The 128,258-nt window shown below is 43.1% G+C and overlaps 2 protein-coding genes across 2 annotated transcripts; one reads left to right on the top strand and one right to left on the bottom strand.

The window, feature by feature from the left end:
• The first annotated feature begins 19,007 nt into the window (after positions 1-19,007).
• On the top strand, positions 19,008-19,832 carry LOC135561314 (U1 small nuclear ribonucleoprotein C-like). The gene is made up of 2 exons (XM_065002764.1): positions 19,008-19,194; positions 19,582-19,832. The coding sequence occupies exons 1-2, from the start codon at positions 19,008-19,010 to the stop codon at positions 19,830-19,832; spliced, it is 438 nt and encodes a 145-aa protein (XP_064858836.1).
• A 30,078-nt stretch (positions 19,833-49,910) lies between these two features.
• Positions 49,911-117,402, bottom strand: LOC115144782 (metabotropic glutamate receptor 8-like). Its single transcript, XM_065002763.1, has 9 exons — positions 117,246-117,402; positions 116,022-116,157; positions 115,088-115,242; positions 114,792-114,929; positions 95,669-95,869; positions 65,818-65,957; positions 64,574-65,509; positions 51,285-51,531; positions 49,911-50,447 (listed from the first exon to the last, which is right to left on the bottom strand). The coding sequence occupies exons 1-9, from the start codon at positions 117,400-117,402 to the stop codon at positions 50,398-50,400; spliced, it is 2,160 nt and encodes a 719-aa protein (XP_064858835.1). The 3' UTR covers positions 49,911-50,397.
• Positions 117,403-128,258: the final 10,856 nt, after the last annotated feature.

Below are 128,258 nucleotides of genomic sequence, written 5' to 3'. Positions count from 1 at the left end.
ACAATAACGAGGCTATATTTTCTGCACGTTAACACTAGAAGCTTATTACCTAAAATGGATCAATTGAAAGTGTGGGTACACAGCTCCAATACAGATGTGTTGGTCATTACTGAGACGTGGTTAAGGCAGAGTGTTTTGAATACTGATGTTAACCTTTCTGGTTATAACCTTTTTTGGCAAGACAGATCTTCTAAAGGTGGGGGAGTGACAATCTTTACCAAGGAACACCTTCAGTGCTCGGTTGTCTCCACCAAGTCTGTCTCCAAAGAATTTGATTTGCTGGTTTTAAGCATTAAACTTTCAAATAACTCTTTGTTGACTGTTGCTGGGTGCTATAGTCCTCCATCAGCACCGACCTGTACCCTACCTGCCCTAAGCTCTCTCCAGGCCCCTTACACTAAGCCTGAATGTGTCCAGCTAGGTGACATGCTTAAACCACATGACCAAGTCCTAAAGCAATGGGACTCCCTAAATCTTTATCAGATTATTACCAATCCCACAAGGTATGACTCCAAACACCCAGAAAAGTCTACTCTCCTCAATGTTATCCTCACAAATGATCCTGATAGGTAACAGTCTGGTGTTTTCTGTAATGACTTTAGTGATCACTGTTTTACAGCCTGTGTTCGTAATAGCTGCTCAGTGAAACGACATGTCCTGATTTGTCATAGACGCTTGCTAAAAAACTTCAATGAGCAAGCCTTCCTTCACGAACTGTCCTCTGTAAAATGGGATAGAATCAGCTTGATCCCCTCTGTCGAACAAACAAACACGCCCCCATAAAGACAATTATAATTAAAAACAGGTTCAGCCCCTGGTTCGACCGTGATCTTACGGAGTTACTACACCTCAATAATTGCATTTGACAAAAGGCTCAGCACTTGCATACTCAGGCTGACTGGCTCTCATTCAGACAAATAATAAATAAATGCACTCAGGCTATCTGGAAGGCCAAAGAGTTACTTTAAGGCGCAGTTCTCTCTCTATGGGTCTAACCCCAAGAAGTTCTGGAAAACGGTAAAAGCCCTGGAGAATAAACCCTCCTCCTCACAGCTTCCCATGTCCCTTAATGTTGATGATGTGGTTGTTACTGACAAGAAGCACATGGCTGAGCTCTTTAATCACCACTTCATTAAGTCATGATTCCTATTTGACTCAGCCATGTCTCCTTGCCTGTCCCTTTCTTCTTTAAGGTTGTTGCCCCTATCATCGCCAAGCTCCAAACTTTTTAACCTGTCTCTCCTTTCTGGGGAGATTCCCATTGCTTGGAAGGCATCCATGTTTCGTCCTTTATTTAAAGGGGAGATCAAGCTGATTCTATCTGTTGTAGGCCTATTTCTATTTTGCCCTGTTTATCAAAAGTGTTGGAAAACTTGTCAATAATCAACAGACTGGCTTTCTTGATGGGGCGGCAGGGTAGCCTTGTGACTAGAGCATTGGACTAGTAACCAAACGGTTGCAAGTTCAAATCCCCGAGCTGACAAGGTACAAATCTGTCGTTCTGCCCCTGAACTGCCCCTGAACAGGCAGTTAACCCACTGTTCCTAGGCCGTCATTGAAAATAAGAATTTGTTCTTAACTGACTTGCCTAGTTAAATAAAGGTTAAAAATAAAAATAAATGTCTATAGTATTCCCTCAGGTAGGCAATCTGGTTTCTGCTCAGGTTATGGATGTGTCACTGCAACCTTAAAGGTCCTCAATGATGTCACCATTGCCCTTGATTCTATGCAAAATTGTGCTGCTATTTTTATTGACTTGGCCAAAGCTTTTGATATGGGAGACCATTCCATTCTTGTGAGCTGGCTAAGGAGTATTGGTGTTTCTGAGGGGTCTTTGGCCTGGTTTGCTAACTACCTCTCTCAAAAGAGTGCAGTGTATAAAGTCAGAAAATCTGCTGTCTCAGCCACTGCCTGTCACCAATGAATACCCTAAGACTCAAACCTAGGCCCCACGCTCTTCTCAATGTACATCAACAGCATAGCTCAGGCAGTAGGATGCTCTCTCATCCATTTATATGCAGATGATACAGTCTTATACTCAACTGGCCCCTCGCCGGATTTTGTGTAAAATGCTCTACAACAAAGCTTTCTTAGTGTCCAACAAGCGTAACCTTGTTCTGAACACCTCCAAAACAGAGGTCATGTGGTTTAGTAAGAAGAATGCCCCTCTCCCCACAGGTGTGATTACTACCACTGAAGGTTTAGAGCTTGAGGTAGTCACCTCATACAAGTGCTTGGGAGTATGGCTAGACAGTACACCGTCCTTCTCTCAGCACATATCAAAGCTGCAGGCTAAGGTTAAATCTAGACTTGGTTTCCTCTATCGTAATCGCTCCTCTTTCGCTCCCGCTGCCAAACTAACCCTGATTCAGATGACCATCCTACCCATGCTAGATTATGGAGACGTAATTTATAGATCGGCAGGTAATGGTGCTCTCGAGCGGCTAGATGTTCTTTACCATTCGGCCATCAGATTTGCCACCAATGCTCCTTATAGGACTCATCACTGCACTGTATACTCCTCTGTAAACTGGTCAACTCGGTATACCCGTCGAAAAACCCACTGGTTGATGCTTCTTTATAAAACCCTCTTACGCCTCACTCCCCCTATCTGAGATATCTACTGCAGCCCTCATCCTCCACATACAACACATACATATCCCTGGGTCGCTCCTCTTTTCAGTTTGCTGCTAAATAAGAATTTGTTCTTAAACTGACATGCCTAGTTAAATAAAGGTAAAAAAAATATTTATATATATTAGTGTCACTATATATATATATATATAGTGACACTAATATATATATAAATATTTTTTTACAGGGGGTACCAGACTTTGACAGTTCGTTGGTGATGTGGACACCAATGAACTTGAAACTCTCGACCCGCTCCACTTCAGCCCCATCAATGTTAATGGGGGCCTGTTCAGCCCTCCTTTTCCTATAGTCCATGATCAGCTCATTTGTCTTGCTCACATTGTGGAAGAGGTTGTTGGCTCTGAGCTTCTCCCTATAGGCTGTTTCATCATTGCCGGTGATCAGGCCTACCACGGTTGTGTCGTCAGCAAACTTAATGAGGGTGTTGTAGTCATGCTACGCCAGTAAATTGTGGGTGAACAGGGATTTCAGGAGGGGACTAGGGACCCCAGTGTTGAGGATCAGCATGGCAGATGTGTTGTTGCCTACCCTTACCACCTAGGGGCGGTGACTGAGGTGGTATACCCCTCAATGCCATTGGATGAATCCCGGAACATAGTCCAGTCTGTGCTAGCAAACAGCCCTGTAGCATAACAGCTGCGTCATCTGACCACTTCCGTATTGAATGAGTCACTGGTACTTCCTGCTTTAGTTTTTGCTTGTAAACAGGAATCAGGAATATATAATTATGGTCAGGTGTGCCACATGGAGGGTGAGGGAAAGCTTTGTATGCGTCTCTGTGTGGAGTAAAAGTGGTCTAGAGTTTTTTTCCCTCCGTTTGCACGTGACATGCTGGTAGAAATGAGGTCAAATGGATTTAAGTTTGCCTGCATTAAAGTCCCCGGCCACTAGGTGGTGCCTTATACAGCTCGTTGAGTGCGGTCTTAGTGCCAGCACCGGTTTGTGGTGGTAAATCGATGGCTACGAAAAATATAGATGAAAACTCTTTTGGTAGATGGTGTGGTCTACATCTTATCATAAGGTATTCTACCTCAGGCGAGCAATACCTTAGACTTTTTTAATATTAGACATTGTGCACCAGCAGTTATTGAGGGCAGCTATGTCTTACCAGACCTATCTGCCCTGTCCTGCCGATGCACAGAGAAGCCAGCCAACTCTATATTATCCGTGTCGTCGTTTAGCCACATCTCGGTGAAACATAAGACATTACAGCTTTTAATGTCCCGTTGGTAGGATAGTCTTAATCATAGATCATCCAGTTTGTTTTCCAATGATTGCACGTTGGCCAATAATACGGAGGGTTGTGGTGGTTTACCTACTCGTCTGTAATTCTTACAAGGCACCCTGCCCTCCTCCTCCTTTTTCTCTGTCTTTTCTTCACGTGGAGGCCGGGGATTTGGGCCTTGTCTCGACAAAGCAGTATATCCTTCTTGTCGGACTCATTAAAGAAAAAATCTTGGTCCAGTTCGAGGTGAGTGATCACTGTTCTGATGTCCAGAAGCTCTTTTCGGTCATAGCAGTAACATTATGTACAAAATGAGTTACAAACAATGCGAAAAAAATAGCACAGTTGGTTAGAAGCCCGTAAAACGTTATCCCCTCCAGGGCCATTATACCTGCTACGCTTTCAGAACGTTGCACTCTTCCTCCTTGGTGGAGGTACTGATGGATTTTATTTTTTATTTATTTTATTTAACCTTTATTTAACTAGGCAAGTCAGTTAAGAACAAATTCTTATTTATAATGACGGCCTACCAAAAGGCGAAAGGCCTCCTGCGGGGACGGGGGCTGGCATTTAAAACATTATTATTTTTTTAAATATAGGACAAAACACACATCACGACAAGAGAGACACCACAACACTACATAAAGCGAGACCTAAGACAACAACATAGCATGACATCAAGACATGACAACACAGCATGGTAGCAACACAACATGGCAGTGCACAACATTGTAGCAGCACAAAACATGGTACAAACATTGTTGGGGACTGACAAAGGGCAATAAGGTAGAGATAACAATACATCACGTGAAGCAGCCACAAATGTCAGTAGGAGTAAGTAAGACTTCAGTAGCCTGTAGACTACATGTTTAATGGTGGGGAAGTTAAAAAAAGGGGGGCAAATTTATGCAAAAAAATGTCCCAATAGATAATGGGTTGGATAATACCAAAGATAATGAATTGAGCCTACTGGGCTTTAACCGAAGAAAGAAAACACTACAAGCGTGACATTTGGTACAAACATTCCGCAGGTGATATGAAAACATCCCAGAAGGGGTGCACATTTCAAACTTAACCAGGAAGCAAGTTATCGTGAAAATTTAAAATGGCTGCCATAACAGCTGGTATTTGACCATCAAATCAAAGTGTATTGGTCACGTACACAGTTTAGCAGATGTTATAGCGGTGCAGCAAAATACTTATGTGACTAGCTCATAACAATGCAGTAAAATGTCAAACAAGTATATAAATAATTAAAATATAAAACAAATTAGTAAAAATAATAAAAAATGATCAATAAAGTTCATGAAGCATTCAATTAACAACCCAAATAGCACTGAAACAGTAATCAAAATACAATAATGCAACAAGTAAAAGCATGCAATGTGGTATAAACATTCCTCAGGTGGTATGAAAACATCCTAGAAGGGATGCTCACTTCAAAATCATCCAGAAAGTGGAATTCAAAATGGCCACCAATGGAGATGGTAATTGTTCCATAGTCATATTTAAAACAGTTATTAAGTGAAATAAAAGTCATAATTAACGATTGTAAACGGTTCAGGGAACAGAACAGAAAACTAGAAAATTATGAAATTATTTGAGGAACAGGACCCAAACCGGAAACTCAAGTGATCTATACTATTCCAGAATCATAACCGTTATTTTAAAAGCATGGGAACTAGTTAATAACATTATTTTATGTTCCAGGCAAAACAAAGCACCTATGCAAAGCATTTACTCTGTCACTCAAACTTATTCCAGTGTCTGTCTGTCTGCCAGCACATGTGTGTGTAGGCTGTAGGCTACCTGCTCCTCCCCTCTAAAGCATAGGTTACTGTAGCCTACTGACAACGTTACAAGCATGATTCAGAAATCAGGGAGACATGTTTAAAAGAATGGTCCAACTTTTTCCATACTAGTTAAGGATACTATAGTTATCACATTTCATGTTGGATTTATTAAATACAAAAAGGTAAGACCTGTTTTTAATTGTAGTGCTGCTTTGCACACACACGCTTGTTAGCAAGCAAGCTAGCTAGCTGGCTAACTTTTGCTCTGGTCCAATGTTAAACCAACTCGGAAGTTCAAAGACATTCAAAGTTCCTCCATAGAAGCTGCTCCTCTGTAGATATAATTGTGGGCATAATTCATATAATGCAAGGCATAACAGTGCTTCAAGGCAAGCTTCCTCCATCCTCTCTTGCTCTCTCCTCACCTACAAAGTTTCAGTTGTATCTCATGCCCTAAACTGTTACTGGCAGCACAGTCTGTGTTTGTCTTTCATTTTGATTAAACCATTATGTCCTGGCAAAATACAATTAGCTCTTAATGACTTTCCTATACAGATTAAATCACTTACCCGCGCCATAGCAAGCCGCTCTGTCCGCACTGATTGGTGAAGTTATTTCATGTCGAACTAAATGTAAAAACAAAAGTAGATTTCAGAGGTTTAAAAAGGAACTGAAAGGAATGATATAAACCAAAACTTTTATTTGGTTCTAACTGATTCAGAACTTTATTTTTCTGGTCAGTAGAACATAATAATGGTTCTGTTCAGAATTGGAAAATAATTATTATTGGAAAATATTTGGTTCCAACCCCTGGTAATAATACATCAAATGTATTCCATAAATTGTGATTAGCGAAGAAAATAAAAACGTAGGGCCCTGGTACACATATGCCAGCATAATGCAGTGCATGATAATCTAGCATTCTGTCATCAACACTTCCAAGAACAGATGTGTCACGGCTTCTAGGAGTAGTGGGTGGAGGAGTCAGGCGCAGAGAGCAGGGTTAGTAATAAGGTGGGTCTTTATTCCAGGAACAGAGTAACGGTCAAACTAAACACAAGGGCGCATAAAATACCACGTCCAAACAAACAGGACGAAACGGTCCGGAAAAAGGAACCCACAATAACCCACACACATGAACAGAAAAACAAGCCAGCACAAAAGTAGGCGGGCCTACCGGGTTTAAATAGCCCCAAAACAAAACCCAAACAAGAAACAGGTGAAACTAATCAGACAAAACTAACTGAAACAGAAAAGGGGATCGGTGGAAGCTAGTAGGCCGGCGACGACGACCGCCGAGCTCCGCCCGAACAGGAAGAGGAACCATCTTCGACGGGATTCGTGACAAGATGGGCTCACTTTTGCAGCCACACCTCAAGAGTTCTCTACAAACTTTGTCAGCCCTTAGTAAGAGTGTCCACAAAGTTGTCCAGGAATCAATTGTTTTTTATAGCCCATCCAAATCTTTCTGGTGAAGGTGCCAATTGGATGGTTTTCAGACTTGTTGACCAAATGCTTGTTCGGTACACTGCTCGGTTTGAAAATTGCAGCAGTGCAGCCTCTGTTGGGGAGATGTTCTCCATCGAGAATGACCTCTTGCAGAAGATATCTTTTCTCAGATCATTGACAAAATCTAGGCTGGTTAACTTGTTATGGACAAAACAGGTGTATCGCTCAACCAATGTGAAAGTGGATTAATCCAGATCAAGTGTTTGAAATAGTTCAGCTGCCATGGAATGAAGGCATCAGTAACCTCTGGAAATGACTTCCATGCAACCCAATCTGTCTTTTTGCTCTTTCCATGTAACTGTGAGGTTGTACCACAACCTGTGAATGCGTGGAAGCGGTTGTGCATTCCAAGCTTCTTATAGATGGTGTTGATACAAATCTCCTGGTAGTGGTTACCCATACCAAAAGTAACCCACAGCTTTAGGGTTGGATAATCCTTGTTAAAATGGAAGAACAGCACAGAAAGGAGTATAATGATGTCTGTATCCACTGGTCCAATGAGAATGGTTAGTGCACCCTTTCAAATCAAATCAAATCAAATATAACAGGTGTAGATCTTACTGTGAAATGCTTACTTACGAGGCCTTAACCATCAATGAGTTATTTTTAAAAGTTAGTTAGAAAAATTAGCTAAATAAACTACAGGAAAAATAGTAACACAATAAAATAGCAATAACGAGACTGCATTCAGGGGTTACCGGTACCGAGGGTACAGGGGTATGGGGTCAATGTGCAGGGGTATGGGGTCGTCGAGGTAATATATGTAATATGTACATGTTGGTAGGGGTAAACTAACTATGCATAGATAATAAACAGAGAGTAGCAGCAGCGTATATGAAGTGTACAGAAATGTGAATGTTTGTGTATGTATGTTTGTGTGTTGTGTCAATATGCATGTGTGTGTGTGTTTTGTGTGTGTGTCCGGGTGTGTGTTGAAGTGCCAGTGTAGTATGTGTGAGTGTGTGGTTAGAATCCAGTGAGTGTATATTGAGCCTGTGCAAAAGTGTCGCACCCTGATCTGTTTCACCTGTCTTTGTGATTGTCTCCACCCTCCTCCAGGTTTCGCCCATCTTCCCCATTATCCCCTGTGTATTTATACCTGTGTTCTTTGTTTGTCTGTTAATAGTTTGTTTTGTCATGTCAAGCCTACCAGCGTTTTCCCTCTGTTCCTGTCTTTATTGTTCCTGTTTTTCCTGGTTTTGACCTTTTCTGCCCGCCCTGATCCTGAGCCTGCCTGCCGTCTTGTAGCTTTGCCCCACTACTCTGGATTATCGACCTCTGCCTGCCTTGACCTGTCGTTTGCCTGCCCGTGTTGCTGTAATAATCATTGTTACTTTGACACAGTCTACATTTGGGTCTTACCTGAAATGTGATAGTACAAACTGGCCGATGACTGACCCAGCAGACTTGGACCAGCTACGCAACGCCATCTCCTCCCAAGGAACCACCATTGGTAGGCACGAGGAGTTGCTTCGCGGTCTGACGGAAGGGTTCCAGGCCGTGGCCGAACGGCACGACCTAGCATTGGACACATTGCGGGAGAAATTCTGTGGGTTGTCTACCATGCAGCTTACCACAATGGTAACCTTCCAGCCCCTCAGTAACCCGGCTGGTAACATCGCATACCTCCTCTGGAGCGCTTTCATGGAGACTCTGGCACCTGTCGGGCATTTCTCGCTCAGTGTTCTCTTGTCATGGAGCTGCAGCCTTCCTCCTTCCCCTCGGACCTAAGATAGTGCACCACATCACGCTGACGTCTGGGAGGACCCTCGCCTGGGCTACGGCCGTTTGGGAACAACAGTATGCTTCAGTCTGGAGGGATTCGTGGTGGAGGTGAAAAGATTCTCGAGGCTCCGGTGTCCGGGAGAGGGGCTGCTCAGAAGTTACTCCAGCTTTGGCAGGAGTCCCTCAGTCTGGCAGACTATGCGCTGGAGTTCCGGATGCTGGCAGCGGAGGGTGCCTGGAACCCAGAAGCGCTGTTTGACACATTCCTGCACAGATTATAGGAGGAAGTAAAGGATGAGCTTGCAGCCCGGGAACTACCGTCAGATCTCGACTCACTCATCGCCTTAACCATCCGGATCGATGGACGGCTACGGGAACGTAGGAGGGAGAAGAGGTCAGATTGTGGTCCCAAATCACTCACTCAAGGATCTCACCTTGCATCTGATGAGCTCCGGAAGTCCCCGGCGTCTACTTCCCCGAGAGGATACGAGCTTACCCAAGTTCATCCAAGAGCCTCCGAAGACTGCTGTTTTACCTCTTCCCAAGCCGATGCAGTTCGGCAGGGCTAAGCTGTCTCCAGCCAAACACATACGCAGACTTAACACCCAGAGTTGTCTGTATTGTGGTACTGCCAGTCATTATGTCTACCTGTCCCTTCAAGAGACCTAGCTCATTTGTAGGAATGAGTACTCTGGTGGGTCTTAAGGATCATTTTGTTTCTCCCCTTACTCGCACCCTTCTCCATGCCACCCTGCTGTGGGGTGACCAGTCCAAGTCTTTCCAGATACTCATCGACTCGGGGGCCGATATAAGTCTTATATACGTTACCCTGGCGTCCGAGATGGGCATCCCCACTCAACCCCTCTCCATTTCCATGTATGTTAGAGCGCTTGATGGGCACTGTATGGGCACCCAGAATACCACCCCCATCAACCTAAGAGTATCAAGAAACCACAGTGAGACGATCCAATTCCTGCAAATTGAGTCTCCACAGGTTCCCGTGGTATTGGGATTCGCTTGGCTCCAGTGACACAATCCCTCTATTGACTGATCTACTTGTGCCATTGTGTGCTGGAGCCCATACTGGCACACTCATTGCCTGAAGTCAGCTCTGCCTGATCCAGGACGTCTTCCTCGGGGCTTGTAAAGTTCCACGGATCTCTCCGCCATTTTCGCGGAGTACCAGGACCTCCGGGAGGGGTTCGGAAAAGGCCCGGGCCACTTTGTTTCCACAACACCGACCGGTACCCAAGAATGTCAAACCTGATGCGCTGGCACACCGCTATAGCCCCGCAGCTATACCTCCAGAAGCCGAGACCATTCTCCCCTGCTCCAAGATCATTATCCCCTTTGCTGTTCGTCTTCTGTTGTCCTGTACCCTTTGTATACTTTTATTTTTTATATTTTTTTATTTCACCTTTATTTAACCAGGTAGGCCAGTTGAGAACAAGTTCTTATTTACAACTGCGACCTGACCAAGATAAAGCAAAGCAGTGCGACAAAAACAACAACATGGGACAAACAAACATACAGTCAATAACACAATAGAAAATATGTATACAGAGCGTGCAAATTTAGTAAGGAGGTAAGGCAATAAATAGGCCATAGTGGCGAAGTAATTACAATTTAGCAATTAACAGTGGAGTGATAGATGTGCAGATGAGGATGTGCAAGTAGAAATACTGGTGTGCAAAAGAGCAGGGGAAAAAAAGAAAAAACAATTATGGGGATGAGGTAGGTAGTAGGTTGGATGGCCTATTTTCAGACAGGCTGTGTACTGCTTCAGCGATCGGTAACGTGCTCTGGAAGCCGATGCTTGAAGTTAATGAGGGATATATACAGTTGAAGTCGGAAGTTTACATACACCTTAGCCAAATACATTTCAACTCAGTTTTTCACAATTCCTGACATTTAATCCTAGTAAAAAATCCCTGTCTTAGGTCAGTTAGGATCACCACTTTATTTTAAGAATGTGAAATGTCAGAATAATAGTAGAGGGAGTTATTTATTTCAGCTTTTATTTATTTAATCACATTCCCAGTGGGTCAGAAGTTTACATCCACTCAATTAGTATTTGGTAGCATTGCATTTAAATTGTTTAACTTGGGTCAAACTTTTAAGGTAGCCTTCCACAAGCTTCCCATAATAAGTTGGGTGAATTTTGGCCCATTCCTCCTGACAGAGCTGGTGTAACTGAATCATGTTTGTAGGCCTCCTTGCATGCACAAATCTTTTCAGTTCTACCAACACATTTTCTATAGGATTGAGGTTAGGGCTTTGTGATGGCCACTCCAATACCTTGACGTTGTTGTCCTTAAGCCATTTTGCCACAACTTTGGAAGTATGCTTGACGTCATTGTTCATTTGGAAGACCCATTTGCGTCCAACCTTTAACTTCCTGACTGATGTCTTGAGATGTTGCTTCAACATAGCCACATAATTTTCCTTCCTCGTGAGGCCATTATTTTGTGAAGTGCACCAGTCCCTCCTGCAGCAAAGCACCCCCACAACATGATGCTGCCACCCACTTGCTTCACGGTTGGGATGGTGTTCTTCGGCTTGCAAGCCTCCCCTTTTCTCCAAACATAACGATGGCCAATTATGGTATTTTTTCTGAGAGGTATGATGGCTGCGTGGTCCCATGGCGTTTATACTTGCGTACTATTGTTTGTACAGATGAACATCGTACCGTCAGGCATTTGGAAATTGCTCCCAAGGATGAACCAGACTTGTGGAGGTCTACAATGTTTTTTCAGAGGTCTTGGTTGATTTCTTCTGATTTTCCCATGATGTCAAGCAAAGAGGCACTGAGTTTGAAGGCTACTCTGGATTACTGACCTCTACCTGACCTAACCTTGAGCCTGCCTGCCGTCCGGTACCTTTGTCCCACTACTCTGGATTACTGACCTCTGCCTGACCTGACCCTGAGCCTGCCTGCCATCCTGTACCTTTGCCCCACTACTCTGGATTACTGACCTCTACCTGACCTAACCTTGAGCCTGCCTGCCGTCCGGTACCTTTGCCCCACTACTCTGGATTACTGACCTCTGCCTGACCTGACCCTGAGCCTTCCTGCCATCCTGTACCTTTGCCCCACTACTCTGGATTACTGACCTCTACCTGACCTGACCTTGAGCCTGCCTGCCGTCCGGTACCTTTGCCCCACTACTCTGGATTGTCGACCCCTGCCTGCCTTTACGTTGATGTAATAAACATTATTACTTCGACACAGTGCGTTGGGTCTTACCTGAAATGTGATAAAAAATGTCAGTGCAAAAAAAATGGAATAAAATATGGGGTCAATGTAAATAGTCCTGCTAGCCATTTGATTAACTGTTCAGCAGTCTTATGGCTTGGGGATAGAAGCTGTTAAGGAGCCTTTTGGCCCCAGACTTGGTGCTCCGATACCGCTTGCCGTGCGTTAGCAGAGAACATTATATGACTTGGGTGTCTGAAGTCTTTGCCAATTGTTAGGGCCTTCCTCTGACATTGCCTGGTATAGAAGTCCTGGATGGGAGGAATCTCAGCCCCAGTGGTGTACTGGGACGTACGCACTATTCAAGAACAATGTTCCAGAACTGGAAGGTTGGACACCTATGAATAATGTCTACTTTCCATGGAATAACAGAAGTGCATGTGGACTCCAACAGCCAATCATCTTTCAGGAGTTTTGGCAATGAAAGTCAATTAACTTGATTAATGTGCCTGGTTTTAGTCAAGTATGCTGCCTTTAAGAATGAGCCTGGTGTCCCTGAAGTTGCCACGCCAGCATCACACAAGGCAGCTGTCCAACCTGCGCCATCCAAAAGTTATCCTATTGTGTGCCAGAGGGCCATCTCTATGTGCAGTCCACCAAACTGAACCACAGACATTTGCTTTCCATAAGCCTTAGAAAAGCTCTACTAAACAAACTTTGCAAGAGCAAACAGTGGTTGGTCAAAAGCCATCACAGGTATTTGGTCAGTATTGAGATGTTCTGTAATCAATGCAAATGATCTATTAGATTGCCAGCTTGCCTAACTGATTGATCTACTTTGTGTATTTAAAGCTTATTTCCCTCATATTACAACCACAGTTTGGAACTAGCAACATTTTCCATTGGATTATGTTTTGGTTAGGTGCTAACTGTAATGTAGGCTAGTATTGGTATTTACAAAAAGTTTGAATTACCCAGCTAGCTACCCAGCTAATAGGGAATTGCAAAGGACAAATTGCATTGTCCATACTGTGAGACGCCTAAGACAGCGCTACAGGGAGACAGGGCGGACAGCTGATCATCCTCGCAGTGGTAGACCCCGTGTAAGAACACCTGCACAGGATCGGTACATTCGAACACCACACCTGCGGGACAGGTACAGGATGGCAACAACAACTGCCCAAGATAAATCAGGAATACACAATCCCTCCATCAATGCTCAGACTGTCTGCAATAGGCTGAGAGAGGCTGGACTGAGGTCTTGTAGGCCTGTTGTAAGGCACTGACGAGTCGCGTTACAGGGAGGACATCCTCCTCCCTCATGTGGTACCCTTCCTGCAGGCTCATCCTGACATGACCCTCCAGCATGACAATGCCACCAGCCATACTGCTCTTTCTGTGCGTGATTTCCTGCAAGACAGGAATGTCAGTGTTCTGCCATGGCCAGCGAAGAGCCCGGATCTCAATCCCATTGAGCATGTCTAGGACCTGTTGGATCAGAGGGTGAGGGCTGGGGCTGGGGCCATTCCCCCCAGAAATGTCTGGGAACTTGCAGGTACCTTGGTGGAAGAGTGGGGTTCCTGCCTCACACAGGAAGCGGCGCAGGTCCTAATCCAGGCACTTGTCATCTCCCGTCTGGATTACTGCAACTCGCTGTTGGCTGGGCTCCCTGCCTGTGCCATTAAACCCCTACAACTCATCCAGAACGCCGCAGCCCGTCTGGTGTTCAACCTTCCCAAGTTCTCTCATGTCACCCCGCTCCTCCGCTCTCTCCACTGGCTTCCAGTTGAAGCTCGCATCCGCTACAAGACCATGGTGCTTGCCTACGGAGCTGTGAGGGGAACGGCACCTCAGTACCTCCAGGCTCTGATCAGGCCCTACACCCAAACAAGGGCACTGCGTTCATCCACCTCTGGCCTGCTCGCCTCCCTACCACTGAGGAAGTACAGTTCCCGCTCAGCCCAGTCAAAACTGTTCGCTGCTCTGGCCCCCCAATGGTGGAACAAACTCCCTCACGACGCCAGGACAGCGGAGTCAATCACCACCTTCCGGAGACACCTGAAACCCCACCTCTTTAAGGAATACCTAGGATAGGATAAAGTAATCCTTCTCACCCCCCTTAAAAGATTTAGATGCACTATTGTAAAGTGGCTGTTCCACTGGATGTCATAAGGTGAATGCACCAATTTGTAAGTCGCTCTGGATAAGAGCGTCTGCTAAATGACTTAAATGTAAATGTAAATGGGTAACATCTCACAGAAAGAACTGGCAAATCTGGTGCAGTCCATGACGAGGAGATGCACTGCAGTACTTAATGCAGCTGGTGGCCACACCAGATACTGACTGATACTTTTGATTTTGACCCCCCCCCTTTGTTCAGGGACACATTATTCTATTTCTGTTAGTCATATGTCTGTGGAACTTGTTCAGTTTATGTCTCAGTTGTTGAATCTTGTTATGTTCATACAAATATTTACACATGTTAAGTTTGCTGAAAATAAATGCAGTTGGATGTGAGAGGACGTTTATTTTTTTGCTGAGTTTAGAATTAATATTATATGTTGACTGTTGTTACCCATGGTCTCAATAAATTAGCTATATAATGTATCTCCTATGGTGTGTTGGCATTGTTTAATCTTGATAACATGTTTTTAAGGTGATCCCTGATTAAAAATTAAAGTGGTTTACAGGTAGATTTCTGGTATTTCTAGGCCATTTCTGCCACTTTAGGGGGCAACGAATATGTAGCGAGGGCCAGCCGACTAGAGCATACAGGTCACAGTGGTGGGTGGTATAAGGTGCTTTAGCAGCAAAGCGGATGGCAATGTGATAAACTGCATCCAGTTTGCGGAGTAGAGTATTGGAAGCCATTTTGTAGATGACATCGCCGAAGTCGAGGATCGGTAGGATAGTCAGTTTTACTAGGGTAAGTTTGGCGGCGTGAGTGAAGGAGGCTTTGTTGCGAAATAGAAAGCCGATTCTAGATTTGATTTTGGATTGGAGATGTTTGATATGAGTCTGGAAGGAGAGTTTACAGTCTAGCCAGACACCTAGGTACTTATAGATGTCCACATATTCTAGGTCAGAACCATCCAGGGTGGTGATGCTAGTCGGGCGTGCGGGTGCAGGCAGCGAACGGTTGAAAAGCATGCATTTGGTTTTACTAGCGTTTAAGAGCAGTTGGAGGCCACGGAAGGAGTGTTGTATAGCAAGTAAAACACTGGAATGGTAGATTTGCAGTGGAAGAACGTGCAAAGTAGAAATTGAAATAATGGGGTGAAAGGAGCAAAATAAATAAATACAGTAGGGGATGAGGTTGTTTGGGCTAAATTATAGATGGGCTATGTACAGGTGCAGTAATCTGTGAGCTGCTCTGACAGCTGGTGCTTAAAGATAGTGAGGGAGATGTGTTTCCAGTTTCAGATATTTTTGTAGTTCGTTCCAATCATTGGCAGCAGAGAACTGGAAGGAGAGGCGGCCAAAGGAAGAATTGGTTTTGGGGGTGATCAGAGAGCTATACCTGCTGAAGCGCGTGCTACAGGTGGGTGCTGCTATAGTGACCAGCGAGCTGAGATAAGGGGGGACTTGTAGATGACCTGGAGCCAGTGGGTTTGGCGACGAGTATGAAGCGAAGGCCAGCCAACAAGAGCGTACAGGTCGCAGTGGTGGGTGGTATATGGGGCCTTGGTGACAAAACGGATGGCACTGTGATAGACTACATCCAATTTATTGAGTAGGGTATTGGAGGCTATTTTGTAAATGACATCCCCGAAGTCAAGGATCGGTAGGATAGTCAGTTTTACGAGGGTATGTTTGGCAGCATGAGTGAAGGATGCTTTGTTGCGAAATAGGAAGCCAATTCTAGATTTAACTTTGGATTGGAGATGTTTGAAGTGAGTCTGGAAGGAGAGTTTACAATCTAACCAGACACCTAGTATTTGTAGTTGTCCACATATTCTAAGTCAGAACCGTCCAGAGTAGTGATGCTGGACGGGCGGGCAGATGCAGGCAGCGATCGGTTGAAAAGCATGCATTTAGTTTTACTTGTATTTAAGAGCAGTTGGAGTCCACGGAAGGAGAGTTGTATGGCATTGAAGCTCGTCTGGAGGGTTGTTAATACAGTGTCCAAAGAAGGGCCAGATGTATACAGATCAAGGTGATATTGCATAAATTGTAGTCTAATGTAAAAGCCTATGTTCGAATGACCATCTCCTGTTTAAGGCCATATTCAGAGTAAATTACCCATGTTCTCAATAAATTAGCTACATAATGTAACTCCTAGGATGTGTTGGGAATTTTTTACCTGATAACATGGCATTTAACCTTTTAAAGACATTTGTTGAGGTGATTCATGTAGTAGTTCAACACAATTTGAGGTGTTTACAGGTAGACTTCTGGTGTTTCCAGTCCATTTCTACCACTTTAGGCAGGTTGCTTATGAAATATAATGGCATATTGTTGAAGACAATATCACAAATACACTAGATTTCTTATTATATATGGCAACAAAAAGTCAACAGTAATATCACCTTTCCAAAATCTGATTCAGTATTGGTGGTTTAATCATTTAAAAAAATAATAATAGGAGTGCCATGCCCCAATTTTTGGGCACCCCTTCTAATATCAATTACTACATCCCAAAGAGCATTTCTACCACATTCCAAGCTTTTATCCAACGTGTATCGGTTTTCATCCATTTTTGATGCTAAGGCCCTGAACAAGAGTAGGCTAGTCTGTGTGGGACTAACAGGCACCGAGAGAGCTCAGCTGCTGAAGTGTAACCTGCCAGCCTGAGGAGTCTCTGGCCATTGGAAGTGACATACTGTAAGAGAAGTAGTAACTTTGCAGTCGATACCTCCACTTGGATAGTGTGTAAGCATTTCTCCACCACTCCATGTGAAGATTCTAAATAATGTCACTCTTTGAACTCTATCTGCCCTGCAGCACCAATAAAAGAGGGGAAAACATCTGATTGCAAATGAATTCATCACCCCTGACCAAGACAGACTGCCTGAATACTGCCTGTCATTGCATCTTCTAAATCCTCCAAAAACAGGTGCAACAATGTAATGCACTTCTATCTTATTAAACAAATCTAACATTAATGCTTACCAACAGTACGCCAGCCCTCAGCATCCATTTCCCCCTGATATCATCCATATGTGACCGACTGCCTTGATTCTGTCTTTTGTAATATTTGAAATGGTGCCTTTTACATTGGATTTAAACAGAGACACAGAGCTACACAATGATATATCATAAACTGCATTTGAGGAACAATTATTATTATATTATGGATGTAAAGCTTCTGAGCTTTACAACCAGATTTGTGACTGTTTAATTAAATTGAAAAATGCCTAACAATCACAAAGTGTGTGATAGAAAGCGTAATTCTTTATTCAGTGCTTTATCTCCCTCCCACTCTGTATTAGTAGGATGCTCATTACTCAGCTCTAATGAGTTTTCCAGTTGTCATGGGGCCATGGCAATTTGCAGTAAATAGTGTCAAGAGAGACATCACAAGGAAGTGTATTGTGTTTCTGCCTTTGTTTATGTCTGTCATTGACCATGATGGTCAGTGAGGGGCATAATAGATACAAAACATACAAGTACCTCTCAAATCAAATGGCAAGTGAAAGGTTTCAATTTCACCCAATTGAAAAAGGAGGACTTGAGTGCGTTAAAGGTACCGAACAGTCATTCTGGGTCCCATGTAAAATAGCCATTTGAGTGCCAAAAATATATACCCTCACAATATTTTTGGGGAGATAGAAATGCAAAATATTTGAGAAAAATTACTTTTCCTCTCATGGCTAACTACCAGGAAGTTTGAAAAGACAGGCTGACAGCTCTTTGAAAAGCATATGTCAAGAAACTTGGATGCAGTGATTAGTGTTGCATTAAAATAATCTCAAACAAATTTGGTAACTAAAAAAAACATTGAAATTGCATCAATGATTGTCATGTCTCTTGTGATGGGGTTCACAGCAGCACTAACGTATGTGTTGACATGACAACTGCATCAGAGATTGAATGATCCTTCCCCCCCGTTTATTCCATGCTGGCTGGAGACCTAGCCTGCCACTAACTAGCTAACTAGACACAGATGAAGGGGGAAACACAGAAGTATCTTTGCCATAGATTAATAGTTTAAACTTTTAATTATATTTACTGACACTGTTTAAACAACACCCCTCCGCAAACTCACTTTCTCAGATGTTGTTTACAAGGCGGTACTTATTTAAATTAGGTAAGAGAATATCATGTTACCATTGGTGTATTAAAATGAGAGTTAAGGTGATGTGACCTTGTCCTCTTAACAATGAATCCAAGTGTTTAACATGGTGGAGGGGACCAGTAACTTTATGGTCAAACTTTATGTAGAAGCAACAGTCATTTGTCATACTTTGGTCATCATACGTTCATCTGGTTTCATCCAAATAATATCCAATTTCATGAAAAACATGATTTTGACTGTTCATGATCTTTAAGTATTACATTCAGACAAAGGTGCAGTCTTGAGAAAGAATTGGCTACTGGTGCACTTAGATTATCACACCAAACAATGTGTAGCATGAACACAATATTATGAAACATTATTGTCTGAAATCATTTACAAAGACCTACCAAGGAGCAGTACAATGACATTGCTTTTGTTATTGAACATGGCAGTGAACCTCATTTTCACACCATCCTCTGTGGACAATGTTCAATTATTCAGTATGGTTGAGGGGATGTGGCTGGATATTGTATTGCCCAGTTCAGGTCAGCAGTTTGATTTCCTTTTGCAGCAGATATGGCATTCCCTTTGCACTTTTCAAGACCGCGTGAAAAATGGTTAAGTCACTGCATCCTTTATTATATATGACAGGGTGTTTATGTAGACATAAAACCACACTAGACAATGGTCAAAACCGAGGCGGCAGAGAGATATCAGGCCGATGGCACACAGGAGTACAGTACCTGGGAACCTCCCTCCATTAATAATAACCACAATAACAAGAGGAGGGTGACAGAGTGCGAGTCGCCTCCCTACAAAAATGAAACAAAGATGGTCATAAATCCTGCGGCCGATGCCAGCACCTGCAGGGGTACGGAAGGGGAGGCACAGTGATTTACTCCTCCTGCCCAGCCTCCGGACGTCTTCCATCATCGCCTTGAGAAACGACTTCCCGCCAGGAGGAGAGTGGAGCCTAGGACAGGGCTGTCCCCTGCAGTACCTGACTGATGTTGTGTTATCCCACAGAGCACTGGGGCCGCCTATGAATAAGACCGGGGCACACCCAACATTACTGCCCTGTGCCATGTGTTATTCTGACAGGGCCTGTTTTGCCTACCATGTACAAATTATAGCAGGGTTCTCCAACTGAAATCTGTGTCTGTATTTATTGGACAACATTTCATTTACTGAACACGACCCAGGGTGACTGACCCTCCTCCTGGAGACCAACCCTCCTCCTGGTGCCCTCTTCTTGGAGACCAACCCTCCTCCTGGAGACCAACCCTCCTCCTGGAGACCAACCCTCCTCCTGGTGCCCTCTCCCTGGTGACCAACCCTCCTCCCGGTGCCCTCTTCCTGGAGACCAACCTTCCTCCTGGTGCCCTCTTCCTGGAGACCAACCCTCATCCTGGTGCCCTCTTCCTGGAGACAAACCCTCCTCCTGGTGCCCTCTTCCTGGTGACCAACATTCCTCCTGGTGCCCTCATCCTGGAGAGTACTCCTCTTTAGGATTTAGTTCAAGCCTTAATCTCACACATCTGATTGCTAATCAAATCAGCATTAGTTGAATCAGGTGTAAAAATTATTTTGGGTGGGTGCTTATATTTGTCCTGTTACCCAATGGAAATGTGTTTATTGCATATCCCAACTCCTTCTGAGACACCCACAGGGAGTGGGGTCACTGCCAGGGTCACCATTGTCCAGCGCCCCTGGAGCAATTGGGGTTAAGTGCATTGCTCAAGAGCACAGTGACAGATGTTTCACCTTATCAGCTTTGGGATTTAAAACAGCAACCTTTCGGTTACTGGCCCAATGCTCTAACCTTGAGGCTACCTGCCACAGGCTGAAGCAAAGGTCTGCATACTGTACTCAAGTGCCCTCCAGGAGGAGGATTGGTCACACATGGTGTACACTTCTACAGTCATTCAAATTCAGACACATTTTCAATTCAGTATATAGGTGCCACTTTACTGATGTCTAAATGAGCTGGAAACCATTTTCCCCTGAACAATGTTTAATGTCTTAACTGTTGACGCCACCAGTTAATTGGAATTGATAGTGTGAGAAATATCAATGACAGAATCATTTTCATGATCAATGACAATATGAACAATCATATAACGAAAATAATAATGTGATTTACAAGTCTGATGTAAAATTATGATGCGGTTAATTAAAAGCAATTTCAATGCTGTCACTAAAGAACAAAAACCCATTCAAAATGACAGAGAATAAAAACACTCATATTGATTCTTCAAGATTTGCTCAAAATAAAATTAATTGGTGCCAACAACTTCAAAAACGACACAATCAATAACCTCTGGGTACTATGAGAGGATTCTAATGATTTATTAATGCAGGATGTTGCTATTAATTCCATATAGTGTGTATGACTTGTAGAATGAATTCAACTAAATGTAGATTCAAGTTTGTGATTGCTTTTTTGTAAAGATATCTTTTGATCTTTAAGCCGTGCCACTGTGGCTGTCTGAAGGGTGGAATTGATGAGTGTTGGAATAATTATATACACAAATGTACAGCGTAAATGTCAGAGGTCCTCCAATCAGAGGTGAGGGTGGGATTATTGTATGTTTTGTGGTTTGGTTTCATGCTGTGAGCGGTGGGGTCCTGGTAGTTATGGGTACGCTTGCTTCCATGCGGGGCTTGGTTTTTCCCACCCTTGGAAAAATTGTCTGGGCCTTGCCTTGCCAGCGTCTCGGGCGGGTGGGGGCAAGCGTACCCACTATCTGTGTATTGTATTGTTGTTGTTTTCAAGAAATCTAAAAATGATATACACGTATAAAAATAATAGAAAAATAAATCATTGTAATTAGCTAGCAGCTCTTTTACATTAACAGAAAACTGGAGATATAAAACTAATCTCTATCCAGCTCATTCAGTTGCCTTGCTCTGGGTTTGAGTCTAGGTAGTTAGCAATGTCATCATAGTCACTCTCTGAGGAGGACTGTTTGGGGTTGGGAGAGTACAGGTGGCCCTCCTCCTCCTCCTCCTCCTCATCATCATCACTGTTCTCATCAGCCACTCCTGGTGACAAACCATGATAAATAGAATACAGTGTGTCAGAAAAATGAGTAACGATCCCAAATACATTATTTCCAAAATAGAGTAGATAGAGGAGAGATTAGAAGATTACAAATATACATATAAAAAGTGACCAGTGTGGTCAATACGCATTTTTTCAAGTTACTGAAAACTTAAAATATAACCCATTTGTGGCAAACTTTAATCCAGAAACATGGCTTCCCATTTCATGAACATATGTTTTTGATTGCAATACATTCAGAGCTATGTATCTTAACACAGTATAGACAGAGATGTGATCAGCGTTATGACAATCAGGAAGAAGAGGATATTGGTGGTTGGTCAAGTTAAATTTTTTATGAATAGAGGACAATGCAAATCTTCCTGATTGATAAGGAAAAATCGCTTCTCTGATGGGTAAAGGAACGGTGATTCACATTAACCGACCAGGTCCAGGACCAGACGGCTGGAGAAATATGAGGAAGAGGATGCTGGCCGTAAACTACTAAGAAGAGGCAACAGTGCTGTATGTCTTCCCTGGATCCCAAACCCATTCATCACTTCGCCCTTTACCCCAACCCTCACCCCCTCCACAGCCTTTCCCCTGCCTCCCCCTCAGAATTCCACCCGTTCACTCCACGTGTGATGGTGCAACTGTTAAACAGTTAAGTGCAACTGTTAGACAGCCATCTGTGCAGTGTGACAGTAAGTAGTTTGTGACATTGAAAAGAAGTGTCAAGAAACAAGTCCCCTGACCCCATCCTTTTGGGGAGACGCAGGGGGCATGCAAGGGGTGAAGGCCAGGGGCTTGCACTCCACCCCCCTGTTCAAGTGAGTAATCCATGTATTAGCTACTAAGAAGTAGTATTAGCTACTACTCTTCCATGTATTAGGCAAAATAAATAGTTATTTTCCCCTTGGGAAAAAGGGTTTTGTAATGTAAATGTTCTGTAGCTGTGTGTGTGTGTGTGTGTGTGTGTGTGTGTGTGTGTGTGTGTGTGTGTGTGTGTGTGTGTGTGTGTGTGTGTGTGTGATATTATTGGCCAACCTGTGCACAGTGTGCAGTTACCAGAGGACTTTACCTCTCATAAAAATGTGACATCTCTCAAATCATTATAATTCTGTTTGACACTAGATAATACTTGTATATCTATAGCACTGTCTGTGGAGGCTACAGCTGTGCATCTCAGGCTGCTCTACTGTCCTCTCAGGGTTGATGCTACATTCAGTTTCCTCTCCACCAGCTTTATGTTTAAAATATACAACAAACTGTGGGGAAAAAATACAATCAGCAGTGAAATGTGTGTGTATGTCGTCAGTCCCTGTCCACCAGCTTATCCAGAGTTTATAATCATGTGTGCCCGGGTGTTAGGAAGAAGCCTCTAGAATACTGAGCGTACACATACTCTGATATGCAAATAGAACAATAATCTATCCCTTGGTGCTGACGTTTGACTGCTGATTCTTGAGAAATACCAGGAAAGGGATCTAAAGAATGGGGACTTTCCCTTTATTTTGGCAGTTTGCGATAATAAGGTTGAAAAACTCAGAGAAACTACAAACAGAATGTATTGTTTACGTATTCATATGATTCTCCTAGACAGGCGTAACAGATAGGATTTTTTCTCAAAACAAAAATGTGTATTTTCAACGACAGTAACCAAGCTTGCATGTCTAGGGGACTGGTCAGAAAAGGCTGACATGAATTGTGGAATAATGGCCTCTCAAACTCTGCTTCTGCTGGACGTTACTATTATTATCAACATTTTATTTCCGTATGTACATTAGAACAGTTTGTTCAAAGGGAAGTTCTTACATACATTGTCTTTTTAACCTTCTTGACCACTTTTCGCACATCTTATTAAACTAAAAAACGTTTAGACACTCAGCAGTGATGTTAGTCTTGAAAGCAGCTTACTCTAAAGGTCCCTGCTGTCAGCGGCCATGACTGTCAGCACACTGCCTGGTCACTGGGCCCCTCATCGTGTCAACATGAGGGCTGTGGAGGGTCATTAGCTCTGAGCAGACTCAACCAAAACCTCCAGGCAGCTGCCTCCAGATGAAATGCTCTCCACATTACCAGATGTAATTCAACCGAGGATACAGATAGAACGGGATCAATAATAAGAAGCCAATGGTCGTTTTAAGGGACTGTTTGACTATCCAGACTGGTTACATCTGTCTGCATCCCACGAGTGTCCCAGCTTGAGGCTGGAGCAAGGGTTCTAGCCTCTGACTGAGGTTTATAGGTCCTAATTGTGCCCCTGTGGACAGTACTTTCTGTGTGCAGTAGCCTGAATGCTCACCACAGTTTTGTATTGGACATCTGCTGAAATTATATTGCGATCTAGAACTATGTGAAGTACCTTATTGAATTTTGCACACGGTGCAGGGCATTATTGTGGCTAACTTCCAGTTATGCAATATCTTAAAAAAGATAGCTGGACATTGAACGTTAAAACAAACATTTTATTCACAAAATAGGGATTCCCAAATTGCTGTTAATTGCTGTTAACACCCAACTTGCCTTGCTTGTCTGCCCCAAGTAATTGCATATTCTAGGCAACAGACGGGACTTGTTTTAGCATCTCCATCACTGCCATCATTGGCCCATTTACCGCAGCAGCAGCAGTGATATTTGTTTAGCCTTGAATTAAAATCCACTGTCTGACAGGACTGCTCTTCTCCGTCTCATAGACCTTTGACGAGATGCATTTGTTAAGTTTGAGGAAATGGCTCATGGAAAGATGAGACATATTCACCTGAAACAACTCTCTTTATTAAAAAGTATGGAAATATTTGTCAGACTGGTATTCTTTGAACTGAGTATAATTAAGTAAGTCAGTTCTGAATTAAAAACCATGATCTTGTAATAATCCATTATCCCAGGACACTGTACCTGGACACTGTACCTGGACACTGTACCTGTGTAAAAGCATCAATGATAGGATGTTTTATTGTGATAATAGCATGAAGACAACTGAATATTTCATCACATACACTATACAGATTCAGTATGTTGTGCAATATATCAAACTCTCCCGTTTTGCTTAGTTTACAATTGTCTAGCATTTAAAATGAGACAGCGCTAAAATATGAATCTACATTTTATGACATTCATTCAAAATGGGAGCAGCATTTTTCTGAAGCCATGGGGATTTCCCAGAAACATAATATGTTAAACATTCAAAGATAGCATAGTTAATATTTTACTGTGAATACAATAGTTGAATGGAAGTGATACATACACATTTTCTACTCAGAGTTTGAATAATTCATGCTGTTCAATTCTGAAGCTCTGTAACTCAACACGCATGGTTGCCACCATGTTTATATGGTGAAAATTATCCAGAGCTTGCCCAATTACCAAAATTCCCCACCTGAATGAAATTCTCTCAACCAGCATTCAATTCGAGAAGAATATTAGTCTAGATTAGGGATATAATTTTTTGGGTCATTCATTAACAGCAGTTCATTTGGCATGCTTTGTTCCTGTGCACCTCACCGTCAATAATTGATTTGAGGTTTTTCTGTCTCTCAGGTCACAGTACTGTACCAATTTACAGTCTATACAATCTAATCACTCTTTTGCTCCCTGCTTTCTTTCCTATTTTTTCACTCCCAACTGTTCCAGGCTTCTTGTGTGACTCGAGGGGCAGCCAGACAGGAAGTAGTTACAGTAGGCTACTCACACAGGTTCAGAAAACATGTTTTCACAGCAACAGTAGGCTATTAAGCACCCATTTATGTTTGTGAATCATAGCAAGTTTAGCTATTTCTGACTACCTTGTACTTACCTATCAGTAAACCAGCTGTCCCAGCATTATTGTAAGAAATTATTTAGCCAGGAACATTTAATTTGATAAAATTGTACTGAAATACTGTATGTATGATGGTCTCTTCTCATTATTATTTGTTCTCTATAGTGTTTGGTTAACAACAAGGGTAACATTTGAAGAAGAGCTTGACTGTAGGACAATATGAAGTCTAAAGTACACAGCCAGTCAACGTTGATTCAATCTTAATTTGAAAATAAATACAATTTTGTAATGACCATAATGGTCATAATCTAGTTTTGATTCTATATACGTCTGATGTCTGGGTATATTCAACAACTATTTTTTGAACAGACATTTCTGTTGAATACAATTACCTCAGCAGCATGCCTTCATTGGGAATTCAAAATAAGACTTAATCTAATTAAGTGGATGTTCACCGCTTGATGCTCAATGTATGCATGCATTCACATTCCTTAGCTTTGCGTGTATGGAGATTCTCTCACTCATCTTGCTTCCCAGCATCCCCGTATCATGTAAAATAACAGACTTAATGCCTTTACAGTAAATCATGCATAACCATGACTACAGATTAAATGTAGCCGCTGCTGGGATAGTGTATTACTCATTTGATATCATTACTGATGCTATTCATGCATCATTGTTTCTAGGGAGGTGCAGGGATTGTTCTTTGCGATCCTGGGGAATTGCCAGTGGTCTCATGGGAATCCGGTGTTTGTTTACTTCATAACTGCCATTATAGCCTATGGTTATGTGGTAGAGGACTAACGTAATGTAAATGAAACATTTTCAGTATTTGGTCCTGTGGCCGGAAACTTTAAAAAGAGCCCCACCAAAATGACCTCATAATCAGTTGTCCACTGTAGCAGCGGCATAGTAAAGTCATTGCCATGGTACATTTGACTCAGCACTTTTGACTTTTCACTCCAGGTTACCACGACAACGTCAGAATTAAGTGCGTTATACAGAAAAAGTAATGTTCTATTGATATAATAATGTTCTGTTAGTTTAATTCTGTGTCGGAGAAGAGGCCCATGACTATTGCATTCATCCTGTATCTGTCAATTCCCTTTCATGACTGTACCATTTATTGCTATTGACATTCAAGTGCCACTTTCATAAATAATATGAGCCTGAGTGATTGGGCTGCCTTGGGCTATTATTCTAGTGAGTCAATCAGCAGCTGGCAATTATTCCAGTAGGGTTGCAACAATATGCAAGCATTTAACCCCCGAGACACAATTCCGGGGCTCTCAATAGCTGCCATTAGCAGCTATCATAGAGCAGTCCCGTCATCCGTGACTCTGCGTAAGGTACAGTACCAGTCAAAAGTTTGGACACACCTACTCATTCAAGGGTTTTTCTTTATTTGTACTATTTTCTACATTGTAGAATAATATTGAAGACATTAAAACTATGAAATAACACACATGGAATCATGTAATAACCCCCCAAAAAGTGTTAAACAAATTAAAATATATCATTGAGTACCTTTCCCTCTCTCATGGGAACACACACACACACACACACACACACACTTTACTATCCTTGTGGGGACCAAACAATAGATTCCCATTCAAAATCCTAGCAGTTTTCCTTGTGGGGACTAGCGAATTTTCCATGTTTTACTGTCCTTGTGAGGACTTCTGGTCCCCCCCAAGGATAGTACAGTTTTTAAAAATCTCGTTGGTACTATTTTCACAAGTATGTGGTACATTTGAACAAGTCTTAGTTCAAAACTTCAAACTGGTGACACTTGTAATGCAGCTAGTCTTTTATTCAAAACCTGTCATTGTGCATTAATTTGAAGTCAAATCTCACCACACAACCATTAATTCAAAATGTAATTTTATTGTGAAATGTAATGAGAACATTGGTTTAATAAAAAAAAACACTACATAATTATATATTTTCAATTTAGTTGTTTTAACCAATAGTTAATCCAATAGCAAAAGATGCAAGATGCGTGTTTCAAATCACCCCTAGAAGAGCTGAAAGTGATATGCTACAGTACTGTAAATTACACAGTTTTCACATTAGGCAATACGCTTACATTACCCAACGAAATGTAAAGAAAATTTATAATTTCCATAATATCTATCCAATGTGTAATCAATGGTGTGATCAATGAAGGCATCCTCTACAATCATTCATGCTAAAATATTGCATCTTAGGTGTACTGTTACATCAAATGTAAGAAACTAAATGAAATGAATGAAAATAAAACATAAAGTTTAGCACGCATTCATTTGCATCAAGCCTCGAGCATTTGGCCATAAATTCTCACCACATCAGTGGATGTCCTCATTGTTCATGCACCGCTGGAAAAACCTTTAGGAATGGCGAATCCAAGCTTGACATTGGTCTGCATTGATGTCGTCACATGCCTCATCCATGGCCAGGAGGGTGGTACGATTATTGGGATGACGATGGTACACTTTCCACCTCCATCCTGAAAAAAAATACATAATAGAGTTGAGGGGGGCAGGTATAGGGTCACGAATCGGTGATGGGTCCGTAACCATGCCTGAATCAACACTGCATAGTGGAACATAACATTTTCCAACACAATGACATACACTACATGACCAAAAGTATGTGGACACCTGCTCGTCGAACATCTCATTCCAAAATCATAGGCATTAATATGAAGTTGGACCCCCCCTTTGCTTCTATAACAGCCTTCACTCTTCTGGGAAGGCTTTCCACTACATGATGGAACATTGCTGAGGGGACTTGCTTCCATTCAGCCACAAGAGCATTAGTGAGGTCGGGCACTGTTGTTGGGCGATTAGGCCTGGCTCGCAGTTGACGTTCCAATTCATGCCAAAGGTGTTCGATGGGATTGAGGTCAGGTCTCTGTCAAGTTCTTCCACACCGATCTTGACAATCTCTTTCTGTATCGACGTCACTTTGTGCATGGGGGCATTGTCATGCTGAAACAGGAAAGGGCCTTCCCCAAACTGTTGCCACAAAGTTGAAAGCACAGAATCATCTAGAATGTCAGTGTATGCTGTAGCGTTAAGATTTCCCGTCAATGGAACTAAGGGGTCTAGCCCGAACCATGAAAAACAGCCTCGACCAAACTTTACAGCTGGCACTACGCATTAAATTAGGTAGCGTTCTCCTGGCATCCGCCAAACCCAGATTAGTCCGTCGGACTTCCAGATGGTGAAGCGGGATTCATCACTCCATTGAACATGTTTCTACTTCTCCAGAGTCCAATGTCGGCGAACTTAGGCTTGTGTGCGGCTGCTCGGCCACGGAAACCCATTTCATGAAGCTCTGAACAGTTATTGTGCTGATGTTGATTCCAGAGGCAGTTTGGAACTTGGTAGTGAGTGTTGCAACCGAGGACAGATGATTTTTGCGCACTGCGCTTTTCATAATTCAGCAGTCCCGTTCTGTGAGCTTATGTGGCCCACCACTTCAGGGCTGAGTAGTTGGTGCGCCTAGATGTTTCCACTTTACAGTTGACCGGGGCAGATCTAGCAGGGCGAACTGACCTGTTGAAAAGGTGGCATGCTATGACGGTGCTATGTTGAAAGTCACTGAGCTCTTCAGTACGGGCCATTCTACTGCCAATGTTTGTCTATAGAGATTGCATTGCTGTGTGCTCGATTTTATGCACCTGTCAGCAATGGTTGTGGCTGAAATATTTGGAGGGGTGTCCACATACTTTTGTATATATTGCGTAGGTAACCTCTTCACCTTGACTAGCCTGCTCAATTTCATTGAGCAATGAGGTGTGCAGCGTTGCAGCATCCAAGTAATGGCCTACGTCCTACCACACCATCTTCAGAGAAGCTGCGAACATGGAGATGTTTCCCCCATGATATCCTGGAACTTGTTTCCGCCTATGCCACTGAGTTTTATCAAGGTTGAAGCCCGCTTCATTAACAAAGATACACATGTGATGGTTCACAGCAGCGTCAAGCACCATCACCCTCTTAAAATATATTTGGTTAGTTATTTTTACTGTATAGTTCCAATATGATATTGTGAAGTAGCATGTGCATTAATAGTAAAGGTAATGCAGTATATAGTGCTGTACCTGAACATACTCGGCCCGTCGTTGTTTCTCTCAAAAGGCACTAGGTAAAGGTATTTCATAGATACCTTGTGCCTCTTCAAAAGGAGGGGCAATTGTTGGTAGGCTGCTGGATGACAAGTGTTATTGTTCTCCTCAATGGCCTGCTTTATTTCGGACAGCCGTATGTCATTCCTGGCACTCATCATGTACACCACTCCTGCTGGTCAGTCAGCACATGGCCACCACCATGGGGTCTTCTGTCAGTTCCAGTTGTGGAAAAAGTACCAAATTGTCATACTTGAGTAAAAGTAAAAGTCACCCAGTAAAATACTACTTGAGTAAAAGTCTAAAAGTATTTGGTCTTAAATATACTTAAGTACAGGGGTGTAAAGTAACGAATTACAACTACTCACGTTCCTGTAATTGAGTAGCTTTTCTGTGTACTTGTACTTTCTTTTTGTATTTTTCAAGGCTGTACTTTTACTTTTTTTTTCTTCACAACAGTATCTCGGACCTGCCTGGTGTGTTCCTTGTTCTTCATGATGCTCTCTGCGCTTTTAACGGACCTATCACAGTGCAGGTGCATTTATACGGAGACTTGATTACACACAAGTGGATTGTATTTATCATCATTAGTCATTTAGGTTAACATTGGATCATTCAGAGATCCTCACTGAACTTCTGGAGAGAGTTTGCTGCACTGAAAGTAAAGGGGCTGAATAATTTTGCACGCCCAATTTTTCAGTTTTTGATTTGTTAAAAAAGTTTGAAATATCCAATAAATGTCGTTCCACTTCATGATTGTGTCCCACTTGTTGTTGATTCTTCACAAAAAAATACAGTTTTATATCTTTATGTTTGAAGCCTGAAATGTGGCAAAAGGTCGCAAAGTTCACGGGGGCCGAATACTTTCGCAAGGCACTGTAGTTGGTGAACCAAGCGAGGCAGTCATTTGAGAAACCAAGGCTGCTGAGTCTGCCGATAAGAATGTGGTGATTGACAGAGTTGGAAGCCTTGGCCATGTCGATGAAGACGGCTGCACAGTATTGTCTTTTATCGATGGCGGTTATGATATCATTTACGACCTTGAGCGTGGCTAAGGTGCACCCATGACCAGCTCGGAAACCAGATTGTATAGCGTAGACGGTACGGTGGGATTTGAAATGGTCGGTGATCTGTTTGTTAACTTGGCTTTCGGAAGACCTAAGAAAGGCAGGGTAGGAGGGGGATGACCGCGACAGCTTTCCAATCTTTGGGGATCTCAGACGATAAGAAAGAGAGGTTGAACAGGCTAGTAATAAGGTTTGCAACAATTGCAGCGGAAAATTTTAGAAAGAGAGGGTCCAGATTGTCTAGCCCGGCTGATTTGTAGGGGTCCAGATTTTGCAACTCTTTCAGAACATCAGCTATCTGTATTTGGGTAAAGGAGAAATGGGGGAGGTTTGGGCAAGTTGCTGTGGGGGGTGCAGGGCTGTTGACCGGGGTAGGGGTAGCCAGGTGGACAGCATGGCCTGCTGTAGAAAAATGCTTGTTGAAAGTCTCAATTGTCGTGCATTTATTGGTATGACAGTGTTTCCTAGCCTCAGTGCAGTGGTCAGCTGGAAGAAAGTGCTCTTATTCTCCATGGACTTTACAGAGTCCCAGAACATTTTAGAGTGTGTGCTACAGGATGCAAATTTCTGTTTGAAAAAGCTAGCCTTTGCTTTCCTAACTGCCTGTGTATGTTTGTTCCTAACTTCCCTGAAAAGTTGCATATCGCGGGGGCTATTCGATGCTAATGCAGTACGCCACAGGATGTTTTTGTGCTGGTCAAGGGCAGTCAGGTCTGGAGTGAACCAAGGGCTATATCTGTTCCTGGTTCTAAATGTTTTGAATGGGGCATGCTTATTTAAGATGGTGAGGAAGACACTTTTAAAGAATAACCAGCCATCCTCTACTGACGGAATGAGGTCGATATCCTTCCAGGATACCCGGGCCAGGTCGATTAGAATGGCTTGCTTGCTGAAGTGTTTTATGGAGCATTTGACAGTGATGAGGTGTGGTCGTTTGACCACAGACCCATTACTGACGCAGGCAATGAGGCAGTGATCGCTGAGATCCTGGTTGAAGACAGCAGAGGTGTATTTAGAGGGCAGGTTGGTCAGGATGACCGTGTTTATAGATTTGGGGTTGTACCTGGTGGTTTCATTAATATTTTTTGTGAGATTGAGGGCATCTATCTTAGATTGTTGGACGGCCGGTGTGTTAAGCATGTCCCAGTTTAGGTCACCTAACAGCACGAGCTCTAAAGACAGATGGGGGGAAATCAATTCATGTATGATGTTGAGGGCACAGCTTGGGGCAGAAGGTGGTCTATAACAAGCGGCAACGGTGAGACTTGTTTCTGGAAAGGTGGATTTTTAGAAGTAAAAGCTTGAATTGTTTGGGCACAGACCTGGACAGTATGACATAACTCTGCAGGCTATCACTGCAGTAGATTGCAACTCCACCCCCTTTGGCAGTTTTATCTTGTCGGAAAATGTTATAGTTAGGGATGGAAATGTCAGGATTTTTGGTTGCCTTCCTAAACCAGGATTCAGACACGGCTAGGACATCCTTGTTGGCAGAGTGTGCTAAAGCAGTGAGTAAAACAAACTTAGAGGAGGCTTCTAATGTTAACATGCATGAAACCACGGCTTTTACGGTTTCTGAAGTCAACAAATGTGAGCGCCTGGAGAATGGGAGGGGAGCTAGGCACTGCAGGGCCTGGATTAACCTCTACATCACCAGAGGAACAGAGGAGGAGTAGGATAAGGGTGCGGCTAAAGGCAATGAGAACTGGTCGACTAGTGTGTTTGGAACAGAGAGTAAAAGGAAGAGGTTCCTGGGCGTGGAAGAATAGATTCAAGGCATAATGTACAGACAAGGATATGGTAGGATGTGAATACAGTGGAAGTAAACCTAGGCATTGAGTGACTATGAGAGAGGTTTTGTCTCTAGAGACATCATTTAGACCAGGTGAGGTCACCACATGTGTGGGAGGTGAAACAAAAGGGTTAGCTAAGGCATATTGAGCAGGGCTGGAGTCTCTACAGTGAAATAAGACAATAATCACTAACCAATGGCAATGGACAAGACATATTGACATTAGGGAGAGGCATGCATAGTCGAGTGATCATAGGGAGGCTAGGCGAACTGGAGACACGGCGATTCAGACAGTTAGCGGGCCGGGGCTAGCAGGCTAGCAGATGGGCCTTAGGGGGGACGTCGCGACGGAATGTCTGTTGTAACCCTCTTGGAGGGTTATGTAAGGCAGACCAGTCGTGTTGGATTAGAAGGGCTCTGTGTAGGCAGTAAAAGGGTCCAGGCGAATTGGAAAAATAGGTATTATAGCCCAAGAAATTGGCTGATTGTCCTCTTTAGCTAACAGTCCGATATTCTCTAGACAGCTAGCAGGCCGCGGATAGCAGGCTAGCGAATGGGCCTTCAGGGCACGTTGTGACGGAGGAGCTTGTTGAAACCACTCGGTCGGATTACGTCGGTAGACCAGTCATGGTGGAATTGGCGGGGCTCCATGCTGGCAGTAAAAGGGGTCCAGGCCAATTGTCAAAATATGTATTGTAGCTCAAGGAGTGGCTGATGGACCTCTTCAGCTAGCCGGGAGATGGGCCTAGCACGAGGCTAGTTCCAGGCTCACTGGTGCTTGCTTCGGGACAGAGACGTTAGCCAGGGGGTAGCCACTCGGATAGTAGCTAGCTAGCTGCGATAATCCAGGTGAAAATGTTCAGAGCTTGCGGTAGGAAACCAGAGATTTGGAGAAAAGGCAGTCTGGTATGCTCTGGGTTGAATCGCCCTGTGCAGACTGGCAGGAGTTGACCAGGCTAAGGTTAGCTGATGACCGCTAGCAGTGGCTAACTGGCTAATAGCTAGTTAGATGACTAGCTTATTTTGGGGGTTCCGGTTCTAAGGTATAGAAAATAGAAGATCCATACCACATTGGGTGAGGCGGGATACAGGAGAGTATGTTGAAACTGAGGTTAAAAATCGAAATAAATTTATATGAGTGTGAAAAAAAGATATATACACGGGACAAGACAAAGACATCTGAACTGCTACGCCATCTTGGAAGCAATGTAAGTTGTTGTGAATAGCTAAAAGTGAAATGAATGAACTTGTGAAGATAAAATAAATAAATAATTTTGAGACCTGTGATTTTTAGGTATGTGCATTATCTTTTTTTGCATGCTATTACCTAGCTATATCTGGTTGGATCACTGAGTTTCGAATAATAGCCAAAAATCATGTTTGGTTAAACTGTCGTTTTTTTATAACTGGGAAAAGAAAGAACAATATTCCAACATCCGTATGTATCTGGACAGTGGCATTATTCAAAACATGCTGTAATCTCTAAATGGTTCATTTGATATGATTAAAAACACCTTATAGCTGACAGTCTGCACTTTAACCCCGTTGGTATTGTATATTTTAAAATCCAATGTGCTGGACCACAGAGCCAAAACAAAAATGCTGTCATTGCCCAAATACTTACAGATTGCACTTTATGTGCTGATTTAAGTTATTTTGTATAAAAGCAAACTGGTCTGGCTATATACATTTTGCACAGATTGATGCAATCATTTTGTCCACAGAGGAAACATCCAGACGACAAACTACAATATCCTCACCTCTGCAACTACAAACAAATGAACCAAGGAACTATCAAACACCTCTTCAACTTGCAAGTGAGCAAAGATGTCTGAAATGATGGCAATGGGAGGAGCCAGGTGCGTCTCATAGGTAACCGTTGACAAACTTGTCATTAATTTGATCTGTGAGGGCCAAAAGCCATTCTCTGTGGTCATACATCCAGCTTTTGAAGAGTTGGTAACCACCCTGCATCCTCAATGCAAAGTCATCTCCAGACCTACTGTTAGTTCAAGAATACATGAAGCTGCCAATCACATGAAGAAGACAGTTATGGCACACCTTGGCAGGGTAAATTATGTTGCCACCACCACTGATTGTTGGACAGCTCATCACAGGAGTTACATAGGGGTCACATGTCACTGGATAGATGAAGAAACTCTGGTGAGACGTTCTGCTGCACTCGCTTGCAAGAGATTGAAAGGTTCCCACAAATTTGATGTGCTTGCAGGTGCCCTCGATGACATCCACTGTTCATACAGGATCAGGGGGAAAGTGACAAACTTCATCAAAGCATTCAATGTTTTTGGAGAGCCAGCAGTCCAGTCAGCAGAGCAGGTTGAATACCAAGACACCTATTCCATCTTGGAAGATGATAGTGGCCTAGAATATCAACTCCCTCAGCATCAACAGTGTGCATGGGTTGGCGCCACCCCCTCGGCCTTCAGGATGTGAAGTTGGTGGTTGAAAATATCCCTCTAGTGGTGTGGGGGCTGTGCTTTGGCAAAGTGGGTGGGGTTATATCCTGCCTGTTTGGCCCTGTCCGGGGGTATCATCGGATGGGGCCACAGTGTCTCCTGACCCCTCCTGTCTCAGCCTCCAGTATTTATGCTACAGTAGTTTATGTGGGGGGGGCTAGGGTCAGTTTGTTATATCTGGAGTACTTCTCCTGTCTTATCCAGTGTCCTGTGTGAATTTAAGTATGCACTCTCTAATTCTCTCTTTCTTTCTCTCTCTCTCTCTGAGGACCTGAGCCCTAGGATCATGCCTCAGGACTACCTGGCATGATGACTCCTTGCTGTCCCCAGTCCACCTGGCCGTGCTGCTGCTCCAGTTTCAACTGTTCTGCCTGCGGCTATGGAATCCTGACCTGTTCACCGGACGTGCTACCTGTCCCAGACCTGCTTTTTTCAACTCTCTAGAGACAGCAGGAGTGGTAGAGATAATTTTAATGATCGGCTATGAAAAGCCAACTGACATTTACTTCTGATGTGCTGACTTGCTGCACCCTCGACAACTACTGTGATTATTATTATTTGACCATGCTGGTCATTTATGAACATTTTGAACATCTTGGCCATGTTCTATTATAATCGCCACCCGGCACAGCCAGAAGAGGACTGGCCACCCCTCATAGCCTGATTCCTCTCTAGGTTTCTTCCTAGGTTTTGGCCTTTCTAGGGAGTTTTTCCTACCCAACGTGCTTCAACACCTTCATTGCTTGCTGTTTGGGGTTTTAGGCTGGGTTTCTGTACAGCATTTTGAGATATCAGCTTATGTACGAAGGGCTATATAAATACATTTGATTTGCATGTCACCTGCTGAACCTCATTGCAACAGATTCTTCGTTGGCAGAAACAAATAGTGATGGCTACAAAAGGTTGTGCAGGTGGTCTTTTGCCAAATGCCATGTGGAATTAAACGGGGCGGTCAACCTTAGCTGCTGAATTTGTAGAGAATGAGTGCAAACTGCAGTTGATCCGTCCAAATCAAACACGTTGGAACTCAACTTACCTGGCTGTGGAGAGGATCTCACGTATCATACAAGAGAAGGGGGAGGATGCCATAAGAAATGTGTGTGAAGAATTAGAAGTGAAAATGTGAGTAGCAATTCTTTGAATCAATGTAATGTTTTCCTATTACAGTACTATTTATTGTCCATGAAATGTTAGAATTCTAAGAGATATTACATTTACCTTGTCTTTCAGGCTGAGCCCGGCAGAAATGTCCTTCTTGAATGAGTACAGCGAAGTGATGAAGCCTTTGGTCTCCGCTTTGAACATTCTACAGTCGGAGACCAACACTCATATGTGGTGGCTGCTGCTAGTGATCCTCTTACTAAAAACAAAATTTTAAAGGCTGGAAGCATCTTTCCAAATGTGCCTACCACTTATCAGAGCCATTCAGAACGGTCTCCAAAAGTGCTTTGGAGAAATGATGGAGGAGCCACAGCTTATTGCTGCTGTACGTCTTGGACTGACAAAGCTGATGTCATCACAGCCGGTATGATTTCTTTACTCCAAAAGGTTTGAACCTCATTGTCCATATGATGATATCTTTTGGTCTTTGAGTCTTTTCTTTAATTGTTTTTTGTTATGTTTTTCTTTTTTTCATTATTTAAGTTGCATTACAGGTGCTAGACCTTTGCATATAACTATGTCTTGGTACAGCCAGACATGGACTCACCTCATTAGAGAATTTGTTAGGTCTGAATGTATTTGAGCAATTCGAATCAATCTCAGTATATGAGAATAACAAGTGTTGAAGTCTTTGTTAGAGCCACTGCAATGTCAATAATATGATTGTGTTGCCAGCCACATACAGAGTTTTGCTGAAACACTGAATATGTGAATGTTGTTTTGTTTCCAATGTACAGGTATGGTGTCCCTGAAGAATTATCGTGAAACAATCACACAGGACGAGACTGAGCATCTAAGGCAGCATTCATCTGATGAAGAGGATTAGAAGGCACAGGGGAAATGGTCAGAAGATACATGGGAGCTGGATGGATATCTTGCTAGTCCATCGGACAAAATGGGTTTACTTCATTTTTTTCTGTACCTTTATAAAACAAGGCAAGTCAGTTAAGAACAAATTATTATTTTCAATGACGGCTTTGGAACAGTGGGTTAACTGCCTTATTCAGGGGCAGAACGACAGGTTTTTTCCTTATCAGCTCGGGGATTTGATCTTGCAACCTTTTGGTTACAAGTCCAATGCTCTAACTACTAGGCTGCCTGCCGCCACATATAGAAGTTGTCACTCAAACTCAACACAGGCCTGCCTGCTTCTGCCGCCTGTGAGCATCTTTTTAGCTGTGCTGGACTACTCTTCACTGCAAGCGAGCCAGGATAGACTAAATTAACTGTCACACTGTTATAAAGGATTTTGGAGACAGGTGCAGGAATACACAATAAGGGTTTTTAATACACCCAAAACAAACACGTACACAAAAACACTGGGCTGTACCGAAACAAAAGAGCGAGGGTAAACCTCGTTGACCGACACGGGACGATACCCGTAACACACAATATATATAGCACACAGCATAACAGCTGCAGCAACGCATAGGTACTCACACCACCAACGGACATGGGAACAATAATCGACAAGACCATGGAAATCAAAGGGCACATCTATACAAATACTAATCAGTGGGAATAGGGGACAGGTGTGCATGATGAACGTTCAGGAGGGATCGGTGACATTAACTTAGAAAATCATCTCATACTGAAACTGAATGGCAAATTCAGAGAAGTGAAGCGAGTTAAGTGTTCGATAGGTGGTTCCACAAAAAATGTGCCTTTTGAACATTCTGTTGAACATTTGTGTATGGGAAGTTGAAGATTTTATATTAAATCAGCTGTGCTGGATCTTATCTTGTTGGTTATTTTCTGGTGTTTATGGAACATTTGCCACACCCTTTTCACATTCTTGTAAAAGGAGAATAAAAATAACCATCAAAATTGAAATAGCAAATTATTTTAGAAGTAACTTAGTAACCTTTACTCTGAGTACTTTTTAAATGTGGTACTTTTTACTTTTACTTGAGTAGTTTTTTACACCAGTACTTTTACTTCTACTTGATTACAATTTCATTAAAGTAACAGTACTTCTACTTGAATGGATTTTACAGTACTCTTTCCACCACTGCTAAAGTATCAAAAGTACATTTATGATTCATTTCAAATTCCTTATATTAAGCAAACGAGACAGCACGATTGTCTTTTTTTTTCTTCCATTTACGGATAGCCAGCAGCACACTCCCAACACTTAGATAATAATTTACAACAAAGCGTTTGTGTTTAGTGAGTCCGTCAGATCAGAGGCAGTAGGGATGACCAGAGATGTTCTCTTGATAAGTGTGGTAATTGGACCATTTTCCTGTCCTGCTAACCATTCAAAAAGTAAAGAGTACTTTTGGGTGTAAGCGAAAATGTATGGAGTAAAAAGTACATAATTTTCTTTAGGAATGTAGTAAAAGTAAATGTTGCCAAAAATATAAATAGTAAAGTAAAGTACAGACTTAAGTAGTAATTCAAAGATTTTTTACTAAAGTCCTTTACAGGACTGCAAACAACAGATGGGAGCGTTTGTTGTGGCGAATGCGCCTTGCTTGTTTTAATAACAGACACGTGCAGCCCGCTGCTCCCAGGTTTGTCCTTGTCCCTGTCTTTAACCGTCCAACCAGTAGCAACACACTGCTTTGTCTGTCTGATGCAGAGGCCCCCCTAAGCAAATAATCTTCTGATGACTATGCAGGAAATACAAAAAGTTGATGGATAGGGATGAAACATAGGGGTAAATGTTATTCATAATGCTTCTGCAATGGGATTATTTAAGTGAACGTAGGTTTGGCTGAGTAGTTGAGGGAATCAAAGTCCCTTTAGTAAACTGACTATGCATTGGTGGACAGCGCCACTGTTCTGAAATGGTTTGAACCCTGTAGAGACTAGGCAGCATTTGAGGACAGCACCACAGTGCTGAAATTGGACAAAGCACCAGACACTAAGAAAATGTTAGGAACCGTTGAATAAAGAATTTCAAATATTATATCACACACTCATTGATATTGCCCACCTCTTTGTAGTTTTTTGGTACCTCTCACGTACATCGTTGAGGGATATGCAGGTGTCCACAATATTGTTTGTAAGCAAACCAATCCGGGAGCTGTACCAGTTCCAGTTTGGACTCTTCTGCCACAATCATGAGATATAGACCCTCATCGCAATCCAGCTGGAAAGTAGACAGAGTGGAACTAATGGAGGATGTTATTGCAGGGTAGAGTATTTCTCTCATGGTTGGGGGCCTGTCTCGTTTGTGAAGTAATTATACCAAATATGAACACTTTGGTCGCTCATGAAACAGCCCCAGACTGCAGAGCATCTAATGAAGGTGACAATGTATGGAGGTCCTGGGGTTTGCTCCCCTGTGGAAGCCAGTATGGTGGTGAGGATGGAGAGGGCAAGATACCAGATGGTATTTTTTTTATCTCTCAGTACCAGATACCCCCTTATTTCCTGTCAGACCTGGGATTTGAACCAGCAACTGTCTGGTTACTGGTCCACCTCTCTAACCTCCAGGCTAATTTAAAACTAGAATGTGCTTTAGGATCGTGTATTATTGTAAGGGGGGTGCGTGCTGGTGGCAGGGAAGTCAGGCGCAGGAGATCGAACTTGGTATAAACGGAGCAGTTTAATAAGTGCTCAAAAACTCAGAAAACCAAAATATGCAAAAGAATACAAGTGGATACAAAACCCGTCGCACACCAGAACATATCTTGCACATAGCTTACAAACAAACAATCACCGACAAGGACATGAGGGGGAACTGAGGGTTAAATACACAACATGTAATTGATGGGATTGGAACCAGGTGTGATACAAGACATAACAAAACCAAGGGAAAATGAAAAAATGATCAGCGATGGCTAGAAACGCCGCCCGAACCAGGAGAGGGACCAACTTCGGCAGAAGTTGTGACAATTATGTCAAACTAAAGAAAGCGGTATAGACTAAATAAATGCTCATCAGATAAAGTGCTCAATGCTGTAGGTCTGTATCTTTCCTACGCCCATATGAAGACCTTTGATTTGATTTCTGAAGACAGAAAATCCACCTCACCACTTTATCTCAGCATTCAGAAAGTCCAAAGAGAACATCTTAAATGACAAGAGAATACATTTATGTTTGAGTCATTAAGCAGACCCTCTTATCCAGAGCGACTTACAGTAAGCAGTGAGTGCATACATTTTCGTACTAGTCCCCTGTGGGAATCAAATCCGCAACCCTGGCATTGCAAGCACTGTGCTCTGCCAGGTAAGCCACACTGGAACCCTGATGACTAATCACTGAAAACTATACATTTCTCTATAAGTATGCACATCATTTAACATGACATATTGAGGACAAAGAATCTGATCTGAAAATTCGATCTGAAGTACCTAATGGGATACGGAAGACAAATATTCCAGTCTCTTTTGTCTATGCTAGATTTCCACAAGTGCATAGAGGGCTAGGAATTGATTTGGGATTGGCAAATGCCTCTAATGGGTTACAACATGGACACAACTATGCTGTCAAAGCCATTGAAGAAGTTGGCCTAGTAATCGTCTCTCCATGATGGCTTGGTGTATTTTCCTGTTGCTCTTATTTTATCAGAAGAAAATTTTCATTTCAAAATGCATTTGTTTGACATCAATATTTTCCCCGATTTCGAAGGATTTACACAAATACAGTAGCTGTATATCTAGACATACTTGATTCAGTTCAAAGTTCAGGGTTAGTTTATTTTTCGCCCTTACTTATTAAGAAGTTGGCCATCTGGCAGCCTAGATAATTGCTGGCAGCCTGGCAGCCTACAAACATACTCAAGGCACAAAAACATTTGTGTCTTGAGTATGTATCTGGCTGACACCACCTGAAACATTAGGCATTAGAATGCACGTTAGAGTGCACGTTAGAGTGCACGTTAGAGTGCACATTCTGGTTTATCCTTCTGGTCAGTCAAACAAAGGGATTTCTCACTGTTGGACGATGGAAGGCTACATTTATTTGGGGATTTATTTCACTCCTTAATGCCACATGTCAACATTATGTTGAGCCAGTTTAAGAGGCGTGATATTGACACCACTGTGCTCTGGGGATCATCTAAAGCTTGGTGTACAACATGCAAAAGGTCAACAACTCACTCATCTTTTCTCCCCCATCGATGGCCTGAACAGCAGCCACACCAATGGATAGTTGTTGTGGGATTGTGGGACTATCCTTGCTCATGCCAAAGAATGTTTGTCTGTCTGAATAATTACAACAAAGACAATGCTTTCATGATTAACCAACCGGCATTGAGCAAAGCACTTAACCCCAAACCAGCTCCAGGGGCGCCGCTCTGTGACTGACCCTACGCTGCTCCCAGCCTACCTTCTTCCACATGCAGAATCTTTGAAGACTCTTCGGGAGGGAACTTACAACATTCTGAGACTAAGGTAATAAGGATATGGCTGGTGTTGTAAATCAAAATTCCCCAAGAGCCATATGGCTAATGTTATCTTAATCAATAAACACCAAACTCTGCATGATCAACAGATAGAAATGTCTCCTACAGGTCGTAGTCTAATCTAGGCAATAAAACAATGCCATTGTCTGACATTGAATCAAAGAATCTCTGGAAAGTGGGCACTCATTAGAATTTAACAACAGGAACATGGACTTCCAGGGATTATTTTATCTGTATTGTATTGTGAGACTTGGTTTAATTGGTTTAAGACTTGGTTTAATATTTGAATTTACATGTTACTTTTTTAAACAAGGAGGTGTCTAATCACCACTCCTCAATGTGATTAGTGACTGCAATCTGTCACTGACGAGGGGGTTTTCTTTTAGGATTGCAGGCAAGCGCACATGATGTGGTGTTATTAGACAAGAACAGAGACGTGTGATGTGTGGGTCTGGATAGAAATTAGTCTATGGGTGGTATGTTACATAGTGGAGTTATTCCAATGAATCTTTGCAAAACGCACTCAGTTGTGTATGATTACTTTGGATAAGGTTCACATGCTGCATTGCACGGTCATACAACCTCTTGCTGTGCTGACCTAAATACTTATTTTTTTGTTTCATTCATTTGATATATGACAGTACTGTAGCTCACACCACGTGGAGATGTCACATCGAACTACATACACAAAATCTGTGAATATGTGCCTACATTGCAAGAGTCACTCACAAAAGAAGTATGTACACAATGTACCATTTCTCTCAAGCAGGCCTTGGTGGCTAGTGATGTTTTATTTAAAAAAGTAGATTTGCGATTGGCTGCTATAAGTGATGCTGTAATCTTGGGGAAAAGCACACTGTCATTGCCATTAATAAGAGGGAGGGGATGGTGACTCTTTCAATAATAACCAAATGGTAGAAAAATGAACAGTAAAACTAGATTTTTAACGCATGACGATACACCATGGATAATTCAGGTGTAATACCCTTGTTAGAACCAAGTATTTAGTTTATTTGTTATAATTAATTGGTAATGTATAAGTGAATAGGTTGGTTTACTTTTAAGTTTAAGTTTTGACCAATAAGGTCGCTTGTTAAGCTGTGGCCAATGGGGGAGTTGACCTGGTTAACGGGAGGCCTGGGGGGAAAGAGAGGGAGAGAGACGTTGAGAAAAAGATGAACGTTACATTATGACCGTTGGTGAAGAAAAATGATAAAAGAAGACGATAAAAATAGAACCAAACCCATACCTACTGATTTTTGAAGGGATTTTATAAGAGAGTTGTTATAATTTAGTTAAGAAAGACTTAGTAAAGACTGAAGCTACTGTCTCATCGTGGAGGTATTGGACAGCCTTGAGGGTAGCCTAGCATCGTGTGAAACCAAATGAGAATTGCTTGGGAAAGATTAACGAGTTCATGTTCCCATGGGATATCGGTTACTGCTAAGGAGGACTGTCTGCATTGATAGCTGTGCTTGCTGTGGATCTTGTGAGGAAACCTGCAAGGAACTGCCATACTTCACTGAGGGAATATCCACGAGTAGTGAGTAACCACAACGGTGGGGTGCTTCTGGACTTTATGTGTGTCTTAATTTTTTTGAGCTCCAACGCGCGCCAACGTGTTAAGCAAGTTTGAAATAATTTGGACATGGCTTGTGCACGACTCTTGGGGTTTCATATTTTTTTTTATTTCTTTTGATGTGGTGTTTTGAAAATGTAATAATACACATCTTGAACCTTATGTATGTTGCCTTGGTGGAGTCATTTACTGTTTCAATTTAATTTAATGCATGGGAAAGCATATTCTTATACAATAACAAAAATATATAATTATTACATCCGAAGTTAACACCCTATTTGTCATCACCTTAGAGAGTTTACAGCAGGGATTCTTATTGGAGATGTCCTTCTCACCTAACATCCTGTGTTGTTGAGATACTCTACGTAACTTAATATCGTGAGAGTCAAATTCGAGCCTGGTGAGAGGGTTACACAGGCACAGGCCATCCAGCGACCGTTGTCTTCACCAGAATTTCGCTGGGGAATTAACAAGATAATTATAGTTACCTCGGGAGGAAGAGAGGGAGGGAGGGAGAGAAAGAGGGAGTATAGTGTGTGTGATAAATCAGGCTTCTCCTGCGTGGTTGGTCAGCAGTCAGTGGCCACAGCAAGTTGTGTGTGAGACATGCAGTAGATGCTGAGAAGAGAGATCAACACGTTAGTTCTCCTCTCATTTATGAGTTTATCCCTGGATCCACCCAAAATACTGGGCTGCTTTCAGTGTTATTCAACATGACAGAATGTTCAGATATAAATAAATCATGTAGATCAGACATGCTTCTAATATCATGTGAAAGTTTGCGCAACCCTGGTCTGCTCTGCTAGAGATATGGATCTGCACATCTGAGTATTCCTACTACAGCCTTAGTCTTAGGGTAGACATGGTCTGTGGGGGAATTGAACTGCTACTGTATCAGTCATGGTCATTGAGATTAAGGGAGTGCTGTACCATCTATGATTTATCAGTATTCCTAACCCTTAGCAGAGAGTGACTAATTGAGACCCTATGATTCATAGAAAATTAAAGAACCTGCTCATTTCATGAAAGCTGGAGGGAGTTGTTGGTCCCATCAGATTTGTTTCACTCATCCTTAACCCAAATACAGAACCGATTGCCCGATTGGGCTTGTCACACACCTGTTTAAAATGATTATACACTGTCAATCCTTGAAATCCATAGCTCTGTATGAATTTGAGAGCTGTTTCCCCCATCCTTCAGATTACCAAACAAGTGGCAGGGTCAGGCTGTTGAAATGGCAGATTGTGGCTTTAACTCTGAAAATGTCAAGTATAATGTGCCAACAAAAGTGACAGAAGCTAGTGAACTGGTAGTGACAACCCCTGGTAGAAAATAAATAAGCAAGCTGTCACTCCCAGGCAAAAGTGTCCTTTTTCTAATTTCAGCAAAATCATCCTTCATTTTGGCTTACTTGTAAGAATTTGACACTTCAATGCAAACTGAGATTCCATTCTCTGGCACAGCCAGAAGAGGACTGGCCACCACTCAGAGCCTGCTTCCTCTCTATGTTTCTTCCTAGGTTCCTGCCTTTCTAGGGAGTTTTTCCTAGCCACCGTGCTTCTACATCTGCATTTCTTGCTGTTTGGGGTTATAGGCTGGGTTTCTCTACAGCACTATGTGACATCGGCTGATGTAAAAAGGGATTTATGAATACATTTGATTGATTGATTGACTGTGAATTGAATTCAGTAGCATTTTGGGTTCCGATTTGAAATGTGATTCAAAAGAAATACGAATACTACATGACTACATGTTCAGGAATATATCATCCTTTGTTGCAGTGAATTTGGCTGATGCTTCTATCATGACTTAAGCAATTTGGTTAGGTCCTTATGGCATCAACTAGTGAATACACTGAATATTTCTTCCTAGTTAGGAGACTGTGCAAGACCTGCAGAGGCTGCAATAAGTCATAGTCCATGTAATTGTGAATTAGCCCAATGCATCATAGCATTTTGCCTTTGAACAATCCTGAGGTTTAACCTCATTTAGGTCTAATTTCAACCCATCAATGCAATTCAAACCCATCCAAAATACCTCTGTGCATTCACATTTTCAGGATAAAAAAGTAAATGCCTGGAGGTACCAGGAAGAGAGGGAGATGTTTGGTGTTAGTTATAAGACACAAGATGGCCAACCAAGCAAGCACCACACTATCAGTCACAGTGCAGCAAAGAGGCCATCTGGGATTTATCAGGCCTGATTGCTACCCAGCCAATTGATCCCTTGGCAATTCAAAGAGAGGCTTCGGCACTTCCCCAGCCTCCCCTCTCCGTCCGGGCTCAGACATGAAAGAGCTGTGCTCCACAGGACTGTGGCTAGAGTCCGCCATAAATCGATAACTCAGAATATCGCCAGAAGGTCAGAAAGGTCTGTTTCTAATGACAGCATAGAATGGACTGGAGTTTGTCTTATAAGATTCTGAAATACGTTGATCCATAAGAATGATATAAACAGTTGAGAGGGATGGTTTTACTGGATGAAAGCCATTTGTGGTTTGAATATTGTTTAATAATTAAGTTGATGGCAGAGAACTTGATAGAGATCGTTCTACAACACTAGACTCACGAGATCGTTCTACAACACTGGACTCACGAGATCGTTCTACAACACTGGACTCACGAGATTGTTCTACAACACTGGACTCACGAGATCGTCCTACAACACTAGACTCACGAGATCGTTCTACAACACTGGACTCACGAGATCGTCCTACAACACTAGACTCACGAGATCGTCCTACAACACTGGACTCACGAGATCGTTCTACAACACTAGACTCACGAGATCGTCCTACAACACTAGACTCACGAGATCGTCCTACAACACTAGACTCACGAGATCGTCCTACAACACTGGACTCACGAGATCGTCCTACAACACTGGACTCACAAGATGTCACCTTACCAAGATCTTCTTTTGGTTTCTCAACTCAAATGAGGTTGGTTTTACGTTATAAAATAGATACAATTTATTAAATATGTCAGGAAGGAAATGCCCATTTTTGGGAAAGGCTTAAAAGAGTTTCCACTGACAAAGCACACTGCATATCTAATTGATCTCTATTCACTCAGATCTCCCTACTCCCAACAGTGACACACCGAGGGTCATTAGAGTATTGTAAGCGCTCAGTGGATAATTGGCTGAGTCGCCACCCATACAGGAGCATGGAGGAAGTGCTTAGTAGCAGGGAACCTCCAGTATGTCTGTCAAAGAACCAATTAAGCTTATGGTGCAGGATCCTCAGTCTTCTTCCCTCAAAGAGCTCACTAAAGGTAAAGAAAGAGACAAGGGGATGAATCCAAATTCAGCAGTGTAAAGTGGCCCCTTATCCTACTGTATACAAAACTCATTATTTCTTGTCATTGGTATAAAAGAACAACACAGGTAAGACCAATAGGCGGAGTCTATAGGTGGAGTTGGGGTAGTCTGTAGATGGAGTTGGGGTACTCTATAGGTGGAGTTGGGGTACTCTATAGGTGGAGTTGTGGTAGTCCTATAGATGGGGTTGAGGTAGTCTATAGGTGGAGTTGGGGTACTCTATAGGTGGAGTTGGGGTACTCTATAGGTGGAGTTGTGGTAGTCCTATAGATGGGGTTGAGGTAGTCTATAGGTGGAGTTGGGGTGGTCTGTAGATGGAGTTGGGGTCCTCCATAGGTGGAGTTGGGGTACTCTATAGGTGGAGTTGTGGTAGTCCTATAGATTGGGTTGGGGTAGTCTACAGGTGGAGTTTGGGTAGTCTATAGGTGGAGTTGCTGCCACACATTTAAGTCTCCCTGTGTGGGGAAGATCAATATGCCCAAACTATTTTTACAAGCCGTGATGACACTGGGGACTGCTTGGCTGTCGTTAGTCGGCCAAAACTCAAATAAATCTGAAATGTATAAAAAAAAATATTGCAACCTTTGAGCTGATGAACAGTGTGTCCAAGGACAAGCAACATCACACCCAGTATACTTTATAGTGTGAGATGTACCATCGCTGCCACTATGGGGCGGCAGGGTAGCCTAGTGGTTAGAGCGTTGGACTAGTAACCGAAAGGTTGCAAGTTCAAATCCCCAAGCTGACAAGGTACAAATCTGTCGTTCTGCCCCTGAACAGTCAGTTAACCCACTGTTCCTAGGCTGTCATTGAAAATAAGAATTTGTTCTTAACTGACTTGCCTAGTAAAATAAATAAAATGAAAACTCTTTGAAGGAAGAAAGTGGGACAGAAGTTGACATGTTTAGTTAATGCAGTGGCGTGCCTGGGGCCTGGGCCTTCAGTGAAGTCCTACACAGTCCCACCCGAATTAATCCACTTCTTATTACCATCAGTATGATGCCATGGCTCTAGACACTACACATTTAGACAGAAACGCAGGCGTTGCGTCACCTTGAAATTGACATTTTTATTCAGAGAATTGCAGGGGAAGAATACCTTTTCATTGTGCAGCTTCTTACCCTGTGCGCTTGTTCGTTGCACTCGGTTGTCCCCAAAAGTTTTCAAAAGCACCATTGCTTGTAAGTGCCCAGCCGTACTTTGGTGTCTCTGCTGTAACACTAGAGCCAGCCAGCAGGCGTACAATAGCCAACTCTAAAGCTGATTGGTTGACACAAAATTTTCATTTCCATTCACTTTAAGCTACAAGCGCCCGCACTATTGATTCTGAAGGCCTGGGGGCAGATTTTAGACCCCTGGCAACACATGATGGCTGAATATGATTGGATAAAAGATCTAACATAAAGACCAGCCCTCCAAATCTCAACCTGGGGCTGGAAGCAGTGCAACCAAGAGGAAAGCTATGAAATGAAGAGTGTAACTCTTACTCTGGGGAATAATTTAATACATATTTGTGGGAAAATATATTTAAAAAAAAGTATATTATGATGATGTTTAGGCCAGCAGAGAAGGCCTTGCTGGCCCTGACGGCCCACCACTGAGTTAATGTGATATTCAAATCTATTTCCTGTTACCACTCTGTCAATAAACATCAACATTTATCAACATTTAGTAATATGAAACGAAAGTAGAGAGAGCAGTTAGCAGCAAATACTAACATTGTGGGTGCAAGATAAACATACTGAGGATTTATGTTTCGCATCCGTATCTGAAGAGAAGCTCTCAAGTTCTCCCAGCTTCATCTAGTGAAATGATATCATCAACCAGGGAAATATGCATTGAATGCTCACAGGTTCATCACTCAAACTCTCTACCTGCCCTCATTTCTTCAGGAGAAAATGCTGAAATATAATTACATGGTTGAGGAGTTTTTACTTGCAGCTTGTATTGATCTTGCTTTGCCTGTTCCAACAGCTATATTGATTCCCTTGACTGGTTTTTTCATTCTGTAGCAAAGCAGATATGGTACTGTGCAGGGAGTTTTTTTGTTTTGTCGTGGTATGTTCTGTTAGGTGTGTCAGAATTGCATTCATTCAAATGATTACTCATCCAATTAAGTGACTTGGTTGGAAAGTCTCTTCAAGACCCAAACCCTCATTGTAGCATCCTCATTGTAGGTCCTTCGATTCAATTGCAATTACTACAGCATTGCAACATTCTCTACTTTTCTGTTTAGGATTTCCTCTCTTATCGTTATTGTTGCATTATGTTGTTAGCCTGTTCAAGACAGCACAAATGAGCAGAGTGCTAAACATGTCTTTGCTTTGTGTACCTTGCGGACATATTCTTAATATCAGCCACATTACTAAGAAAAAGCTGCTGCACTTGCACACAAAATCTCAGAGCATCATGTAAATGTAGGGATTATCTTTCAAATTAGTACCCCCCCCAACCAAAAAAAACTTGGCAAGGCTTGGTGACGTTGCGCAGTCAGTAAAATACTGAACAAATATTTGCAAACTGTAATTCAGTAATTGCATGTTCCTTCTAGTTGAATTACATAATATTCACAGGTAACTCATTACATAATTTTGCCACGACTGTACAAAGATTGTCTCAGGAGAAACAATGTTTGTTTTAATTTGAGACCATTGCGTTTTTGGCTGCTCTAGATATTTTTCATAGTTGGCTTTGAGACTTCATACCTTCTTCATCTAAAAATATAAACTACACATGTAAAGTGTTGGTCCCATATTTCATCAGCTGAAATAAAATATTCCAGAAATGTTCCATACGCACAAAAAGCTTACTCCTCTCAAATGTTGTGCACACATTGGTTTACATCCCTGTTAGTGAGCATTTGTCCTTTGCCAAGATAATCCACCCACCTGACAGGTATGGCATATTAAAAAGCTGATTAAACAGCATGATCATTACACAGGTGCACCTTGTGCTGAGGACAATAAAAGGCCACTCTAAAATGTGCAGTTTTGTCACACAACACAGTGCCACAGATGTCTCAAGTTTTGAGGGAGTGTGCAATTGGCATGCCGACTGCAGGAATGTCCACCAGAGCTGTTGCCAGAGAATGTATTGATAATTTCTCTACAATAAGCCTCCAACGTTGTTTTGTCCAGCCGGCGTCACAACCGCAGACCACGAGTATGGCTTTGTATGGGTGAGTGGTTTGCTGAGTGCCCCATGGTGGCGGTGGGGTTAAGGCATGGGTAGGCATAAGCTACGGACACAATGCAATGAACCAAATTGCATTTTATCGATGGCAATTTGAATGCACAGAGATAACGTGGCGAGATGCTGAGGCCCATTGTCGTGCCATTCATCCTCCTCCATCACCTCATGTTTCAGCATGATAATGCACGGCTCCATGTCGCAAGGATCTGTACACAACTCCTGGAAGCTAAAAATGTCCCAGTTCTTCCATGGCCTGCATACTCACCAGACATATCACCCATTGAGCATGTTTAGGATGCTCTGGATCGACAACAGCGTGTTCCAGTTCCCAACATTATCCTGCAACTTCGCACAGCCATTGAAGAGGAGTGGGACATCCCACAGGTCACAATCAACAGCTCTATGCAAAGGAGATGTGTGGCGCTGTATGAGGCAAATGGTGGTTACACCAGATACTGACTGGGTTTCTGATCCACACCCCTACCTTTTTTTAAAGGTCTCTGTAACCAACATATGCATATCTGTATTTCCAGTTATGTGAAATCCATAGATTAGCGTTTAAATTGACTGATTTCCTTATATGAACTAAAATCTTTGAAATTGTTGCATGTTGCGTTTATAGTATTGTTCAGTATTTTTTACCTCATATACACATCCAACAATGCTAAACATTTCCAAAACATTCCTTTATTATAAATAAAGTATTTGTATAAAAATGTGCATGCTTAAACCATGTCATGAACAGATTTTACAACTCAAGGCTACGATTTAGTTAGCCGATACAGACAGACTCATCTTGTAATGCAGGTCAGACGACATGAGACAAGAATTTGAAATCTTCACAACCACAAAATACGTACAATTAGAATAACAACTAACAAGGTTGATCCCAACAATGTATTTTTAAATGATCTTTTAAATTAGGTTTCGTTTTCCTCTTCTGTTCACCATCCTCTTTCGTTAAGTCTCTTGGATGGTTTGTTTACTGACCATATATATTTTTTGGTCTGCTTCTAACAGGCCCATTAGCTCTGTCTGTGAACATGAAAGAGCAGACATATTTATTTTGGCTGCCACCCTCTCAGACATCATTTTGACTCTGATCAATATCAATGTCTCATGCTTGTTTGAAGGCCCTGTCATGTGTGAATCTGACACATCCAAGTCTGCATGTGGAATTCCTCAGTAATCCTCTGTTCAGAGCTTCTCTCTTCAAATGGCATGGTTGGTGTAGCTGACATACGTTGTTTTGGATGATGGCACTGGAAAGACAAAGAATGGAGATAGTTAGTTTCCTAAAGTGTTGTGATTCCCTCTGTACTAAGTGTATCGCTTGTTTTCCTTCCCTCAATGCATTACCACATAACCGAACAGTCTTGATGGGAATGTTGAGGCTACTACCATGGCTTTCTACCGGCGACCTAAACTAATAAAGTTGGCTATGTGAGATTATTAATCACACAATGAAGTTGAATTTTCCAGATGTATTCATGTATTAATTGGAGAAATTGTCCATAAATAGGAAAAAAGCAACACATTTTAGAAATCAAACTGTGCAGTCAGCACAAACGTGACAAGTAAATAACCGGATGCTTGCTTGCCTGTATGAAACTTCTGCAGACGGGCTCAGAAAGGCCTTTGAAGTCCAAATCCGAGCGATGAACATTTTTGCCTAATCAGTTCTGAGGTGTCTTTTTAACTATCACAGATGAGATAATACAAAACATTTTCTACAAGCTGATTTCAACAACGATATCTCAGATACTGCTATAGCTGAGGAACTGCGCTTGATTTTACTGTATGTAGAAATTCCAAAGCCTGTTGCGAAGCCTGTGTTTGAAACTAACATAGGCTACACAAAAATGCAATTATTGGTTAAAAAAATGGGGGTGGTTGTATAATAGTGGTTCCCAAACTGGGGTGACACCAACGAGAGGGGTGTGAACTGTTTGTGTCATGAAAAGTGCTTGTTTCCATAGAAAGAGACAGGAGAGGCGCGGGATGTTCACCAATAATGGAAGGCAGGCCTGAGTGACAAAGTTTGGGAACTCCTGGTATAATATGTCAAGAAGGGGATCAGATCAAATGTTTACACTCACTGCTGGTGTCCATGCCCTCGCAGAGTTCGGTCTTCACCTCTCCGTTGGGTCGCTCGGAGGTTAGCTGGGACAGCTTGCTGGTCATGGTGGCGACAGTGACAATGGCCTTGAAGCTGCGCTTGCGCTTGGGGACGTTCTGCTCTGGGTGGAAGATGATGATGTAGACCTTGGGCATATAGAGTAGTCCCAGGGAGACGGAGGCGCTCAGGCTGAGGGAGACGGTTAGCGTGGCTGTCTGGATGTACATCTAGAGAGAGAGAGAGAGAGAGAGATGAGTCAGGTGCTTCAAAGAGAGTCCTTGGAGGGGAACCTTTGTGGTCCCTGACACAGGGATCTTGTATCTTTTGATTTGATTTGGCCTGGCACAGAGTGCATGCACTTTACCCCTACATACATGTACAAATTACCTCAACTAACCTGTACCCCCGCACATTGACTCGGTACCGGTACCCCCTGTATAAAGCCTCATTATGAATACTGTTCATTGACTACAGCTCAGTGTTCAACACCATAGTTCCCACAAAGCTAATCACTAAGCTAAGGACCCTGGGACTAAACACCTCCCTCTGAAAATGGATCCTGGACTTCCTGACGGGCTGCCCCCAGGTGGTAAGGGTAGGCAACAACACATCTTCCACGCTGATCCTCAACACGGTGGCCCTTCAGGGGTGCGTGCTTAGTCCCCTCCTGAACTCCCTGTTCACCCACGACTGCGTGGCCAAGCATGACTCCAACACCATTATTACGTTTGCTGACGGCACAAAGGTGGTAGGCCTGATCACCGACAACAATGAGACAGCCTATAGGGAGGACGTCAGAGACCTGGCAGTGTGGTGCCAGAACAACAACCTCTCCCTCAACGTGAGCAAAACAAAGGAGATGATTGTGGACTACAGGAAAAGGAGGGCCGAACACGTCCCCATTCACATCGACGGGGCTGTAGTGGAGCGGGTCAAGAGTTTCAAGCTCCTTGGTGTCCACATCACCAATAAACGATCATGGTCCAAACACACCAAGAAAGCCGTGAAGAAGGCACGACAACACATTTTCCTCCTTAGGAGACTGAAATGATTCGGAGGGCCAAGTCTAGGTCCAAAAGGTTTCTTAACATCTTCTACCCCCAAGCTATAGGACTGCTGAACAATTTATCAAATGGCCACCCGGACTATTTGCATTGACCCCCTCCCTTTGTCTTTATACTGCTGTTACTCGCTGTTTATTATCTATGCATAGTCACTTTACCCCACCCTACATGTACAAATTACCTCGACTGACTTGCACCCCCGCACATTGACTCATACCGGTACCCCCCTATAGCCTCATTATTGTTATTTTACTATGTTACTTTTTTACCATAGTTTATTTAGAAAGTATTTTCTTAATTCTATTTTCTTAAAACTGCATTATTAGTTAAGAACTTGTAAGTAAGCATTTCACGATAAGATCCCACACCCGTTGTATTCGGCGCATGTGATGAAATTTGATGTGATCTTATTTGTATTTTGGCAGGTGCTCTTTCCTCAGAAGACTTATTGTCAGTTTAATAGTGAGGTCTATTGAACTTACTGGGATCAAACTCAAACCAACCGTATACAACCAAGTTGCTGTTCACTTGTTATGCACAGTGTGTTCACATGGAACGTTCAACTCACGGTACACTATTACACTATTCAGGTTTCTTATAACCACTTAAAACAAACTCATCTAACCACCGACAACCCAGGTGAAGTACCCCGACCTCATGCACACACATCCAGTCTTCTCCCACCTGCTAAGCGGAACCAGGCATTACAAACTCATGTTTCCTTGACTTCTTTCCAATGTCACAGTACCACAGTGCCTGTCAAGAACCGCTGACGTGAACATGCCTGCACCAAACAATCCTGCTTAGAGACCACCTGAGTAGTCATAGCAACAGGCTTTAGAAACGTCAACACAACTAATGGCCCCCTCATTGAGTGGTAAACCGACAGTGAGAATTCTCAGAGGGCGTTTGCTCAGTCATATCTGTACGGTTAGAGTGTGGTAGAGAATGAAAAGGAACTGGCAGATGGCACAGCTCCCTTGAGTCTTAACATCTCCACATAGGAAGTCATTCCATCACACATCAAGCTATTATTAGGAAATGTCTGGTAGACATCTAAGCATAAAGCCATTTAGAGGGCCTTTAGACAAACATCTAGGAAATTCTTTATATAGTGACAAAAAAGTTTATATTACTCAATGTTGGCCGTAGATTTCAAGGTTAACCATACTGGAGCACAAACATGACGCCATTTCTTAACCAAGTTCTTAAAGGTGATAATATTACCTGTAGCCAGCTGCCAGTACTCTTTTGGGTGCCGGTACTGTTTCAATTTAAGGTGCAACACTTTTGATACAATACTTTTGAGCTAATATTCTATAAAGAGGAGCAGGAACTCAAGCAGTAGAAACTTTGAGGTGCTGGTACTCCGCTCCGGTGAGTGCCTGCCCAAGTTAAGCACCATCTGTGGCTCAAACCCCTTATCATTCCTTAGGGTTATCTTAACTGAATCTTTTGGCTACAGAGTGTTTTCCAGTGAGTCACCAGTCGGGGCTGGTGGCAAGTCCTAGTTTGAACCAGTTCAACAGCCTCTTTAGATCTATAATAAGTCTAATGGGGTGGGCTTCAAAAGGCAAGAGCTGAGGAACGATCACCCTCGCTTTTAGGTCAGCTAGGAATCTGGGGCATGAAGCTCAGTGACATTTACCACCAGAGACTGGCGATGTGGCCATGGCAGAGAGAGAGCCTGGCAATGTGGCAATGGCAGAGAGACAGCGTTGCGATGTGGCCATGGCAGAGAGAGAAGAGAATGACTACTACACACATCACAAGCACATCATGGTCATAAGCACACTGTTTGGAATGGTAGTGGGGGGAAATGGGGAGGAGTCTAACTGAAGGTTAGATATGGGTATACTGAACATAGGTATGAGGATGAGATTTATTTTTGTCATAATGTCATTAAACTGGACATCAGTCTTCTGCTATATAAAACAACAACATTATGATGTTGTATCACAGTCTATCATACACTCAAAAAAATGATGGGCTAAAAACTACCCAATTTGGGTTATTTGGTAACCCAGTGCTGGTTAAATAGTGGACAGAACACACACTGGGTTATTTTTCAGATGGCATGGCCTATTACGGGTGTGGCTTTCATAAAGTTATTTTGGCCACTCATGGAAGCAATTGTAATTCCTGTTCACCATGTTAAGTTTGTACACAGCAATTGTACATTTTACTATAATATTTTTGCAGTATTTTTTGGTGTGTAGTCTATAGTCTGTCTTTTTTAAATCCAGTTTTTCAAACCATTACTACATTAAACCATCTTTACTTCACTCCATGAATTACCATATGACCAACGTTTTTGTAATTTTTTGTTTGTATGTGTGTGTTGGCCTTTATAGATTGGTTATTTGTGTGTGTTGGGCTTTATAGATTGGTTATTTGTGTGTGTTGGGCTTTATAGATTGGTTATTTGTGTGTGTTGGGCTTTATAGATTGGTTATTTGTGTGTGTTGGGGTTTAGCTGTAATTATTCTTTACAGAGTCAAGTACAGTATTTGTCCAAACCTAAATTGTTCCTGGACTAGCGCCATTCATTCTCACTGTAGATAATTTGAATGTTATAACCTGTATTATCCATTGGCGAATTGGGAGAGAGTGAGGTGATTGCCATCTAAGAGCAACATATTTTTGTGCGGCGGTGTTGCCTGCCAGTAGTAATCGTCTTGGATTGAGATTCAAGGAGCCATCATTAAGTAACATACCTGATGCAACACATTGAATATTTACATTCATGCACTTCAAAATTAACTTTGTAACTTTTTCCCAGAAGCATTTAACTGCAGGGCACTCCCACATCATATGAAGGAATGTGCCTACCTGATTTAGGGGACACAGTGAACAGTTGGGACCAATTTCATCGTAAAACTTTTCTTTGGTGTTAAATAAAGTCTGTAAACATATTCTGTTCCAGTTAAAGGGATGTTCAAATTCACTTAGACCTGTGGACCATACTTTTTTAATGGATAACTCAGAATAAGCTTTTCAAAAGTTTATATATTATAGAGATCAGGCCTTTCGGGAGCCCAGATAATTTAATGTGTATGTGTCTTGGAATCTTGGAATGTTCTCAAACCACTACTGTCCATGATATCGGCAACTGTATGGATTCCACATTTGTGCCATTGGGAGGGATGCAAAAGGCTGCCCTCCAGATCTCAAGGCATTGCTAGCGCCTGGAAATATATTTCAAAGTTTGGTTCGGATAGTCCTTCAAATCAAATCAAATTTGTCACATGCGCCGAATACAACAAGTGTAGACCTTACCGTGAAGTGCTTACTTACAAGCCCTTAACCAACAGTGCAGTTCAAGAAGAGTTAAGAAAATATTTACCAAATACACAAAATTAAATAAAAAGTAACACAATAGCATAACAATAACGAGGCTATATACAGGGGGTACCGGTACCAAGTCAGTGTGCGGGGGTACAAGTTAGTTGAGGTAATTTGTACATGTATATAGGGGTGAAGTGACTATGAATAGATAATAAACAGCGAATAGCAGCATTGTACAAAGCAAATGGAGGGGGAGGGGGGGTGTCAATGTAAATATTCTGGTGGCCATTTGATTAATTGTTCAGCAGTCTTATGGCTTGGGGATAGAAGCTGTTAAGGAGCCTTTTGGTCTAAGACTTGGCACTCCGGTATTGCTTGCCGTGCGGTAGCAGAGAAACTGGAGTCTCTGACAATTTTAAGGGCTTTCCTCTGACACTGCTTATTATATACTATAGGTCCTGGATGGCAGGAAGCTTGGCTCCAGTGATGTACTGGGCTGTACGCACTACCCTCTGTAGCGCCTTACAGTCAGATGCCGAGCAGTTGCCATACCAGGCGGTGATGCAACCGGTCAGGATGCTCTCGATGGTGCAGCTGTAGAATGATATAGAGAATGTAGCTGGCAGTAATAAGCATGATGATCAGATAGGTTCATATGCTGAATTTCTATGTTCTTGATTAAATTAAATAAAGGAGTAGATAAGAGTACGAAATCGATTTTGGAGAATGTTTTGTGCTGGTTTGAATAGAAAGTGTACTCTTTTGCTTTGGGGCTATGAGCTCACCAGGCATCAATGAGGTTGTAATCAGAGAGTATATGTTGGAGAACCTTGGTTGCCTGTAGATTGTAGTTGGTCTTATTAGATTTGTCCCCAGAATGGCATTCATATCTGTCCCAATAACCAGTTGGAATTCAGTTAATTCTAACAATATGCTGTTCAGAGCATCTACAAACTTAAGATCATATGAATTTGGAGCAGGCACATTAATAAAGGCCATTTTCTTTGCATTATGGATACATTTAAGGAAAGTGATTCTGCCTTCTTGGTCTTCGCCTTTACCAAGGATGGGGATTTTGAGTTTCTTATGTATCATTGTGATTACACCCTTAGTTTCGTTGGGGATGATGAAAAAAGCAGATAGTCTGTTGATATAGTTCTCTGTTTTATGTGCTTCCTTTTGGAGCAGGTGTGTTTTCTTAGAGCATATCTGACCTTTTCTATAGAAAGCTTGACTGACTTTTAGTATTCTGCCAAGCAGGTCTGTGATGTGATATGATATGTGTAAGCTATCATAAATATATCGGCTGTTTTGCTCTTTTCACTCCTATCAACTTATTTTTCTAAAGTCTCTGAAAGTGGCGATTAGCTTCGGTCCACTGCATATCCCGTTCTCATACACCTTGAACTTGTCGAAAGAAAGGCGATATGAAACAACTTGGCTATTGCCTCCATCCATAGCTATCATTTAAGCTCCAGTTTTATATTCCCTGAAAAGAGTGGTTGCCTTTGGTCACATGACAGAGAACATATCAGTTTTCACTGAGAAGAGCTCTTTCTCACAGGTTCCAAGACAAAATACAAGGCATACTAATACCAAACATGACAGCTTTTGATTAACTAATCATATTTTGCTATACTTTATAGGGCTTTGAAGAGTTTCCCAGCATAATGTAAATTCATACCAAAGACTCGATGTCTCTCTGCCTGGCGCTCAAATGGATTGGGGTTAAGCCCTTGTGACAGACTAGCGTCCTGTCCAGGTGGTGTACTTGTACCTCAAGCTGCCTCACACTACAGATTCAATAACAGAGGACTACCCTATACTGAATCATACAGTGCATGGAGATGAAGTCTAGTAGCTACTGCTACTGCTACTGCATGAAACTATGAAAGCCGAAGATGAGTAGGCTAATGGATTTATGGGGAGTGGATAACCTAATTAGTCCATGTCTGCCATTAACCTAAACAGGCTTTTAGGAATGTCATCTCTGCACACTGGTGACATTTATAACAACTTACTTATGATAGGAACCCAAGTCATGATGTTATGTAAATTCGGATGAGGAAACAAAGTAACTGAGAATAACCGTCTGAAGGATCATGCTTATGAAATGGTTAATGGACATATATTAGGCTTAGTCATACACACGATAAATGCAATGCACCCCTTACAACATGTGAATATTGACATTGAAGCGACAGCAGAAGCTCAAAAGATCAATGTTTTCTGTAGCCTCTTCACTCCGGGAGACCTGTACATTGGATTGGTCTCCCGTCGCTGAAGGCGACACCCCGTATCCCGTAAAAACATATTCACTAGTCCTCTAGCTGACCTATTTCACAGAAACTTTTCCCGTCACCGAGGGCAAATCTATAATCCAGAATGATTTACCAGTCATTTCAGGGTATTTTAATCTGAGGGATAAACATCCAATAGGGTACAGCCATAAAAACATAGTGGGTGCAACCATGACAACTAGTAGAATGTGGGCAATCTCAGCCATGGAATGTGCACTCGCCCAACACAAGGGTATTTACCTTTGTGATGAGAGTTGAAGTGACAAGCATCTGTTTCTAAAATGACAAGAGCTGAGGCATTTATCCAGCTTGATCTGATCAATGGGAAAGACTGTTAATCAGTGGAATGTGCTATATATGTTCGTGTGCTATATAAGCATTATTTTATATTTTTTTCCAGGGACACCAATCATACCGGTGTTCTCTATGGACATTTAACCATGTGTGTCAGTAAATAACAATAGGGATTGGATGTTGTGACTGCTGGAGAACAATAGGGATTTATCTGTTGTGACTGCTGGAGAACAATAGGGATTTATCTGTTGTGACTGCTGGAGAACAATAGGGATTTATCTGTTGTGACTGCTGGAGAACAATAGGGATTTATCTGTTGTGACTGCTGGAGAACAATAGGGTGTCACTTTTTATTGAACCTTTATTTAACTAGGTGAGTCAGTTAAGAACAAATTCTTATTTACCATGACAGCCTACCCCGGCCAAACCCAGGCGACTTTGGGCCAATTGTGTGCCGCCCTATGGGTCTCCCATTCACAGCCAGATGTGATTCAGTCTGGATTTGAACCAGGGTCTGTAGTGACACCTCTTGCATTTAGATGTAGTGCCTTAGACCACTGCCCCACTCGGGAACCCTAGACAGTGCAACTCTTGGGACAGTGCAACTTAAGCGGCATTGATTTTCTGAAATATGAATAGGCTATTATGCTTTGTTTCCCCTTTTTTCCAATTCCACAAATATAGAGATTGATATGTGGTGTTTAGCAGTCCTCTAAAAAAGTGATTTCTGTAGAGGTGATTTTTCAATGGCCAGTGAGGCTCGTTCATTCTCTAAAGATTAATAAGGTGGTATTCTACACTGTTTAAGACCTGGAGAGCTTTTCTGTCTTTAGGCAAAATCATCAACCATCAATCTATTAATAGGTGGTGAGTTTTATACATCATGTTCAGCGCTACAGTGAGGACGTGCAAGATGCTAGTAATTAAACAAAGTTTCAGGAGGGGTGATATTTCATTCAAACTTGGAATTGAATTGGGAATTATTCTTGACACAGCAGAATTCCAGTCATTCACTGATTTTGTCACATCTGCTCCTGCTACGCCCTCTGGTGTTCATCCGGTGTCTTCTTGACCTGCAGTTACTCCCCATGTACACTCTCTCTCTCTCCCTCTCCCTCTCTTTGTGATTGTGTGGTTGGAGACTGGTGTGCTGGAGTCAGAGCACATCCCTACCAGCTGCAACTTGTTCCATAATCAAGACCTCTACAAATACCACTTCCACCCTGCCGGATTGTAATCTCTGCTCAGTCAGTTCATGATTCTAGACATTTATTACTGCTCAAGATCCTGTTACTCTGCTGTGCCTGTTTCCTTGCCTGACACCGTTTATCCTCTCATTGCAGTTATTGCTCTGTCTCTGGCATCTGTCTCCTGTTCCACATCTCACCACCCAACTACCTTGCTCTGGATTTTACTCACCGCCACTACCTTGGATTCCCCTCAGGACCTATTTACCCTGTTCTACTCAGCCAACTCCAACCTCAGTCTCCACATCTGTTTTTTCTGCAACTCATCCTAGCTCCCCCGGATCTGCACTCCATATCGCTCTGTGCAACAATACATATTTTGTTTCATTCATCACTGTTTCCTCATCTGAGTCTGCTCTTGGGTTCCCCTGTGTTGTTTCGCTTAACAGATTTTGTGATCCTATAGGTTTATGCACTGTATCATTCATTCTATTAGCATATGTTTACACTAGGTACTGTAGAAGTGGGATTGGTATATCTATCCCTAAAGAAGGGGTGACAGAAAAGTCAATACCTTTAGCCACGGCTGTGTTTCTTTCTTCAGGGCTAAGCAGACACAACATATTACATATCAAATAATACAAAAAATAATCATAAAAGATCAGCCGCTGTAAATAACCCAGCCTCTGTAAACAACCCAGCCTCTGTAAATAACCCAGCCTCTGTAAACAACCCAGCCGCTGTAAATAACCCAGCCTATGTAAACAACCCAGCTGCTGTAAACAACCCAGCCTCTGTAAAAAAAAACAGCCGCTATAAATAACCCAGCCTCTGTAAACAACCCAGCCGCTGTAAACAACCCAGCCTCTGTAAAAAAAACAGCCGCTATAAATAACCCAGCAGCTGTAAACAACCCAGATGCTGTAAACAACCCAACCTCTGTAAACAACCCAGCCTCTGTAAAGAACCCAGCCTCTGTGAACAACCCAGCCTCTGTAAACAACCCAGCCGCTGTAAACAACCCAGCCTCTGTAAACAACCCAGCCGCTGTAAACAACCCAGCCGCTGTAAACAACCCAGCCGCTGTAAACAACCCAGCCGCTGTAAACAACCCAGGCTCTGTAAACAGCCCAGCTGCTGTAAACAACCCAGCCTCTGTAAACAACCCAATCTCTGTCAACAACCCAGCCTCTGTAAACAACCCAGCCTCTGTAAACAACCCAGCCTCTGTAAACAACCCAGCCTCTGTAAAAACCCAGCCTCTGTAAACAACCCAGTCTCTGTAAACAACCCAGCCTCTGTGAACAACCCAGCCCCTGTAAACAACCCAGTCTCTGTAAATAACCCAGGCTCTGTGAACAACCCAGCCCCTGTAAACAACCCAGTCTCTGTAAATAACCCAGGTTCTGTGAACAACCCAGCCCCTGTAAACAACCCAGCCGCTGTAAATAACCCAGCCTCTGTGAACAACCCAGCCTCTGTGAACAACCCAGCCTCTGTGAACAACCCAGCCTCTGTAAACAACCCAGCCTCTGTAAACAACCGAGTCTCTGTAAACAACCCAGCCGCTGTAAACAACCCAGCCGCTGTAAACAACCCAGCCTCTGTGAACAACCCAGTCTCTGTAAACAACCGAGCCGCTGTAAACAACCCAGGCTCTGTGAACAACCCAGTCTCTGTAAACAACCGAGCCGCTGTAAACAACCCAGGCTCTGTAAACAACCCAGTCTCTGTAAACAACTCAGCCGCTGTAAACAACCCAGTCTCTGTAAACAACCGAGCCTCTGTAAACAACTCAGCCGCTGTAAACAACCGAGCCGCTGTAAACAACCCAGCCTCTGTGAACAACTCAGCCGCTGTAAACAACCGAGCCGCTGTAAACAACCCAGCCTCTGTGAACAACCCAGTCTCTGTAAACAACCGAGCCGCTGTAAACAACCGAGGCTCTGTGAACAACCCAGTCTCTGTAAACAACCGAGCCGCTGTAAACAACCCAGGCTCTGTGAACAACCCAGTCTCTGTAAACAACCGAGCCGCTGTAAACAACCCAGGCTCTGTAAACAACCCAGTCTCTGTAAACAACTCAGCCGCTGTAAACAACCCAGTCTCTGTAAACAACCGAGCCTCTGTAAACAACTCAGCCGCTGTAAACAACCGAGCCGCTGTAAACAACCCAGCCTCTGTGAACAACTCAGCCGCTGTAAACAACCGAGCCGCTGTAAACAACCCAGCCTCTGTGAACAACCCAGTCTCTGTAAACAACCGAGCCGCTGTAAACAACCGAGGCTCTGTAAACAACCAAGCCTCTGTGAACAACCCAGCCTCTGTAAACAACCCAGTCTCTGTAAACAACCGAGCCTCTGTAAACAACTCAGCCGCTGTAAACAACCCAGGCTCTGTAAATAACAGGGTAGACCCAATTCCCTGTAGCTTGTATATATTTTTTTACGTATATATTACTAGCTCAATTTCATAGAATACATGAACATGTTACTTGTGTTATAAGGTTCTTTGATAGACTACATATGTTACTTGTGGAATAAGGTTCTTTGCAAATCTGAGTCTGTGATTCACAACACTATTAGTTCAACCATTTTGTATTATACTAGCAGAACGTTTTACAGAGTCCAAATCATGTTTCAACCATTCTGTATTATACTAGCAGAACGTTTTACAGAGCCCAAATCATGTTTCAACCATTAAAGGTTTAGAAGACGAGCTGTCCTTGAACTAATACTTCATTAGATAGAGTATGCAATCTTTATTATCTTATTAAAGATTAATATGGCTCTCATCTGCATTGCCAGCAACTCCCCTCTTCTTACCACTTTGCCCAGAAAGCCACACTGAGAAACTGATGACCAAGAGTCACCTGCAATTCTACAATTTCAGGCAGTGCCCAAAACCTTGTCACTAACAGTGTCATGTCCAATTACTTGAATTGGTTGTGTGACATGATGGTCAATAGGGTCCATATCTCATCAATATCTCAATACTCTTAAACTCATGTGGGATTTTTGGAAGACAACAGAATACCACAGGCACCATAGGCACTTTGGTCTACTACTGTACCTCGCTCCCTACAGACTGCAACATGCTCAACTAATAAAGATACAAAATAATGAGGTAGAATCACCATCTAGGAAAACAGTTATGGGTACACGTAAGAGACTTCAAAAATAATAACTCGTTTTTATTATTTATTTGGTCCCCAATAAGTTGCTCCCATGGGGTAGTCTATAATAAGCTTAACATTGAATAGTAATGATTCTAAACCATTTGTTTTCTTACATGAAATTGGAACAGCATTACATTCATTTATTAGGACTGTGTATGGCTTGGCTAGTTAAGACCTTCAATAATGCAACTATAGTTTGCAATATTTGTGACCTAAGTAAGCCAATATTCAGCTTTGAAAGGCCTGGCTACATCTGCTGCTACTCAAAGCCTGGGTGAAATGTTCCAAGTGTTCCACTGTTTTAATGTGGATCCATAAAGAGGTCTACACTGAATGCATTGGAGGCTATATAAAAACAACCAAATATGCTACATTACTGTCATGGTTTCTGTGTTGATCATTAGTAACGTCTTAATTGTTGCAGACCAACCATTGTTTCAAGACAAACAAAAAACTGTAACAATGTGACAGAACTTCACAAGAAACTCACAACAGTTTCCTGAACTCACAAGAAAACTGTGCTAATGAGATCTGGCCCAAAAATAGTGGGGAAGAAAACAAAGTCTTTCTTCACTCAGCTCCTCAATTTAAACGACTGACGCAGCTTTCAGTAGAAAACTTCAATGGAAAAATCCCTCTTTGAAATCATCCATCTAGCAACCTATATCCAGCAACCTATCTACGATAGCCTTTGAAATCATCCATCTAGCAACCTATATCCAGCAACCTATCTACGATAGCCTTTGAAATCATCCATCTAGCAGCCTATCTATGGTAGCCTTTGAAATCATCCATCTAGCAGCCTATCTACAGTAACCTTTGAAATCATATGAAATTGTCCAGTTTACTGTAGAATTTGAACCAATTGAAAGTATTGCCATGGGATTTGCTAGGTCGTGATGTGTGGCATGACACTGACTGACAATGTGCATTGTAGGCCTAATACTACAGATGGGTTAGCTGACAACGTCACGAAAACGATGAGCAGGCTTCAATGGGGCAGAAGTCCGTGTTGTTTGATTCTGGATGGCCAGACAGCTGGCAACAATGACAAGCTGCTGCCATGTGGGGAATCATAGGTGGCTCGTTTCAACTAGTTTTATCTTGTTTTTGATACCATGTCTTGTTTTGAGGTGTTTTGGCTGATGTCACGTCTATGCTAATATGACAAAAATTTGAAGTAGTTTACCAACAACTGTAACGATGTACTTGAGAGACAACAAGTGCTCATTATGCAAATGCATTTATGTTTTCAATAAACATTGGAGACAAAATATAGTTTACATGTTGTCAACTATCTAAGCCAACCCTGTCTGTTTTGCCCCCTAGTTGCGCATACGTCAGTTTTGTTGCTAAACAACCAACTCATCTATGCAATGACAAAATAAGCAATATGAAGATTGAGGGAGACGTTCCTCAGCTTATTTACAGATACCATTCTTCCCAAGTGTGACTGATAGCCGACGCACTTCCCCGCAAATCATATGCAGCGTTCTAATTGTAAAAATAGTCCAGAACAACCATATCATTAGCAATTTAATTACACATGTCATTACATGACCAACAGTCAGTGCAGAGAATGAAAGTGAGGGCAGTTAATTAAATTGAGTGGTTAGTCAACTCTAGGGGTCAAAATAATTACTGACCTTAAGTGAGAACACGACACAGACCACAGACTCTTTCCATTTTCTACCAACTCTTATCACCAAAGAGCCTCTGAGATTCACAGCATATTAGCCAATTCCACACAATAGATTACTCACAATTACACTGTAGACCCCTCAAATTCAAATCTGGACCTTGAAGCCACTTCCACTGCTTTTCTTCCCCTCTAATCTTTGGGCTGTTTTAGACCTGGGACACCAAGTGGGTGCAATTCATTATCAGGTAGAACAGAAAACCAGCAGGCTCCGGACATGTAGGTGTATTAAATACAAACACAATCAAAACAGACTCACCCTTTCTGCCGACTGTGCCGTCCCAAAGAAGATGGGTATAAATGCTAACCAAATAATGCAGGTAGTGTACATAGTAAATCCAATAGGCTTGGCCTCGTTGAAGGTCTCTGGCACTCCCCTGGTCTTGATGGCATAAACAGTACATGTGACCATCAACAGGATACTGTATCCAAGCGAGCAGATGAGTGAGAGGTCTGAGATGTCACACTTGAGCACCCCGCGGGCGTTCTCAGGGTCCTGCGTGCGCTGCTCACCATAGTCCACTACCGTGTGTGGCGGGTCGGCGGCGAACCACACAAACACGCCCATTAACTGAACTGAGATCAGGCTGAAGGTGATGACCAGCTGGGAGGCCGGGGAGATGAACCGAGGTGGCGTCACAGCCTTCTTGCCCTGCTCGAAGATGCGGTGGATGCGGTTGGTTTTGGTAAGCAAAGCTGCATAGCTGAAGCACATCCCCAGGCCCAGGAAAATGCGCCTAAAGGAGCAAACGGCAACGTCAGGGGCTGCGATCATGGGGAAGGTGATAGCATAGCACAGGAAGATACCTGTGAGCAAAACATAGCTCATCTCCCGGCCCGAGGCTCGGACAATGGGTGTGTCGTGGTAACGCACAAAGGTGACAATGACGAAGGTGGTAGCCAGAATGCCCAGGACAGAGATAAATACTGGCAACACTGCCCAGGGAGAGTGCCACTCCAGCTTGATGATGGGGATAGGTTGGCACCCGGTGTGGTTCTGGTCAGGGCGTTGCTCATACGGGCACAGCTCACACATGAACTCACTGGCCTGGAAGTGGTAGCCCTCACAGCGCTCGCAGTGCCAGCAACATGGTACTCCCTTCACCACCTTCTTTCTCTCGCCCATCTTGCAGGGCAGGCTGCACACAGAGGCGGGCACAGAGGGGTCTCCACTGGTCCACTGCATGGCATCCATCTGAGGTGGGCAGAATATGACACTGATCTTAAAAATGGGCAAGAACTAAAAGAAGATGACTCAATAACATTGACTTAATTTATCAACATCATCATTGTTGTCATCATCATCCTCATTAAATTAAGTCAAATCTCTCTCTTTCAATATTGGCAAATTAAATTAATTTTATATGACAGTTTTTTTTTACAGATATTGGAGAAAATGTTATTTTTATCTGCATTCTTAAGACTCGGATACAATAACATTAGGCAGAGACAAAGCAGTAACATAACATTAAAGGAAAGTGGAGTAACGGCAATCATCCTTACATTTAGGTATAGCTGGTCGGTCCAGTGGCCGATGACCTTGTACTCTGCTGTTGATCTGTTGTTGATCTGGTACTGAAAGATGTCGTAGCGTCCTGGAGCATCGCCATTCTCATTAAATGTGACAGGAGTCCCAGCACTTCCTATAAAACAGGAAGCCCACTGCAGTCAAAATTCTGTTTTTCCTGTGTTTTGTATCATATTGTACAATAGGTGATGAAACCAACACTGATGAAGTGTGAAGAAATGTGATCAGTGTTATTTCCTGATAGATGCTGGTTGAAAATACAATATACACAGGACCTTCTATTCAGCAGTTTTGCATGGGCGGTAGTTTCGGATTGTCTGATGACATCACCAGGCGGTAAATTGGTTAATAGACCAATAACAAAGAGAGTTCCAAATCTCTCTGCCAATAACAGCTAGTTTTAAGTTTTCCCCTCCCCACTCAGACCACTCCCAAACAGTCCTTGCAAAATTCTGCTTGAGAAATATTGTTTTTGCAAAAAAACATGTCAATATTAATGGGAAACTATTACAGTAAGGTACTTCATTGTTACCATGAAATTATTTGATATTGATATAAAATCGGCTGCATTGGGCCTTTTAACATTACTGAAAAATGTACATACATTTAGAGAAAATATGACTGAAACAATGAACTTGGCTGTTTGTGTTATCACAACATAACATAGCTTGAGTGTTTACAAGATGCTAAATCCTCTGCTTCATATCTTTACCCATGGTTATGGTATTTAAATAGAAAAAAAAGATGGAGAATATATTGCCATTGTTATAGTCAAGGCTCTCTCTCGAGATTGTTTTTCAGTGTACCTGTCACAGATACAGCCAAGAAAAATGGTTTAGCCGTCACTATTGACTCCAATCTACACTGCCAAAGTTCCAAATTCCTTTCAGGTAGCTATCTTGTCTCCCAGATGACCTGCCTACAGTAACACTGCTCATGTACCACCTCGTGTCCTTAAATCTTGCAAAATCCAACACAGTCGGGAAGGAAGTGGAGAGCATTATTAAAAATATACATCTCAAGGGAACCATGTATTATAACATTTTCTGCAGAGAAGTTGAGAGGATTGGGCCTGAAGTATCAGATAAAGAGATCTGACTCTCCAAAACACTACCCACAACCACATTATGCTTCCTGTGTCTGTCAGTGATAAATTAATCCATTGACACACTTTCCCACTGTGCGCACCTATCACCCTCTTGCCTTTGTGCGGCGGCTTGGCAGAGAGCTGCAAACGAAACAGGAAGGATAGGTCTGACTGTTTGGACATACACAGCACATCTATCTGCATCTCACTGCAATACACAGAAGTCTTAATTAGACACAGGAGGAAATCCTCCAGTCTGAAGATATCCTCCTGTATTTTGGTGCCCTTTCAAGTTGGCACATCATTTAAAATAAATAAATGTTATGATAAAGGTCACTAGATGAGATTTGTACATTTTCATTTGTATTTTAATGACTAATGAAGGTTAGAAATTTCATGAGGGATTGGCAGCATACAAACATTTGCAATAACCAAAAATCCCAAAATTCTAACATTTTGGAAAATAAATGCTGACATATGTAAAACATTTATGAAAAATGAAACACTCATATAGCTTGATAAGATAAGTATTCAACCCACTGAGTCAATACATGTTAGAATCATTGTTGACAGAGATTACAGCTGTGTGTCTTTCTGGGAAAGTCTCTATGAGCTTTGCATTCCTGGATTGTACAATATTTGCACATTATTCTTTTAAAAATTCAAGCTCTGTCCAGTTGGTTTTGATCATTACTAGACAGTAATTTTCAAGTATTGCTATAGATTTTCAAGCACATTTCATTCAGAATTGTAACTAGGCCACTCAGGAACATTGTAAGCAAACTGTTTTAGGTTTTTGTCTTGCTGAAAGCACAGGAGGTTGGTCGCACCTTATTGGAGAGGATGGGCTCATGGTCATGGCTGGAGAGGAATAGGTAGAATGGTATCAAAAACATAAATCACATGGTTTGATGCCATTCCATTCGCTCTGTTCCAGCCATTACTATTAGCTCTCTTCCCTTTAGAAGCCTCTAATAGCTGAAAGGTGAATTTGTCTACCAGTGTCTGTTAAAAAGGGGACTGAACCAGGTTTTCCTCTTAGATTTTGCCTGTGCTTAGCTCTATTATGTTTCTTTTTATCCCAAAAATCTCCCTATGATGAAAAGCATACCCATAACATGATGCAGCCACCACCATGTGTGAAAATATGAAAGGGAGATACCTAGTCAGTTGTCCAACTGAATATATCTTCTGCATTTATCCCAACCCCTCTGAAATAGAGAGGTGTGGGGGGCTGCCTTAATCGACATCCACATCTTTGGCTCCGAGGGAACAGGGGGTTAACTGCCTTGCTCAGGGGCAGAACGACAGATTTTTACCTTGTCAGCTCAGGGATTCGATGCAGCAACCTTCTGGTTACTGGCCCAACCCTCTAACCACTAAGCTACCTGCCGCCCCAAGAGTGATACTTAGGAATATGTTTTGCTGGATTTGCCCCAAACATAATGCTTTGTATTGGACATAAAGTTAATTTCTTTGACACATTTATTTTGCAATTTTACTTTAGTGCCTTATTGAAACAGGATGCATGTTTTGAAATATTTGTATTCTGTACTGGCGTCCTTCTTTTCACTCTGTCAATTAGGTTGGTATTGTGGAGTAACTACAATGTTGTTGATCCATCCTCAGTTTTTTTCTTATCACAGTCATTAAATTCTGTAACTGTTTTAAAGTCACCATTGGCCTCATGGTGAAATCCCTATGCGGTTTCCTTCCTCCCCGGCAACTGAGTTAGGAAGGACGCCTGTATCTATGTAGTGACTGAGTTAATTTAATAACTTCACCATGCTCAAAGAGATATTCAATGTCTGCTTTTTTATTTGCCTACCAATAGGTGCCCTTCTTTGCGAGGCATTGGAAAATCTCCCTGGTCTTTGTGGATGAATCGGTGTTTGAAATACACTGCTCGACTGAGGACCTTAAAAATAATTGTATGTGTGGGGTAAAGAGATGAGGTAGTCATTCAAAAATCATGTTTACACTATTATTACACACAGAGTGAGTCCATGCAATTTATTATGTGTCTTGCAAGAAAAAAATCCTGAACTTAGTTAGGATCACTGTAACAAAAGGGTTGAATACTTATTGACTCAATTTCAGCTTTTCATTTTTTATTAAATTGTAAAAATGTCTGTAAACATAATTCCACTTTGACATTATGGGGTATTGTGTGTAGGTTAGTGATACAAAATCTAAATTGAATCCATTTTAAATACATTTTGTTATGTTAAATACAGTAACATAACAAAATGTGGAAAAAGTCAATGGGTGTGAATGCTTTCTGAAGCCACTGTATACCTATTCATCAACTTAGAGTAGACATTTAGCTGACTGATAAACCAGCAACAATTAGCTTGCTTTGCGTATCAATGCATCTGACATGATATACTGTCATATCTGTTGTTCATCTATACTTTTCTCACGTAGGTTCAAGTGATGCTACAGAATGGAACCACCTAGATTTAAACGATGACGGGCCAGTCTGACAATACCTCTGCTCTGACTCGGTCAAAAACAACAACATTAATGCTCATTTTTAACCGTTCTGCACTCCAATCAGCGCTTTGATTGTAACAAACGTGACTACATTTTTTTATACTGCGACTCTGTGGCTCTTTACATAGATGATTAGATGGTTGGGCAATGCGTTGATTGAACCAATCCCAGACATAATCATGGGTTGACCCACTCTCAAGCTTCCAATTACCCACGCAGCCTACAAAGTAGATTCCTTTAGAAACAGAATCCAGAGCAACGGAATATAGTAATGAAAGAGCAGACACCCTCAGTAATTTATGATTACTGAGTGGGCGCAGGTTTTTGATTATATCCAAGTCCTACCTTCTTCAACATGAATAAATGCATGGCAAATCGCATCTGCACAGCGATGAATCACCATACCATCCTCGGGATCCAGAGACCCCCCAGCAAAATCATGTTGATATGAAGTCAAAAATATTCCCAGAATATTTCTCGATAATGATGATGGTGCGGGGCTCTTGTACCAAATCAGTCTTGATGAATGATAAGATTGGAAATCAGCCCCAGTTACATGGTGACAACAGAGACACAGCAGAATGACAGCTTTCAACAGAAGGTCAGACACTTGAAAGGTTTTCATGGGGCCAGATTAGTGCTCTCACATGGGATGCTCTCAAATGAAATCAAATCTTATTTGTCACATGCATCGAATACAACCGGTGTAATCATTACCGTGAAATGCTTACTTACAAGCCCTTAACGATCCATTGTGACAGGCTGACCTGACCCTTGACATATGCAAAAAGCCCCTCCAAAACACAAAACTGTGTTCCAAGCAGTGGCATGAGAATAATATGGATGATTGTGGATGATAGTGGATGACAGTGGATGATATGGATTATAGTGGATGACAGTGGATTATAGTGAATGACAGTGGATGATAGTGGACCATAGTGGATGATATGGATGACAAAAGAGTGAAGAATCCACACATCGCTCTGATGCTGACAAAGTGTTTGTTTATTGGTAATGTTACATTTTTGCTATCAATGTACAGTGTCTTTGTATTTGACATGGATGCAAATGAGCGCACCTCTCTTTCAGTGAGTTACTGTAAAAACTAAAACAAGCCATTGCATTAATCTCAAAGTAGATCTACCTGTGTTTCATTCATTTCAAAGTAGATCTACTGGCGTTTCATTAATCACAAAGTAGATATACTGGTGTTTCATTAATCACAAAGTAGATATACTGGTGTTTCATTAATCACAAAGTAGATCTACTGGTGTGTCATTCATCACAAAGTAAATCTACTGGTGTTTCATTCATCACAAAGTAGATCTACTGGCGTTTCATTCATCACAAAGTAGATATACTGGCGTTTCATTCATCACAAAGTAGATATACTGGCGTTTCATTCATCACACAGTAGATCTACTGGCGTTTCATTCATCACAAAGTAGATATACTGGCGTTTCATTAATCACAAAGTAGATCTACTGGCGTTTCATTCATCTCAAAGTAAATCTACTGGCGTTTCATTAATTACAGGCCACATACAAGGGTTTTATGTTCAAGATCAACCTTGGTATGGTATCAACCTTGAATTCAGCTTATCACCAATGCTCCTTTCTGCCTCAAGGAATCTCAATCCAGAAGGCCAAAAGCTTTTCTTTATGCCTTAGGCTAGAAGCAACAGGAAGGAGAGCTTTTGTAAAAGGAATGCATTGACAGATGACATTGAACTGTAGGTGGGCTCGAGGATCTGTAAAAAAAAAAAAAAAAGTGCAGTAATTGCTTGTGAATTATATACTGTGTTCTGCTTCATAAATGGGTTATTGTGACAAGGCCTGCCAAAATCATGTCAATCTGATTTGTGCAGTCTCGAGGTTACGGCAGATAGACTTTCCCTTTTACTAAACTCTTCCGGATAGCACCGTATGAAAATAATATTTTTGATTGGTTGTTTTGTTTGTCAATAAAAAAGATGGAGGAGTGCTATTGTACAGTAGGTCATGTAGAACTCTCTGACTCCGGAGACACGTCCACATTTCATTTACCTCTAATGGAGGCCAATGTCCACACATATTTCATTTCCTCTATTGGCAGTGCAAATAAGTCATGGGAATGCCAATGTATATCTCCACTACAATTTCCCCCTTAAAGTGCCAACAGGGTCATGGTTCAAGTGTCTAATGGCAGCCCTGCTGTCAGCATGTGAGATCAGAATAGTCATTGTTTTATGTTCTATTAATTCAACGATTGCTATTGAATAGAACCCTGACCGAAGCGGCATTCTTTAGGACACTGACAGGCAGCAGACATTAGATCTGAAAAACAGCAGTGGGAGATTTTCTAGCTTATTACAATTCATCTCCCACTATTGATTGTTTCTTGACATCTCAGAGGGCTCAGGGTAGAGTCTTGCATGGGTCACTTTCTAATATATACAGTATCGGACCCAATGCAGGATTCTGGCTCAGGGGTGGGAGAGGAAATTCCGCAACAAGCTACATATGGTTTGCAACCTGTCAGTGAATTCATTTAATTGTTTGTTTGTTCGTTCATTCAAATATCAAAAGGAAGGAATAAATATTGTGACACAGTAGAAAGCCCCAAAACTTAAACTGGACCCTTATCACTGTTTAGTTAAAAGTCCATGTCCAAACTAATGGACGAAATCACCCTGATGACTATTCTATCTTTCTATGCTCTAGTAATCGTGTTCTAAACAAGACACAAAAGCCTTTACATTCTGATGGTTTTATCATAGTAAATGTTAGCATTAGAGGCAAATAGTCCTGTTTATGCTCATTCTCTATTAGCCTCCTGACACTAATCTAAAAATAAGCGTATGTATGAAGCCACTCAGGCGAATGGGAACGCGGTTGGGTTAGCAATTAGCCTCTGGCTATAGTCACAGTCACTGTCGAAGCGCTGCTCAAAGCTTGGACGTCTGATTCGGTACATTTCAAACTCTGTTTACGGGTAACCCCTACGCTTTGCTCCCAAAAACCAGTGTGGAGAAAAAAAAACTCTATTGATGCTCGTATGTGATGATGTGTGTGTGTTCATACGCTAAAGCACTCCTACAGTCTCAATCAAGCATTTTATACACAGGCAGGAACAGACTCACACATGCATGTGTGTTGGAATACTTTGTGTATTTCATAAGGTAAGGCACTCCTGTACACTAAATCATCTTGTCTTTAACCTACCAATCTGCATTATTTCTTGAAAATATTATTGTGCATAACATTCATCTTACACTTAGAACTGCAAATGCATGCATAACTTTTTCCTCTTTTTGTTGTGGTTACTTTTAATTTAATTCAATGATCAAGGCACACACAATATAGTGTTTCATCATCCAACACAGCACTGATGTGGGTTTGACTGAACACAGGCTTGCAATTTCTGTCCCGCAGTCATATTCATTGCTAATTCAATGCTTTTTTCTCCCAAAATAACACAGTGCAGTTCCACATTCATCAAGTTTGGCAGAGATATGAATCCCTTCAAGGTCTGAAGATTGTTAAGAAATCAACTGAAGCTTTACTAGTTCTGCATGCTTGCCGTAAAAAGCCAGTGAGAATGCCTATTCCCCTGCTCCATATTTCTCCCTAGCCCATTGCCGGAGAAGAAGATAGAATAATTATTCAGATCTGCCTCTCCCTCTCAGGTAGGGAGCTGGGAGGAGAGACGCTTGTGGATATATGAAAACTTACCCAACTGAGGTATTGAAATTTTGAGGCAGATCAAGGAAAAGCATGCAAAATAGCTACACATGAGGGGAAAGATGAGAGGAGTGAAGAGTGCTTTTTACGAGTTACTCACGCTGTTTCCATATGGACAGCCAAAGGAAAAAGATGTAGGAGTCAACACCTTCTGTTGTACGAATTACTTTTCATGTTCACTTGTTTTTCTAACATGATACAACACAGTATGGTCTTAGTTTAAGGACTGAGAAATATTACCAAACTTAGGTAGGGCCTTTGTGCTGAAAGCATGGGCCTTTGTGCTGAAGGGACAGACCACATTCTTGAAAAAACAGTTAAGTCTTTCTGCCTCTGTATGTGTGTCTACAGGGCCTGTGAAGTCTTTCTGCCTCTGTATGTGTGTCTACAGGGCCTGTGAAGTATTTCTGCCTCTGTATGTGAGTCTACAGGGCCTGTGAAGTCCTTCTGCCTCTGTATGTGTGTCTACAGGGCATGTGAAGTCTTTCTGCCCCTGTATGTGTGTCTACAGGGCCTGTGAAGTCTTTCTGCCCCTGTATGTGTGTCTACAGGGCCTGTGAAGTCTTTCTGCCTCTGTATGTGTGTCTACAGGGCCTGTGAAGTCTTTCTGCCTCTGTATATGAGTCTACAGGGCCTGTGAAGTCCTTCTGCCTCTGTATGCGAGTCTACAGGGCCTGTGAAGTCTTTCTGCCCCTGTATGTGTGTCTACAGGGCCTGTGAAGTCTTTCTGCCCCTGTATGTGTGTCTACAGGGCCTGTGAAGTCTTTCTGCCTCTGTATGTGTGTCTACAGGGCCTGTGAAGTATTTCTGCCTCTGTATATGAGTCTACAGGGCCTGTGAAGTCCTTCTGCCTCTGTATGTGAGTCTACAGGGCCTGTGAAGTCTTTCTGCCTCTGTATGTGTGTCTACAGGGCCTGTGAAGTCTTTCTGCCTCTGTATGTGAGTCTACAGGGCCTGTGAAGTCTTTCTGCCTCTGTATGTGTGTTTACAGGGCCTGTGAAGTCTTTCTGCCTCTGTATGTGTGTCTACAGGGCCTGTGAAGTCTTTCTGCCTCTGTATGTGTGTCTACAGGGCCTGTGAAGTCTTTCTGTCTACAATACAGACGGTTGGCCAAGGTTGAATAGTCTACATAGAGTGATTAACTGACTCATTCAGCACCACGAGCATAAAGAAATCCATTTGAAAACCTTAACCTCAACGGAGTCAGAGCATGGGGAGATATGTGAAGTGTTATTTCTTTCTCCCTCTATCTAAGCAAGTCCATCTCGCCACACGCTTTGAAAAGGATGACAACCTTGTAAATGTATGCTGAAGTAACAGGCGAGAGATGAAGATGTACCGGCTTTATCTACTGTAGTCTTTTATCCCACCCATTGAAGAGGTACTCTGGTGTAGAATTACAAAAGTACTGTTCCAATGTTAAATTAATCACATTGTTATCTCACAACTCTGAACGTGAGCCGTCTTCGACTCTACACATGTTCCGAGACAGGGACATATAAATGACTGTATGTTCTGAGCTGAAGAGAGAGGGGGACATATAAATGACTGTATGTTCTGAGCTGAAGAGAGAGGGGGACATATACATGACTGTATGTTCTGAGCTGAAGAGAGAGGGGGACATATAAATGACTGTATGTTCTGAGCTGAAGAGAGACAGGAACATATAAATGACTGTATGTTCTGAGCTGAAGAGAGAGGGGGACATATAAATGACTGTATGTTCTGAGCTGAAGAGAGAGGGGGACATATAAATGACTGTATGTTCTGAGCTGAAGAGAGGGGGACATATAAATGACTGTATGTTCTGAACTGAAGAGAGAAGGGGACATATAAATGACTGTATGTTCTGAGCTGAAGAGAGACAGGAACATATAAATGACTGTATGTTCTGAGCTGAAGGGAGACGGGGACATATAAATGACTGTATGTTCTGAGCTGAAGAGAGAGGGGGACATATAAATGACTGTATGTTCTGAGCTGAAGAGAGAGGGGGACATATAAATGACTGTATGTTCTGAGCTGAAGAGAGAGGGGGACATATAAATGACTGTATGTTCTGAGCTGAAGAGAGAGGGGGACATATAAATGACTGTATGTTCTGAGCTGAAGAGAGAGGGGGACATATAAATGACTGTATGTTCTGAGCTGAAGAGAGAGGGGGACATATAAATGACTGTATGTTCTGAACTGAAGAGAGAAGGGGACATATAAATGACTGTATGTTCTGAGCTGAAGAGAGAGGGGGACATATAAATGACTGTATGTTCTGAGCTGAAGAGAGAGGGGGACATATAAATGACTGTATGTTCTGAGCTGAAGAGAGAGGGGGACATATAAATGACTGTATGTTCTGAGCTGAAGAGAGAGGGGGACATATAAATGACTGTATGTTCTGAGCTGAAGAGAGAGGGGGACATATAAATGACTGTATGTTCTGAACTGAAGAGAGAAGGGGACATATAAATGACTGTATGTTCTGAGCTGAAGAGAGACAGGAACATATAAATGACTGTATGTTCTGAGCTAAAGAGAGAGGGGGACATATAAATGACTGTATGTTCTGAGCTGAAGAGAGAGGGGGACATATAAATGACTGTATGTTCTGAGCTGAAGAGAGAGGGGGACATATAAATGACTGTATGTTCTGAGCTGAAGAGAGACAGGAACATATAAATGACTGTATGTTCTGAGCTAAAGAGAGAGGGGGACATATAAATGACTGTATGTTCTGAGCTGAAGAGAGAGGGGGACATATAAATGACTGTATGTTCTGAGCTGAAGAGAGACAGGGACATATAAATGACTGTATGTTCTGAGCTGAAGAGAGAGGGGGACATATAAATGACTGTATGTTCTGAGCTGAAGAGAGAGGGGGACATATAAATGACTGTATGTTCTGAGCTGAAGAGAGACAGGAACATATAAATGACTGTATGTTCTGAGCTGAAGAGAGAGGGGGACATATAAATGATTGTATGTTCTGAGCTGAAGAGAGAGGGGGACATATAAATGACTGTATGTTCTGAGCTGAAGAGAGAGGGGGACATATAAATGACTGTATGTTCTGAGCTGAAGAGAGAGGGGAACATATAAATGACTGTATGTTCTGAGCTGAAGAGAGAGGGGGACATAAATGACTATGTTCTGAGCTGAGCTCTGGATAAGAGCGTCTGCTAAATGACTTAAATGTAAATGTAAATGTAGAGGGGGACATATAAATGACTATGTTCTGAGCTGAAGAGAGACGGGGACATATAAATGACTGTATGTCCTGAGCTGAAGAGAGACGGGGACATGTAAATGACTGTATGTTCTGAGCTGAAGAGAGAGGGGGACATATAAATGACTGTATGTTCTGAGCTGAAGAGAGACGGGGACATATAAATGACTGTATGTTCTGAGCTGAAGAGAGAGGGGGACATAAATGACTGTATGTTCTGAGCTGAAGAGAGACGGGGACATATAAATGACTGTATGTTCTGAGCTGAAGAGAGACGGGGACATATAAATGACTGTATGTTCTGAGCTGAAGAGAGAGGGGGACATATAAATGACTGTATGTTCTGAGCTGAAGAGAGACGGGGACATATAAATGACTGTATGTTCTGAGCTGAAGAGAGAGGGGGACATATAAATGACTGTATGTTCTGAGCTGAAGAGAGAGGGGGACATATAAATGACTGTATGTTCTGAGCTGAAGAGAGAGGGGACATATAAATGACTGTATTTTCTGAGCTGAAGAGAGAGGGGGACATATAAATGACTGTATGTTCTGAGCTGAAGAGAGAGGGGGACATATAAATGACTGTATGTTCTGAGCTGAAGAGAGAGGGGGACATATAAATGACTGTATGTTCTGAGCTGAAGAGAGAGGGGGACATATAAATGACTGTATGTTCTGAGCTGAAGAGAGAGGGGGACATAAATGATTGTATGTTCTGAGCTGAAGAGAGAGGGGGACATATAAATGACTATGTTCTGAGCTGAAGAGAGAGGGGGACATATAAATGACTGTATGTTCTGAGCTGAAGAGAGAGGGGGACATATAAATGACTGTATGTTCTGAGCTGAAGAGAGACGGGGACATATAAATGACTGTATGTTCTGAGCTGAAGAGAGACGGGGACATATAAATGACTGTATGTTCTGAGCTGAAGAGAGAGGGGGACATATAAATGACTGTATGTTCTGAGCTGAAGAGAGACGGGGACATATAAATGACTGTATGTTCTGAGCTGAAGAGAGAGGGGGACATATAAATGACTGTATGTTCTGAGCTGAAGAGAGACGGGGACATATAAATGACTGTATGTTCTGAGCTGAAGAGAGACGGGGACATATAAATGACTGTATGTTCTGAGCTGAAGAGAGAGGGGGACATATAAATGACTGTATGTTCTGAGCTGAAGAGAGACGGGGACATATAAATGACTGTATGTTCTGAGCTGAAGAGAGAGGGGGACATATAAATGACTGTATGTTCTGAGCTGAAGAGAGAGGGGGACATATAAATGACTGTATGTTCTGAGCTGAAGAGAGAGGGGGACATATAAATGACTGTATGTCCTGAGCTGAAGAGAGAGGGGGACATATAAATGACTGTATGTTCTGAGCTGAAGAGAGAGGGGGACATATAAATGACTGTATGTTCTGAGCTGAAGAGAGAGGGGGACATATAAATGACTGTATGTCCTGAGCTGAAGAGAGACGGGGACATATAAATGACTGTATGTCCTGAGCTGAAGAGAGAGGGGGACATATAAATGACTGTATGTTCAGAGCTGAAGAGAGAGGGGGACATATAAATGACTGTATGTTCTGAGCTGAAGAGAGAGGGGGACATATAAATGACTGTATGTCCTGAGCTGAAAAGAGACGGAGACATATAAATGACTGTATGTCCTGAGCTGAAGAGAGAGGGGGACATATAAATGACTGTATGTTCTGAGCTGAAGAGAGAGGGGGACATATAAATGACTGTATGTTCTGAGCTGAAGAGAGACGGGGACATATAAATGACTGTATGTCCTGAGCTGAAGAGAGAGGGGGACATATAAATGACTGTATGTTCTGAGCTGAAGAGAGAGGGGGACATATAAATGACTGTATGTTCTGAGCTGAAGAGAGAGGGGGACATATAAATGACTGTATGTTCTGAGCTGAAGAGAGAGGGGGACATATAAATGACTGAATGTTCTGAGCTGAAGAGAGAGGGGGACATATAAATGACTGTATGTTCTGAGCTGAAGAGAGAGGGGGACATATAAATGACTATGTTCTGAGCTGAAGAGAGAGGGGGACATATAAATGACTATGTTCTGAGCTGAAGAGAGAGGGGGACATAAATGACTGTATGTTCTGAGCTGAAGAGAGAGGGGGACATATAAATGACTATGTTCTGAGCTGAAGAGAGACGGGGACATATAAATGACTGTATGTCCTGAGCTGAAGAGAGACGGGGACATATAAATGACTGTATGTCCTGAGCTGAAGAGAGAGGGGGACATATAAATGACTGTATGTTCAGAGCTGAAGAGAGAGGGGGACATATAAATGACTGTATGTTCTGAGCTGAAGAGAGAGGGGGACATATAAATGACTGTATGTCCTGAGCTGAAAAGAGACGGAGACATATAAATGACTGTATGTCCTGAGCTGAAGAGAGAGGGGGACATATAAATGACTGTATGTTCTGAGCTGAAGAGAGAGGGGGACATATAAATGACTGTATGTTCTGAGCTGAAGAGAGACGGGGACATATAAATGACTGTATGTCCTGAGCTGAAGAGAGAGGGGGACATATAAATGACTGTATGTTCTGAGCTGAAGAGAGAGGGGGACATATAAATGACTGTATGTTCTGAGCTGAAGAGAGAGGGGGACATATAAATGACTGTATGTTCTGAGCTGAAGAGAGAGGGGGACATATAAATGACTGAATGTTCTGAGCTGAAGAGAGAGGGGGACATATAAATGACTGTATGTTCTGAGCTGAAGAGAGAGGGGGACATATAAATGACTATGTTCTGAGCTGAAGAGAGAGGGGGACATATAAATGACTATGTTCTGAGCTGAAGAGAGAGGGGGACATAAATGACTGTATGTTCTGAGCTGAAGAGAGAGGGGGACATATAAATGACTATGTTCTGAGCTGAAGAGAGACGGGGACATATAAATGACTGTATGTCCTGAGCTGAAGAGAGACGGGGACATATAAATGACTGTATGTCCTGAGCTGAAGAGAGAGGGGGACATATAAATGACTGTATGTTCAGAGCTGAAGAGAGAGGGGGACATATAAATGACTGTATGTTCTGAGCTGAAGAGAGAGGGGGACATATAAATGACTGTATGTCCTGAGCTGAAGAGAGACGGAGACATATAAATGACTGTATGTCCTGAGCTGAAGAGAGAGGGGGACATATAAATGACTGTATGTTCTGAGCTGAAGAGAGAGGGGGACATATAAATGACTGTATGTTCTGAGCTGAAGAGAGACGGGGACATATAAATGACTGTATGTCCTGAGCTGAAGAGAGAGGGGGACATATAAATGACTGTATGTTCTGAGCTGAAGAGAGAGGGGACATATAAATGACTGTATGTTCTGAGCTGAAGAGAGAGGGGACATATAAATGACTGTATGTTCTGAGCTGAAGAGAGAGGGGGACATATAAATGACTGAATGTTCTGAGCTGAGAGAGAGGGGACATATAAATGACTGTATGTTCTGAGCTGAAGAGAGAGGGGGACATATAAATGACTATGTTCTGAGCTGAAGAGAGAGGGGGACATATAAATGACTATGTTCTGAGCTGAAGAGAGAGGGGACATAAATGACTGTATGTTCTGAGCTGAAGAGAGAGGGGGACATATAAATGACTATGTTCTGAGCTGAAGAGAGAGGGGACATATAAATGACTGTATGTCCTGAGCTGAAGAGAGACGGGGACATATAAATGACTGTATGTTCTGAGCTGAAGAGAGAGGGGACATATAAATGACTGTATGTTCTGAGCTGAAGAGAGACGGGGACATATAAATGACTGTATGTTCTGAGCTGAAGAGAGAGGGGGACATATAAATGACTATGTTCTGAGCTGAAGAGAGAGGGGGACATATAAATGACTATGTTCTGAGCTGAAGAGAGAGGGGGACATAAATGACTGTATGTTCTGAGCTGAAGAGAGAGGGGGACATATAAATGACTATGTTCTGAGCTGAAGAGAGACGGGGACATATAAATGACTGTGTGTCCTGAGCTGAAGAGAGACGGGGACATATAAATGACTGTATGTTCTGAGCTGAAGAGAGAGGGGGACATATAAATGACTGTATGTTCTGAGCTGAAGAGAGACGGGGACATATAAATGACTGTATGTTCTGAGCTGAAGAGAGAGGGGGACATATAAATGACTGTATGTTCTGAACTGAAGAGAGAAGGGGACATATAAATGACTGTATGTTCTGAGCTGAAGAGAGACAGGAACATATAAATGACTGTATGTTCTGAGCTGAAGAGAGAGGGGGACATATAAATGACTGTATGTTCTGAGCTGAAGAGAGAGGGGGATATATAAATGACTGTATGTTCTGAGCTGAAGAGAGACAGGAACATATAAATGACTGTATGTTCTGAGCTGAAGAGAGAGGGGGACATATAAATGATTGTATGTTCTGAGCTGAAGAGAGAGGGGGACATATAAATGACTGTATGTTCTGAGCTGAAGAGAGAGGGGGACATATAAATGACTGTATGTTCTGAGCTGAAGAGAGAGGGGGACATATAAATGACTGTATGTTCTGAGCTGAAGAGAGAGGGGGACATAAATGACTGTATGTTCTGAGCTGAAGAGAGAGGGGGACATATAAATGACTATGTTCTGAGCTGAAGAGAGACGGGGACATATAAATGACTGTATGTCCTGAGCTGAAGAGAGACGGGGACATGTAAATGACTGTATGTTCTGAGCTGAAGAGAGAGGGGGACATATAAATGACTGTATGTTCTGAGCTGAAGAGAGACGGGGACATATAAATGACTGTATGTTCTGAGCTGAAGAGAGAGGGGGACATAAATGACTGTATGTTCTGAGCTGAAGAGAGACGGGGACATATAAATGACTGTATGTTCTGAGCTGAAGAGAGACGGGGACATATAAATGACTGTATGTTCTGAGCTGAAGAGAGAGGGGGACATATAAATGACTGTATGTTCTGAGCTGAAGAGAGACGGGGACATATAAATGACTGTATGTTCTGAGCTGAAGAGAGAGGGGGACATATAAATGACTGTATGTTCTGAGCTGAAGAGAGAGGGGGACATATAAATGACTGTATGTTCTGAGCTGAAGAGAGAGGGGGACATATAAATGACTGTATTTTCTGAGCTGAAGAGAGAGGGGGACATAAATGACTGTATGTTCTGAGCTGAAGAGAGACAGGGACATATAAATGACTGTATGTTCTGAGCTGAAGAGAGACGGGGACATATAAATGACTGTATGTTCTGAGCTGAAGAGAGAGGGGGACATATAAATGACTGTATGTTCTGAGCTGAAGAGAGACGGGGACATATAAATGACTGTATGTTCTGAGCTGAAGAGAGAGGGGGACATAAATGACTGTATGTTCTGAGCTGAAGAGAGAGGGGGACATATAAATGACTATGTTCTGAGCTGAAGAGAGAGGGGGACATATAAATGACTGTATGTTCTGAGCTGAAGAGAGAGGGGGACATATAAATGACTGTATGTTCTGAGCTGAAGAGAGAGGGGGACATATAAATGACTGTATGTTCTGAGCTGAAGAGAGACGGGGACATATAAATGACTGTATGTTCTGAGCTGAAGAGAGAGGGGACATATAAATGACTGTATGTTCTGAGCTGAAGAGAGACGGGGACATATAAATGACTGTATGTTCTGAGCTGAAGAGAGAGGGGGACATATAAATGACTGTATGTTCTGAGCTGAAGAGAGACGGGGACATATAAATGACTGTATGTTCTGAGCTGAAGAGAGACGGGGACATATAAATGACTGTATGTTCTGAGCTGAAGAGAGAGGGGGACATATAAATGACTGTATGTTCTGAGCTGAAGAGAGACGGGGACATATAAATGACTGTATGTTCTGAGCTGAAGAGAGAGGGGGACATATAAATGACTGTATGTTCTGAGCTGAGAGAGAGGGGACATATAAATGACTGTATTTCTGAGCTGAAGAGAGAGGGGGACATATAAATGACTGTATGTCCTGAGCTGAAGAGAGAGGGGACATATAAATGACTGTATGTTCTGAAGAGAGAGGGACATATAAATGACTGTATGAAGCTGAAGAGAGGGGACATATAAATGACTGTATGTTCTGAGCTGAAGAGAGAGGGGACATATAAATGACTGTATGTCCTGAGCTGAAGAGAGAGGGGGACATATAAATGACTGTATGTTCTGAGCTGAAGAGAGAGAGGGGACATATAAATGACTGTATGTTCAGAGCTGAAGAGAGAGGGGGACATATAAATGACTGTATGTTCTGAGCTGAAGAGAGAGGGGGACATATAAATGACTGTATGTCCTGAGCTGAAGAGAGACGGGGACATATAAATGACTGTATGTCCTGAGCTGAAGAGAGAGGGGGACATATAAATGACTGTATGTTCTGAGCTGAAGAGAGAGGGGACATATAAATGACTGTATGTTCTGAGCTGAAGAGAGACGGGGACATATAAATGACTGTATGTCCTGAGCTGAAGAGAGAGGGGACATATAAATGACTATGTCCTGAGCTGAAGAGAGAGAGGGGGACATATAAATGACTGTATGTTCTGAGCTGACATATAAAAGAGAGGGGGACATATAAATGACTGTATGTTCTGAGCTGAAGAGAGAGAGGGGACATATAAATGACTGTATGTTCTGAGCTGAAGAGAGAGGGGGACATATAAATGACTGTATGTTCTGAGCTGAAAGAGAGGGGGACATATAAATGACTGTATGTTCTGAGCTGAAGAGAGAGGGGACATATAAATGACTGAATGTTCTGAGCTGAAGAGAGAGGGGGACATATAAATGACTGTATGTTCTGAGCTGAAGAGAGAGGGGGACATATAAATGACTATGTTCTGAGCTGAAGAGAGAGGGGGACATATAAATGACTATGTTCTGAGCTGAAGAGAGAGGGGGACATAAATGACTGTATGTTCTGAGCTGAAGAGAGAGGGGGACATATAAATGACTATGTTCTGAGCTGAAGAGAGACGGGGACATATAAATGACTGTATGTCCTGAGCTGAAGAGAGACGGGGACATATAAATGACTGTATGTTCTGAGCTGAAGAGAGAGGGGGACATATAAATGACTGTATGTTCTGAGCTGAAGAGAGACGGGGACATATAAATGACTGTATGTCCTGAGCTGAAGAGAGACGGGGACATATAAATGACTGTATGTTCTGAGCTGAAGAGAGAGGGGGACATATAAATGACTGTATGTTCTGAGCTGAAGAGAGACAGGAACATATAAATGACTGTATGTTCTGAGCTAAAGAGAGAGGGGGACATATAAATGACTGTATGTTCTGAGCTGAAGAGAGAGGGGGACATATAAATGACTGTATGTTCTGAGCTGAAGAGAGAGGGGGACATATAAATGACTGTATGTTCTGAGCTGAAGAGAGAGGGGGACATATAAATGACTGTATGTTCTGAGCTGAAGAGAGAGGGGACATATAAATGACTGTATGTTCTGAGCTGAAGAGAGAGGGGACATATAAATGACTGAATGTTCTGAGCTGAAGAGAGAGGGGGACATATAAATGACTGTATGTTCTGAGCTGAAGAGGAGAGGGGGACATATAAATGACTGTATGTTCTGAGCTGAAGAGAGAGGGGGACATATAAATGACTGTATGTTCTGAGCTGAAAGAGAGGGGGACATATAAATGACTGTATGTTCTGAGCTGAAGAGAGAGGGGGACATATAAATGACTGTATGTCCTGAGCTGAAGAGAGAGGGGACATATAAATGACTGTATGTCCTGAGCTGAAAGAGAGGGGGACATATAAATGACTGTATGTTCAGAGCTGAAGAGAGAGGGGGACATATAAATGACAGTATGTTCTGAGCTGAAGAGAGAGGGGGACATATAAATGACTGTATGTCCTGAGCTGAAGAGAGACGGGGACATATAAATGACTGTATGTCCTGAGCTGAAGAGAGAGGGGGACATATAAATGACTGTATGTTCTGAGCTGAAGAGAGAGGGGAACATATAAATGACTGTATGTTCTGAGCTGAAGAGAGACGGGGACATATAAATGACTGTATGTCCTGAGCTGAAGAGAGGGGGACATATAAATGACTATGTCCTGAGCTGAAAGAGAGGGGGACATATAAATGACTGTATGTTCTGAGCTGAAGAGAGAGGGGGACATATAAATGACTGTATGTTCTGAGCTGAAGAGAGAGGGGACATATAAATGACTGTATGTTCTGAGCTGAAGAGAGAGGGGGACATATAAATGACTGTATGTTCTGAGCTGAAGAGAGAGGGGACATATAAATGACTGTATGTTCTGAGCTGAAGAGAGAGGGGACATATAAATGACTGAATGTTCTGAGCTGAAGAGAGAGGGGACATATAAATGACTGTATGTTCTGAGCTGAAGAGAGAGGGGGACATATAAATGACTGTATGTTCTGAGCTGAAGAGAGAGGGGGACATATAAATGACTGTATGTTCTGAGCTGAAGAGAGAGGGGGACATATAAATGACTGTATGTCCTGAGCTGAAGAGAGACGGGGACATATAAATGACTGTATGTCCTGAGCTGAAGAGAGAGAGGGGGACATATAAATGACTGTATGTTCAGAGCTGAAGAGAGGGGGACATATAAATGACAGTATGTTCTGAGCTGAAGAGAGAGGGGGACATATAAATGACTGTATGTCCTGAGCTGAAGAGAGACGGGGACATATAAATGACTGTATGTCCTGAGCTGAAGAGAGAGGGGGACATATAAATGACTGTATGTTCTGAGCTGAAGAGAGAGGGGGACATATAAATGACTGTATGTTCTGAGCTGAAGAGAGACGGGGACATATAAATGACTGTATGTCCTGAGCTGAAGAGAGAGGGGGACATATAAATGACTATGTCCTGAGCTGAAGAGAGAGGGGGACATATAAATGACTGTATGTTCTGAGCTGAAGAGAGAGGGGGACATATAAATGACTGTATGTTCTGAGCTGAAGAGAGACGGGGACATATAAATGACTGTATGTTCTGAGCTGAAGAGAGAGGGGGACATATAAATGACTGTATGTTCTGAGCTGAAGAGAGAGGGGGACATATAAATGACTGTATGTTCTGAGCTGAAGAGAGAGGGGGACATATAAATGACTGTATTTTCTGAGCTGAAGAGAGAGGGGGACATATAAATGACTGTATGTTCTGAGCTGAAGAGAGAGGGGGACATATAAATGACTGTATGTTCTGAGCTGAAGAGAGAGGGGGACATATAAATGACTGTATGTTCTGAGCTGAAGAGAGAGGGGGACATATAAATGACTATGTTCTGAGCTGAAGAGAGAGGGGGACATAAATGACTGTATGTTCTGAGCTGAAGAGAGAGGGGGACATATAAATGACTATGTTCTGAGCTGAAGAGAGAGGGGGACATATAAATGACTGTATGTTCTGAGCTGAAGAGAGAGGGGGACATATAAATGACTGTATGTTCTGAGCTGAAGAGAGACGGGGACATATAAATGACTGTATGTTCTGAGCTGAAGAGAGACAGGGGACATATAAATGACTGTATGTTCTGAGCTGAAGAGAGAGGGGGACATATAAATGACTGTATGTTCTGAGCTGAAGAGAGACGGGGACATATAAATGACTGTATGTTCTGAGCTGAAGAGAGAGGGGGACATATAAATGACTGTATGTTCTGAGCTGAAGAGAGACGGGGACATATAAATGACTGTATGTTCTGAGCTGAAGAGAGACGGGGACATATAAATGACTGTATGTTCTGAGCTGAAGAGAGAGGGGGACATATAAATGACTGTATGTTCTGAGCTGAAGAGAGACGGGGACATATAAATGACTATGTTCTGAGCTGAAGAGAGAGGGGGACATATAAATGACTGTATGTTCTGAGCTGAAGAGAGAGGGGGACATATAAATGACTGTATGTTCTGAGCTGAAGAGAGAGGGGGACATATAAATGACTGTATGTCCTGAGCTGAAGAGAGAGGGGGACATATAAATGACTGTATGTTCTGAGCTGAAGAGAGGGGGACATATAAATGACTGTATGTTCTGAGCTGAAGAGAGAGGGGACATATAAATGACTGTATGTCCTGAGCTGAAGAGAGACGGGGACATATAAATGACTGTATGTCCTGAGCTGAAGAGAGAGGGGGACATATAAATGACTGTATGTTCAGAGCTGAAGAGAGAGGGGGACATATAAATGACTGTATGTTCTGAGCTGAAGAGAGAGGGGGACATATAAATGACTGTATGTCCTGAGCTGAAGAGAGACGGGGACATATAAATGACTGTATGTCCTGAGCTGAAGAGAGAGGGGGACATATAAATGACTGTATGTTCTGAGCTGAAGAGAGAGGGGGACATATAAATGACTGTATGTTCTGAGCTGAAGAGAGACGGGGACATATAAATGACTGTATGTCCTGAGCTGAAGAGAGAGGGGGACATATAAATGACTGTATGTTCTGAGCTGAAGAGAGAGGGGACATATAAATGACTGAATGTTCTGAGCTGAAAGAGAGGGGACATATAAATGACTGTATGTTCTGAGCTGAAGAGAGAGGGGGACATATAAATGACTGTATGTTCTGAGCTGAAGAGAGAGGGGGACATAAATGACTGTATGTTCTGAGCTGAAGAGAGAGGGGGACATATAAATGACTATGTTCTGAGCTGAAGAGAGACGGGGACATATAAATGACTGTATGTCCTGAGCTGAAGAGAGACGGGGACATGTAAATGACTGTATGTTCTGAGCTGAAGAGAGGGGGACATATAAATGACTGTATGTTCTGAGCTGAAGAGAGACGGGGACATATAAATGACTGTATGTTCTGAGCTGAAGAGAGAGGGGACATAAATGACTGTATGTTCTGAGCTGAAGAGAGACGGGGACATATAAATGACTGTATGTTCTGAGCTGAAAGAGACGGGGACATATAAATGACTGTATGTTCTGAGCTGAAGAGAGAGGGGACATATAAATGACTGTATGTTCTGAGCTGAAGAGAGACGGGGACATATAAATGACTGTATGTTCTGAGCTGAAGAGAGAGGGGGACATATAAATGACTGTATGTTCTGAGCTGAAGAGAGAGGGGACATATAAATGACTGTATGTTCTGAGCTGAAGAGAGAGGGGACATATAAATGACTGTATTTTCTGAGCTGAAGAGAGAGGGGGACATATAAATGACTGTATGTTCTGAGCTGAAGAGAGGGGGACATATAAATGACTGTATGTTCTGAGCTGAAGAGAGAGGGGGACATATAAATGACTATGTTCTGAGCTGAAGAGAGAGGGGACATAAATGACTGTATGTTCTGAGCTGAAGAGAGAGGGGGACATATAAATGACTATGTTCTGAGCTGAAGAGAGAGGGGACATATAAATGACTGTATGTTCTGAGCTGAAGAGAGAGGGGGACATATAAATGACTGTATGTTCTGAGCTGAAGAGAGACGGGGACATATAAATGACTGTATGTTCTGAGCTGAAGAGAGACGGGGACATATAAATGACTGTATGTTCTGAGCTGAAGAGAGAGGGGGACATATAAATGACTGTATGTTCTGAGCTGAAGAGAGACGGGGACATATAAATGACTGTATGTTCTGAGCTGAAGAGAGAGGGGGACATATAAATGACTGTATGTTCTGAGCTGAAGAGAGACGGGGACATATAAATGACTGTATGTTCTGAGCTGAAGAGAGACGGGGACATATAAATGACTGTATGTTCTGAGCTGAAGAGAGAGGGGGACATATAAATGACTGTATGTTCTGAGCTGAAGAGAGACGGGGACATATAAATGACTATGTTCTGAGCTGAAGAGAGAGGGGGACATATAAATGACTGTATGTTCTGAGCTGAAGAGAGAGGGGGACATATAAATGACTGTATGTTCTGAGCTGAAGAGAGAGGGGGACATATAAATGACTGTATGTCCTGAGCTGAAGAGAGAGGGGGACATATAAATGACTGTATGTTCTGAGCTGAAGAGAGAGGGGGACATATAAATGACTGTATGTTCTGAGCTGAAGAGAGAGGGGGACATATAAATGACTGTATGTCCTGAGCTGAAGAGAGACGGGGACATATAAATGACTGTATGTCCTGAGCTGAAGAGAGAGGGGGACATATAAATGACTGTATGTTCAGAGCTGAAGAGAGAGGGGGACATATAAATGACTGTATGTTCTGAGCTGAAGAGAGAGGGGGACATATAAATGACTGTATGTTCTGAGCTGAAGAGAGACGGGGACATATAAATGACTGTATGTCCTGAGCTGAAGAGAGAGGGGGACATATAAATGACTATGTCCTGAGCTGAAGAGAGAGGGGGACATATAAATGACTGTATGTTCTGAGCTGAAGAGAGAGGGGGACATATAAATGACTGTATGTTCTGAGCTGAAGAGAGAGGGGGACATATAAATGACTGTATGTTCTGAGCTGAAGAGAGAGGGGGACATATAAATGACTGTATGTTCTGAGCTGAAGAGAGAGGGGGACATATAAATGACTGAATGTTCTGAGCTGAAAGAGAGAGGGGACATATAAATGACTGTATGTTCTGAGCTGAAGAGAGAGGGGGACATATAAATGACTATGTTCTGAGCTGAAGAGAGAGGGGGACATATAAATGACTATGTTCTGAGCTGAAGAGAGAGGGGGACATAAATGACTGTATGTTCTGAGCTGAAGAGAGAGGGGGACATATAAATGACTATGTTCTGAGCTGAAGAGAGACGGGGACATATAAATGACTGTATGTCCTGAGCTGAAGAGAGACGGGGACATATAAATGACTGTATGTTCTGAGCTGAAGAGAGAGGGGGACATATAAATGACTGTATGTTCTGAGCTGAAGAGAGACGGGGACATATAAATGACTGTATGTTCTGAGCTGAAGAGAGAGGGGGACATATAAATGACTGTATGTTCTGAGCTGAAGAGAGACAGGGACATATAAATGTCTGTATGTTCTGAGCTGAAGAGAGAGGGGGACATATAAATGACTGTATGTTCTGAGCTGAAGAGAGACGGGGACATATAAATGACTGTATGTTCTGAGCTGAAGAGAGAGGGGGACATATAAATGACTGTATGTTCTGAGCTGAAGAGAGAGGGGGACATATAAATGACTGTATGTTCTGAGCTGAAGAGAGAGGGGGACATATAAATGACTGTATGTTCTGAGCTGAAGAGAGAGGGGGACATATAAATGACTGTATGTTCTGAGCTGAAGAGAGACGGGGACATATAAATGACTGTATGTTCTGAGCTAAAGAGAGAGGGGGACATATAAATGACTGTATGTTCTGAGCTGAAGAGAGAGGGGGACATATAAATGACTGTATGTTCTGAGCTGAAGAGAGACAGGGACATATAAATGACTGTATGTTCTGAGCTGAAGAGAGAGGGGGACATATAAATGACTGTATGTCCTGAGCTGAAGAGAGACGGGGACATATAAATGACTGTATGTTCTGAGCTGAAGAGAGACGGGGACATATAAATGACTGTATGTTCTGAGCTGAAGAGAGAGGGGGACATAAAAATGACTGTATGTTCTGAGCTGAAGAGAGACGGGGACATATAAATGACTGTATGTTCTGAGCTGAAGAGAGACGGGGACATATAAATGACTGTATGTTCTGAGCTGAAGAGAGAGGGGGACATATAAATGACTGTATGTTCTGAGCTGAAGAGAGACGGGGACATATAAATGACTGTATGTTCTGAGCTGAAGAGAGAGGGGGACATATAAATGACTGTATGTCCTGAGCTGAAGAGAGACGGGGACATGTAAATGACTGTATGTTCTGAGCTGAAGAGAGACGGGGACATATAAATGACTGTATGTTCTGAGCTGAAGAGAGAGGGGGACATATAAATGACTGTATGTTCTGTGCTGAAGAGAGACGGGGACATATAAATGACTGTATGTTCTGAGCTGAAGAGAGACGGGGACATATAAATGACTGTATGTTCTGAGCTGAAGAGAGAGGGGGACATATAAATGACTGTATGTTCTGAGCTGAAGAGAGACGGGGACATATAAATGACTGTATGTTCTGAGCTGAAGAGAGAGGGGGACATATAAATGACTGTATGTTCTGAGCTGAAGAGAGACCGGGACATATAAATGACTGTATGTTCTGAGCTGAAGAGAGAGGGGGACATATAAATGACTGTATGTTCTGAGCTGAAGAGAGACGGGGACATATAAATGACTGTATGTTCTGAGCTGAAGAGAGACGGGGACATATAAATGACTGTATGTTCTGAGCTGAAGAGAGAGGGGGACATATAAATGACTGTATGTTCTGAGCTGAAGAGAGAGGGGGACATATAAATGACTGTATGTTCTGAGCTGAAGAGAGACAGGGACATATAAATGACTGTATGTTCTGAGCTGAAGAGAGAGGGGGACATATAAATGACTGTATGTCCTGAGCTGAAGAGAGACGGGGACATATAAATGACTGTATGTTCTGAGCTGAAGAGAGAGGGGGACATATAAATGACTGTATGTTCTGAGCTGAAGAGAGACGGGGACATATAAATGACTGTATGTTCTGAGCTGAAGAGAGAGGGGGACATATAAATGACTGTATGTCCTGAGCTGAAGGGAGACGGGGACATATAAATGACTGTATGTCCTGAGCTGAAGAGAGACGGGGACATATAAATGACTGTATGTTCTGAGCTGAAGAGAGAGGGGGACATATAAATGACTGTATGTCCTGAGCTGAAGAGAGACGGGGACATATAAATGACTGTATGTCCTGAGCTGAAGAGAGACGGGGACATATAAATGACTGTATGTTCTGAGCTGAAGAGAGAGGGGGACATATAAATGACTGTATGTTCTGAGCTGAAGAGAGACGGGGACATATAAATGACTGTATGTGCCGTGGAGCTTATTAATCATGGATTCACTCTCTGAAGCAGTAATCCAAGCCATGGAAGTGACAAATAATAATCAAACCATGAATTACAGACTGAAACAGATCGTGGGGGATCGAAGAAGGATGCCGGATTGGCGCACATTTAAAACATCTGTTCTAACAAAGTGGATATTCGTCAAATCAGCCATGATTGATATATTGTAACAGGCCCACAATGTGGTTACTAAAGTCAGATTTTGATATATTTGTCTGTTTTCATGTAGAACATTTAGAAGTTGTCCTTTTTCAGGTTTAGAAGAAGTAACTGCTAAATGCTAACTCCCATTTGTATGAGCTGGTAGCATAGCTAGCGTACAGAAATCGGTGGTGGTAGTCAAAGTAGTTTTTACCTGTAATGCAGTTGATTGGTGATGATGACAAAATTATATTGGGGTTGACATCCATATAAGCATTATACTCCGATTTTTACTTCAACATAGTGTGAAATACACAAATAAACAATATCCTAATTGTAGGCTAATTTTTATGGGGGAAATGAGGAGATTTGGGATCTTTCCCCCACGCATTTCCATGGCATTTCCATTCTGTTGGTCGAGTTCGATTGACCTCTTTACTGCATGTATAAGCCAACAATTATTGTGATACTGAATGAATACCAATTTGTTTTATTGAACCCGAGACAATACCCATGATAAGAATTAGAACACAGAGACTGTGTGAATCTCTAGTATAGCTGACAGAGATCTATCTATGGCTACCCTCAAAGAAGACCCATCTTGACCGATGACCAAGACTGTGAAAATAGGTAGAACAAGATGAGAGGAGAAACTGTACGAGTCAGGAGAAGAGAAGGAGAGTGGAGAGTGAAGAGAGAAGAGCAGAGGAGGAGAGTGAAGAGAGAAGAGCAGAGGAGAGTGAATAGAGAAGAGCAGAGGAGGAGAGTGAAGAGAGAAGAGCAGAGGAGGAGAGTGGAGAGCGAAGGGCAGAGGAGGAGAGTGGAGAGCGAAGGGCAGAGGAGGAGAGTGGAGAGCGAAGGGCAGAGGAGGAGAGTGAAGAGAGAAGAGCAGAGGAGGAGAGTGAAGAGAGAAGAGCAGAGGAGGAGAGTGAATAGAGAAGGGGCAGAGGAGGAGAGTGAAGAGAGAAGAGCAGAGGAGGAGAGTGAATAGAGAAGGGGCAGAGGAGGAGAGTGAAGAGAGAAGAGCAGAGGAGGAGAGTGAAGAGAGACGAGCAGAGGAGGAGAGTGACGAGAGACGAGCAGAGGAGGAGAGTGAAGAGAGAGAGGCAGAGGAGGAGAGTGAAGAGAGAAGGGCAGAGGAGGAGAGTGGAGAGAGAAGAGCAGAGGAGGAGAGTGGAGAGATAAGGGGCAGAGGAGGAGAGTGAAGAGAGAAGAGCAGAGGAGGAGAGTGGAGAGAGAAGAGCAGAGGAGGAGAGTGAAGAGAGAAGAGCAGAGGAGGAGAGTGAAGAGAGAAGAGCAGAGGAGGAGAGTGAAGAGAGAAGAGCAGAGGAGGAGAGTGAAGAGAGAAGAGCAAAGGAGGAGAGTGAAGAGAGAAGAGCAGAGGAGGAGAGTGAAGAGAGAAGAGCAGAGGAGGAGAGTGAAGAGAGAAGAGCAGAGGAGGAGAGTGAAGAGAGAAGAGCAGAGGAGGAGAGTGAAGAGAGAAGAGCAGAGGAGGAGAGTGAAGAGAGAAGAGCAGAGGAGGAGAGTGAAGAGAGAAGAGCAGAGGAGAGTGAAGAGAGAAGAGCAGAGGAGGAGAGTGAGGAGAGAAGAGCAGAGGAGGAGAGTGAAGAGAGAAGAGCAGAGGAGGAGAGTGAAGAGAGAAGAGCAGAGGAGGAGAGTGAAGAGAGAAGAGCAGAGGAGGAGAGTGAAGAGAGAAGAGCAAAGGAGGAGAGTGAAGAGAGAAGAGCAGAGGAGGAGAGTGAAGAGAGACGAGCAGAGGAGGAGAGTGAAGAGAGAAGAGCAGAGGAGAGTGAAGAGAGAAGAGCAGAGGAGGAGAGTGAAGAGAGAAGAGCAGAGGAGGAGAGTGAAGAGAGAAGAGCAGAGGAGAGTGAAGAGAGAAGAGCAGAGGAGGAGAGTGAGGAGAGAAGAGCAGAGGAGGAGAGTGAAGAGAGAAGAGCAGAGGAGGAGAGTGAATAGAGAAGGGCAGAGGAGGAGAGTGGAGAGAGAAGAGCAGAGGAGGAGAGTGAAGAGAGCAGAGCAGAGGAGGAGAGTGAAGAGAGAAGAGCAGAGGAGGAGAGGGAAGAGAGAAGAGCAGAGGAGGAGAGTGAAGAGAGAAGAGCAGAGGAGGAGAGTGAAGAGAGAAGAGCAGAGGAGGAGAGTGAAAGAGAGAAGGGCAGAGGAGGAGAGTGGAGAGAGAAAAGCAGAGGAGGAGAGTGAAGAGAGATGAGCAGAGGAGGAGAGTGAAGAGAGAAGAGCAGAGGAGAGTGAAGAGAGAAGAGCAGAGGAGGAGAGTGAAGAGAGAAGAGCAGAGGAGGAGAGTGAAGAGAGCAGAGCAGAGGAGGAGAGTGAAGAGAGAAGAGCAGAGGAGGAGAGGGAAGAGAGAAGAGCAGAGGAGGAGAGTGAAGAGAGAAGAGCAGAGGAGGAGAGTGAAGAGAGAAGAGCAGAGGAGGAGAGTGAAGAGAGAAGAGCAGAGGAGAGTGAAGAGAGAAGAGCAGAGGAGGAGAGTGAAAGAGAGAAGAGCAGAGGAGGAGAGTGAAGAGAGAAGAGCAGAGGAGAGTGAAGAGAGAAGAGCAGAGGAGGAGAGTGAGGAGAGAAGAGCAGAGGAGGAGAGTGAAGAGAGAAGAGCAGAGGAGGAGAGTGAATAGAGAAGGGCAGAGGAGGAGAGTGGAGAGAGAAGAGCAGAGGAGGAGAGTGAAGAGAGCAGAGCAGAGGAGGAGAGTGAAGAGAGAAGAGCAGAGGAGGAGAGGGAAGAGAGAAGAGCAGAGGAGGAGAGTGAAGAGAGAAGAGCAGAGGAGGAGAGTGAAGAGAGAAGAGCAGAGGAGGAGAGTGAAGAGAGAAGGGCAGAGGAGGAGAGTGGAGAGAGAAAAGCAGAGGAGGAGAGTGAAGAGAGATGAGCAGAGGAGGAGAGTGAAGAGAGAAGAGCAGAGGAGAGTGAAGAGAGAAGAGCAGAGGAGGAGAGTGAAGAGAGAAGAGCAGAGGAGGAGAGTGAAGAGAGCAGAGCAGAGGAGGAGAGTGAAGAGAGAAGAGCAGAGGAGGAGAGGGAAGAGAGAAGAGCAGAGGAGGAGAGTGAAGAGAGAAGAGCAGAGGAGGAGAGTGAAGAGAGAAGAGCAGAGGAGGAGAGTGAAGAGAGAAGGGCAGAGGAGGAGAGTGGAGAGAGAAAAGCAGAGGAGGAGAGTGAAGAGAGAAGAGCAGAGGAGGAGAGTGAAGAGAGAAGCACAGAGTTAATTTTTTTAACTAGGCAAGTCAGTTAAGAACAAATTCTTATTTTCAATGACGGCCTAGGGACAGTGGGTTAACTGCCTCGTTCAGGGGCAGAACGACAGATTTGTACCATGTCAGCTTTGGTTACTAGTCAAATGAACTAACCACTAGGCTACCTGCTGAGAGTGAAGAGAGAAGAGCAGAGGAGAGTGAAGAGAGAAGAGCAGAGGAGAAGTGTGGAGAGAGAAGAGCAGAGGAGGAGAGAGAAAAGCAGAAGAGGAGAGTGAAGAGAGAAGAGCAGAAGAGGAAAGTGAAGAGGGGCGGCAGGTAGCCTCGATCTAGGTTGCTAGATCGAATCCCCGAGCTGACAAGGTAAAAATCTGTCGTTCTGCCCCTGAACAAGGCAGTTAACCCACTGTTCCTAGGCCGTTATTGAAAATAAGAATTTGTTCTTGACTGACTTGCCTAGTTAAATAAAGAAGAGGAGAGGGCATTTAATTAGGTGAGGGCATTTTATTAGTGTTTTGGTTAATCATGTCACATGACCTGGATCATACGCTTTATTTTAGTAAGCCTTTTCCAGGAATGAGAATTAGACAAACAATTAAAGCAATTGCCTGAGGATGGTGCTGGATAATTTGATGAAAAAGTAAGGTCATGTGACATGATTAACCAAAACACAGTATTGGAGAAATGAAGAGGTCAAGGCTGAGAGATGAATAAATGATCAGATGCTTGAGGAGGGGGAATTGCAGTAATGAATGAAGTGTCTGTAGAGGGTATAATGACAATGAAACAGAACCAAAGGAGTGAGACAATAATGGAAATGTAGGGGAAGGTTCCAGAACAATCATATGGTAATGTAATGAGGAAGAATGAAAGTTGGAAAAGTGTATGCCACATGATGATGATGATGAAGATGATAACAGTGATGGTGATGATGTGTTGAAAAGGGTCCTTACCATTGAAGTTTACCGCCCTGATGAAGGTCAGTAGCTCCTTGCCGTCAATGTTGGCCATGCGTGGACACAGGCCTGGGTACCCTGAGCAGAGCTCCCGGTGCATTCGGTGTAGGGCGTGGGCCATGGCATATACAGCATCCATCACAAACTGTACCTTCCCCTCCTGTTCATAGGTTGAGTCACGGCCCACCTTCTCCAGTCCTGGACAAGGGGAGAACAACAGTAAGATAAATGCCGCTGTTCAATAGACAGTTCTGTCGTTGACTGTCAAATTGTCCAGTGTTCGGCAGTTGTACTGAGTAGGTGTGATTGAAGAATAAGGCAGTCAATACTTAAGACTCCCACGTTCGTGATCTATTCAATATGAATATCCCTGACTTTTTCACACAGTCCTTGTATGAATGATTACATCTCACAGTTTAATATAACATGTCACAATACATACATATCACAATGTAACTGTCAACCATTTTCACTTTAGGCACATGCAGACAGCACTAGCATTTCAAATAATCTTTTGTATCCTACTGTATGTATGCTTGTAATTAAGAGGACGTCGGACCCACTGGAAACAAAATAATTCACCTTTTTGATTACATTGATTTCAATTCCCATTCCCCACAAGCAGCAGTTAAGTAATGTACATGACCCACTGCAAATCATTATGTTTCAGGTGTCTACTAGTGAATAGAATAGTGAGAAAAAAACAGCCATTGTTATGTTTCTCAAACTTTCCTTCAGATTCCTCTGGCAACAAACAGAAAAAAGAAGTTTAAAGAAAGTGTGTGGTGAACTATCTGGTCGAGCAAGCCCTCATTCAAGGATCTTGACATCTTTGCATTAATAGGCCCTTGTAAATGAAATTCAATGAAATTTGATAGCAGCTCTTGGTGTGACAGATCTGTCTGAAAGGGAGGCATTTGGCACAGCAGGAAAGACTGATTACATGTCTGTAGACCCAGCATGATTGGAGCATGACTTGCACAGTTCATACTCAAATTGAAAGATGTTGCTGCTCAGTAGTCACGATTGTAGGTAAGGGCCAGTATTTCCTTGTCATAAGAAAACTATGTAGCATGTCAGATGTGAAGACGTATTCAAATGTACATTTAATCACGACTACCTGACAGCAAGGTGTGGGGCAGTTGTCCAGCTTACTAAACATGCTGTATCAGACAAATAGGGTTTGGACAAAGTCCATATTTTCCATAACTGGTTTGATGTGCTATAACTTACTTCTGTAGGAAACTTTGTTTTGTAGGAAACTTAGTTCTATATGAATCAGTATGCACATACTGAACTTGCACTGTCCAAGTTTGCTAATCATTAGTTTTCCTTGAGGGAATTACTCCAGAACACCTGAATCATTAGTACTAATCTACAAGTATGAGCAATTTGAGACATCTGCAAATTACCCTGGAAAATGAAAAAGTCTACATAATATATCACACTGCTGCTCTAAAGAATGGGTCTCACATTTTTTTTTAAACGATTACACAAGAGGGGTTAACTCGGAACTTAAAAAAACAGAATCCCCATCGTACAGCACCAGCAAAACGAACTTCATAAAACAGAATCCCCATCGTACAGCACCAGCAAAACGAACTTCATAAAACAGAATCCCCATCGTACAGCACCAGCAAAACGAACTTCATAAAACAGAATCCCCATCGTACAGCACCAGCAAAACGAACTTCATAAAACAGAATCCCCATCGTACAGCACCAGCAAAACGAACTTCATAAAACAGAATCCCCATCGTACAGCACCAGCAAAACGAACTTCATAAAACAGAATCCCCATCGTACAGCACCAGCAAAACGAACTTCATAAAACAGAATCCCCATCGTACAGCACCAGCAAAACGAACTTCATAAAACAGAATCCCCATCGTACAGCACCAGCAAAACGAACTTCATAAAACAGAATCCCCATCGTACAGCACCAGCAAAACGAACTTCATAAAACAGAATCCCCATCGTACAGCACCAGCAAAACGAACTTCATAAAACAGAATCCCCATCGTACAGCACCAGCAAAACGAACTTCATAAAACAGATTCCCCATCGTACAGCACCAGCAAAACGAACTTCATAAAACAGATTCCCCATCGTACAGCACCAGCAAAACGAACTTCATAAAACAGATTCCCCATCGTACAGCACCAGCAAAACAAACTTTATAAAACAGAATCCCCATCGTACAGCACCAGCAAAACGAACTTCATAAAACAGAATCCCCATCGTACAGCACCAGCAAAACAAACTTTATAAAACAGAATCCCCATCGTACAGCACCAGCAAAACGAACTTCATAAAACAGAATCCCCATCGTACAGCACCAGCAAAACGAACTTCATAAAACAGAATCCCCATCGTACAGCACCAGCAAAACGAACTTCATAAAACAGATTCCCCATCGTACAGCACCAGCAAAACAAACTTCATAAAACAGAATCCCCATCGTACAGCACCAGCAAAACGAACTTCATAAAACAGAATCCCCATCGTACAGCACCAGAAAAACGAACTTCATAAAACAGAATCCCCATCGTACAGCACCAGCAAAACGAACTTCATAAAACAGAATCCCCATCGTACAGCACCAGAAAAACGAACTTCATAAAACAGAATCCCCATCGTACAGCACCAGCAAAACGAACTTCATAAAACAGAATCCCCATCGTACAGCACCAGAAAAACGAACTTCATAAAACAGAATCCCCATCGTACAGCACCAGCAAAACGAACTTCATAAAACAGAATCCCCATCGTACAGCACCAGCAAAACGAACTTCATAAAACAGATTCCCCATCGTACAGCACCAGCAAAACAAACTTCATAAAACAGAATCCCCATCGTACAGCACCAGCAAAACGAACTTCATAAAACAGAATCCCCATCGTACAGCACCAGCAAAACGAACTTCATAAAACAGAATCCCCATCGTACAGCACCAGAAAAACGTAAGCTTTATTCTAGGACACAGTTCACTAGACGAAGAGAAAACCTCACAGGGTGTATTTTTCTCTGTGTGTTTGGTAACGAGGCTAGCCGATAGTACACGGGAGATGAAATCCCTTTATCATATTGAATAATGTGCGGCAATACACAGACAACTTAATCACGGGTTCTGACGTTTCAATTAAACATCACTTACAAGGACACATTTAATTCCCTCTCAACATGACTGACTAGTTTCTGTTTCCCATTTTCTCTCATGCACAGGGGGGCCTCACTATGTTTCAAATAGATTAGAAAATGAGATAAATGACAAACTAATTACAGAGATAGTCTTGTGTGATGAGATGAATCCAGGAAAAGACCAACAACTCCAACGACAAGGCATAGACGACACGTCTGGTCTGACAAGCCTGAACATTACATGAATAGCTTATCGTTATACTCCCCATTGTTTATTGCGAACGTCAGAAATGTGTCAACGCGGCAATAATAATGATCTGTTTCTAAGTCTGGCCTTGTCCTGCAAGATTCCTCTTTGTTGTAGAATACACAGACAAAACTAAGCAGACAAAATTGTAGGAAACATGCCCAGCCTTCATTAGTATGTACTAATCTCAACTCAAAAGGATAGAATTCTAGTCATGTACTTCTCATTACTAGAAATGAAACCAACTGCACCCCCACCTACTGTGGGTATATAGGTCTATCTAGGATATAATTGACCAACTAGCCAGGTTGGGAAGAAACTTGAATTGAAAAAACAGTGAAGCTGAGTGAGATAGCATCTAAACCTGGCAGAAGGTGGAGTCAAAGGGTTGCAGCCATGCTCAGTCTGTGGCAAATCAATCGGTGAGAAAGCAGCCTACCAAACAGGCTAAACGGCTATCCACACCAAGGCCGATAACTATAACGAGAGCTATAATGATCAATTATACAGAACTATAAAACGTCAGCGAGCATCCACACTAGAGGAAAGTTTATCGTGTATCGTTCTACAGTAGCCTACATCTGTCAATCAAAGCATCCTACTGCACACTGGAGGGATGCTAATAAGGCAGTAATATAGACCATTCAGTGCTTCAGGGTGTGTTCAATGTCATAGTGACAATTGGCAGTAATATTTCAATGTACAGTTGAAGTCGGAAGTTCACATACACCTGAGCCAAATACATTTAAACTCCATTTTTCACAATTCCTGACATTTAATCCTAGTAAAAATTTCCCTGTCTTAGGTCAGGTAGGATCACCACTTTATTTTAAGAATGTGAAATGTCAGAATAAATAGTAGAGTGAATGATTTATTTCAGCTTTGATTTCTTTCATCACATTCCCAGTGGGTCAGAAGTTTACATACACTCAATTAGTACTTGGTAGCATTGCCTTTAAATTGTTTAACTTGGGTCAAATGTTTCGGGTAGCCTTCCACAAACTTCCCACAATAAGTTGGGTGAATTTTGGCCCATTCCACCTGACAGAGCTAGTGTTACTGAGTCAGGTTTGTAGACCTCCTTGCTCACACATGCTTTTTCAGTTCTGCCCACAAATTGTCTATAGGATTGAGGTCAGGGCTTTATGATGGCCACTCCAGTACCTTGACTTTGTTGTCCTTAATTTTGCCACAACTTTGGAAGTATGGGATGGTGTTCTTCAGCTTGCAAGTCTCCCCCTCTTTCCTCCAAACATAACATTGGTCATTATGGCCAAACAGTTCTATTTTTGTTTAATCAGAACAGACGATATTTCTCCAAAAAGTACGATTTTTGTCCCCATGTGCAGTTGCAAACCGTAGTCTGGCATTTTTATGGCGGTTTTGGAGCAGTGGTTTCTTCCTTGCTGAGCGGCCTTTCAGGTTATGTCGATATAGGACCGGTTTTACTGTGGATATAGATACTTTTGTACCTGTTTCCTCCAGCATCTTCACAAGGTCCTTTGCTGTTGTTCTGTGATTGATTTACACTTTTCGCACCAAAGTACGTTCGTCTCTAGGAGACAGAACGTGTCTCCTTTCTGAGCGGTATGACAGCTGCGTGGTCCCATGGTGTTTATACTTGCGTAATATTGTTTGTACAGATGAATGTGGTACCTTAAGGCATTTGGAAATTACTCCCAAGGATGAACCAGACTTGTGGAGGTCTACAATTTTTCTCTGAGGTCTTTCTTTTCTTTTGATTTCCCCATGATGTCAAGCAAAGAGGCACAGAGTTTGAAGGAAGCTCTTGAAATACATGCACAGGTACACCTCCAATTGACTCAAATGATGTCAATTAGCCAATCAGAAGCTTGTAAAGCCATGACATCATTTTCTGGAATTTTCCAATCTGTTTAAAGGCACAGTCACCCTTGTGTATGGAAACTTCTGACCCACTGGAATTGTGATACAGTGAATTATAAGTGAAATAATCTGTCTGTAAACAATTGTTGGAAAAATTATCTGTGTCATGCACAAAGTAGATGTCCTAACCGACTTGCCAAAACTATAGTTTGTTAACAAGAAATGTGTGATAAACAGGTTATAAGGACTCCAACCTAAGTCTATGCAAACTTGCCTGTCACTTGCTGTAAAATGTAGGCTAATTTGAATAAAAGCTCAAACGTCCTGTTTTGAATGCATGTTTCATGCCAAAATAACTGCATTCAGCCTAGGCCTGATTATGCAACCATTCTGATAAGTTATGGGTGTATTCTCGACAGTTTACAAGGTCCAGAAAGGTATTAACAGGACTCTCAGATGCTGTATTTTGCCAGGATGTATCAGCGTTAACAGAAGCCAACACTGAGATGTTCTCTCTGTCATGGATCATCAGTCTCCCAAGTCGTCCTATAATTAATATGGCTGCCATTATTCTCACATGCCCAGTTATTTAGGAAAACTTCCCTCCTCTCCCCTCCGAGAGGTACCTAGAACCTAGAACACTTCAATCGAACTAGTTTTTGATTGGTTGTTGACGTTGTATTGTTGGGGGGAAAGGGAAAAGGTTGCTCTGAAAGTGATCTTAACGATCATTCTCCACGTCGTGTGGACGCTGCTGTTCACTTGAATAGAACAACTTTTATTTTATTTTTGTAGTGTTCTAGCTATCGCTATAATTATTGTCCTTGTTGTGGATGGCCCTTAAGGCAGTGTTCAGCTTTTACTCAAAGCAATGTCTTCATTTTTCCTGATTAAGGTTGATGAGCTGTTGAGGTTAGAGTCATTATGAGTGAGCAGAGCAGCCACTGTGAGTAAGCACACAGACCATAATTAAAAAACATTTGTTGTGAAAAATGGAAAACTATTGAGCACAAAGCGAGAGTCTACACCTCAACTGGCCTCTCTATCTAATGCAAAATTGTCCTGAAACAATGTAATCAAGATAACACATCCCTGCTCATCACTGAGCATTGTCACTGGGTTGTGGAGCAACTTTTAAGATGATGTGAAGTTCACTCATTGCCACAGTCATTCACTTTCAAAATAAATCTATATTCTTATCTGGTCAGGATTTACCGGTAGCTAGTATACGCAAGGCAAAAACATGTTGCATGAAATAGATGTTTCAGTTGTCATTCTCTGGTTCAGAATGGAGAATGTGTCCTTTGGATGATTTGACCGAGGAACTAGGAGTGTAATATGATCTACTAATAATGGACATATAATTTTGGCCTAATCATTGAGAGAGGGGTCCAATTACTGAGCAGCCCATATGGCATGCCTGAGTGACATGGTTCTGTTCTGATAAATCATTCCATTCACATGGGCTATGCCAATGACTTTCTGTTTTCCCTCATTAAAAAATGTGATATTTAGAAAGGCTTTAAACTAACAAGCGTGCAATTACACGCTGGCCTAGACACTTTCGCTGCCACACACGTGTCTATTTGACATGTGTCTATTTGACATGTGTCTATTTGAATTACAGCAGCCAACTACAACAGCTGAGAAGGAAGATGGGAGTTGATTGGTGTTTTCCTTTTTGTGTCTGCATAGCTAATTTATACATTTCCAATTAACAATATATGCAAATCAGGCAGGGTATTTGCATATCCGGGTCAGATCACGCATTTTTTGGCAATGAGGAAGCAGCCCTAAGGAATTTGGCAGGACACTGGCACGACACTAAGCTTCTGTCCCCCTAATAAATATTCAGAAACTACCGGCACAAGTTATTTTCCGCTCTTATCTGGGTTCATTGTTTTTACGACTGCACTCTGTCCAAGATGTTGGGGCTAGATCAGAGATGTCCACTGCAGACGATCCATTTCCCACAACTGACCGTCTTACTTTACTGAGTGCCTATACAAGACCTAGAAAACATGTCAATGTAAGGGTATCCATTCCAAAGCCTTAAAAGCCCTATCATTCTGTCCAATCCACTGAATGTAGACTGTTAATATCCAGTATAAGGCAGGCTGACCAGGACTATCTCCTCAAAGATATTGGCATGTGGCAGAACCTCTAAACATCACTACATTTCTTATGCTCTTCACTATTATAAACTATTTCGCTCTTTTGCTTCGCCATCACCTTCAAAGGAGAATGTCAAAGTGGGCCTTTGATACTAATGGCAACCTTGGGAAGATGTTTGGCGGAAGATAACACAGCCATTTAAGACTTTGAAGAAAACCCTGAACAAAAAGTGTCCTTTCCAAAAGGTGCTGTGCTCTTAGCCTCCATCTTCATCCTCCAAAAGAAGGCGACTCCTCCCCTGACTTTCAGTCTGCTTTCAAATCAAGAAGCCAGGGCATTAGAGAGGGAAGAGTTTTGTCAAGATCGCATTTGATCGGGATATGTTTGGAATCAAGCTCATGAGAGTGCAAAAGATGTCTCATCAAATGGGCAAGATGAAACGGATGCCAAGATTCAGCTTTCATGTGACTGCAAACCTCTTTCAGGGAATTTCTAAAGCATTATGTATTATGAATCTTTGAAGGGGAATTGAACAGTAGCAACCGTTTTGAAAAGAGGAGACAAATGGGTTACTTTGCTCAGCTGAGGTAAAGTGCAAGAAAGCAGAAGTCTGTAATCAAATATTTATAATCTAAGTCAAATTGACATCAGCCTGCTCTCTTTGTCTTAGGGCAGTCTGCACTGATTCAGGTCCTGTAGGTTGAACCTCTTACCAGTCTTGTTCATGGTTACTTTTCTATGCTTACTTATTGGTTAAAAAATGAGAGTGTGTAAGTATACTGCAAAAAGTAACTCGTACATTTTGGGGAAATTAAGAAGTGGTTGTGCCATTTCAAGCTCAAGTGTGTCTGTTGCATAATAGGGAAAGTGAAACTGAAAGATGTGATACAGCTGTGGCCGAAAACAAGGTCAAATACTCAATGGCATTGTTGTCATGACAATCGTGTTGGACACTTGTTACTGTAAACAGTAAGCCTACCTGTATTTATGGAATATTTAATTGTTTCTTTTGACTATGTGCTCATTACTAGCCAGTGGAAAATATTATGACATTCACACTAGGGACAAAGTTGGGGAGGAGGAGAAAAACTATCTTCAGTAATTTGCATTGATTTCCTCATTCAGTTTCATTTGCTTGGGTGGGTGGTAGGAGGGTATAATTAAGTTATTGGATTGCTTTTAAAAAAGGGACACACTTATCTGGTGGGAAATGAGGTGCTTAGATGTACGGACTGTAAACATGTCTACAGCTCAACAGAGTCACACTGACAATATCACCTAGGGCGCACAAATGCCATGATGGAATGCAGACACTGTGCCCTCTGACCTTGGGTCGTTGTGTCTGTAAGATATTTCATTATCTTAATTAATTACAATTCATGACTGTGGCCCTTCAAGACCACCCCCATAGAGCCATAGAGCATGTTCTAATTTTTCCTCAAGTGATTCTCAAATGGTGTGTTTACCCATAACTTACTGTGATTTATAGACCAAATGGGGTGTTTACCCCTAACTTACTGTGATTTATAGACCAAATGGTGTGTTTACCCCTAACTTACTGTGATTTATAGACCAAATGGGGTGTTTACCCATAACTTACTGTGATTTATAGACCAAATGGGGTGTTTACCCCTAACTTACTGTGATGTATCGACCAAATGGGGTATTTACCCCTAACTTACTGTGATGTATCGACCAAATGGGGTGTTTACCCCTAACTTACTGTGATTTGTAGACCAAATGGGGTGTTTACCCATAACTTACTGTGATTTATAGACCAAATGGGGTGTTTACCCCTAACTTACTGTGATTTATAGACCAAATGGGGTGTTTACCCCTAACTTACTGTGATTTATAGACCAAATGGGGTGTTTACCCCTAACTTACTGTGATTTATAGACCAAATGGGGTGTTTACCCATAACTTACTGTGATTTATAGACCAAATGGTGTGTTTACCCCTAACTTACTGTGATTTATAGACCAAATGGGGTGTTTACCCCTAACTTACTGTGATTTATAGACCAAATGGGGTGTTTACCCCTAACTTACCGTGATGTATCGACCAAATGGGGTGTTTACCCCTAACTTACTGTGATGTATCGACCAAATGGGGTGTTTACCCCTAACTTACTGTGATTTATAGACCAAATGGTGTGTTTACCCCTAACTTACTGTGATTTATAGACCAAATGGGGTGTTTACCCCTAACTTACTGTGATTTATAGACCAAATGGGGTGTTTACCCCTAACTTACTGTGATTTATAGACCAAATGGGGTGTTTACCCCTAACTTACTGTGATTTATAGACCAAATGGTGTGTTTACCCCTAACTTACTGTGATTTATAGACCAAATGGGGTGTTTACCCCTAACTTACTGTGATTTATAGACCAAATGGGGTGTTTACCCCTAACTTACTGTGATGTATCGACCAAATGGGGTGTTTACCCCTAACTTACTGTGATGTATCGACCAAATGGGGTGTTTACCCCTAACTTACTGTGATTTATAGACCAAATGGTGTGTTTACCCCTAACTTACTGTGATTTATAGACCAAATGGGGTGTTTACCCCTAACTTACTGTGATTTATAGACCAAATGGGGTGTTTACCTCTAACTTACTGTGATGTATCGACCAAATGGGGTGTTTACCCCTAACTTACTGTGATGTATCGACCAAATGGGTTTTTTACCCCTAACTTACTGTGATTTATAGACCAAATGGTGTGTTTACCCCTAACTTACTGTGATTTGTAGACCAAATGGGGTGTTTACCCCTAACTTACTGTGATTTATAGACCAAATGGGGTGTTTACCCATAACTTACTGTGATTTATAGACCAAATGGGGTGTTTACCCCTAACTTACTGTGATTTATAGACCAAATGGGGTGTTTACCTAACTTACTGTGATTTATAGACCAAATGGGGTGTTTACCCCTAACTTACTGTGATTTATGACCAAATGGGGTGTTTACCCCTAACTTACGACCAAATGGGGTGTTTACCCCTAACTTACTGTGATTTATCGACCAAATGGGGTGTTTACCCCTAACTTACTGTGATTTATAGACCAAATGGTGACCAAATGGGTGTTTACCCCTAACTTACTGTGATTTATAGACCAAATGGGGTGTTTACCCCTAACTTACTGTGATTTATAGACCAAATGGGGTGTTTACCCCTAACTTACTGTGATTTATAGACCAAATGGGGTGTTTACCCCTAACTTACTGTGATTTATAGACCAAATGGTGTGTTTACCCCTAACTTACTGTGATTTATAGACCAAATGGTGTGTTTACCCCTAACTTACTGTGATTTATAGACCAAATGGGGTGTTTACCCCTAACTTACTGTGATTTATAGACCAAATGGGGTGTTTACCCCTAACTTACTGTGATGTATCGACCAAATGGGGTGTTTACCCTAACTTACTGTGATTTATAGACCAAATGGTGTGTTTACCCCTAACTTACTGTGATTTATAGACCAAATGGGGTGTTTACCCCTAACTTACTGTGATTTATAGACCAAATGGGGTGTTTACCTCTAACTTACTGTGATGTATCGACCAAATGGGGTGTTTACCCCTAACTTACTGTGATGTATCGACCAAATGGGGTGTTTACCCCTAACTTACTGTGATTTATAGACCAAATGGTGTGTTTACCCCTAACTTACTGTGATTTGTAGACCAAATGGGGTGTTTACCCCTAACTTACTGTGATTTATAGACCAAATGGGGTGTTTACCCATAACTTACTGTGATTTATAGACCAAATGGGGTGTTTACCCCTAACTTACTGTGATTTATAGACCAAATTGGCTGTTTACCCCTAACTTACTGTGATTTATAGACCAAATGGGGTGTTTACCCCTAACTTACTGTGATTTATAGACCAAATTGGCTGTTTACCCCTAACTTACTGTGATTTATAGACCAAATGGTGTGTTTACCCCTAACCTACTGTGATTTATAGACCAAATAGTGTGTTTACCCCTAACTTACTGTGATTTATAGACCAAATGGGGTGTTTACCCCTAACTTACTGTGATTTATAGACCAAATGGGGTGTTTACCCATAACTTACTGTGATTTATAGACCAAATGGGGTGTTTACCCATAACTTACTGTGATGTATCGACCAAATGGGGTGTTTACCCCTAACTTACTGTGATGTATCGACCAAATGGGGTGTTTACCCCTAACTTACTGTGATTTATAGACCAAATGGTGTGTTTACCCCTAACTTACTGTGATTTATAGACCAAATGGGGTGTTTACCCCTAACTTACTGTGATTTATAGACCAAATGGGGTGTTTACCTCTAACTTACTGTGATGTATCGACCAAATGGGGTGTTTACCCCTAACTTACTGTGATGTATCGACCAAATGGGTTTTTTACCCCTAACTTACTGTGATTTATAGACCAAATGGTGTGTTTACCCCTAACTTACTGTGATTTGTAGACCAAATGGGGTGTTTACCCTAACTAACTTACAAATGTGATTTATAGACCAAATGGGGTGTTTACCCCTAACTTACTGTGATTTATAGACCAAATGGGGTGTTTACCCCTAACTTACTGTGATTTATAGACCAAATGGGGTGTTTACCCCTAACTTACTGTGATGTATCGACCAAATGGGGTGTTTACCCCTAACTTACTGTGATTTATCGACCAAATGGGGTGTTTACCCCTAACTTACTGTGATTTATAGACCAAATGGTGTGTTTACCCCTAACTTACTGTGATTTATAGACCAAATGGGGTGTTTACCCTAACTTACTGTGATTTATAGACCAAATGGGGTGTTTACCCCTAACTTACTGTGATTTATAGACCAAATGGGGTGTTTACCCCTAACTTACTGTGATTTATAGACCAAATGGTGTGTTTACCCCTAACTTACTGTGATTTATAGACCAAATGGTGTGTTTACCCCTAACTTACTGTGATTTATAGACCAAATGGGGTGTTTACCCTAACTTACTGTGATTTATAGACCAAATGGGGTGTTTACCCCTAACTTACTGTGATGTATCGACCAAATGGGGTGTTTACCCCTAACTTACTGTGATGTATCGACCAAATGGGGTGTTTACCCCTAACTTACTGTGATTTATAGACCAAATGGTGTGTTTACCCTAACTTACTGTGATTTATAGACCAAATGGGGTGTTTACCCTAACTTACTGTGATTTATAGACCAAATGGGGTGTTTACCTCTAACTTACTGTGATGTATCGACCAAATGGGGTGTTTACCCCTAACTTACTGTGATGTATCGACCAAATGGGGTGTTTACCCTAACTTACTGTGATTTATAGACCAAATGGTGTGTTTACCCTAACTTACTGTGATTTGTAGACCAAATGGGGTGTTTACCCTAACTTACTGTGATTTATAGACCAAATGGGGTGTTTACCCATAACTTACTGTGATTTATAGACCAAATGGGGTGTTTACCCCTAACTTACTGTGATTTATAGACCAAATGGGGTGTTTACCCCTAACTTACTGTGATTTATAGACCAAATGGGGTGTTTACCCCTAACTTACTGTGATTTATAGACCAAATTGGCTGTTTACCCCTAACTTACTGTGATTTATAGACCAAATGGTGTGTTTACCCCTAACCTACTGTGATTTATAGACCAAATAGTGTGTTTACCCCTAACTTACTGTGATTTATAGACCAAATGGGGTGTTTACCCCTAACTTACTGTGATTTATAGACCAAATGGGGTGTTTACCCATAACTTACTGTGATTTATAGACCAAATGGGGTGTTTACCCATAACTTACTGTGATTTATAGACCAAATGGGGTGTTTACCCCTAACTTACTGTGATTTATAGACCAAATTGGGTGTTTACCCCTAACTTACTGTGATTTATAGACCAAATGGTGTGTTTACCCCTAACCTACTGTGATTTATAGACCAAATAGTGTGTTTACCCCTAACTTACTGTGATTTATAGACCAAATGGGGTGTTTACCCATAACTTACTGTGATTCAAATCAAATCAAATTTTATTTGTCACATACACATGGTAGAGATGCGAGTGTAGCGAAATGCTGATTCATAGACCAAATGGGGTGTTTACCCCTACCTTACTGTGATGTATCGACCAAATGGGGTGTTTACCCCTAACTTACTGTGATGTATCGACCAAATGGGGTGTTTACCCCTAACTTACTGTGATGTATCGACCAAATGGGGCGTTTACCCCTAACTTACTGTGATTTATAGACCATTTATAGACCATTGTTACTTTACAACCTTATTCTAAAATTGATTAAATTATTTCCCCCCCCCCTCGTGCCATTGAAAAACATCCCCACAGCATGATGCTGCCACCGCCATGCTTCACCCTAGGGATGGTATTGGCCAGGTGGTGAGCGGTGCCTAGTTTCCTCCAGATGTGATGCTTGGCATTCAGGAAAAGAGTTCAATCTTGGTTTCATCAGACCAGAGAATCTTATTTCTCATGGTCTTAGAGTCCTTTAGGTGCCTTTTGGCAAACTCTAAGCAGGCTGTTATGTGCCTTTTACTGAGCAGTGGCTTCCGTCTGGCCACTCTACCATCAAGGACAAATTGGTGGGGTGCTGCAGAGATGGTTGACCTTCTGGAATGTTCTTCCATCCCCACAGATGAACTCTGGAGCTCTGTCAGTGTGGCCATCGGATTATTGGTCGCCTCCCTGACCAGGGCCCTTCTACCCCAATTGCTCAGTTTGGCCGGGCGGAGTCTTGGTGGTTCCAATCTTCTTCCATTTAAGAATGATGGAGGACACTGTGTTTTTGGGGACCTTCAATGCTACAGAAATGTTTTGGTACCCTTCCCCAGATCTGTGCCTCGACATAGTCCTGTCTCGGAGCTCTACAGACAATTCCTTCGACCTTATGGCTTGGTTTTTGCTCTGACATGCACTGTCAACTGTGGGACCTTATATAGACAGGTGTGTTTCTTTCCAAATCAAGTCCAATCAATTGAATTGACCACAGGTGGACTCCAATCAAGTTGTAGAAACATATCAAGGACGATCAATGGAAACAGGATGCACCTTTTCAAGTTGAGTTTCAGAAAAAGGGTCTGAATAGTTTTTTAAATAATTGATATCTGTTTTTTATTTTTAACACATTGGCTAACATTTCTAAAAACCTGTTTTCGTTTTGTCATTATGGGGTATTGTGTGTAGATAGATTTTTATTTAATACATTTTAGAAGAAGGCTGTAACTAAATGTGGGGAAAAAGGGTCTGAATACTTTCCGAATGCACTCGATGCGAATTCATTTCTGATTCCCTCTCCTCCACTACAAAAGATAAGTGTTAATAATATAAGTGATAATTCAATGTCATCATCACTGCAAGATACTGTCAAACTGAGTAAAAGAGGTACTAAATTATGAGCAACAGCAATTATCATCTAACAGTGCACTTAACATACCTGACCTACTTGACACACACACACACACACCACACACACACACACACACACACACACACACACACACACACACACAAAACAACTTATTTTCGCCTCTGAAGCGACCCATTAGTTCTGCATTATATCACATTGCAGTGGATTGTGTACCACCTTTTAGAGCATAAGTGTGTGTTGATTCCGAAACTCCTTTGCTGTGACTCTTCTCTTTTCCCACTGGAGAACAGCTCTTTTACAGGGACTTCTATGGCTTCTGTTCTGTATTTGTTGCCTCGAGGCTGGAGAAACAATACAGCTGTTACACAAGTGCTATTAAGGGTGTGTTCGTGACTGAACATTCTGCCTCAGGGTATCTGTTTCCCGGTGGCCAATAGAGGTTGGCTGGAAGTGGGTGGCGGCTAGGCGGGTGGCCCAACATAATAGTATAGGGGAAACACTCCATGGTTTAACTGCATAAGAAGCAAGTGGGTACATCTGTGGTTGTGTATTGGCACTTTACATTACAGTATGGTTCAACTTTGAAGCTCATTTATGCTTGATCCAGCATTGCAGTCCGGAAGCTCCGTACAGAGGGTGTGATGTAATTGTGGCGCCTCCGGAGGCTTGCGGAGGCCAAATCAACTCCCACATTTTGCAACAATGCGGAGGGCTCCGTAGAGCACCACAATGACATGATTGGTTGACGGTAGGTGGAGGTGGGAGGTCCTGTATAAACACAAACTCACTTCCTTGACAACTTCCTTCACAGCAGCTCTGTTTTATTTTTCATTCATCTAAAAAAATATATATATATCTTCTATTACAGAGTATTTTGTCAAAATCGTCGACAAAAAAATTATAATTAAATCCATTTTAATCTCATTTTGTAACACAGTAAAATGTGAAGAAATCCAAGGGTAGACTCTCTATAGACTCTGTATATGTCCACAAACACCTGGTTTTAATCACATGAACACGACATTCATTCTCTAGTATGTCAGCACTTCTTTTCTTTGTAGGTTTAAAAGAGGGATGAGGTATTTTGTGATATTGCAATGGCCATACACCAAAAAAGAAGTACATACAACACACACAGGTGGACGACGACCAGAGGCAGTGCTGATTCAGCCGTTTGTCTTGTTGCATGATTACTCTGCTCCAGATAAGGGATACAGCTCCTCTCCTCACTAAAACTCACTCTCCAGTTGCTAATCAAATCAATTCAAGCTGCTACCCTCACTCTCACACATGGGAAAGAATAGAGCAAAAAAGCCTGGAGTGCTTCTGACAGGGGCAAACGGCTTTCAGGCCGACTTTCTGACAGGGGCAAACGGCTTTCAGACCGACTTTCTGACAGGGGCAAACGGCTTTCAGACCGACTTTCTGACAGGGGCAAACGGCTTTCAGGCCGACTTTCTGACAGGGGCAAACGGCTTTCAGATCGACTTTCTGACCGACTTTCTGACAGGGGCAAACGGCTTTCAGACCGACTTTCTGACAGGTGCAAACGGCTTTCAGGCCGACTTTCTGACAGGGGCAAACGGCTTTCAGACCGACTTTCTGACAGGGGCAAACGGCTTTCAGACCGACTTTCTGACAGGGGCAAACGGCTTTCAGACCGACTACCTTGCTCAGGCAAAATGACATGAGCTTCATAATGGAGGGGGATACTGTATGATACAGGGGGTATTTTTGGAAAGCTGAGATTGTTGTTTTTGTGTTCTTCTCCTCGGCCCTCCTGCTGCCTGGCTACTCTCACCGTGAATTTCCCACATCCTGTTTGGCGTGTCTGACATGTTCCAAAGGATTTGTCCCAAAGTGCCTGTGCTCCAGAAAACTCCTCAAAATCATCAAGGATTACATTTTTTCGCCCCCACACAGTGGGGACATTGTAGTCAGCACAATGCAACTCTCAGCAGACAAGCGGTGTACGTGCTAAGCTATGTGATGTGGAATTCACTTTGGAACAACCCTCGGGCTGATCTGGCTGTCGCACTCAGTCGGCTTAAGTGCGACGACTTTTTATAATTTCCCTCCACACCAAAGTTAGTGTGTGATGCTTTCGCTGGATCACTACGTATCTGCTTTGTTACGTGACAGAATGTGCTGTGTTTTTCGTCACGCTGTCATGATTTGATGCCTCCCCTTTAAAAATTCTGATAATAATCAGTCGATGTGGCTGTGTGTTGTTGAATCTATCAGCACTGGAGCGTTGTGTGCATCCTACTGCAGATAAATAGTAGAGAGGGAGGGAGGGAGGGATAGAAGGAGAGAGAAAGGGAGGGAAGGAGGGAGAGAGAGAGAGGGAGGGAAGGTGGGAGGGAGGGAGAGAAAGAGGTAGGGAGGGAGGCGGAAACAGAGAGAGAGAGAGAGAGAGAGGGAGGGAAGGAAGGAAGGAAAAGGAAGGAAGGAAGGAGAGAGGGAGAGAGAGGTAGGGAGGGAGGGGGAAACGGAGAGAGAGAGAGAGAGAGAGGAAGGGAAGGAGGGAGAGAGAGAGAGAGAGAGAAGGAGGAGAGAGAGAGAGAGGGAGGGAGGGAAGGAGAGAGAGAGAGGGAAGGAGGAGAGAGAGAGAGAGGGAAGGAGGAGAGGGAAGGAGAGAGAGAGAGAGAGGAAGGGAAGGAGAGAGAGAGAGGGAAGGGAAGGAGGGAGAGAGAGAGAGGGAAGGAGGAGAGAGAGAGAGAGGGAAGGAGGAGAGGGAAGGAGAGAGAGAGAGAGAGAGAGGGAAGGAGGAGAGGGAAGGAGAGAGAGATAGGTAGGGAGGGGACAAAAGAGCGACGCACGGAGACGACAGCACCATAATTATTCTCATTACTTCAAGTCACCGTGTCAGAACAATAAGCATTGTCTGGGATACAGGCTAGGGACAGCCGTCTGTCTCAGCATACCCCCGACACAAACAGAGTTTTTGGGGCGAGAAAAATCTCAAACGCAGCCACATTAATACACTCACATCCTACATACAAAACCAAATAAAAATGCACACACTTACTAAAAAACAATTGCACAGGCGCATGAACAGCGTTTTATGACTGAAAATGTTATTATTACAATAGATCATGCATTCAACACAACATACATAAAGTCTTCCTAAACACACACACACACACACACACACACACATACACACACACACACACACACACACACACAAAAAGAAACAACACACACAGAGCGTGTGGATCCTTTGTCTCCAGACGTCTTCAACACAAACACATGCAATCCACATCTTCTGTCATACAGCATGTCTGTAATATGGTTGTTTCTGCCTCAGGCACTTACATCAGAAGAGTGACACATACGGTTTCCCATTTCAAACATCAGCCACCCTTTTCCCCACATATTCCCCTAGATACTGAATGTGGCGTTCCAGTGGGATGAAATGACATTGCTATAACTGGAGGTATGAGTCAGCCTAGACTTGGTGCAGGAGGGCTGAGATAATCAAAGTAAATTGTAATAGGTCATAGGACAATTAACCTTAATAATCCATACTGTACGCACGTAAAAGAATCAGCAACTGCAGGATTCACAACAGCACAACACTCCCTCCACCTCCCACCAACATCCATCACATCTTGCCTATCAAAAGCATGGCATTGATTGGCTGGGTAATCCACACTAGCAGGGCTCGGGTCTGTGGAGAATTTGGATGCAGATACTCCCCAGTAGCAGACTCTATGGCTGCCCGAGGGCATGTCCTCTTGTGTACCTCGTCCCCAGACAATGGTGTTCTCTCTTGTGTACCTCGTCCCCAGACAATGGTGTTCTCTCTTGTGTACCTCGTCCCCAGACAATGGTGTTCTCTCTTGTGTACCTCGTCCCCAGACAATGGTGTTCTCTCTTGTGTACCTCGTCCCCAGACAATGGTGTTTTCTCTTGTGTACCTCGTCCCCAGACAATGGTGTTCTCTCTTCTGTACCTCGTCCCCAGACAATGGGGTTCTCTCTTGTGTACCTCGTCCCCAGACAATGGTGTTCTCTCTTGTGTACCTCGTCCCCAGACAATGGTGTTCTCTCTTGTGTACCTCGTCCCCAGACAATGGTGTTCTCTCTTGTGTACCTCGTCCCCAGACAATGGTGTTTTCTCTTGTGTACCTCGTCCCCAGACAATGGTGTTTTCTCTTGTGTACCTCGTCCCCAGACAATGGTGTTTTCTCTTGTGTACCTCGTCCCCAGACAATGGTGTTTTCTCTTGTGTGGAAATGGTATCCAAGGTTAGGGTTGTTTCTATTACCACAATTGAACAAGTATTTTCAGTGAATACTTTTCCAGTTATGCCCTCCTCCCCCCAAAACACCCACAGTCCCAGTACATAAGATAGAACATGCTGTACCTGTGCATTTTTTGGGGCTCCCAGGTCGCTTGCCATGCATCCCTAACTTGCACACAAAGTTTTCTTCCCAGAATTCAGCGAACCACACGTTCCTCCTGTTGTTGGAGAGGGAACGGCTCCGGAAGTAACGGTCGAAGGCTGGGATAAGGACAATATAAACGTATTTCACCTTCAGGTTAAAGCCACACTTCATAACACATAATGGTTGTACATCTCACAGTGCTAGAAACACATCCATTATGCCCCATTGTTTGCTGGGCACGGTCAGCGAGGCTCAGTCATCCCTGATCTCTCACCGTCTATGGAGGCTCTCTTGGGGAGGATGGTGACGGCCCCCTCTGCCACTCTCTCCTGCTGGACCACAGGGGAGATCTTGGAGCCCCAGCTGTCTGAGCCCACCCACAGGAAGTGACCCGTCTGGTTGTTGCGTTTGGCCGCATCCAGGATACGGCTGTGAGAAAAAGAATAAGGAAGTTGTTACATGTCGATTCAGTGAAATTCACTTACTGTATGGATTTGACCCCACCTGCAGCATCATCCAATCTGAGATACATTTCCGATATTTCCAATGATCTATCTAAGCTTGCAAGCCTGATGGTTTCCATATTACATTTTTTTTTAAATGGGTAAATGTGAAACAAAGCCATATTAAAGTTTTGATTCCTGCAAAGTCACCCTCTCTCAAAGTTCTCAACTCCTCCTGAGTTCCACCTCAGGGAGATCCGGCCTAATATAACAATATTAGGAAAGCTGCATGGCTCTAGCTAGTCCTCAGGATTTTGGGAAACTGAGTTGACTTATTACCCTCTGGTGCATGGGGGATTGAGTTGTTTCCCTCTCTCGGGTTGCAGGTGTTCAGGTGAGAGGTACGGGAAGAATGCTTTCATTCCAGTTCTAATATTCAACTGTTCATATTACCATCACCGGCTAATTCAATCTTAATCAGATGAAGTCGAGATAACCTCTGAGTCCTATGTGCTGAAAGGAACAGCATTGCAAGGCACTGCACCACATAGACAAGGCCCTTTTACCAAGTGTCCTGGAGTTAATCGAAACATTGTTATCTCAATCCACAGTGAGGAGTTTGTGGATTAACTGATGGAGGATAAACCCTCTGTACTTGACTCGATGGTGCCTAGAGTGTACTGACTAAAGGAGAACGTGTGTGTATGTGTGTGTGTGTGTGTGTGCGAGTGGGTGTGTTTGTGTGAGAGAGACAGAGACACGCACCGAATGTCGTCCTCATTGGCAAACATGATGACGGCTCGGGCGTTGGAGGTCTCCAGCAGTCGCAGGATGAGCTTGTCAAACTCCCCCGGCATCGGCTCCCTGGGGATCTTCAGAGACTGGGCAATGCACACGCCACCTGTGGGGAGAGGAAGAGGTGGATAGAGAGAGGGGGTGAAGGAGAGAAAGAAGTGGAATGGGGTGGACAGGGGAGGGGAAAGGAGTGAGAGAAAAGGAGAAATAGAGGGAGGGGATGAGAGAGAAGGGAGTGTAGGCATATAGGGGGACAATGGAGGAAAATAGGGGGGAGGTGAGGGGGGAGTGATAGAGAGAGAGAAGTGGAGGGCTTGCAAGAGAGGCAAGGGGAAGAGATATATGAGTGAGGAAAGGGTGGGAGAGAGAGCAATGTAGGGGTGGAGACATGTTGGGAGAGAGAAAGGAGTGAAGAGGTGGAGATGTGAAAGTGTTGAGTACAGCGAGATAGAGAGACATAGAGAGAGCCAAGGAGAGTGAATATGAGAGAGAGAGAAATAGAGAGAGAGAGAGAGAGGGTGAGAGAGAGAGAGAGAGAGTTTTGAGTTTTAAATAATCTTTATTGGGTCTGGGGGCCCACCACACAATAAATACTCATACAAAACCACAGTTACACATCAATTAAAAACAACTCCAATTCCTCCTCCACAGTAACTAAACACAACAGCCTCTGAATACCCCATATACTCAAAAACAGATCAATACTGTTGACAAGTTTATAATAGGCAAACTCAACCCTTAGTCTCGCTGCCAACATTCCCTCCAGCATTCCCACCACATCCACAGACCCCTGTCCCCGAATACTGTTCTTTCGGGTCTTCCATATCGCTAATTTTGCTGCCCCTAACACAAAATTAGGCAACACAACTACACCCCTTTGACCGAACCTGTACTTTGGCCCAAATATATACAGTTGGGAAGAGAAAACCTCTCCCAACGTTGGGAACCAATCAGTGATCATTTCAATCATCCCGACCAACCTGGGACACAGTAAAAACAGATGTGCCAGAGATTCAGACTCAGGACAGAATGGACACCCCTCCCCAACAGTAGGGTCCAGGTGTACCAGATGCATGTTGGTGGCTATGGCTCCATGTATTACCCTCCATTGGAGGTCAGCTGTCCTCTTATCAATAGGCAGTTTATATAATGATCGCCAACAGCCTTTTGGAGAGGCACCTGGACCAAGCACACCCGCCCACCTCGCCGATTTTACCCCTTCCATGGAAGAGGCATGGGACACCTTTACACATATTCTGTACATGGCCTTCTTTCCCACCTCCTTGAACTCCCCCAGCTCCGCGGTATCGAAGGAAAGCAGCATCCCCACATAATCCTCGAATGCCCCCATCGCAGCACTAACAATCAGTGCAGGGAACACATAATCCAGACCCTCCTTCCACCGATCAGAATTGGAAGTGTCAGTCACATACTGCAGATGAAGCACTGGCAAGGAGTCGCAGACCTCAGCTACGACCTTCCTCAGTAGGCGAGATGATCAGATCCCCGCTCTTTCTCCCAGCTCCTCCAGCGATCTACTACTGCTCCGCATCAGGTGCTTGTCTAAGCCCAAACAGTCCGCTCTCCTCATCAATATGTAGGCTGTTTCGACCCAGCTAGAACCGTCTCTGTACAACAACCTCTGGGCTGCTTGGAGCCAGAAAGTCATGATTCTAGAGGAAATGTCCACCAGGCCTTGCCCACCCTCGTGCAGTGGCAGGTACAGGGCTGCAGCTTTAATCCAGTGTTGTCCAGACCAGAAGAAATTGACAAGGGTCCTCTGAAGCTCTTGTATCAGACCCTTTGGTGGCTGCAAAATCATTAGTCTGTGTTACAGGGTAGAGGCAGCAAGATTATTAGCTACCAGTACCCTTCCCCTATAAGACAGCTGGGGCAGCACCCATTTCCACCTTGACAGTCTGGCACATACTTTCTCTGCTACACCCTCCCAGTTCTTTTTCTGAAAGACATCGGAGCCTAGAAAAAAAAACAAAGTCTTCATCCCATCTCTGCCCCACTGAAGCCCCCCTGGTAACTGTGGACTGGACCCCATCTGAAGCTAACCTGCCCACAGCGCTTCACTCTTTCCCCAATTGACTCTAGCTGAGGAGGCCCCCTCATACACCTTTAAAGTGTTTGAGAGAACCTTAACATCTTCACCCCCTGTAATAAAAACTGTCACGTCATCTGCATACGCAGACAGTGCTATCGTGGGACCCTTCATTACACCTGGCACAGAGAAACCAGTAAGCTTCGCTCTTAAAAAACAAAGCATTTGTTCAATCGTCAGACTATATAACTGCCCTGAAATTGGGCATCCCTGCCTGATGCCCCTTTGGACAGGGATGGGGCAACTCAAACCACCCCCCACCTTCACCATACACGAGGCCCCAGCATACAGTAAATTCATCCAATACAAAAAAACATCCCCGAACGCAAAGGCTTTCATTGTTTTAAACAAGTACTGGAGGTCCACACGATCAAAAGCCTTCTCCTGATCCAAAGAAAGTAAACCCACATTTACATCAGACAGTTTACAAATGTCTAAAACATCTCTTATCAGAAACAATTTGTCAACAATAGAGCGATCAGGTACACAGTAGGACTGGTCCTTGTGGATCAACAATCCCAGATACTCTTTCAACCTGTTTGAGAGACATTAAGAAACAATTTTGTATTCAGCGCACAGCAAAGCAACAGGTCTCCAATGTTTTATGAGAGCCAAATCCCCCTTTTTTGGCAACAGTGAAAGCACCGCACGTTGACAGGATACAGGAAGAGAACCCTCATGAAAAGATTCACACACCACTTCGTAAAAATCCTCCCCAATAGACCCCCAAAAGTGCTTATAAAACTCAGATGGTAAACCATCGATGCCAGGGGCTTGGCCTGTTGAGAGCTGCATAACTGCTGTGGACAGCTCTTGCAGTGTAATATCAGAGTCCAATGCAACTCTCTGCTCAGGTCCCAATTGAGGAAGACCGTGTAACAACTGTTCAGTACACAGAGAGTCACAATCCTCCGCCTTATAGAGGGCCGAGTAGAAATCCACGGCATGTTGACGCATTTCACTGTCATCCGTGGTCACCTTCCCATCAGGGAGACGAAGGCAGACCATCTGTTTACGTTGAAATATCAACTGTCCTAGGTATAAAAAAAAAAGCGCTAGGAGCATCAATATCCTTGAGGGAAGCGAAACGAGACACCCTTCACTCTTTCATGCAGAAACGACCTCAGTTCATGCCTCTTGTCCTGTAAGTTCATGACTAGTCCAGGGTTGTTCTGAGTGAGCAGCTTCAATTCAATAGATTTGATGTCCTGTTCAAGGGCCTTGATAGTCTCTTTAACTTCAATTTGAGACAGAGCAGTATACTGTTGACAAAATACTCGTATTTGGGCCTTCCCAACCTCCCACCATTGTCTCAATGACTCAAAATTCCCTTTTATAACCCTCCATTTTTCCCAAAACAACAAAAACCTGTCACAAAACATGACATCATGTAACAATTGAACATTAAAATACCAGTAAGGTGATGACCTTCGTGGACAGGACAAGTGAATATCAACAGTAACAATATGATGATCACAGAAACCCACAGGAGTAATGGCACACTTTCCAACCCTACTACAGTATTGCTCAGATACACACAACCTGTCTAACCTTGCTGCACTGACACGACCTTCATTAATTTTTAGCCATGTGTACTGCCTAACGTTTGCATTCCTTACTCTCCACACATCAGAAAGCTCAAACTCAGTTAATAGGCCAGACAGGCAAGTGGCTGACCGCAGGTGAGGTTCTTCAGCGGTGCGATCAACAGTAAAATCCACTGTACAGTTCCAGTCCCCCCCTAAAACCATACACCCCTCTTTATCACATTGTTTTAAGGTTTCCTTTATTTGATCAAATACAGCAATACGCTCTGTACTCTTATTAGGAGCATAAACATTAACAACAACAAAAGAACATAACATCCACCTTGACCAATAAAACCCGACCCTTGACAATCTCTGTTGTAGATACCACAGACACCCCTAAGCCCGAGGAAAACAAGATTGCCACCCCAGCACTGAAATTAGTACCATGACTGAGTCCATGCTGCCCCTCCCACCACATACCCCAGTCAACCTCATTTTCCTCATCACTATGAGTCTCCTGTAGGAAAACTACATCACGCCTTTTCTGTTTTATTACTTCTAATACCATTTACATTTACATTTAAGTCATTTAGCAGACGCTCTTATCCAGAGCGACTTACAAATTGGTGCGTTCACCTTAAGATACCTTAATACCCAAGCCCTCTTATTCCTGTCCCTTCCCCCATTAATATTGAGAGAACCGACCCTTAGTACCATGTAGAAAAGAGAAAGGAAAAGCAGAAGAAACCACAGAGAAACCAAGGAGAAAAAAGACACCCTATGAAGCATGATCATCATCATTGTTTTAATCTTCTCTTATTAACCTGACCACGTTTCCCACCACCTTTTGCTGCTGCAACAGCAGTAATACATTTCCTCAAGCGAAACCGCTTCTTCTCACTCAATTGGTCTAACCCCACCGTCTTCTATAAACATCACAGCTGACCTCACAAACTTATCAACATCAAAATAATCTGCCAATTTGACAGATTTCCCAAAGGTCTGATCCAGAAATGCATTTACCTCCTTTAGATCATAAACTGAGTCGTCACCAGCAGATGTCATATCTAAAGAGATATCCATATCATTCTCCTGATCCTCAGCTGAGACCACAGACAACTGACTCCCCAATTCCACATCCCTTTCAACACTCCCCACTTGCACCCCATCACTCGTACCAGGCATCTCCTCCACTACCTGGGAGACTAGCCCCACCTGAACATCACTACTCATAGTGGGCATCTCCTCCACTACATGGGAGCATAGCTCCACATGAAACCCAGCACTCGTAGTGGGCATCTCCTCCACTACCTGGGAGCCTAGCTCCACATGAAACCCAGCACTCGTAGTGGGCATCTCCTCCACTACTTGGGAGCCTAGCTCCACATGAAAACCCTCCTGTACCTCATTACTCGTAGTAGGCATCTCCTCCACTACCTGGGAGCTTAGCTCCACATGAAAACCCTCCTGTACCTCATTACTCGTAGTAGGCATCTCCTCCACTACCTGGGAGCCTAGCTCCACATGAAAACCCTCTTGTACCTCATTACTCGTAGTGGGCATCTCCTCCACTCCCTGGGAGCCTAGCTCCACATGAACCCCCTCCTGTAGCCCGTTACTTGTAGTGGGCATCTCCTCCACTACCTGGGAGCCTAGCTCCACATGAACCCCCCCTCCTGTAGCCCGTTACTTGTAGTGGGCATCTCCTCCACTCCCTGGGAGCCTAGCTCCACATGAACCCCCTCCTGTAGCCCATTACTTGTAGTGGGCATCTCCTCCACTCCCTGGGAGCCTAGCTCCACATGAACCCCCTCCTGTAGCCCGTTACTTGTAGTGGGCATCTCCTCCACTACCTGGGAGCCTAGCTCCACATGAACCCCCTCCAGTAGCCCATTACTTGTAGTGGGCATCTCCTCCACTACCTGGGAGCCTAGCTCCACATGAACCCCCTCCTTTATCCCAGCATTCATACTGGGCACCTCCTCCACTACCTGGGAGCCTAGCTCCACATGAATCCCCTCCTTTACCCCAGCATTCGTACTGGGCACCTGCAAACCAGTCTGAGAAACTGGCTCTTCAGATACATCCTTACCTTCTACAACAATACCTTCCTGCAGCATAACATTTCCCTCTAATACAAGTTGCAAACCCGTGCCCTCAACACGGATAACTTGTTCCTCAGCAACAGGTGATTTTGGCTGCTCTGCTGCTGTCGGCTCACCTCTCCCTACATCAGTGGGCCCAGGCGTTACGAGGACTACCTGCGCCCCTCCTTCGGCCTTCTCCCTTTTCGGGCAAGCATGTCGCTTATGACCAACATCCCCACACTCAAAACACCGTTGACTACCTGTACTAGCATAAGCCATATACAGTCTATTGTCATACTTGATTTTAAACGATAACTCTAAAGTCTGCTCCGGTGAGTCCAAAAACATAAACACCTGTCGCCGAAATGACATAACCTGTTTCAACGCCGGGTGTTTGCAACCCAACGGAACCTTAATTGAACTGGCGAACTTCCCAAAGCGCAATAACTCGCGTAACTTGAATAAACATTCCTTTTTAAGCAGAGAGAGAAAAGGGAAGGTGAGAATGAGAGGGTAAGTAGAGGGGGATAGCAAATGAAAGAGAAGAGAAGATGAGAATGTAAAAAGGTGAAGGAGAGAGCAGAGACAGAGTTGAGGAGGAGAGAGGAAAGAAAAAGTTACAGGGATAGAGAGTGCAGGGTCATGGCAGAGAGAACAAGTATAGTGAGATGGAAAAAGGAAGGGAGGGAGAGAGAACAGGTGTAGGGAGATGGATGAAGAGAGGGGGGAGAGAGAACAGGTGTAGGGAGATGGATGAAGAGAGGGGGAGAGAGAACAGGTGTAGGGAGATGGATGAAGAGAGGGGGAGAGAGAACAGGTGTAGGGAGATGGATGAAGAGAGGGGGAGAGAGAACAGGTGTAGGGAGATGGATGAAGAGAGGGGGAGAGAGAACAGGTGTAGGGAGATGGATGAAGAGAGGGAGAGAGAACAGGTGTACTGAGATGGATGAAGAGAGGGGGAGAGAGAACAGGTGTAGGGAGATGGATGAAGAGAGGGGAGAGAGAACAGGTGTAGGGAGATGGATGAAGAGAGGGGGAGAGAGAACAGGTGTAGGGAGATGGATGAAGAGGGGGGAGAGAGAACAGGTATAGGGAGATGGATGAAGAGAGGGGGAGAGAGAACAGGTGTAGGGAGATGGATGAAGAGAGGGGGAGAGAGAACAGGTGTAGGGAGATGGATGAAGAGAGGGGGAGAGAACAGGTGTAGGGAGATGGATGAAGAGAGGGGGGGAGAGAGAACAGGTGTAGGGAGATGGATGAAGAAAGGGGGAGAGAACAGGTGTAGGGAGATGGATGAAGAGAGGGGGAGAGAGAACAGGTGTAGGGAGATGGATGAAGAGAGGGGGAGAGAGAACAGGTGTAGGGAGATGGATGAAGAGAGGGGGAGAGAGAACAGGTGTAGGGAGATGGATGAAGAGAGGGGGAGAGAGAACAGGTGTAGGGAGATGGATGAAGAGAGGGGGAGAGAGAACAGGTGTAGGGAGATGGATGAAGAGAGGGGGAGAGAGAACAGGTGTAGGGAGATGGATGAAGAGAGGGGGAGAGAGAACAGGTGTAGGGAGATGGATGAAGAGAGGGGGAGAGAGAACAGGTGTAGGGAGATGGATGAAGAGAGGGGGGAGAACAGGTGTATGGAGATGTATGAAGAGAGGGGGAGAGAGAATAGGTGTAGGGAGATGGATGAAGAGAGGGGGAGAGAGAACAGGTGTAGGGAGATGGATGAAGAGAGGGGGAGAGAGAACAGGTGTAGGGAGATGGATGAAGAGAGGGGGAGAGAGAACAGGTGTATGGAGATGGATGAAGAGAGGGGGAGAGAGAACAGGTGTAGGGAGATGGATGAAGAGAGGGGGGAGAGAACAGGTGTAGGGAGATGGATGAAGAGAGGGGGAGAGAGAACAGGTGTAGGGAGATGGATGAAGAGAGGGGGAGAGAGAACAGGTGTAGGGAGATGGAGGAAGAGAGGGGGAGAGAGAACAGGTGTAGGGAGATGGATGAAGAGAGGGGGAGAGAGAACAGGTGTAGGGAGATGGATGAAGAGAGGGGAGAGAGAACAGGTGTAGGGAGATGGATGAAGAGAGGGGGAGAGAGAACAGGTGTAGGGAGATGGATGAAGAGAGGGGGAGAGAGAACAGGTGTAGGGAGATGGATGAAGAGAGGGGCGAGAGAGAACAGGTGTAGGGAGATGGATGAAGAGAGGGGGAGAGAGAACAGGTGTAGGGAGATGGATGAAGAGGGGGGAGAGAGAACAGGTGTAGGGAGATGGATGAAGAGAGGGGGGGACAGAGAACAGGTGTAGGGAGATGGATGAAGAGAGGGGGAGAGAGAACAGGTGTAGGGAGATGGATGAAGAGAGGGGGAGAGAACAGGTGTAGGGAGATGGATGAAGAGAGGGGGAGAGAGAACAGGTGTAGGGAGATGGATGAAGAGAGGGGGAGAGAGAATAGGTGTAGGGAGATGGATGAAGAGAGGGGGAGAGAGAACAGGTGTAGGGAGATGGATGAAGAGAGGGGGAGAGAGAACAGGTGTAGGGTGATGGATGAAGAGAGGGGGAGAGAGAACAGGTGTAGGGAGATGGATGAAGAGAGGGGGAGAGAGAACAGGTGTAGGGAGATGGATGAAGAGAGGGGGAGAGAGAACAGGTGTAGGGAGATGGATGAAGAGAGGGGGAGAGAGAACAGGTGTAGGGAGATGGATGAAGAGAGGGGGGAGAGAGAACAGGTGTAGGGAGATGGATGAAGAGAGGGAGGAGAGAGAACATGTATAGGGAGATGGATGAAGAGAGGGGGAGAGAGAACAGGTGTAGGGAGATGGATGAAGAGAGGGGGAGAGAGAACAGGTGTAGGGAGATGGATGAAGAGAGGGGGAGAGAGAACAGGTGTAGGGAGATGGATGAAGAGAGGGGGAGAGAGAACAGGTGTAGGGAGATGGATGAAGAGAGGGGGAGAGAGAACAGGTGTAGGGAGATGGATGAAGAGAGGGGGAGAGAGAACAGGTGTAGGGAGATGGATGAAGAGAGGGGGAGAGAGAACAGGTGTACTGAGATGTATGAAGAGAGGGGGGAGAGAACAGGTGTACTGAGATGTATGAAGAGAGGGGGGAGAACAGGTGTAGGGAGATGGATGAAGAGAGGGGGAGAGAGAACAGGTGTCCTGAGATGTATGAAGAGAGGGGGGAGAGAACAGGTGTAGGGAGATGGGTGAAGAGAGGGGGAGAGAGAACAGGTGTACTGAGATGTATGAAGAGAGGGGGAGAGAACAGGTGTAGGGAGATGGATGAAGAGAGGGGGAGAGAGAACAGGTGTACTGAGATGTATGAAGAGAGGGGGGAGAACAGGTGTAGGGAGATGGATGAAGAGAGGGGGAGAGAGAACAGGTGTACTGAGATGTATGAAGAGAGGGGGAGAGAACAGGTGTAGGGAGATGGATGAAGAGAGGGGGAGAGAGAACAGGTGTACTGAGATGTATGAAGAGAGGGGGAGAGAACAGGTGTAGGGAGATGGATGAAGAGAGGGGGAGAACAGGTGTAGGGAGATGGATGAAGAGAGGGGGAGAGAGAACATGTATAGAGAGATGGATGAAGAGAGGGGGGAGAGAGAACATGTATAGAGAGATGGAGGAAGAGAGGGGGGAGAGAGAACATGTAGAGAGAGATGGAGGAAGAGAGGGGAGGGGAGAAACAGAACAATACTACTCTTCACAATAACAGAATAGAGATAAGGGAGCCAGAGAAATCAATCCACCCACCCATCCTCTCTAGTTAGAAAACTGTGTTAAGTTTCAAACCATAAGAGATGGTACCTCCTGGCTTTAGGTGCCTGACATACTGTATTATCGACGTATGTAGTTAGCTTGATGTTTTTGCAAAATTGGGAAGTTCTCAGGTGTTGCTGACTCCCTGCTTAAAACAGCGGACACACGTACACGTGTGCCATCCTTCTTCCAAAACCTCTGCCAGATGTGGCGAATTCATCACAGGGAATTTAAATAAACAGCACTTGATAAGGCATGTCGGCCCGTCGACAGAAGCGCTCCTCCATCTTTAATGAGGTCCATAATAACCTTCCATCATTTTCAGACTGCTTTAATATATCATTAGGCGCTATGCTCTGACTTAAGCGATGATCTCTCCTCAAAATCCAATCTCTCCTTGTTACAGTCCATTTAATGACCATCTGCACCTGTTCCATCTCTTTGTGTCTCTTTCAGCTCCATCAGGGGAGCCATCTCACTACATTTGTCCTGTCCCAAACAAAACTAGTTATTATCTCCTCTATTTTTACCCTTTCAAGGGTAATGGCCAATCTGCTCCCCCTGGTGTTCCCAACCTCCAAATGGTTATGCTTAGTTGTTGTCATCTCTGTCAATGTTGTGTAATTGAGGGAGTTTGGGGCGTGTTGCTGTGTGTCGCTTCTCTGAGGGGCGCCATGATAGGATGTTGTCTGAGGGGAATATCTTAAGGAAATAGAACATCAAATGGAATGTGACATCATCTGGTAACACTTCTGGTTAAATATATGACTGAATGTTTTGTCGGAGGGTAAACAAAGTTTAGAGCTAATCATGATTTAATGTGACCTTCTACACTCCACCAGCCACTTCAGGGAACGGTGCACACACAAACTCTAATCGATCGCTATCTCCTAGGACAGTGTTTCCGAATTACGCCAGTACCCCAACAGCACACACTGTTGTTGTAACCCGGGACAAAACTATACCTGATTCATATTGTGTAATTGAGGGAAGCCCTAATGAGTTGAATCAGATGAGTTTGTCTGGGGCTAAGACTAAAATGTGTGCTGTTGGGGGTACTCGAGGACTGGAGTTGGGAAACACTGCCCTACAAGGGCTGTAAGGAGATCAGGCACCTTTCACCATGAATTTAAGAAACCTCTCAGCTCTGTTGACAATCCTGCTATCTAGCTATTCAAGTTCAAACAGCAGAGAACTCCCCAGTTACAGTGCTCAGAGAACTCCCCAGTTACAGTGCTCAGAGAACTCCCCAGTTACAGTGTTCAGAGAACTCCCCAGTTACAGTGTTCAGAGAACTCCCCAGTTACAGTGTTCAGAGAACTCCTCAGTTACAGTGTTCAGAGAACTCCCCAGTTACAGTGTTCAGAGAACTCCTCAGTTACAGTGTTCAGAGAACTCCCCAGTTACAGTGTTCAGAGAACTCCCCAGTTACAGCGTTCAGAGAACTCCCCAGTTACAGCACTCAGAGAACTACCCAGTTACAGTGTTCAGAGAACTCCCCAGTTACAGTGTTCAGAGAACTCCCCAGTTACAGTGTTCAGAGAACTCCCCAGTTACAGTGTTCAGAGAACTCCCCAGTTACAGTGTTCAGAGAATTCCTCAGTTACAGTGCTCAGAGAACTCCCCAGTTACAGTGTTCAGAGAACTCCTCAGTTACAGTGCTCAGAGAACTCCCCAGTTACAGTGCTCAGAGAACTACCCAGTTACAGTGCTCAGAGAACTCCCCAGTTACAGTGCTCAGAGAACTCCCCAGTTACAGTGTTCAGAGAACTCCCCAGTTACAGTGTTCAGAGAACTCCCCAGTTACAGTGTTCAGAGAACTCCTCAGTTACAGTGTTCAGAGAACTCCCCAGTTACAGTGTTCAGAGAACTCCCCAGTTACAGCGTTCAGAGAACTCCCCAGTTACAGCACTCAGAGAACTACCCAGTTACAGTGTTCAGAGAACTCCCCAGTTACAGTGTTCAGAGAACTCCCCAGTTACAGTGTTCAGAGAACTCCTCAGTTACAGTGCTCAGAGAACTCCCCAGTTACAGTGTTCAGAGAACTCCTCAGTTACAGTGCTCAGAGAACTCCCCAGTTACAGTGCTCAGAGAACTACCCAGTTATAGTGCTCAGAGAACTCCCCAGTTACAGTGCTCAGAGAACTCCCCAGTTACAGTGTTCAGAGAACTCCCCAGTTACAGTGTTCAGAGAACTCCCCAGTTACAGTGCTCAGAGAACTCCCCAGTTACAGTGCTCAGAGAACTCCCCAGTTACAGTGTTCAGAGAACTCCCCAGTTACAGTGCTCAGAGAAGATCGTCATCAAACTCAGTTCAAAGGCTTTGCACCTGTTAATATGATACTCCATTTACATTAGAGTTATTTTGCAGACACTCTCATCCAGAGCGACTTACAGTAGTGAGTGCATGCATTTTCATATTTTTTCTTACTGGTCCCCTGTGAGAATCAAACCCACAACCCTGGCGTTGCAAGTGCCATGCTCTACCAACGGAACCACTTTTTTCAACATTATCGGCAGAATGAATACACCCATGATCGCACGCAACCACAGTTTGCTTCAGTGTTTTTACTTGTACACGGTATACAATCCTCTATGAATGTATATCAGTGGAGGCTCCTAAGAGGAGGAAGGGGAGGACCATCCTCCTGTTAGGTTCTAAATATCAGAGTAAGAACTTGGCAGGAAATGAAGTCACACCAATAAACTGTTCCTTCTCCCTTAACGTGACC

The sequence above is a fragment of the Oncorhynchus nerka genome, linkage group LG17 (genome assembly GCF_034236695.1).
Source record: "Oncorhynchus nerka isolate Pitt River linkage group LG17, Oner_Uvic_2.0, whole genome shotgun sequence".
Lineage (NCBI taxonomy): Eukaryota > Metazoa > Chordata > Actinopteri > Salmoniformes > Salmonidae > Oncorhynchus > Oncorhynchus nerka.
The sequence above is the reverse complement of the archived record's forward strand: the minus strand, read 5'-3'. Positions and strand labels throughout refer to the sequence as shown.

Excerpts from the sequence above, each read along its gene's own strand:
- LOC135561314 (XM_065002764.1), top strand. The coding sequence starts at position 19,008 with ATGGTCAAAACCGAGGCGGCAGAGAGATATCAGGCCGATGGCACACAG. Across the intron at positions 19,195-19,581 it reads CGATGCCAGCACCTGCAGGG|ACCAACCCTCCTCCTGGAGA; the intron begins GTACGGAAGGGG and ends CTCTTCTTGGAG.
- LOC115144782 (XM_065002763.1), bottom strand. The coding sequence starts at position 117,402 with ATGGGGGCATTCGAGGATTATGTGGGGATGCTGCTTTCCTTCGATACC. Across the intron at positions 116,158-117,245 it reads AAAATCGGCGAGGTGGGCGG|GTGGCGTGTGCATTGCCCAG; the intron begins GTGTGCTTGGTC and ends CTCTCCCCACAG. Across the intron at positions 65,510-65,817 it reads CCGACCAGCTATACCTAAAT|ATGGATGCCATGCAGTGGAC; the intron begins GTAAGGATGATT and ends TGCCCACCTCAG.